This window comes from Phyllobates terribilis, unplaced genomic scaffold (assembly GCF_046119375.1).
Source record: "Phyllobates terribilis strain yellow unplaced genomic scaffold, ASM4611937v1 Scaffold_1__5_contigs__length_1240528914, whole genome shotgun sequence".
Classification (NCBI taxonomy): Eukaryota; Metazoa; Chordata; class Amphibia; order Anura; family Dendrobatidae; genus Phyllobates; species Phyllobates terribilis.
Genome location: NW_027362761.1, coordinates 549513892 through 549658070, shown reverse-complemented (window position 1 = coordinate 549658070; position 144179 = coordinate 549513892).

Below are 144179 nucleotides of genomic sequence, written 5' to 3'. Positions count from 1 at the left end.
AAAATATTTGGGCTTCTAACTGTGTGTGGGACTTGTTGTATTAGTCCATCTATACTGACCTCCATCAGGTTGCAAATAAAAAATATTTTTTTTCTGCATCTACAGTAAGTCTGAAAAAATATTTGGGCTTCTAGCTGTGTGTGGGACTTGTTGTATTAGTCCATCTATACTGACCTCCATCAGGTTGCAAACTGAATATATTTTTTTCTGCATCTACCTCTGAAAAAATATTTGGGCTTCTAGCTGTGTGTGGGACTTGTTGTATTAGTCCATCTATACTGACCTCCATCAGGTTGCAAATTAAAAATAATTTTTATCTGCATCTACAGTACCTCTGAAAAAATATTTGGGCTTCTAGCTGTGTGTGGGACTTGTTGTATTAGTCCATCTATACTGACCTCCATCAGGTTGAAAACTGAATATATTTTTTTCTGCATCTACCTCTGAAAAAATATTTGGGCTTCTAGCTGTGTGTGGGACTTGTTGTATTAGTCCATCTATACTGACCTCCATCAGGTTGCAAACTGAATATATTTTTTTCTGCATCTAACTCTGAAAAAATATTTGGGCTTCTAGCTGTGTGTGGGTCTTGTTCTATTAATCCATCTATACTGACCTCCATCAGGTTGCAAACAGAATATAATTTTTTTCTGCATCTAGCTCTGAAAAAATATTTGGCCTTCTAGCAGTGTGTCGGACTTTCTCTATTAGTCCATCTATACTGACCTCCATCAGGTTGCAAATTAAAAATAATTTTTATCTGCATCTACAGTACCTCTGAAAAAATATTTGGGCTTCTAGCTGTGTGTGGGACTTGTTGTATTAGTCCATCTATACTGACCTCCATCAGGTTGCAAATTAAAAATAATTTGTATCTGCATCTACAATACCTCTGAAAAAATATTTGGGCTTCTAGCTGTGTGTGGGACTTGTTGTATTAGTCCATCTATACTGACCTCCATCAGGTTGCAAACTGAATATATTTTTTTCTGCATCTACCTCTGAAAAAATATTTGGGCTTCTAGCTGTGTGTGGGACTTGTTGTATTAGTCCATCTATACTGACCTCCATCAGGTTGCAAATTAAAAATAATTTTTATCTGCATCTACAGTACCTCTGAAAAAATATTTGGGCTTCTAGCTGTGTGTGGGACTTGTTGTATTAGTCCATCTATACTGAACTCCATCAGGTTGCAAACTGAATATATTTTTTTCTGCATCTACAGTACCTCTGAAAAAATATTTGGGCTTCTAGCTGTGTGTGGGACTTGTTGTATTAGTCCATCTATACTGACCTCCATCAGGTTGCAAAGTGAATATATTTTTTTCTGCATCTACCTCTGAAAAATTATTGGGCTTCTAGCTGTGTGTGGGACTTGTTGTATTAGTCCATCTATACTGACCTCCATCAGGTTGCAAACTGAATATATTTTTTTCTGCATCTACCTCTGAAAAAATATTTGGGCTTCTAGCTCTGTGTGGGACTTGTTGTATTAGTCCATCTATACTGACCTCCATCAGGTTGCAAATTAAAAATAATTTTTATCTGCATCTACAGTACTTCTGAAAAAATATTTGGGCTTCTAGCTGTATGTGGGACTTGTTGTATTAGTCCATCTATACTGACCTCCATCAGGTTGCAAACTGAATATATTTTTTTCTGCATCTACAGTACCTCTGAAAAAATATTTGGGCTTCTAGCTGTGTGTGGGACTTGTTGTATTATTCCATCTATACTGACCTCCATCAGGTTGCAAACTGAATATATTTTTTTCTGCATCTACCTCTGAAAAAATATTGGGCTTCTAGCTGTGTGTGGGACTTGTTGTATTAGTCCATCTATACTGACCTCCATCAGGTTGCAAACTGAATATATTTTTTTCTGCATCTACCTCTGAAAAAATATTGGGCTTCTAGCTGTGTGTGGGTCTTGTTCTATTAATCCATCTATACAGACCTCCATCAGGTTGCAAACTGAATATAATTTTTTTCTGCATCTACCTCTGAAAAAATATTTGGCCTTGTAGCAGTGTGTCGGACTTTCTCTATTAGTCCATCTATACTGACCTCCATCAGGTTGCAAATTAAAAATAATTTTTATCTGCATCTACAGTACCTCTGAAAAAATATTTGGGCTTCTAGCTGTGTGTGGGACTTGTTGTATTAGTCCATCTATACTGACCTCCATCAGGTTGCAAATTAAAAATAATTTGTATCTGCATCTACAGTACCTCTGAAAAAATATTTGGGCTTCTAGCTGTGTGTGGGACTTGTTGTATTAGTCCATCTATACTGACCTCCATCAGGTTGCAAACTGAATATATTTTTTTCTGCATCTACAGTACCTCTGAAAAAATATTTGGGCTTCTAGCTGTGTGTGGGACTTGTTGTATTAGTCCATCTATACTGACCTCCATCAGGTTGCAAACTGAATATATTTTTTTCTGCATCTACCTCTGAAAAAATATTGGGCTTCTAGCTGTGTGTGGGACTTGTTGTATTAGTCCATCTATACTGACCTCCATCAGGTTGCAAACTGAATATATTTTTTTCTGCATCTATCTCTGAAAAAATATTTGGGCTTCTAGCTCTGTGTGGGACTTGTTGTATTAGTCCATCTATACTGCCCTCCATCAGGTTGCAAATTAAAAATAATTTTTATCTGCATCTACAGTACCGCTGAAAAAATATTTGGGCTTCTAGCTGTGTGTGGGACTTGTTGTATTAGTCCATCTATACTGACCTCCATCAGGTTGCAAACTGAATATATTTTTTTCTGCATCTACCTCTGAAAAAATATTGGGCTTCTAGCTGTGTGTGGGACTTGTTGTATTAGTCCATCTATACTGACCTCCATCAGGTTGCAAACTGAATATATTTTTTTCTGCATCTACCTCTGAAAAAATATTGGGCTTCTAGCTGTGTGTGGGTCTTGTTCTATTAATCCATCTATACTGACCTCCATCAGGTTGCAAACTGAATATAATTTTTTTCTGCATCTACCTCTGAAAAAATATTTGGCCTTGTAGCAGTGTGTCGGACTTTCTCTATTAGTCCATCTATACTGACCTCCATCAGGTTGCAAACTGAATATATTTTTTTCTGCATCTAACCCAGCCAATAGTTTTGGCCTAATACCACAGTTTGGCCACTCAGCTCTGCTCGGTTACCATCCATTGTTTTTTTGTGCAAACAACTCCAGAGTTGTGAATTAGTTAACCACCAAAATGAGTGGAAAAAGGCCTGCTGCTGGTGGAAAGGGGAATAGGCGTGTTGGGAAGGGGAAAAAAGGTTGTGTCCGTGGGGTAGGTGTTAAAGCAACAGTAACATCTGCAGAAGAAAGACCATCTTCCAGCCAAACTAAAATGTCTACTTCTTTTAGCGGACAATGTGATAAGATCCCTTTCTTACGGCCACGCCAATCGCTACAAATTCCAGATGAGGCACAAAAACAGCAGGTGCTTCAACGGATATCAAGTGCTCCTTTAAGTGGGCTCTCCTCCACATCAACTTCAACATCACAAATACTCCAGTCCTCAAAGGGGTCACCCAAATCGCACTTGCTTCCTCACAGCTCCCAAATCTCCAGCTGCCCGTCTGAGTATGAGGTAGAACAGATGATTGAGTCTGCAGAGCTGTTTACTCATACTATAGCCTGGGAATCAGAGGTCGACTCCAGCGCTTCTGTGAATCCAGACGAGGAAATGATCTGCACTGATGCCCAGAATCTTTATGAGTCGGATCCAGGACCAGACGCAGAAGGTTCTGACCATAATGTAGACCCTCATTCCCAAACTGTAACTCCTGTTGGTGGAGACAATGAGGAAGACGATGATAAGACTCAAATACCTGATTGGAGCGACAACTTTAGTTTTTTCTCAGGGCAGGAACAGGTTGGCTCTGAGGACGACGGGTGTGATAACACACAGGGTGATGATGATGAGGTTGGAGATCCCATTTACTGTCAACCCACAGTCAGCCAAGAGATGAGGTCAGCAGAGGAGGTGGAGGAAGATGCTAGTGACGACGAGGTCAGGTTGCGCCTTCCTGGACAGAGACGTAGTACTGGAAGCACGTCAACAACTGCATCCTCAAACACAACTCTGCCTCTCACCACAAGTCGTGGTGGCTCTTCAGGTCGCATGGGTGCTAAGCCTTGCATAGCCTGGGCATTTTTTCAGATCGATAAAGATGACCCAACTCGTGTTATCTGTAACATTTGTCAGCAAAAGCTAAGTAGAGGCCAAAAAATACATAGTTTGAGTACTTCATGCATGAACCGGCACATGGACATGAAGCATAAGTTGCAGTGGGAAGCTCAGTGTGCTACAATGCGGCCTAGCCGGCCGGGCCAACCACCGTCTGCCATATCTTGTGCATCCGCGGCCTCTTCATCCTCTGTGACTGGGGGGACAGCAGTCACACCTGTTTTGGGGCGCAGACCTGCCACCTCTTTACCCGCAACAGCCAGCGTGATTAGCAGGTCATCATTTTCTTTGGAGGTGGTAACAGCAGCTGGTGTTGAGCGCTGTCCGACATCGATAGCACCACCTTTGGATCAAGGCAACCTAACATGTCCGCCTGCATCTTCCTCACAGACCGGCAGTTTGCCGGGGACACCCTTATCAACCCCGTCTAAGCACAATAGCCAGCCCTCGGTCCCTCAGATGTGGACAAGTAAAAGACCATTTCCTCCTAGCCATGAGAAAGCTAAGAGGTTGAATTTCACCATCTGCAAGCTCTTGGCTACAGAAATGCTGCCTTTCCGCCTGGTGGACACAGAGGATTTTCGAGACCTTATGTCCGTCGCAGTGCCCCAGTACCAGATGCCCAGTCGGCACTACTTCTCAAAGAAAGGTGTGCCTGCGCTCCACCAGCATGTCGCACACAACATCACCGCTTCTTTGAGAAACTCTGTGTGTGACAGGGTGCATTTCACCACAGACACTTGGACGAGTAGGCATGGACAGGGGCGTTACATGTCGTTGACTGGGCACTGGGTAACTATGGTGACAGCAGGACAAGGGGCTGCTGTCCAAGTCTTGCAGTCCCCACGAGTTGTGCGTCAATCCTCTTTATGTCAAAGTTCCTCCACTGCTTCTGCCTCCTCAATCTCCTCTCGGTCTTCCACCTGCACCCAAAGCCTGTCTGGTCATGCCACAAGCTTTCTAACTGCGCAGAAGGGATCCTGCACACCTCCTTACTATTCTGGCAGTAGGGCTCAACGTCATCAGGCGGTTTTTACATTGAAATGTCTGGGAAATGTGAGTCACACAGCTGAGGAGTTGTGGTCAGCTCTGGAGAACCAATTTCATGAATGGTTGTCTCCACTGGACCTGAAACCAGGGAAGGCCGTGTGCGACAATGCTGCAAACCTGGGTGCGGCCCTTCGCCGGGGCAATGTCACACACGTGCCTTGTATGACTCACGTGTTGAACCTGGTTGTCCAGCAATTTTTAGCCCACTATCCCAGACTAGATGGCCTTCTGCAGAGGGCACGGTCGCTGTGTGCTCACTTCCGCCGTTCGCATCCCGCAGCTCAGCGACTTACATCTCTACAGAAGTCGTTGGGCCTGCCACTTCACCGGCTAAAATGCGATGTGCCTACCCGGTGGAATTCAACTCTGCACATGTTGCAGCGACTGTGGCAGCACTGACAAGCCCTGGTGCAATACGTTCTGACGTATAGCATGGGCCAACGAGATTCAGAGGTGGGGCAAATCACGCTGGAGGAGTGGTCTCAGATCAGGGACCTATGCACCCTTCTGCACAGTTTTGAAATGGCGACGAAGATGTTTAGTGCTGACGATGCCATTATCAGCATGACTATTCCGGTGATTTACATGCTGGAGCACATGTTAAACAGAATTCGGAGTCAGGTGGTGGCACAAGAGGAGGTGGAGGAAGTAGAGGAGGAGGAGTTGTATGCGGAAGGGCTAACATCTGCAAGGTCCAGACGGTCGGCAGCACCAAGGCGGCAGGCATGTGAGGGTGGGGGAGATGGTTTTACCAGGGCGCTTGGTAGCAGCCAAACTAGTGAGGAAGGTGCAGGAGCCCAGGAAGAAGTGGAGGACGAACTGATGGAAGACTCATCAGATGAGGGAGACCTTGATCACATTTCTGTTGTGCGAGGTTGGGGGGAGAGGACAGAGGAAGGAAGCATGATTGTTACCTCGCCACCAACACAACAGGGACTTGGTGCTCCTGGATGCGCAACACACATGAGTGCCTTCTTGCTGCACTACCTGAAACATGACCCTCGAATTGTGAGAATTAGAAATAATCCTGACTACTGGGTTGCCACACTGTTAGATCCCCGGTACAAAAGTAAATTTGCAGAAATTATTCCTGCCATAGAAAGGGATGCACGCATGCAGGAGTATCAGCAGAGACTGTTGCAGAATCTTACATGTGCTTTTCCACAAAATACCAGTGGTGCACGTAGTGAATCTCACAGTTCCAACTTGCCAACCGTGGGACCGTCAAGTGTTCAGCACTCAAACCGTAACAGAACCACAGTATCTGGTGGTAACATCATTTTTGCGGAATCATTTCACCACTTTTTTAGCCCATACTTTGCAAGGCCACAGGAGACAAGAAGTCTGACACATAGTCAACGCCTAGAGACGATGGTACAGGAGTATCTCCAAGTAAACATTGAAGCCACGACTGTGTCACTGGACCCTTGCTCTTTTTGGGCTTCCAATCTGGATAAATGGCCGGAGCTAGCCACTTACGCCTTGGAGATCTTGTCATGCCCCGCAGCCAGCGTTCTGTCTGAACGTGTGTTCAGCGCTGCTGGTGGTGTGCTGACAGATAAGCGCACGCGGCTCTCCACTGATAATGTAGACAGACTCACGTTCATAAAGATGAACAAATCATGGATCCGAAACGACTTTTCTACCCCTGTGTCATCCTGGGGAGAGTAAAAGCTTGATGATTGTTTAAAATCACCCTACCAACCGTTTTAAGCTTTCAAATTACTAATCATGTTTATCTGTATCTTGACTGGAAAATAATTTGGGCTTTGTAGCAGTGTGCAGCACTGATCCTATTAGGCCATCTATAATAAGCTCCACCAGATTTAAAATTAAAAATAATTTTTAGCTGCATCTAGCCCGGAAAATAATTTTGGGGCTCCGAGATGCGCAAGACACATAAGTGCCTTCTTGCTGCACTACCTGCAGCATGACCCTCATATTGTCAGAATTCGAAGTAATCATGACTACTGGGTTGCCACACTCTTAGATCCCCCAAACTTTTCGATCAACCTTTTCATTTTAATAAAGACCAAAAAAATGGTCATTTTTGAAATTATAAGCATTAGCAGGTTGTTAGAAACTGAAATCAAACAGTTTTCAACTCAAAACTTTATTCTAGGTGATGTTACATTTTCACATAGGACCCCTTGTTCGAAAGGAGCTTCTGAACTCTCTCGTCCATTGAATTTGTCAGGTTTTGGATGGTTTCTGCTTCAATTGTTTTGCATGAGGACAGAATACCCTCCCAGAGCTGTTGCTTAGATGTGAACTGCCTCCCGCCATCATAGACACTCCTTTTAATGATGCTCCAAAGGTTCTGAATGGGGTAGAGGTCAGGGGAGCATGGGGGTCACACCATAAGTTTGTCCCCTTTTATGCCCATATCAGCCAGAGATGCAGATGTTTTATGTGCAGCATGAGATGGTGCATTATCATGCAGAAAAATGATCTTGCTGTGAAATACACGGTTCTTCTTCTTGAACCATGGCAGGAAGTGCTGTTTGAGAAAATCCACATACATTATGGAGTTCATCTTTAGCGCCTTCAGGGATCCTAAAGGGGCCGACAATTTCTCTCCCCATGATTCCAGCCCAAAACATTACTCCACCTCCTCCTTGTTGGCGCTGTAGCCGTGTTTGTGTGGGGTGTCCATCAACCAGCCATCCTCCACTCCATCCATCTGGACCATCGAGCGCTGCATGGCACTCATCCGTGAACAAAACAGTTTTGAAATCAGTCTTCATGTAATGTTTGGCCCACTGGAGCCGTTTCTGCTTGTGTGAAGTGGATAGAGGAGGTCGACAGGATGGCGTATGCACAGCTGCAAACCTCTGAAGGACCCTGCATCTTGTTGTTCGGGGGACGTTGGAGGCACAAGCAACTTCAAAAACTTGTCTGCTGCTATGACAAGGCTTTTTTGCCGCTGCTCTTTCAACCTGACGTAATTGCCTGTAGGAAAGAGTCCTCAATTTGCACTTATCAGCACGCACACGTGTGTACTGTGAATCAGCTACATACTTCTTGATTGCCAAGACACTTCATCCTGATCATCGCACAATGTTGATTGTAGTCATGCCTTGACCTAAACACTCCACAATTTGTTGCTTCTCAGCAGCCGACACATCCTTTTTCTTTCCCATTTTGGCAGAAAATGTAGGCTGCTGAATAATGTGAGAGAGCCTTCTTAAGTAGTATTGCCTTTCATTGGACACACCTGCCAAACAAATTTGCACTGGTGTCTGCAATTGCTTACAGTGATATAAAGAGCCCTGACACACATCACCATCAATGAGTTTAACTGACAAACAAACAAATTCTTCCCTTATCACTCCTAAACACTTTTTGCATAATAATTTGGAACACAGTGTACATGTGCTTTTCCACAAAACACCAGTGGTTCACGTAGTGAATCTTACAGTTCTAACTTGCCAACCGTGGTCTGTATGGAGTTGTTCAATAAAGGGCCCAAAATTAAGATAACATAGATGGGAGAGGTCTCTATGAATAGGAATTCCTAAGTATTTGATACCCTGTGAGGGCCAGGCATAGGGAAAGTTGGACTGGATGGAATCCTATATGGATTTGGGGAGGGAGACATCGAGGGCCTCAGACTTCGCTGCATTGATTTTAAAATTTGACCATGTAACAAAGTGATCTATTTCAGCCATAACAGCATGGATGGATATATGTGATTGAGTGATATATACTAGGACATCATCAGCAAATAGAGAGCACTTGTACTCGGTGCCTCCCACCTCAATCCACCTAATATTGGGGTTATGGCGAATTGATGAGAGCAGGTGCTCCGTCACTAGGATGTATAAGAGAGGGGACAGAGAACATCCCTGCCTTGTCCCATTGGTGATTGTGAAAGGTGATGAAAATGTTCTGACGCGCCCCCTGGGCCTTGGGACACCCGGAGGCGGACCCTTTTTGGTGGATGCTGGTGGTTGTAGTCTCCGTGGCAGCAACCCGGTTCCGTGGCTCAGGGCGGTCAAACCAGTGGCGGAACTATTTATGTGGTTTTGATGTTTAAATGTCCGACTACGCCACCCGTGGATTGCGGTCAGAGTGAACCGCCGCTCCAGGGCAGACCGCTGAGGCTGGTGTTGTGGGTGCAGCAGAGCGTAGCATAACTCCCCACGGGAGGAGTATAGCCTCAGGGCAGTGTATGCGGAGGATGGGGGTGATGGTGCAGGGCAGCAGCAGTAATGACACGGAGTCAGTGATGCAGTCCAGGGCCTTTACTCACAGTTCTTATTATCCAGACCACGTCTGCAGGTAACGGCTGCCCACGTCGTACTGTGCTCACCAGGTGAGGGGCTCAGACAACTCCCAGATAACTTTGGAGCGCTTCACAGGACCCCCTTTGCGTGTCCTTTGTCTGGCCTTTCTTACCAACCCTTCTGTCCGGCTGCCTCGGGCCTCCTCTTGGTAAACTTGGCGCCAGTTTCCCTGACCCTATGTGTTGCCTTCCTAGCGGGTCTAGCGAGGGGCTGCGCCACATAAAATGTCACAGCCTCCTGTTTCTAGCTGAGGGTCGTTTCCTGCCTCCACTAGTTTCGGGGACCGGTCTCCCCCTTTGGCCTGACCCCTCCACGCAGGTGGATTCTGGCATGCGGTGGCGACTCGCCCGTCCGCACCCCTGAGATCCCTTCGTTCCTCATTCCTGGAGCCTTCTCCGCTCCTCTTCCTTCCTTCTCCCTCTTCCAGGCCTGGGCCTCTGTTACTAGGCCCACCTCCGGAGCAGAGCTCATGCAGAGCCCCTGCTCCCTGCCACTTCTGCTCAGACTTCTCTGCACTGAACTAAGATGGTGCCCACCTTTTATACTCCCTTCTCAATGCACCCAGGAACTGCTTCCTCCCTGCTCCTGCACTACAGGGTTCCCCTTCCTCAGTGTTCCCTCCCCCCACTCCAGCCAGGGACAGGGACTGTCGTGCCCATCTCAGGGGCATATTGGTCGCCCTGCCCCACGGCAATGTGGTGTAATGCATGCAGGTGTCGGGTCCTGATCCACACTACATCCTTACCTGAGAGTGAGATATCACACCTCTGGGTGAGGTGCAATACCTCTGTAGCAACCGAGCCCTCAGGGTGCTACAGTTCCATTTATCTTCAGCCTAGGTGACGTATTGCGATACAGGGCCGTGATTTTGGCTATAAAAGGGTCCCCTAGACCCCTACCCCAAGCTTTTTAAGAGAATCATATATGGCGTGCAAGGAGACTCTATGGAATGCTTTCTCAGCATCCAACGAGAGTATCTAATTACAAATTTTTAACTGCATCTAGCCCAGGAAATACTTTGTGCCTAGTAGCAGGGTCTGCTAGTCAGCGGATTATCCTGGCTGTTAAGCAAGCTACACCACCTGTAGTTTGGACACTTCATTTTTTCAAAGGAAATGTTTCGGGACCACGGGATACTCAGTAAAGAGCATCAGGAGGCACCCCAAGGCATAGGGGCTGGGACTGGCAGTAGGATGCCTTGCGGTGGACAGCCGAGCTCGATCCTTATAAAAGCTTTTTAACTGCAGCAGCTTTAGTGGACGCTACTGGAGCTGGAATTACGCGGCTGCTGGCATGAGACTTGCCCTCCAATAGATCCTTGTAAATGGATTTAAAGTGTATTCATTCAAATTAGAGAGACAATTTAAATTAAAAAGCTTAGAGCTGCCTCCACCACAGGGGGGCTCGCTCGACCCACCAGAGGACAGGCACCAGTATTGGGAGAGGGGGGCTGGCCATCAGGGTTCACCGCGGCTCTGGCACAAACCCAGCGACACGGAGGTGGCACGGGCAGGAGCGGACTGGCCGTGTCGGCTTCTCACTTTTTGGATTTTAGAAGGGCATGACATGCCTATATCTGTGTCTCCCCCTCCTTTTACTCCTCCACCTCTTTTATTTTCGCATGACTATATGTACTTGTCACTTTTCCATGTGTTAGTTATGTCTTCTGAGCAGTTTGTCAGCTTTTGGACACCTTTGAATGTGTTTTCTATGTGTTTCTATGTGTTTTTGTTTGCCTGCCATTGGTTTTAACGGTGTTCGAAGGTGTTCGACGAACAGTTCGACGAACAGTTCGGCGAACACACGGGTGTTCGACGAACCGAACCGAACTCGAACACTACGGGGGTGGCTCAACACTATTAGTCACATCAGGCTGCATAAGGATGGGAGCAGAGGTGAACCTCTCCTTTAGAAACACAAAAGCTTCAATGGCCTCAGAAGGCCTCAGAACCGCATTAGCACCTTTCCTGGTGAGATCGGTCAGCGGTTTGACAATCATAGAAAAATTTTTTATGAATTTTCTGTAATAATTGGCGAAACCCAAAAACCTCTGTATCGATTTCAAACCAATAGGCCTAGGCCATTCCTGCACAGCTTGAACTTTAACCGGGTCCATCTCAAAACCTTCACTGGAGATAATGTAAGCCAAAAAACGAATTCTCTGTACAGCAAACTCACATTTCTCTAGCTTAGCAAAAAGCGAATTGTCCATTAATAACTGTAAAACCTCACGTACGCTCCGCCAATGAGACTCCAGATCAGGCAAATAAATCAGAATGTCATCCAAATACACAACCACATTTTTGCCGATCAAAGGTATAAGGATGTCATTAATAAGATTCTGAAAAAATGCTGGAGCATTGGTAAGACCAAAAGGCATAACCAGATTCTCAAAATGACCCACAGGAGTGTTAAAAGTAGTCTTCCAATCATCACCCTCCTTCATGCGCAACAAATTGTATGCCACACGTAGATCAATTTTAGAGAACCACTTGGCCCCCACTAACTGGTTAAACAAATCAGGAATCAATGGCAGTGGGTAAGGATTGCGTACAGTAATTTTATTAATCTCACGAAAGTCCAGACAAGGACGTAAACTGCCATCTTTTTTTTTGACAAAAAAAAATCCAACAGCCACAGGAGACTTGGAAGGCCTAATGTGACCGGCGGCCAAGCTTGTCTGTATGTATTCCTCCAAAGCCTTTCTCTCAGGAATAGTAAGATTAAATAAACGACTTTTAGGAAGAGTCGCTTCAGGGACAAATTCAATGGTACAATCATAGTCTCTATGGGGAGGCAAAATTTGTGACTCCTCCTCAGAAAAAACTCTCCAAAAATCCTGAATAGGTACAGGTAATTCCCCTTTTTCCACCGCAGCAATACGTCCGTTACAACACTTGTCATAACATTTAGGGCTCCAGGACTTAATTTCATTGGAAGACCAATCCAGTACAGGATTGTGCAATTTTAACCAGGGCAACCCCAAAATTACTGGAGAAGGCAAATTATTTAATACTACCAAATCCAAATTCTCTTGATGAATACCATTAATAGTGAGGGGAAATTCACAGACCTTGTGAGTAACACTCTTCAAGGGAGAGCCATCAACAGAAACCACAGCAATAGGGGATGACAAAGGTTTAGGTTTTAATTTAAGTTTTTCCAAGAATCCCCCATCAATCAAATTCAGAGTAGAACCACAATCCACAAATACCCGAAATTCAATTAATTCTTCCTGAGCAGCGGTAGTAGCAGATAGGAATACTCCCTTAAAATTTAAACAGGCTATACGTGCATGACTGACCATTTTTTTTCTTTGTTCATACGAAGCACACAGTTCTTAATGAAATGACCAGAATTTCCGCAATAGAAGCACAAACCTCCGGAAAGTCTGCGGTCTTTTTCCTGAGAGCGGGGTGCCATCGCCCCAATCTCCATCGGCTCTCCTTTGTCAGCACAGACCCTCTCAAGACTCGGAGCTGACATGGCAGAGGATTTACTCTCATTAACCCTTGCACACAGTCTCCTGTCCACCCGTATAGCTAATTGCATTGCCTCCTGCAAGTTTCCATGTGTGGGATAAGCAATCAGCAAATCCTTAACCCTTTCACCTAGCCCTGCAAGAAACAAACTTTTCAAAGCTGAATCGTTCCACCCCACCAGGGCAGACCACCGACGGAAGTGAGAACAATATTTTTCCACATTACCTGATCCCTGCCTCAGATGTCTCAATTCAGACTCAGCAGATGAGACACGATCAGGATCATCGTACAACAAACCCAAATCAGAAAAAGAACTATCCACTTATCTAAAGCACGGATCACTAGGTTGGAGAGAAAAGGCCCATCCCTGCGGATCTTTGCGCAAAAGTGACATTATGAACCCTATGCGCTGTGATTCATCACCAGAGGATCTGGGTCTTAAACAAAAATACAATAAACAAGTATTTTTAAAAGAAAAAAAATCTTGTTGTTCACCAAAAAATAGATCAGGCAGACGTACCTTTGGCTCCACAAAATGTGCTCCAGAACAGCTACTGACGTGTTGTTGGAGCTCGGCCACCTCCAGAGAGAGTCCCTGCTAGCGTTGAGCCAAATCTTGAACCGAGACCATGATGGAAACTGGAGGTCTTTCCTTAGAGAAATTTTTTTTAGGCTGGACTTACTGTTATGATCTGCTACAAGCACTAAGGAAAGACTGGAGATCTGTCCCTACAATAGAACTAAACTGGATCCCTACGATGTAACGGGGAACCTGATCCTGCGATCAGACCCGCTAAAGTCCTCAGCTAGTCTGTACGAAGACCTATAGATGCAAGGGAGGGATCCCTACAAGAACTAGGGACTGGGATAAAGTTGGACACCTCCTAGCAGAAATTGTAGCAGTAAAAGACAAACACACAACATAGAACATAGAGATGTGAAGACCTAGCAAAACTAACAGAGAAAGGTAACAGAGCACCAAGCTAGCTCAAGTGTAGAAATTACAATGAAATCCAGCAAGGCCAGGAGGGCGGAGCCGGATTAAATAGGCAAAAAAGATCATGTGACCAGCAAACTAGAACAAAACCAACAGGAGAGTTCTAACAGCCACAGCCCACTGTCTGGTCCTCTGCTCCATCCAGCAATAAACTGCACTGGTAATGAAAGTCCTTTGTTATTAGTGCAGTTTCTGAGATTAGAAGGGTAGAATAATACCACCTATGGTGACATTATGCTCATGTGACCAAAGAACCTTCACCCTGTGGGAGTCTGGAAGCACTGAAGAGGAGGAAAAAAATGCCTGATCCTTTATACTGTTACACATGCAGTGTGTGTGCAAAATGAAGTGTGTTTGCAATATGCATTGTGTGTAACATGCAGCGTGAGTGATAAATTCATCTGTGTAAAGAGGCCAGTAATCAAGAGCTGAGCGATTTCAGTATAATTGGTAGGCACTGGGTTAGTGGCCTGAAATTGACTAGTGTAAATTCAACCTAAATGTTTCAGTCTGATGGTGTAATATGTTGGTATTTGAGGCCACGCTTTTCTTTTAGCACTTAATATGCTTTAGCATTTTTCCAGGTTCATATCACTGAGGCTAACATCCTGAGTGACAAATATCTCCCCTCCAGTATTTTATCAGTGACCTTCTCATATAGCTACCCCTCTGCCCAAAGCTGGAAGATTTGGCACCTTAAGCCACTAAACAGGGAAGTCTGTGCATCTTTGTTACTGTGTAGTTTCCCAGGCCTATGCTCCACATGGAAGCTGAAGTCCTGGAGCACTAGAAACCACCTAGTCACCAGGACATTCTTCCCCTTCCTTTTCCACATCCATCTCAGGGGCACATGTCTGACCCTAGTCTGAACGTTAGGCCTAGCAGGTAGCACCTCAGAGTGTCAATTGCTCATTTGATGGCCAAACATTCTTTATCTACGATAGCATAATTTTTTTCACAAGAGGAGAGTTTCCTACTTAGATATAGGATTGGATTTTCCTCACCATTTATTTCCTGGGACAACACAGTTCCCAACATGGACTCTGAGACATTTGTCTAGAGTCAGACCAATCTCTTTACTGAATTCAGGTGCGACCAAAACCAGCTGTTTACAAATGGCGAGCTTCCACTCTTGGTATGCCGTCTTCGCTTCGAAAAACCACTTGGCCATCGACGTCTTTGTGCCCTTCAGGAGGTCGGTCAGTGGGGCCGTTATCATGGCGAAATTCGGGATAAATCACCAATAGTATCCCACAATTCCCAGAAACACCCTAACCTGTTTCTTGGACATTGGTTGCTGCCAATTTTGGATAGCCTCTACTTTGCTCACTTGCGGATTTATTTCGCCCCTTTAGACAATATAGCCTAAGTATTTTGCCTCCTCCTTCCCCCTTGTGCACTTCATTGGTTTTATGGTAAACACTGCTTTCCTCAGCGCATGAAGTACTGACTGAACCCTCTGCAGATGACTTCCCCAATCCAGGCTAAAGATCATAATATCGTCCAGGTAAGCTGCTACATTCTTCTTATGAGAATTTAAGATTTGGTCCATGGCCCTCTGGAAGGTGGCTGGGACTCCTTGCAGCCCAAAGTGCATTTTGGTGTATTTGAAGCAACCATCAGGGGTAGAGAAGGTCATCTTCCCCTGGCACTTTGGGACATGGGAATTTGCCGGTATCCCTTTCATTAAATCAAAGGTGGTGATGTATCTGGCTGACCCTAGCCTCTCAACATGAGGCACTGAATGCACGTTGAAATTGGACACCTCATTCAGCTTCCTACAATCATTACAAAAGTGCCATTCTACTTCGAGCTTTGGCACAAGGACAATGGGACTGGATCAGCCACTCTTTGACTCCTCAATGATGCCCATGCTCAAAATTCTCTTCATCTCCTTCAAAAATCACATTGCGGTGGGCTTCGGGAATTTGATATGGCTTTAGATTTACCTGTACATGCGATTATGTCAGGATTTCGTGGTCGGCGACCTGCGTACATCCCGGCAACTCAGAAAACAGGTCTCAGTTCTTGGCATTGTTGTTTATGAGCCTGTGATAGGGTCTCTGCCACCATGAAATCCTCGACCTTGGCTTCAGGATTGACCTCTAGTCATTTAGCTTCCTCAGGTTCTCTGTCTCGCCACGGCTTAAGCAGGTTGATATGGTAAACCTGGTAGGGTTTTCTTCCCCCTGGCTTGTGGACCTTGTAATTGACATCACCTAGCTTTTTGACCACTTTGTATGGCCCCTGCCACTTGGCCAGAAACTTACTTTCAACAGTGGGAATCAACATTAAGGCATGATCTGAGAGATTGGAGCAGTTAGCTGACAGGTGGGACAGGACCGACAATAGTTAACAATCTCTCAGTGATATCCATGCCAGTTGAACCGCTGAAGGACCCATTCTTGGGTTTTGTCTATGCCCATATGCCCATCCAAGACATGAGAATGCGCCAGGTTTAACACCCTACGCCTATAGGACCCTGGTACTAACAGTTGGTCTATTACTTTATGCTCAGTTGCTCTATATTATGTTAGGCTCTGACTGACAGTTTTTAATTTGGCATATTCTTGTGCATCTTGTAAGGCCATAATAAGCCTTTTAGGGCTTGCCAGTTAGATAGGGGACCAGCACCTCCGCCGACTGCTCCAGCAGTAGCTTCTCTCACTCTACTACCTTTTCAAACATGGTTAAAAATACCTCCACATCATCACCCAGGGTCACATTTTGCATGGCTCTTCTTAGCACCTTCCGGACATATGAGTCATCACCTGGACTTGGGGGAGAGGCAGTTGTCATGCCACGGAACACCTAGATCAGGAGCGCCAACTGCTGCTGCTCTATTTGTTCCTGCTGCTGGAATTGTTTCTCCTTCTGCTTTTCCTGTTGCGACTGCTGCTATTCCTGTTGCCGCTGCTGCTGCCATTGCTGTTGCTGCTCGAGATTAGTCTGCAGTAGCTTCATTAACATCTTCTCCATGTTGTCTGTTTTTAATCCTGCAGTCACCTTCACCCAAGACATGCTGTTTGTCCACAGATGTCACACATACTTCCTTGGGGAAGTTGCCTGCATTCTCCACCAACTATTGTACATTGGTTCACTCGGCTGCTCACAGAGGTAGACACAGGAATGCTTTCCATTTTTTGTCTCCCACCGCTTTATTAAAAAAAATGGGCGGCATAAACCAGTTCAAAGTTAAATAAACAAATACGGCCCTTCTGGCATAATGGGAAAAACAAAATAGCATACAGTACAGTCTGTGGCTGCGGTGATCTGCCTGCTCAAGGAATAACACAAAGTACAGCTCTTTTTAACATGAGCACAGCTCTGGAGCTCTCATCTTCAGAGACACCGAACACTAAATGAGTCCAAAGGCTCCACACTTAGCTTCTGGGCCACACCGTGGGGTGAAGATATGGTGTACAGCCTCCCACCTACTCTTCATCTGTCCACAAAAACCCAGCCCTTATCATGGTTGATTAACACCTCTCAGCACTTAGCATGCTGGAGCATTTTTGCAGGTTCATATCACTGAGTGATAAATATCTCCCCTCTAATAATTTACCAGTGACCTTCTTACGATATATAGATAGATAAAGCAGATAGATGGAAAGATGAATAGATAGAGAGAAAGATAGATAGATCAACAGATAGATAGATAGATAGATAGATAGATAGATAGATAGATAGATTATTAAACTCTTCACTATCCACTAGTTGTGTTGCAAATTTAAAGAGTGTAAGTATACAAGCCATGGGGGACAATGTCTGTGAGACAACAGCATCAACATGAGAGACAGATATAAGAAGAAAATAGCACTGGCCTGAAGCAATTACTCTTGAAATTGGCAATAGGCAGCAGAAAACGCACTTGTCATTTGTAGACTTAATTGTATGATTTTATGAGAAGTCTACCTAAAAGGATTATAGTTGCTTTTAATAACACTCCCTATCAGAAAAATTTTATTTGTGATTTCCCAGCAGGGCAGTACAAAAAACAGCAGGGACCCTGCTTTATATTCTTTTATTCTTTTTTATATTCTTTTAGTGCTTCTCTCTCTTTGGAAATCATTGCGGATCATTTTAAAGGAAGGAATATTGTCATATTTATTAACAAAATGAACATGATGAAATGATACATGTGAAACAATAGAAAGGGTACATTAAGAACGGCGATTATTAGAATTTTATACCGTCTTTTCTTTACAGCTATAAAAATGATGCAAAATTGTCTTATAAATCATAATAAATTATATTTTCAAGATCATCAAATCAGTGATGGCAATTTTTCGACTGGAGGCTGGATTTCTGACACATATAGGAAGAACATTAGAGATATATTAAATCTTACAAATGGCATTTTCTGAATATGTTTTATGTAGACAGAATTTTGCACTTAACCCTTATGGGTCCTAATCAAATGCATCTTATTACATCTAAATACAAAGATAGCGTGCAATAAATAACAAAAAAATTATAGCACAATTTTAGGGCTGAATAAAGAAATGACTCCAATGTTACTGAGACATATTTTCCAGCAGCTATCGATATTTGCCCTAGTTTTAGTTCACTAAGCTCAATTCATTAAAACATCCATTATCTGCTATTAGGAGAGACTCATGCATATCATACCTAGGTTTGATGAAAAGTCATAAAATCTTAAAGGATACGTGTCAGGATGGGTTTCTTTGGATAACGGCATCAAGACAATATATTGTTGTTCAACTCTTTGGTTGCTGAAAAGAGAAAGAAGAAAAAAAAAGAGGGAAAGAGGGAAGAAAAGAAAGAAAGCAAAGAATGCAAGATAAAAGGAAGGAAAGAATGAAAGAAGGAAAGAAAGCATGGAATAAAAGAAACAAGGAAGGAAAGAATGAGGGAAAGAATGAAAGAAGGAATGAAAGCAAAAAATGAAAGAAAAAAGGAAGGAAAGAATGAAAGATGGAAGGAAAGAGAGGAAAGTGGGGAAGAAAAAAGAAATAGAAATAAGGAAAGAAAAAATTTAAAATATGAAGCATATAGACAGATAGATATGAGGTATATAGACAGAGACAGATAGATAATAGATAGATAGATAGATAGATAGATAGATAGATAGATAGACACAGACCGATGCAATCATTGACTTATAGATAGATAAATACATTGATAGATGTGAGAAAGAAAGCAAAAAGAAAGCAAAATAGAAAGAAAGATTGAAAAACATGAAGCAGATAGATAGATATGAGATAAATAATCATAGAGATATGAGGCAGATAAACTGACAGATAGATAAATACATTAGATAGATAGATAGATAGATAGATAGATAGATAGATAGATAGATGTATTGATGGATAGATAGCTAATAGATAGATAGATAGATATGGGATAGATAGAAAGATAGATAGATAAATAGATAGATTGATAGATAGATAGATATGAGGCAGATAAACCAACAAATAGATAAATCGATTAGATATATAGATATGAGATAGATATATAGATAGATATATGATACATAGATTGATAGATAGGCGGATTGATCAATAGATAGACTCATAGATGATAGATGGATAATATAAAGATAATAGATATGATAGATAGATAAGAGATAGATAGATAATGAATAGATAGATAGATAGATAGATAGGCAGATAGATAGGTAACACTGTATTCTTATTCTGTTCTTGAATAATTTGCTTGATTCTTTTTCCTTTTGTCTCTTTACATCTTCGCTGTATGGTTATGATGGTGTAATTTGTTAGAATGGCACATATAAGCAATCATGGAAGTCATCACCTGCCATAACTATGAAATAATTGTCTTTCCACATTGCCTCCATCGATCTTTTTAATAAAACTCGGGTCATTCATCTCTATATTCTACAATCCTATAATCACCTCTTCAGGACTATTAAAGCTAAGTCAGAAGGAATCATTGACTTATTGTCAACATATCCAATCTGCTACCTTAATGTAAATCCAGCTCTCCAGCAGGTCGTTCAGATAATAATGAAACCAAGCTCACCAACTGTACAACTGAGAATTCAAAGGAAAAAGGGTAACTTGCTATATTAAAACAGATGACTAAAATAATAATAATAATAATAATGATATAACAATTAGACTTTAAAATATAATAATATTAATAGGCAAGGGTTTTAACAAAATACATTGGGTATTCAATTCACAGTTTCTGTATTTCAGCACTCTGTAAATACACATCAGGGTTTGATCTAAAACTTTTAGTGGTGGGTGGTTTACTTATCGTTACTTATAAAATATTACCCCTAGTGCTAGAAATTTTTCAAAAATGTGTCGCATTCTCTTTGTTTTTTTTTGGTGGAGTTGCTTCAAATGATATGGAAACATTATGTGATACCCATAAAAATCTGGGAGCCATACAGAGTTTTTCAGTCTAACCGATCTAGAAAGAATTGTTTTTAAGGCATATTTTCTCTATATATTGCAAATGGAGTGTTTGTGTCTCCAACAGCTCATGGCGTGTCTATGGATTCACTAAGGATTAATAGTATGTAGTAGTGATATATTCTAGTGGAATTAAATACTACTCAAATTTTATAAAAATCCTCATACATTATTATGTGGTCTCTCTGGTTCCTGCTTAGTGTCAGTAAGGCAGCTAGCAAGGAGAGGGCCACAGACAACGTGTCAAACTGGCTCTGGAGATTTATAGACAGAATACTACTCTGGCCAGAGAGGAGCACGGGGTGCTGCACCATAGTGGAGGATACTGAAATTGGGAAGTCCGAGCTTGGGAGCTCTAGCATTACTCTGTCACTCTGAAGTGTCTTGCAACATCAAGATATGCCATCTGTGTCTGCAACTGAATATGAGCCTCTGCCTAAAGCAGAAGAAATGTTGAAGATTTACCTTATTTTCAACCAAGAGATGTTACTATCTTTGAAGCTTGACAGTTTTTAACTTTTTACAGTGAACTCTGGCTTTGCTAAATTGTCGCATAAGTGAAAAGTCCCAATACCAATGTAATAGTGGGGAAGGACGTAGCCTTCCTTTTGGCACTGAAATAGTTAAAGGGAGTGTTTCCATAGTTAAACCTCTCAGAACTGTTGGTAGGCCAAGTTAAGAGGTTAGCATCAGTGGTCCAGTCGGTAGAGAAGAGGGGGAACTTAGTGCCCTGACCAAGCCTTGAGTGTTATAGAGCTTGGTTCTGGCATAATGCCTTGTGGGCTGCAGTACCTGTAATCAGCTACAAGATGCCACTGTCCTGGGTGCAGATGTTAGGTTGAGTCTGTAGGCAGTGTTACAGACAGTGATGGGGTTAATGCTGTGTGATGACAGTCCACAGAGGGTGGGCACATTAGGAAAATCTCTGCTTAGTTTCCAGAAGCAGGAAGTGATGAGTAGTAAGAGATAGGACAGTGAACTGTACGGGCAGCCTGACTATATGGTGGCTGCTAGGGTAGATGGGAGCTCCATACCCTCAGACAGTGGGATCACCAGTGTAAAAGTCTCCCTAAACAAGAGTCCTGTTAGCCGGCCGGAGAAACTCAACAGAGGAATTGAGGACCCGGGGCACTTCTAGTCTGCAGGAAGCAGAGGAAGATAAATAGGACTCCAGGCTAAGATGTGAGGGAGATATTGGATCCGGAACACTGTTGGTATTGCAGAAGAGTCTCTTGGGCTAGAGATTAGAGTCACAGAGATGCTTCACTTAAAGAGGGAACCAGGGCTGAAGATGTTGCCAGCGCTTGTGAGAGAGATAATAACCTGCCGGGCCTTATCCATTATATCTGCCTGTAAATACTGTATATATTCCTCTTCCCCACGTAAAGTCCAAGTTATGGTTAAGAACCTCGTGTCCTCTGAATTTATTGCTGCCCTGGTCCCAGAAGAGAAATGCCTGAAGACAGCCGCCATCGAATGGTTGGAAGTAAGTGGAGAACCCCACATACACAGCCAGACATCAGAGGGAGGACACAAATTGTCTGTAGGGTGCCAGAGCGAGAAGGGGCTACAGCCCACCCACAACTACCTCGCTTAGGCACCTTACACCATCATACCACTTGTGGCCCAGAAAGGGGCAAGCAACATGTCTCCACAAAGCAAACGCACACTCTGTTACTACAGGAGGGTGTTGGAAATAGATGTGGCATAAATGTTTCCCTTACACTTGAAAGCTTTCACACAAGAATTATGGGGTAAAAGTTTTGAAAAGTCGCAATATTTAGGCACAACTCAGAATAGCGCCTACATTTTTCAACTTTTGACTTTCCCATTCCAGTTTCTCCTAGCTCCAGCAAAATGGGAAAACTGGAAGCGGGATGAGGGTATGAAAATCACTACTCATCAAACTCATGACGAGCAGTGATGTTTGCTACACCACAAATCTTGGTAGTATTGGTGTTGAGGTGCAAACAAAGGTGTAGACCATTTGTCCAATGGTCTTGATTCATGTAGAGGCCTATGAATCAGGTGCGTCTGACTCCAGCATGCCCTCTGTCGAGCCCATTGTCTACAGATGTTAAGCATAAGGGTCTGCGCTATTTTAACCCTGTGAGACCAGAATCTCTAGTTTGCATATCCTTCGAAAGTACAGCCACAGATCGAGAGACACAAGAAATGTTCATCCCACAACGTCCAGTAAAATCCACTCCTATGCTTGTAGTGACAACTCAGTCAATAAGCGGATTTCATCAAAGCTTTTACACAGACATCTGTTTTCATCAGTCCCTCCATCTGTAGCCATATGGATATATTAATAATTCATGGTTTCCGCTAGCTTAAAGTGAATGTGTCACCAGGTTTTTACTCTGTAATCTGAGCGCACCATAATGTAGCAGCAGAGACCTTGATTACAGGGATATGTTACCTACTGGCTTTTGTTTTTCTGTTTCAATGCAATCAGCATTTTAATATCAGGTGATTATCACTAGGACAATTTGGTATGTGCATGGTAGTCCAACTCCACCCCCACCACTGATCAGCAGCTGTCTGTCACTGTAAAACGTACACAGAAAACTGTGGTGTGGGCGGGTTATACACAGCTCAACCACTGAGCTCTCAGCAGAGAAAACTGTGATTCTAAAATGAATTTCCTTGCTCATGGGAGAAACTTAGTATTCCTTATTTGGGGATAAAAATTACTAATCCAAGCTACAAAATCTTAGATGAAAATCTACGTAATATTCAGAAATCCATACAAGATAACCTTAACAAATTTGATAAATCTGATACGTCTTGGTTAGGCAGGATTGTTCTTTTTAAGATGATAATCCTTCCTAAACTTCAATACATATTTCATACTATCCCTATCCAAAACCCTGACCATTGGATTAATAAGTAGTGTTGAGCCACCCCTGTAGTGTTCGAGTTCGGTTCGGTTCGTCGAACACCCGTGTGTTCGCCAAACTGTTTGTCGAACTGTTCGTCGAACACCTTCGAACACCGTTAAAACCAATGGCAGGCAAACAAAAACACATAGAAACACATAGAAAACACCTTCAAAGGTGTCCAAAAGCTGACAAACTGCTCAGAAGACATAACTAACACATGGAAAAGTGACAAGTACATATAGTCATGCGAAAAGAAAAGAGGTAGAGGAGTAAAAGACACAGATATAGGCATGTCCTGCCCTTCTAAAATCCAAAAAGTGAGAAGCCGACACGGCCAGTCCGTTCCTGCACGTGCCACCTCCGTGTCGCCGGGTTTGTGCCTGAGCCGCGGTGGACCCTGACGGCCAGCCCCCCTCTCCCAATACTTGTGCCTGTCCGCTGGTGGGTCGAGCGAGCCCCCCTGTGGTGGAGGCAGCTCTAAGCTTTTTAATTTAAATTGTCTCTCTAATTTGAATGAATACACTTTAAATCCTTTTACAAGGATCTATTGGAGAGCAAGTCTCATGCCAGTAGCCGCGTAATTCCAGCTCGAGTAGCGTCCACTAAAGCTGCTGCAGTTAAAAAGCTTTTATAAGGATCGAGCTCGGCAGTCCACCGCAAGGCATCCTACTACCAGTCCCAGCCCCTATGCCTTGGGGTGCCTCCTGAAGCTCTTCACTGAGTATCCCGTGGTCCCGAAGCATTTCCTTTGAAAAAATGAAGTGTCCAAACTACAGGTGGTGTAGCTTGCTTAACAGCCGGGATAATCCGCTGACTAGCAGACACTGCTACTAGGCACAAAGTATTTCCTGGGCTAGATGCAGTTAAAAATTTGGAATGCTGAGAAAGCATTCCATAGAGTCTCCTGGCACGCCATATATTATTCTCTTAAAAAGCTTGGGGTAGGGGTCTAGGGGACCCTTTTATAGCCAAAATCACGGCCCTGTATCGCAATACGTCACCTAGGCTGAAGATAAATTGAACTGTAGCCCCCTGAGGGCTCGGTTGCTACAGAGGTATTGCACCTCACCAAGAGGTGTGATATCTCACTCTCAGGTAAGGATGGAGTGTGGATCAGGACCCGACACCTGCATGCATTACACCACATTGCCGTGGGGCAGGGCGACCAATATGCCCCTGAGATGGGAACGACAGTCTCTGTCCCTGGCTGGGGTGGGGGGAGGGAACACTGAGGAAGGGGAATCCTGTAGTGCAGGAGCAGGGAGGAAGCAGTTCCTGGGTGCATTGAGAAGGGAGTATAAAAGTTGGGCACCATGTTAGTTCAGTGCAGAGAAGTCTGAGCTGATGTGACAGGGAGCAGGGGCTCTGCATGAGCTCTGCTCCGGAGGCGGGCCTAGTAACAGAGGCCCAGGCCTGGAAGAGGGAGAAGAAAGGAAGAGGAGCGGAGAAGGCTCCAGGAACGAGGAACGAAGAGATCCCAGGGGTGCGGACGGGCGAGTCGCCACCGCACGCCCGAATCCACCTGCGTGGAGGGGTCAGGCCAAAGGGGGAGACCGGTCCCCGAAACTAGTGGAGGTGGGAAACGACCCTCAGCTAGAAACCGGAGGCTGTGACATTTTATGTGGCGCAGCCCCTCGCTACACCCGCTAGGAAGGCACCACTTAGAGTCAGGGAAACTGGCGCCAAGTTTACCGAGAGGAGGCCCAAGGCAGCCGGACAGAAGGGTTCGTAAGAAAGGCCAGACAAGGACACACAAACGGGGTCCTGTGAAGTGCTCCAAAGTTATCTGGGAGTTGTCTGAGCCCCTCACCTGGTGAGCACAGTACGACGTGGGCAGCCGTTACCTGCAGAAGTGGTCTGGATAATAAGAACTGTGAGTAAAGGCCCTGGACTGCATCACTGACTCCGTGTCGTTACTGCTGCTGCCCTGCACCATCACCCCCATCCTCCGCATACACTGCCCTGAGGCTATACTCCTCTAGTGGGGAGTTATGCTACGCTCTGCTGCACCCACAACACCAGCCTCAGCGGTCTTCCCTGCTGCGGCGGTTCACTATGACCGCAATCCACGGGTGGCGTAGTCGGACGTTTAAACATCAAAACCACATAAATAGTTCCGCCACTGGTTTGAGCGCCCTGAGCCACGGAACATGGTGGCCGCCACGGAGACTACAACCACCAGCATCCACCAAAAAGGATCCGGCTCCGGGTGTCCCAAGGCCCAGGGGGCGCGTCAGAACATTTTCATCACCTTTCATAATCACCAATGGGACAAGGCAGGGATGTCCTCTGTCCCCTCTCTTATACATCCTAGTGACGGAGCACCTGCTCTCATCAATTCGCCATAACCCCAATATTAGGTGGATTGAGGTGGGAGGCACCGAGTACAAGTGCTCTCTGTTTGCTGATGATGTCCTAGTATATTTCACTCAATCACATATATCCATCCCTGCTGTTATGGCTGAAATAGATCACTTTGCTACATGGTCAAATTTTAAAATCAATGCAGCGAAGTCTGAGGCCCTCAATGTCTCCCTCCCCAAATCCATACAGGATTCCATCCAGTCCAACTTTCCCTTTGCCTGGCCCTCACAGGGTTTCAAATACTTAGGAATTCATATTCATAGAGACCTCTCCCGTCTATGTTGTCTTAATTTTGGGCCCTTTATTGAACAACTCCATACAGACCACGGTTGGCAAGTAAGAACTGAAAGATTCACTACGTGAACCACTGGTGTTTTGTGGAAAAGCACATGTACACTGTGTTCCAAATTATTATGCAAAAAGTGTTTAGGAGTGATAAGGGAAGAATTTGTTTGTTTGTCAGTTAAACTCATTGATGGTGATGTGTGTCAGGGCTCTTTATATCACTGTAAGCAATTGCAGACACCTGTGCTAATTAGTTTGGCAGGTGTGTCCAATGAAAGGCAAGACTACTTAAGAAGGCTGTCCCACATTATTAAGCAGCCTACATTTTCTGCCAAAATGGGAAAGAAAAAGGATGTGTCGGCTGCTGAGAAGCAACAAATTGTGGAGTGTTTAGGTCAAGGCATGACTACAATCAACATTGTGCGATGATCATGATGAAGTGTCTTGGCAATCAAGAAGTATGTAGCTGATTCACAGTACACACGTGTGCGTGCTGATAAGGGCAAATTGAGGACTCTTTCCAACAGGCAATTACGTCAGGTTAAAAGAGCAGCGGCAAAAAAGCCTTGTCATAGCAGCAGACAAGTTTTTGAAGCTGCTGGTGCCTCCAACGTCCCCCGAACAACAAGAAGCAGGGTCCTTCAGAGGTTTGCTGCTGTGCGTACGCCATCCTATCGACCTCCTCTATCCACTGCACACAAGCTGAAACGGCTCCAGTGGGCCAAACAATACATGAAGACTTTTTTCAAAACTGTTTTGTTCACGGATGAGTGGTGTGCAACGCTCGATGGTCCAGAGGGATGGAGTGGAGGATGGCTGGTTGATGGACACCCCACGCAAACACGGCTACAGCGCCAACAAGGAGGAGGTGGAGTAATGTTTTGGGCTGGAATCATGGGGAGAGAGACTGTCGGCCCCTTTAGGATCCCTGAAGGGGTAAAGATTAACTCCATAATGTATGTGGAGTTTCTCAAACAGCACTTCCTGCCATGGTTCAAGAAGAAGAATCGTGTATTCCACAGCAAGATCATTTTCATGCATGATAATGCACCGTCTCATGCTGCACATAACACATCTGCATCTCTGGCTGATATGGGCATAAAAGGGGACAAACTTATGGTGTGACCCCCATGCTCCCCTGACCTCTACCCCATTCAGAACCTCTGGAGCATCATCAAAAGGAGTGTCTATGATGGCGGGACGAAGTTCACATCTAAGCAACAGCTCTGGGAGGGTATTCTGTCCTCATGCAAAACAATTGAAGCAGAAACCATCCAAAACCTGACAAATTCAATGGACGAGAGAGTTCAGAAGCTCCTTTCGAACAAGGGGTCCTATGTGCAAATGTAACATCACCTAGAATAAAGTTTTGAGTTGAAAACTGTTTGATTTCAGCTTCTAATAACCTGCTAATGCTTATAATTTCAAAAATCACCATTTTTTTGGTCTTTATTAAAATGAAAAGGTTGATCGAAGAGTGTGGGGGATCTAAGAGTGTGGCAACCCAGTAGTCAGGATTACCTTGAATTCTGACAATCTGAGGGTCATGTTGCAGGTAGTGCAGCAAGAAGGCACTTATGTGTCTTTCGCATCTTGGAGCCCCAAAATTATTTTCCGGGCTAGATGCAGCTAAAAATTATTATTAATTTTAAATCTGGTGGAGCTTAGTATAGATGGCCTAATAGAATCAGTACTGCACACTGCTACAAAGCTCAAATTATTTTCCAGCCAAGATACAGATAAACATGATTAGTAATTTTAAATCTGGTGGAGCTTAGTATAGATGGCCTAACAGAATCAGTGCTGCACACTGCTACAAAGCCCAAATTATTTTCCAGCCAAGAAATAGATAAACTTGATTAGTATTTTTAAATCTGGTGGAGCTTAGTATAGATGGACTAATAGAATCAGTACTGCACACTGCTACAAAGCACAAATTATTTTCCAGCCAAGATACAGATAAACATGATTAGTAATTTGAAAGCTTAAAACGGCTGGTGAGGTGATTTTAACCAATCATCAAGCTTTTACTCTCCCCAGGATGACACAGGGGTAGAAAAGTCATTTCGGATCCATGATTTGATCATCTTTATGAACGTGAGTCTGTCTACATTATCAGTGGAGAGCCGCGTGAGCTTATCTGTCAGCACACCACCAGCAGCGCTGAACACACGTTCAGACAGAACGCTGGCTGCGGGGCATGACAAGATCTCCAAGCCGTAAGTGGCTAGCTCCGGCCATTTATCCAGATTAGAAGCCCAAAAAGAGCAAGGGTCCAGTGACACAGTCATGGCTTCAATGTTTACTTGGAGATACTCATGTTCCATCGTCTCTAGGCGTTGACTATGTGTCAGACTTCTTGTCTCCTGTGGCCTTGCAAAGGATGGGCTAAAAAAGTGGTGAAATGATGCTGCAAAATTGATGTTACTAGCAGATACTGTGTTTCTGTTATGGTTTGAGTGCTGAACACTCGACGGTCGCACGGTTGGCAAGTTGGAACTGTGAGATTAACTACGTGCACTACTAGTGTTTTGGAGAAAAGCACATGTAAGATTCTGCAACAGTCTCTGCTGATACTCCTGCATGTGTGCATCCCTTCCTATGGCAGGAATAATTTCTGCAAATTTACTTTTGTACCGGGGATATAACAGTGTGGCAACCCAGTAGTCAGGATTATTTCTAATTCTCACAATTCGAGGGTCATGTTGCAGGTAGTGCAGCAAGAAGGCACTCATGTGTCTTGCGCATCCAGGAGCACCAAGTCCCTGTTGTGTTGGTGGCGAGGTAACAATCATGCTTCCTTCCTCTGTGCTCTCCCCCCAACCTCGCACAACAGAAATGTGATTAAGGTCTCCCTCATCTGATGAGTCTTCCATCAGTTCGTCCTCCACTTCTTCCTGGGCTCCTGCACCTTCCTCACTAGTTTGGCTGCTACCATGCGCCCTGGTAAAACCATCTCCCCCACCCTCACATGCCTGCCGCCTTGGTGCTGCCGACCGTCTGGACCTTGCAGATGTTAGCCCTTCCGCATACAACTCCTCCTCCTCTACTTCCTCCACCTCCTCTTGTGCCACCACCTGACTCCGAATTCTGTTTAGCATGTGCTCCAGCATGTAAATCACCGGAATAGTCATGCTGATAATGGCATCGTCAGCACTAAACATCTTCGTCGCCATTTCAAAACTGTGCAGAAGGGTGCATAGGTCCCTGATCTGAGACCACTCCTCCAGCGTGATTTGCCCCACCTCTGGATCTCGTTGGCCCAGGCTTTACGTCACAACGTATTGCACCAGGGCTTGTCGGTGCAGCCACAGTCGCTGCAACATGTGCAGAGATGAATTCCACCGGGTAGGCACATCGCATTTTAGCCGGTGAAGTGGCAGGCCCAACGACTTCTGGAGAGATGTTAGTCGCTGAGCTGCTGGATGCGAACGGCGGAAGTGAGCACACAGCGAGCGTGCCCTCTGCAGAAGGCCATCTAGTCCGGGATAGTGGGCTAAAAATTGCAGGACAACCAGGTTCAACACGTGAGCCATACAAGGCACGTGTGTGACATTGCCCCTGCGAAGGGCCGCACCCAGGTTTGCAGCATTGTCGCACTCGGCCTTCCCTGGTTTCACGTCCAGTGGAGACAACCATTCATGAAATTGGTTCTCCAGAGCTGACCACAAATCCTCAGCTGTATGACTCACATTTCCCAGAAATTTCAAAGTAAAAACTGCCTGATTACGTTGAGCCCTACTGCCAGCATAGTAAAGAGGTGTGCAGGATCCCTTCTGCGCAGTTAGAAAGCTTGTGGCAAGACCAGATAGGCTTTGGGTGCAGGTGGAGGACCGAGAGGAGGTTGAGGTGGCAGAAGCAGTGGAGGAACTTTGAGATAAAGAGGATTGACGCACAACTCGTGGGGATGGCAACACTTTGACAGCAGCCCCTTGTCCTGCTGTCACCATAGTTACCCAGTGCCCAGTCAGTGACATGTAACTCCCCTGTCCATGCCTACTCGTCCAAGTGTCTGTGGTGAAATGCACCCTGTCACACACAGAGTTTCTCAAAGAAGCGGTGATGTTGTGTGCAACATGCTGGTGGAGCGCAGGCACACCTTTCTTTGAGAAGTAGTGCCGACTGGGCATCTGGTACTGGGGCACTGCGACGGACATAAGGTCTCGAAAATCCTCTGTGTCCACCAGGCGGAAAGGCAGCATTTCTGTAGCCAAGAGCTTGCAGATGGTGAAATTCAACCTCTTAGCTTTCTTTCTCATGGCTAGGAGGAAATGGTCTTTTACTTGTCCACATCTGAGGGACCGAGGGCTGGCTGTTGTGCTTAGACGGGGTTGATAAGGGTGTCCCCGGCAAACTGCCGGTCTGTGAGGAAGATGCAGGTGGACATGTTAGGTTGCCTTGATCCAAAGGTGGTGCTATCGATGTCGGACAGCGCTCAACACCAGCTGGTGTTACCACCTCTAAAGAAAATGATGACCTGCCAATCACGCTGGCTGTTGCGGGTAAAGATGTGGCAGGTCTGCGTCCCAAAACAGGTGTGACTGCTGTCCCCCCAGTCACAGAGGATGAAGAGGCTGCGGATATACAAGATGTGGCAGACGGGGGTTGGCCCGGCCGGCTAGGCCGCATTGTAGCACAGTGAGCTTCCCACTGCAACTTATGCTTCATGTCCATGTGCCGGTTCATGCATGAAGTACTCAAACTATGTATTTTTTGGCATCTACTTAGCTTTTGCTGACAAATGTTACAGATAACACGAGTTGGGTCATGTTTATCGATCTGAAAAAATGCCCAGGCTATGCAAGGCTTAGCGCCCATGCGACCTGAAGAGCAACCACGACTTGTGGTGAGAGGCAGAGTTGTTTTTGAGGATGCAGTTGTTGACGTGCTTCCAGTACTACGTCTCTGTCCAGGAAGGCGCAACCTGACCTCGTCATCACTAGCATTCTCCTCCACCTCCTCTGCTGACCTCATCTCTTGGCTGACTGTGGGTTGACAGTAAGTGGGATCTCCAACCTCATCATCATCACCCTATGTGTTATCACACCCGTCGTCCTCAGAGCCAACCTGTTCCTGCCCTGACAAAAATCTAAAGTTGTCGCTCCAATCAGGTATTTGAGTCTCATCCTCGTCTTCCTCATTGTCTCCACCAACAGGAGTTACAGTTTGGGAATGAGGGTCTACATTATGGTCAGAACCTACTGCGTCTGGTCCTGGATCTGACTCATAAAGATTCTGGGCATCAGTGCAGATCATTTCCTCGTCTGGATTCACAGAAGCGCTGGAGCCGACCTCTGATTCCCAGGCTATAGTATGAGTAAACAGCTCTGTAGACTCAACCATCTGTTCTACGTCATACTCAGATGGGCAGCTGGAGATTTGGGAGCTGTGAGGAAGCAAGTGCGATTGGGGTGACACCTCTGAGGACTGGAGTATATGTGATGTTGAAGTTGATGTGGAGGAGAGCCCACTTAAAGGAGCACTTGATATCCGTTGAAGCACCTGCTGTTTTTGTGCCTCATCTGGAATTTGTAACGATTGGCGTGGCCGTAAGAAAGGGATCTTATCACATTGTCCGCTAAAAGAAGTAGACATTTTAGTTTGGCTGGAAGATGGTCTTTCTTCGGCAGATGTTACTGTTGCTTTAACACCTACCCCACGGACACAACCTTTATTCCCCTTCCCAACAAGCCTATTCCCCTTTCCACCAGCAGCAGGCCTTTTTCCACTCATTTTGGTGGTTAACTAATTCACAACTCTGGAGTTGTTTGCACAAATAAACAATGGATGGGAACCGAGCAGAGCTGAGTAGCCAAATTGTGGTAATAGGCCAAAACTATTGGCTGTGTTAGATGCAGAAAAAAATTATATTCAATTTGCAACCTGATGGAGGTCAGTATAGATGGACTAATAGAACAAGTCCCACACACTGCTAGAAGCCCAAATATTTTTTCAGAGCTAGATGCAGATAAAAATTATTTTTAATTTGCAACCTGATGGAAGTCAGTATAGATGGACTAATAGACCAAGTCCCACACACTTCTAGCAGTCCAACTATTTTTTCAGAGCTAGATGCAGAAAAAAATTATATTCAATTTGCAACCTGATGGAGGTCAGTATAGATGGACTAATAGAACAAGTCCCACACACTGCTAGAAGCCCAAATATTTTTTCAGAGCTAGATGCAGATAAAATTATTTTTAATTTGCAACCTGATGGAGGTCAGTATAGATGGACTAATAGACCAAGTCCCACACACTTCTAGAAGCCCAAATATTTTTTCAGAGCTAGATGCAGAAAAAAATTATATTCAATTTGCAACCTGATGGAGGTCAGTATAGATGGACTAATAGACCAAGTCCCACACACTGCTAGAAGGCCAAATATTTTTTCAGAGCTAGATGCAGAAAAAAATTATATTCAATTTGCAACCTGATGGAGGTCAGTATAGATGGACTAATAGACCAAGTCCCACACACTGCTAGAAGCCCACATATTTTTTCAGAGCTAGATGCAGATAAAAATTATTTTTAATTTGCAACCTGATGGAGGTCAGTATAGATGGACTAATAGACCAAGTCCCACACACTGCTAGAAGCCCAAATATTTTTTCAGAGCTAGATGCAGAAAGATTATATTGAATTTGCAACCTGATGGAGGTCAGTATAGATGGACTAATAGACCTAGTCCCACACACTGCTAGAAGCCCAAATATTTTTTCAGAGCTAGATGCAGATAAAAATTATTTTTAATTTGCAACCTGATGGAGGTCAGTATAGATGGACTAATAGACCAAGTCCCACACACTTCTAGAAGCCCAAATATTTTTTCAGAGCTAGATGCAGAAAAAAATTATATTCAATTTGCAACCTGATGGAGGTCAGTATAGATGGACTAATAGACCAAGTCCCACACACTGCTAGAAGCCCAAATATTTTTTTCAGAGCTAGATGCAAATAAAAATAATTTTTAATTTGCAACCTGATGGAGGTCAGTATAGATGGACTAATAGAACAAGTCCCACAAACTGCTAGAAGCCCAAATATTTTTTCAGAGCTAGATGCAGATAAAAATTATTTTTAATTTGTAACCTGATGGAGGTCAGTATAGATGGACTAATAGACCAAGTCCCACACACTGTTAGAAGCCCAAATATTTTTTCAGAGCTAGATGCAGAAAAAAATTATATTCAATTTGCACCCTGATGGAGGTCAGTATAGATGGACTAATAGACCAAGTCCCAGAGACTGCTAGAAGCCCAAATATTTTTTCGGAGCTAGATGCAGAAAAAAATTATATTCAATTTGCAACCTGATGGAGGTCAGTATATATGGACTAATAGACCAAGTCCCACACACTGCTAGAAGCCCAAATATTTTTTCAGAGCTAGATGCAGAAAAAAATGATATTCAATTTGCAACCTGGTGGAGGTCAGTATAGATGGACTAATAGAACAAGTCCCACGCACTGCTAGAAGCCCAAATACTTTATCAGAGCTAGATGCAGATAAAAATTATTTTTAAGTTGCAACCTGATGGAGGTCAGTATAGATGGACTAATAGACCAAGTCCCACACACTGCTAGAAGCCGAAATATTTTTTCAGAGCTAGATGCAGAAAAAAATTATATTGAATTTGCAACCTGATGGAGGTCAGTATAGATGGACTAAGAGACCAAGTCCAACACACTGCTAGAAGCCCAAATATTTTTTCAGAGCTAGATGCATAAAAAAATTATTTTTAATTTGCAACCTGATGGAGGTCAGTATAGATGGACTAATAGAATGATGCTATGCCCAAAAGGTTTTAATTCACTAGGTGCCGTAAAAAAATTGGTATTCTATACACAGGTGGTGTAGCTTGCAAAACAGATAGGCTACTCCACTGACTAACACACTCTGCAATAGGCCAAAAAGGATTAGCTTTGCTAGATTTAGCCAAATGCTGTGAAAAAAACTTGCACAGCACTGGCACAGACCTGCCTGGCAAAAACTGATAGGAACTGATGTAACTTAGTCCTGAAAAGGACTGCAATTACAATTAGTCTTTACTCCCAACCTATCTTTTTAAGAGCAGAGACCTGCCTGATAAAAGTCGCAGGAAATGCTGTTACCTAGTCCTTAAAAGGACTGCAATCACAACTATTCCCTACTCCCAAGCTATCTGTTGATTCGTGCAAAAATTGGATTGAAATTAACAAGGTATTACACACACAGCAACAGCGGTGCCGTCTAACATGCAGCTGCAGCCGTGAGAAAATGGTGGCGACAGGGAAAATGGCTGGGTCTTATAGGGCAAGGACATGTGACATACACTGCCAATGACACATGCCCTTGCTTGTGTGAAAAAAAGCACTTCGCTCCGTGTGTGCGCTGCTGATAGGCTGACAGATTGCACCTCCCCACTGTAAATGCGGGAATGAGAAAAAAAAATGGAGATCTTCATTATTCCTGCAGAGAACCATCCCCTGCTTCTCCCCCCGCCCCGCTGTACACTCAAACTGTGTATTAACATTAATTTTCATCATTACTGAGAAAAAATCCAGTTATGATTTTGGTGCACGAACCGTTATCGAACATAACCTCGAACAGCCGAATTTTTTTCAAATAGTTCGTGTTCGCCGAACGGCTCGAACACCGCCCAAAACAGCTCGAATTTGAGATTGGCGAACAGTTCGAGTCGAACAACGCTCATCTCTATTAATAAGCTGCATAAACAATTATCCAATTTTATTTGGCAATCTAAACCCACAAGGATCTCAAATCTTTCACTGTTTAAACATAAGAAAAAATGGTGGAATCGGCCTACCCAATATCTATGCCTACCATTCTTCTAGTATCATTCTTCAAAGTAGAAACTAGTTCCTTGAGTTTGACAAATCTGCCTGGACAGAACTTGAAAAGATTCTAATAATAATTCCTCTTTATCATCATTGATAATATCCCATATATTGGATCCATCTCTTCCTCTACCTAATCACTCTTTGTTTATATCTACCATCTCACTTTGGATGAAGCTATATAGTATCTCAAAAACTAATAAATGTAATATTAATCCCAACAAACTTCCTATCTCAAATTTTCATACAGCTCTACCAAATTTTCCAGGTAAAAAATGGGAAAAATGTGGAATTCTAGACTGTTCACTTATAACGGGGCCTAAATTAGACTACATTATACATTTTTAGTCATTAAAAACCCTATACAATCTTCCTGATGAAGAATTCTATAATTTTCTTGACTTAAGGAAGTATATTAGAAATAAATTCTCTTTACCTTTGACCTTTTCAAGAGAACTTGTTACTCTTTTAGAGAATCCTATGACTAACTTAATTTGGAATATGAAGAATATCTACTCAATTTTTAATTCTGATGTCTGATTTGAAAAACTGAATTATATGTGGAGATGGGAAAAAGATTTAAATAAACATTTCCTCCTAGATAAATGGAAAAAAGCGGTGGAACTAGCGTACAAATCTTCTATTAGCGCAAACCTACATGAAAAATATTTTAAAATTTTATCTAGATGGTCCTACACTCCCGTATTTCCTGATCAATCTGATTTGTGTTGGAGGAATTGTGGTCAAAGACGCAACCTTCTTCACATATTCTGGGAATGTCCAAAACTTTCGATACTTAGGAGAGATGTCTCTTTACTATTGAATAAAATCAATGAATCTCCTGTAAAAATTTCTGCCCAATTGGTTCTTCTTTTTCTGGAAGCAGATGACCTCCCTGAAAAAATTAGACAAGTTTCTTTACATATTTTTTTCTGCTATAAAAACTTCTATTGCGTCAAAATGGAAATTGATGGATATTCCCTCAATTTCCAACATAATTGATATTATGTTCTCCCATAAAACCTTTGAAATCTCCTTAGTTTTAAGTAATAACTCTCTACCTAAATATAATTCCAAGTGGTCCTCTTAGAACGCAATTTTTCCTCCAAGCAAGAGAAGCCCTTTTATTAGTGATGAGCAAGTATGTTCGCTACTGCTCAAGATGCTCGGCGCTCGCCCAGTATTTCCAGGGTTGCTCGGTGGGAGCTCGTGTCTCCTCCCTGCATGTTTGGCGCTATTTAGAGCGCCAATGAACATGCAGGGATTACCTGCCACAAACTGTAATGCCGTGGCCATGTTGGTTGTGGCATTACAGTGATTGGCTGGCTGCACAGCATCATCAGGTCTATATCAGACCTGGCGCCGCTGTGCTCGTCAGTCTACTCCGCAATCAGGCAGTGTAGGGAGAGGTGCTGCTGAGCTAGGGAGAGATTTGGTTGTGTATTAGGTAATGTAGGGAGAAAACAAGTATATTACACATATCCATCTCAACAAACAGTCCTACTGAGGACTAATCCATCTGCAGAGATATTAGGCAGGCAGTGTATATAGGCAGGCAGGCACTGTATATAGCCAGACTGCAGTGCACATAGCACAAGAGGCTCCATTCCTGTTCTGCCTTCTGCTGCTGTTAGATATTTCAAGACAAAGGCCCAGGTCTCAGGAGCCAGGAATAATTTTTTTGGGATCTTAATCCTCACTATTTGCATAAAAAGCAATCCAGAGAATACCGTTTTTCTGCTCCATTTGCTTGTTGGCACTGCAGAATACAGCCAGGTCCTTTCCATATTACAGCACTAAAAATCCAGCTATTTAAATCTGTGGTTTGTCCGTCACACGGATCACATATACACTGTGTTCCAAATTATTATGCAAATAATATTTTCTCAGATTTTCCCAAATTACCTATATGAATTGCAGTCATTGTAATTTTACAGTCAAATAACTATTAGAGTACAATTGAAAGGTTTTTGTATAAACTGCCTATGATAACAGTATATTTTTAAAAAAATAAAAAACTCAAACTGCACTCAAAAAGCATGTTCCAAATTATTATGCACAGCAGAGTTTTCAACCTTTTCATTTTAATAAAGAACAAAAAAATTGTCATTTTTGAAATTATAAGCATTAGCAGGTTATTACAAACTGAAATCAAACAGTTTTCAACTCAAAACTTTATCCTAGGTGATGTTACATTTGCACATAGGACCGCTTGTTCGAAAGGAGCTTCTGAACTCTCTCGTCCATTGAATTTGTCAGGTTTTGGATGGTTTCTGCTTCAATTGTTTTGCATGAAGACAGAATACCATTCCAGAGCTGGGGTTGAGGTCAGGGGAGCATGGGGGCCACGCCATAAGTTTGTCCCCTTTTATGCCCACAGCAGCCAGAGATGCTGATGTGTTATGTGCAGCATGAGACAGGGCATTATCAAGCATGAAAATGATCTTGCTGCGGAATGCACGGTTCTTCTTCTTGAACCATGGAAGGAAGTGCTGTTTGAGAAACTCAACATACATTATGGAGTTCATCTTTACCCCTTCAGGGATCCTAAAAGGGCCGACAATCTCTCTCCCCATGATTCCAGCCCAAAACATTACTCCACCTCCTCCTTGTTAGGGCCTTAGCCATGTTTGCATGGGGTGTCCAACAACCAGCCATCCTCCACACCATCCATCTGGACCATCGAGATCATTTCATGCATGATAATGCCCCATCTCATGCTGCACATAACACATCTGCATCTCTGGCTGCTATGGGCATAAAAGGGGACAACTTATGGTGTGGCACCCATGCTCCCCTCACCTCAACCCCATTGAGAACCTCTGGAGCATCATCAAAAGGAGTGTCTATGATGGCGGGAGGCAGTTCACATCTAAGCAACAGCTCTGAGAGGGTATTCTGTCCTCATGCAAAACAATTGAAGCAGAAACCATCCAAAACTTGTCAAATTCAATGGACGAGAGAGTTCAGAAGCTCCTTTCGAACAAGCGGTCCTATGTGCAAATGTAACATCAACTAGAATAAAGTTTTGAGTTGAAAACTGTTTGATTTCAGTTTGTAATAACCTGCTAATGCTTATAATTTAAAAAATGACAATTTTTTTGTTCTTTATTAAAATGAAAAGGTTGAAAACTCTGCTGTGCATAATAATTTGGAACATGCATTTTGAGTGCAGTTTGAGTTTTTTATTTTTTAAAAAATATACTGTTATCATAGGCCATTTGTACCAAAACCTTTCAATTGTACTCTAATAGTTATTTGACTGTAAAATTACAATGACTGCAATTCATATAGGTAATTTGGGAAAATCTGAGAAAATATTATTTGCATAATAATTTGGAACATAGTGTAATTGCGCTGAAAATACTGCCATTTTTGGCCTCTATTCAAATTTTTTTTCAGTGTGTCAGCAAAGTTTTTGGCACTGGTTTGCTGTTCAAAATAGTTACCTACAGGTCAGGTATTTAAAACTGTGGTTTGTCCATCACACGGATTACATATAACTTCGCTCCAAATTCAGCCATTTGTAGTGAGCATGGAAGATATTGCCCTCCATTTAAAATGGGCAAGGCCCATGGCGAGGGACGAGGAACTGGACGTGATGGTGATGGTGATGGTGCATGAAAAGGCTGAGGCCGAGGCTGTGGACAAGCTGAAATTGTGCCACAACAAACACCCACATCTTCTCGCCCGACCTTCAAGTCCCAATTCCTAGGGGATCGCAGCACACCACTATTGAACCCAGAGCAGTGTCAAAAGGTTGTTGGTTGGATAGCAGATAATGCTTCCAGTCACTTAGTCACCACCACCACCACCTCCCAGTCTTCCACACGGTCAAGTCTCAGTAGCCGTGAGTCTGGACCGCATATTCCTCACCCTGATCCTCCTTCCTCCCACCATGCCGAGTGCCCGGAGACAACTGATCCCTCACTTGGACACTCTGAAGTGCTGTTCACTTTTCCATTTATACATTCGGTCATCTCGCCCGGTACACTTGAAGCAGGGCAAGAGGAGATTGCATGTAGCGATGCCCAAATCTTTGAGCAGCCACGGTCATTCAAAGGCGACAGTGAGAAAGTGTAACAAGAGGTGGATGATGATGTGACACAATTGCCAGAAAGTCAGGAGGAGGACCAGGGTGCGGAAGTAGAAGACGAGGTGGGGGGTGATATAGTAACTGACCCAACCTAGCAGGAGGACATACAGAGCGAGGACAGGAGCACACAGGGGGAGGGAGGCAGAGCACCACAACAGACAGGAAGAAGCGGTGTGGTAGCCGCAGACAAAAGGCAGGCAACCATTCCCCGTAACACCAACACGAAGGAAGTTGCCAGTACAAATGTTAGGTCTTCCCGAGTCTGGTTGTTTTTTAAGGACTCTGCCGATAAACCCAAAAAGGCCATTTGCACCACCTGCCAGGTCAGCATCAGCAGGGGTGGCAAAACTAGCACCCTGACCACCAGCAGCATGATCAGGCACATGGCAGCAAAGCACCCGACTTTGTGGGCCAAACCCCAGGGTCCAGGAACAGTGTCTACGGGTGGCATCATTGCTTCTTCCGTTGTTGTGCATGCAAGCCAATCCCCTGCGAAGATGCCTCCTGCCCTGCACCTGTCGTTGCACACTCTCAAGTAGCAGCATCAGGAAGCACATCCACATCCTTGTCACAGCACAGCATTCAGTTGTCCATACCCCAGTCCTTGGAATGCAAGCGCAAATACGCAGCCAACGCCCCACAGTCCACACTACTAAATTCCCACACTTCACGACTGCTTGCGCTCAAAATGTTGCCTTTTAGGCTCGTGGATGTTAGAACCCTCCTGTTAGTTTTTTCTATTTTGCTGGTCACATGACTTTTTGCCTATTTAATCCAGCTCCGCCCTCCTTGCCTTGCTGGACTTCAGTGTTACATTTACTCTTAAGCTAGCCAGGTGCCTTGTACCTTTCTCTGTAGTTTGCTTGGTCTTTTGACCACTAGTACTTCTGTTTGTTTGTTTGTCTTTGCTCTGCTACAATTTCTGCTAGGAGGTGTCCAACTATATCCCAGTCCTTAGTTCTTGTAGGGACCCCTCCCTTATATCTATAGGTTTGCGTTCAGACTAGCCGAGGACTTAGGCGGGTTTGTTCACAAGGAACAGGTCCCCCACTGCATCGTAGGGAATCAGCTTAGTCCTATTGTAGGGACAGTTTTCCTATCTTTCCTTAGAGTTTGTAGCAGTTCATAACAGTGGAGATGGAAGCATTCCGCAACCTGATGGCGACATCCGTCCCGTAGTACTTGGTCCCCAGCCGCCACTATTTTTCCCAGTGTGCCGTCCCTGCATTACACAAGCACGTGTCCCAAGACATTAGCCGTGCCCTCAACATTGCAGTTACCAGGAAAGTCCACCTAACCACGGAAACGTGGACAAGTGCTTGTGGGCAGGGAAGATACATCTCGCTGATGGCACACTGGGCTAACATAGTGAAAGTCGGGACCCAGTTGGACCTTGGGATGGAACACTTCCTCCCAAAGCCAAGGATTGCGGGCTCTAGGTCAATCAGGGAAGCCCCCACAGTCTACAGGTCCTGCACCTCATCCTACTCAGCCTCCTCCTCCTCTTCATCCTCCATCTCCGAAATGACCACATCAGTCACAAGTTGGAAGCACTGCAGCACTGCCTCGGCCAAGCGGCAACAGGCTGTGCTGAAGCTAATATGCTTTGGTGACAAACCGCACAATGCTGAAGAGCTGTGGAAAGCTCTGAAAGAGCTGACAGATCTGTGGCTCACACCGCTGAACCTACAGACAGGCATGGTCGTGTGTAACAATGGACGGAACGTTGTGGCGGCTCTGAAGCGAGGCGAGCTCACACACATGGCCCATGTGCTTAACCTCGTGGCTCAGCGATTTCTCAAATCCTACCCGGAGCTGCCGGATCAGCTTGTTAAAGTACGCTGCTTGTGTGCCCATTTTAGAAAGTCACCTACTGCTTTCACCGCCCTTGCCGTGTTTCAGCAGCGTTTGCAGCTTCTGGCTCACAGACTGGTGTGTGATGTCACCACGCATTGGAACTCTACACTGCCGATGTTGGAAAGGATTTGTGAGCAGAAGAGGGCAGTTGTTGAGGGCAGTTGTTGAGTACCAGCATCAAAAAGGCCATCGGTATTCAGTTCAGACTCCACACATAATACCTCAGGAGTGGACATGGATGTCAGACATATGTACCATCTTATAAAACTTTGAGGACTCCACCAAGATGGTGAGCGGCGATGACGCCATAATCAGTGTCACCATCCCGCTTCTCTGTCTTCTGAAATGCTCTCTGCTCACAATCAAAGAGGATGCATTGCAGGCGGAGCACGATGAGATGGAGCAAGGAACCATACAGGGTGATTACACACAGCCCAGCCTCATCTCATCCGAACATGGATTGGACGACAATGAGGAAGAGGAGGAGGAAGAACAGGAGCTTTTTTCATGCACTATAGGCGGTACTACTTGCACAGCTGTCATACCATCTGTTCAGCGTGGATGGCCAGAGGACAGAGAGGAGGAAGAAGAGGAGAGCATGGTCAGTCATCCTCTTGGTGAGGACACGGTAGTCTTGCCTGTTAGCAGTCTGGCACGCTTGGCTGAGTTAGTGTTACGCTGCCTTTCCCATGACCCTCGCGTTCTCAAAATTTTGGGTGACAGTCATTACTGGTTGGTGACACTTTTAGACCTATGCAACAAGGAAAACTTTATATCTCTTATTCCTGAGGCGGACAGGTCTACAAAAATGGGGCTGTACCAGAATGCCCTTGTTGCGGAACTATTAAAAAAATTCCCATCTGAAAATGCTAGCAGGAGAGGTCACAGTTTGTTGGACATCCAAGGAGTACAGGCGATAGAGACACAACTTCAATCCAGCAGAGGCAGGGGAACACTGTCAAAGTTCTGGGAGTATTTTCTCAGCCCCTCCCATCGCACAGGCCCTGAGGCGCGGGTACTCTCACAAGGAGTGCAAAGTTTGGGAAGATGCTGAGGGAGTACCTTGCCAACCGTACCAATGTCCTCTGTGATTCCTCTGTGCCTTATAATTATTGGGTATCCAAGCTGGATACGTGGAATGAACTGGCTCTCTGTGCCTTGGTGGTCCTGGCCTGCCCTGCCGCCAGCGTTTTATCAGAGTGGGTTTTAAGTGCCGCTGGTGGAATTATAACTGATAAGCGCATCCACCTGTCAACTGAAAATTCTGACAGGCTGACTCTTATAAAAATGAACTAGGGCTGGATTGGGCCAGACTTCTCAACACCACCGAATGATAGCAGCGTAACATAAACTCAAATCCAGTGTCTTTTTTTGGGAGGTGTATTCCCATGCACCTCTTCACACCTACTCATGTGTATAGGCTTCCTGATTTTGGCTACTTGCTTTTGTCCTCCTCCTTCTCTTCATCCTAATCCTCCACCGCCATATCACCAGGGTGACCGTGGTCCGTGATGCAACACCCACAACATTTTTTTAAAGGGTGTTTATGATGCCCATAAAAAAAAAATTTATACAGTATGTTCTTCTATACCCCCCAGGGGTAAATGTTTGTCAGCCCATACACTTAGTGCATAGGCATTACAACTATAGGCGACCCGCTCCTTTCTAATGTGAACATTTTTTTATGAGACCCTCTGACCTCCATTTCTTTTCCAAGGGGCATTGGAGTGCCTCCAAATGTTTGGCAGACCTTGCATTCACTGCATTGGCCAACACTGTGGGAGACCCATGTCCTAATTATGGGAGCATTTTTTTATGAGGTCCTCCTCCACTTCTCTTCCATGGAGCATTGGAGTGCCTCCAAATTTTTGGCAAGCCTTGCATTCACTGCATTGGCAAACATAATGGGAGACCCACTTCCTAATAATAGGAGGAGTGTTTTCAGAAGGCCCTCTGACCTCCACGTCTCTTCCAAGGGGCATTGGAGTGCCTCCAAATATTTGGTAACCCTTGCATTCACTGCATAGGCAAACATAATGGGAGACCCACTTCCTAATAATGGGAACATTGTTTTCAGGAGGCCCTCCTCTAAGTCTCTTCAAAGGGGTATTGGGGTGCATCCAAATTTTCAAAGTGGTATTGGGGTGCGTCCAAGTTTTGGGCAGCCCTGCCACTCAGTGCATACGCAATAACAGTATAGGAGACCCATTCTTTAGTAATGGGAACAATAAAACATAGCCGGGTGATGGCTCTCTAAGAATGATGAGGGCCGACTGCTGGCCTTTTAAGAATAGTAAAGGCGGCCTGATGGCCCTATAAAAATAGGCTTTGTGACTTTCAGAGTCCCTCCTTCATAAATGAAACACGATGTGTCTGATGATATCTCACACACCACATGGCCAGATAAGGTTGTAAAATGTTAAAATGACATTTCCTGGTGAATGCATTTGTCACGGTTGAAAGCAATGCAAAAGTGAAAAACGCATCAAAAATGCTACATAGCCAAAGGTGTGGAGGAGCATTTTTGTTTTTGGTAATTTATTTTGCCTTATATACAAGTCATTACCCTGGAAAGGATGTTCCTTCACATATTTCCCAGGAAAATCCATTTTGCTTTCATTTTTGTCTGTTTTCTTGTGAGTCCGTAAAAGTGGCGCAATACTCTGACAACGTGGCTGACAGCAGTGATCTGGGAGTCAGAAATGCTTCCAGGGGTCTTCCTCATGCTGTTCCCATGTCATTTGAGCGCTGTTCCCATCGATTTGGACAATTTTTAGGCGCTCTGCTGACCGCCGGGGGGCACCACCTGAAAAATACTCGAGCGCCCGAGTATTCCAATGTACTCGACCCGAGCAATGAGCACCCAAGCATTTTAGTGCTCGCCCATCACTACTCTTTATATGATGTTTTATTACTTTGCAGGAATTCTTTTAATCTATACTTCATTCTATATTGTTTTTGCACTTGGTTTGTTAACGTTGTGGTGCAATTATGTTAAGATGATCTTCATTTCCTTTTTTTTTTTCTCTCTGTTCTTCTCTACTCTTCCTCCCTACCCCATTTTCTCTTTTCCTTTATTTGCTTGCCTTTCCTTTTCCTCCACCCAGTGAACTAAATGATGCATCACTGGAATCGGGTTTGTTGTCCCTACCTCATGGTTGCTGTCAGATTACAAAGCAAAAACCTGTTGACTTTAATCTTTTGACATATAGGAGGATGTATGCATAGATTCATACACTTTCAATCCATCACTGACCCTAACATCACCTGAATACAGTAGAAATCAAGATTCATAAAACCAAACATTTTGACAACATTCAACTAATCAGTTTTGATGAAAAAAACATTTGTCTTTGTTTTTGTTCTTAGTGATTTCAGTGTTCTTTGGCTTTATTCAAATATCTATATGGAAGTTTTGCCTGTCCCATTTTAGAAGCAGAAAAATGGAATTCATGACAGAATGGGACCCATTTGCTAACTGATACAAATGGAAGCAAAAGGGACGCATTCATTTTTATGTGGTCTCTCTGGTTCCTGCTTGGGGTCAGTTTTTAGAGCTGAAGAAAACGCATTGCTTTCAGAAATTTTCTTTAATTCTAAAATTCAATATTAATTGGGCAGACCCGTATAATAATAAAAGAAAAAAAGTTAAAATAGAACCAAGCACAAATGTTATCTTCTGCCATAATGCATCTTTTCCAGAGCCTAATATGCCATACATATATTAAAAAAGTTCTTTATCATTTCATCCACCACATGGTTACTTGAGGAACTACTAGAGTCATTACTAGGAGAGGTTATCAAGGCTCAGTGCAAGTTGATAGGGGGGGGGCTAACAAGCTAGCTTTGACTTTATGTATGTTTTTAGCTTTAGAGTTAGGGCAGAAAGCTGAACTGTTGCCCTTAAAAAAAATTCTTGATTCAGCTTTGGGTATAGCCACCTCTTATTGAGATAAAAAATGCAATTTTACAATAGTTTTAGGGTTTTGTTTTTACAATATCCATTATAAGGTAAAAATGATTTGTCAACATACTGTACATCTCTGGGTCAGTGCTATTACAGCTTTACAACTCATATTTACTCATATATGCCTGAGTAAGCCTTAATCCAGTCATACAATACAGCTAGCATCCATAGCAACCAGTGATACTTGCAGTTTGATGCACACGGCCTGTGCAATCTCATTTCAGAGAGGTACTCTGTCCAGTCTCTCTCCTCAGCTCCAAAACAAATCCACTCTGGTCAGCTTCCCTGATCTGGATGACTTAGGAGATCAGCTAGCCTGATTATATGCAGGGCTAGCTAGGTGATCTAATTAGAATCTGTAGAGCTAGGATTTAATTGGCTATGCTACTATATGCATATATATATACATATATATATATATATATATAGTATATGTTTTTATATATATATTGTATATACACACATACATATATATATATATATATATATATATATAAATATACATTTTTTTACTAAGAGAAAAACAGAGTCATCATGGTTTTTTAGAAAGAAACACATATTTTATTAACACAGTTAAGACAAATCTTATAATCAGAAAAACAAAAGAAAATTGATGAAGAACAAGTGAAAAGGCAAGGTGGACAATGAATTATCCACATAAGCCCAAACGGACCTGCCCCAATATTAGATGCTATAATCAGAAGTAAGCACAACTCTTGTAGCTAAAGATAAGAGGGGATTTCTCCACGAGAAAAATGGAAAACCCGCTGCACCTAGAATTTCCAACCAATACAATTAAAATAGCATAAATGATGGACCAATAATTTATCTCAATGGAATAACAAGATTGAGGGACTGTCATTAAATTTAAACGCCTAGTGGCGCCCTATAGTATAATGAAAAACAGGCATCAAAGACAGGCCCATCAATTAAGGTGCAGCGTGCATATTAATGTAAACTGTAGAGTTGGACAAATAGAAGAGCATCTCCACATATTCCCTCCCATCCCCCAATCGCCCACTCCTACAAAATAAAAGGAGGGGAGAGTGACCTCTTAGACATTTCAACATAAAGTGCCATAAAGGGCATGACACTCAAATATGGTGGTGGGCAGTCAAATGGGCTTTGGGACAAATAGTACGTCCCGAAACGCGCGTCGGGGGACGTACTATTTGTCCCAAAGCCCATTTGACTGCCCACCACCACCACCACCCCTGGTAAGAGCAACATCTCCCCCATTGTTTATTTGAGTGTCATGCCCTTTATGGCACTTTATGTTGAAATGTCTAAGAGGTCACTCTCCCCTCCTTTTATTTTGTAGGAGTGGGCGATTGGGGGATGGGAGGGAATATGTGGAGATGCTCTTCTATTTGTCCAACTCTACAGTTTACATTAATATGCACGCTGCACCTTAATTGATGGGCCTGTCTTTGATGCCTGTTTTTCATTATACTATAGGGCGCCACTAGGCGTTTAAATTTAATGACAGTCCCTCAATCTTGTTATTCCATTGAGATAAATTATTGGTCCATCATTTATGCTATTTTAATTGTATTGGTTGGAAATTCTAGGTGCAGCGGGTTTTCCATTTTTCTCGTGGAGAAATCCCCTCTTATCTTTAGCTACAAGAGTTGTGCTTACTTCTGATTATAGCATCTAATATTGGGGCAGGTCCATTTGGGCTTATGTGGATAATTCATTGTCCACCTTGCCTTTTCACTTGTTCTTCATCAATTTTCTTTTGTTTTTCTGATTATAAGATTTGTCTTAACTGTGTTAATAAAATATGTGTTTCTTTCTAAAAAACCATGATGACTCTGTTTTTCTCTTAGTAAAAAAATGTTGCCTTGGAGTCGGTATTTGAGGGTGTTGGGGGGGATTATTTTCCCTTGCCTACGCTCAATTTATAGTATTTGGGCTATTTTTCTAATTATATAAATATACATATATATATATGTTTTTTTAAGTGGTGAAAGAAATTAAGAAACATTATTTTGCCCCACCATCCTGGTATACATGGCCCCCCATCCTGTTATATATGGCCCACAATTCCTAGTATACATGGCCCCTCATCCCCATCCTGGTATACATGGCATCTATCTTCACCCTGGTAAACATGGCCCCCCATCCCCATCCTGGTATACATGGCCCCCATCCTGTTATACATGGCCTCCAATCTCCATCGTGTTATATATGGCCCCCCATTCTGTTATATATGGCCCACCATCCTGGTATACAAGGCACCCCATCCCCATCCTGGTATAGATGGCCCCTCATCCTATTATATATGGCCCTCCATCCTGGTATACATGGCCCACTATCCCCACCCTGGTGTACATGGCCCCCCATCGAACAAAAAAGCAAGTTGCCCAAAATGCTACATTGCAAAGTAGGGACACATACGTTTACGCCTGGAAACAAAAATACTGCCACAATGTGTAGTATTGTCAGAGGATATATACTGTATAAATTGGACAAATGGACAATTAAATTGGATAAATGTACTATTAAAACAGGTATTCAAAAAATTTAAATGTGTCCATTATACAAAAGATATTTTAAAAAAAGCACAGCCTGGATTTTCCCCCCAAAAAAAACCCAGCGGAACAAGAAAAGCTTGTTTATTTTGTATCCCAAAAGTGACACCTGCAACAGGCACCTGTAATCAGTTGATGTGTACAGATTTATTATTGAACTACTACCACAAAGAAGTGCGCAAAAAAATGAAAACATTTAATATACACACTTTGGGAGGTAGAAAGTTTTATTTCTAAATTTTGTGATTCTGGAGAGTTGCGATTTGTATAAAAAAGCCATGGCTTCCTTGTCCGTGATAAACAAGCCTGGGTTTCAGGATTCTTGTTCGCCATCAATATTAGAACATTGGGTATTACATTGCCCTCCTGGTTTGCAATAACAGTGTATGAAGATATATAAAAAAAATGTTCTTATTAAAGTTCAGTTACTGCATTATATAACAGGCCAATAAATTCAATCACACTGACTACGCAGGTGCAGCTCCTCCCTATCTCACTTAATTCTATAGACTATTATTCACAGACTGACTACCACTTCCACTTTCAGTGTGCTCAACTAGTGCAGTAGTACAGCACAATCTAAATTGGACCTTTTTCTCATCTTATGCGTAAAAAACTGGGCACTTTGATCTCTATCCCTAAAGAGATCAGATATGAAGACAGATACTAATAGCAGTTACAGTGACTCAGTGATGGACCTGAGGAGGGTGAATAAACCTCAAGTTTTTTTCTAAAGAACAAATTTCAGTTAGGGTTCAAAGGTTTTCAGAAACCAGAAAACCCCTCTAAGATTCCTTACACATGGTTGTCTTAAGATGGAGAAATATTCCCACCCTAAACTTCATGCTTTTATGGATTGCATTCCTTTCACATGATTGGCACATTTATGTGTTTACAATGGTCTATGGAAGGGAAGCTATGGAAATGCCAGAGTATGCGTAAAAACTAGCTCTGAAGATGTCATATAGTTTGAGCAAAGTGAAAGATAGTCTTAATTGATGTAATATTGAGTGACATCATATTAAATAAATATTTAATGCAGGTTAATATTCGGTCTCAAAAATGCTTATTTCACTTATAGCAAACGTCATTTCACAATAGGATCACAATGGGAAGTTTAATAGTTTTGTCAGCCAAATAAAGAACCGCGACAAATCCTTAACTGCGGAAGACAAGTGTTTAGTGTGTCGTTAGCTGCTAAGGTACTTAGTCTCTTTTGATTATCTGAATGCACAATTGTTCTTTGCATGATGTAGAGAAAATCATTGCCTTTCAGTTGTATAATATGAAAATGATCAGCTTGGAGGGAAATAATTTCTCAAAATACCTCTGTAAGTAAAGAACATGTAAAATATAACAAATCAAATGCTGAATATTATTATATTGAGCCACAAGCATACAGGCTTCACTTGGGACTAATTGGGAATTGGCCTACAAATAGCTGTAAGTCACAAAAGGTAGAAAAAGAATATTCACACAAAATGTTTGCTATTTTAGTTTCTTTTTTACTACCATGTTCTGTATTAGGCATACAGGCCCCAAATGATCAAAGCTTTTATACCAAAAAAAGTGGCATAAAACTTTGAAAAGCCACAAAAATGTTATCGAAAATTGGAGTTTCACCAAAATTTTGTGACTTTTGACAATTTCACAACAGTTTTTCCCAGCACCGCTGAAATGGGAAGAGCTGGGATGGGACAGGGTGTGATTCCACAGAATATCTAATTCATGAAGATCTGTGACATTCCGTAAACCAGAAATCTCACTCCAGTCCCTAAATGGAGTAGGATTTCTGGTGTGGTACACGCCACTGGTCAAAAGTTACAGATACATGGAAAGCTGTGCACCTCTTCATAAATCTGACTCCACCACATCCCGTCATCAATTCCATCGAGAAAATCGCTGGTCTTGATGAATCGGGGTCATTGTTTCCTTACTTTATTGCTCATAAATAAAAGAAGTATTTCCAACATTAAAATTTATGGCATATGCCTGATAGAAGTGGTCCAGACCCCAGAGCATAATAAATGTAAGATATAAAAAAAATATATAAAATTTTACTCACCGTAATGCTCACTGATCCAGCTCCTCCACTGCTATTGTCCTTTTGTCTGGTCTTCAATCTGCCTCTTCAGCGAATTTATTGGCCCGTTTTCTCTAGTGTAAGAAAACTGTATATTACACATTGTGATGTCATGGATGCACACAGTAACCTCTGAGACTTGAACCAAAGTAATGGACAGTTGAAAGAAGCGGTCATGAGTATCGAACAGTGGTTGGCAAGCTGCAATGTTCGCCATTTGGTCATCTTTCCACTGTCAAATATTAAATTTGTTCAAAGCTGTGAATTACACCCACGACTAGTTCTTAGAGATCACTGTGAGTTGCACATCCATTATAGTGGCATAGTCTCTCAGAAGCAAAGATGGTCAGAGGTTCACCAATCTGTGAACTACTGCATCTAAAAATTGAGGAACAATTTCAGAATAATGTTCCTCAATGTAGGATTGCAAAGATTATAAATATATATAACCATTAACAGTACTTAATATCATCAAAAGAGATTTTGGAGAAATTAATGTGCATAAGGGACAACGCCAACAGTCTTGTGATGCTTGGGATCTACGGGACCTCAGAAGTACTGCATTAAATCAGGAATTGTTTTGTAGTGCAAATCACTGCGTTGGTTCAGTAAAATCTCCAGAAATCATTGTCGGTGATTATCAATTGCACAATTCAGCATCTCTGATGGTATGGAGTTGCATGGGCAGCTTACACATCTTTAAAAGTGCTATCAATGCTGAGCATGATATACAGAGGTTTTAGAACAACATATGCTCCATCCAGATAATGTCTATTTAGAGGAAAGCCTTGCATATTTCAGAAAGACAATACTAGACCACATACTGTATCTATCACATCAGCATGGCTTCACAGTAGAAGAGTTTGGGTGATGAACCGGCCGCCTGCAGTCCAGATCTTTCATGAGTAGGAAACATTTGCCGCATTATGAAGTGAAAAATCCATAAAAAAAGACCCAGGATTGTTGAGCAACTTTAATCTTACATCAGACAACAACGAAACAACATTCCTTTCCCAAAACTCCAGCAATTGGTCTCCTCACTTCCCAGATTGTTCTAAAAGAAGAGGAGATGCTACACAATGCTTTACATGGCCCGGGCACAATTTATTTGAGATTTATTACTGCCATCAATTTCTAAATGAGTTATTTTTTCAAATAAAATGGAAAAATGTTGAACTTTCAACTTTTGATCTTTTGATATGATTTCAGTTCATTTTGAATGATCTTTGGCCCTGAGAAGACAGTGGCATTTCTGAATGTGATGATATTTGGCTTCTTTTTTGCATGATAGAGCTTTAAAGGTTTTTTCCACAAACCAAAGTTCATTTTACACAGTATGGGGAGAGAGAGTGAGGGGAATGCATGAGGACACAGTATGGGGAACGAGGGGTGATGGGTGCAAGCACAGTAAGGGAGGGAGAGCATGTTGACACTGTATGGGGTGAAAATGGGGAAAGGAATTTGAGGACACAGTATGGGGAGTGAGGGGGCATGGGTGCGGACACAGTATAAGAAGTGAGTGGAGAGAAACTTGAAGAAAGTATGGGGAGCGATGGATAAATTTGAGTATACAGTATGGGGAGCGATGGGGAGGGATGGGTATGGACAAAGTATTGAAAGCAAAGGGGGAAATGTATGCAGACAGAGTATGACAAGTGAGGGGGACTGGGTGTGGACACAGTATGGGGAGCAAGGGGGATGGGTGCTGACACAGTGTAGGGAATGAGGGCAGATGAGTATGGAAAAAGTATGGAGAGCAAGGGGCTGTGACAGGAGATTATTGAAGAGGAGGAGACCATATGGGATGAGAAAAATGTGAGGGGACACAGAATGGAAATTGGGTAGTGTCGGTGGGGCGGTATGGAGAGTGGGTGGCATGGAGGGACAGTGTGAGGTCACAGCTAGGAGGAGACAGTATGCCGAGAAGGGGGGAGTGTGATGAGACAGCACAGTATAAAGACTGGATAGTACAGGGGGATACAGTGTCAGAGAACAGTGTTAAGATGGGGCCCAGTATAGAAAGGAGAGGACAGTGTGGAGGGCATATACCATAAGAGGAACAATGTGTGGGTCATATGTTGTGCAGGAAACACAATGAGGAGCAATTATTTAATCAGAGGCACATGGTAGATCAGATATTCTTAATCAGGAGCATTAAAATGACACTGCTATTTTTAAGGTTATTGTGTGAGGATGTGCTTGCCAAGATCAGAGAATATGCAAGTCTGCAGAGATGAGCTGTGGATCTGAAAAGTCATCAAGTCACCTGGACAAGATAAAGAAAGAAAAAGAATGACTCCAATCAGAGACATCTATAAAGTACCTGGATATAAATGTTTATTTGTGATACTAATTCTTATCAGTACTGTGGTTCCAGTATGATCCACAGTTTGATAATGACTGATAGCAACAATTCCCAGTATCTCCTTACCATTGTTAATGACATACTGGAAGTTGTAGGTTGATGCATTATGATGTACCATGTACTAATGGTGGCTCTGGTGTTAAATTCATGTAACGGTGGTGGTCCTAGTGATGTATTAATGCACTGATGGTAATCCGGGTGATATATTCATGTACTGATTGTGGTCATGATGATGTATTCCTGTACTGATCATGGTTCTTGTGATGTATTCCTTTACTTATGAGAGTTTGTATACTGTGTTTCTGTACTGATGGGTGTTATACGGATGTATTCCTGTACTGCTGGTTGTTATGATACATTTCTCTACTGCTGGTGGTTCTGACGATGAATTTCTTTAATGCTGGTAGTTCTGGTTATGTATTTCTGCACTGATGAGGGTTGTGATGCTGTGTTTTTGTACTGATGAGGGTTCTAGTGATATATTTCTGATGATGTATTCTTGTGCTGTTATTGGTTCTGATCCTGTACACATGTAGCAATCCATATCTTGTAAGATTACGTGATACATGGCTTTGTTAATAAAGTGTTGTGCCATCTAAAAAGTTAAGGGTTGTGGGTAATGTTTTTATTTCTGCTAGGATCATTAAAGGGGTTGTCCAAGTTTCTGATAAAACTGCAGTCATTCTATTTGACAGCAGAATTCTGAATTCTCACAGTGTGCACTGCATGATGTGAGGATTCTCTGGCGCCAGCGGTGAGAGTGAAAGGTCACGAAAGCGCAAGTATGTGATTTTCATACATGCAGTTACATGCCGAATAGACATGAGTGGTCTCGCTCAAAGAAAATGACTTGAGCGAGCCCAGACATGTCTAGTCGGAATGTGGCCAGAAATATACAAATCGCATACTCGTGCTCACTAGTGATGAGCAAGCATACTCGCAAGTACTCAGTACTCGCCCGAGTATCTCACTACTCGAGATGCTCAGAGCTCGGCGAGTACTTCCGAGATGCTCGGGTGGATGCTCGGGTCCCCTCACTCTTTCTAGCACCAATCAACATGCAGGGATTGCCTCCCACTCACTGTAATGCTGCAAACAGTCCATCTGAGAACTAATCCATCTGCAGAGATATCAGTCAGGCAGTGTATATAGCAAACTGCAGTGCATATAGCACAAGAGGCTCCATTCCAGTTCTGCCTTCTGCTGCTGTTAGATATTTCTAGACAAAGGCCCAGGTCTCAGGGGCCAGGAATAATTTAATCCTCATTATTTGCTTAAAAAGCAATCCAGAGAACACAGTTTTTCCTCACCATTTGCTTGTTGGCACTGCAGGATACAGCCAGGTCCCTTCCCTATTACAGCGCTAAAAATCAAGCTATTTAAAACTGTGGTTTGTCTGTCACACTGATCACAAATAATTGCGCTGAAAATACTGCCATTTTTGGCCTCCATTCAAATTTTTTTTCAGTGTGTCAGCAAAGTTTTAGACACTGGTTTGCTGTTCAAAATAGTTACCTACAGGACAGGTATTAAAACTGTGTTTTTTCCCCTCACACTGATCACATATAATTGCACTGAAAATACTGCAATTTTTGGCCTATATTCAAATTTTTTTTCAGTGTGTCAGCAAAGTTTTTGGCACTGGTTTGCTGTTCAAAATAGCTGCCTACAGGCCAGGTATTTAAAACTGTGGTTTGTCCGTCACACGGATTACATATAGCTTCGCTCCAAATTCAGCCATTTGTAGTGAGCATGGAAAATATTGTCCTCCATTTAAAATGGGCAAGGGAACTGGACGTGATGGTGATGGTGATGGTGCATGCAGAGGCCGAGGCCATGGGCAAGCTGAAATTGTGCTACAACAAACACTCACATCTTCTCGCCTGACCTTCCTGTCCAAATTCCTAGGGGACCGCAGCACACCACTATTGAAAAACACCCAAATCTTCTCACCTGACCTTCCTGTCCAAATTCCTAGGGGACCGCATCACACCACTATAGAACCCATGCTTCCAGTCACTTAGCCACCACCACCACCCAGTCTTCCACACAGTCAAGTCTCAGTAGCCATGAGTCTGGACCGCATATTCCTCATCTTGATCCTCCTTATTTCCACGATGCCGAGTGTCCAGAGACAACTGATCCCACACTTGGACACTCTGAAGAGCTGTTCACTTTACTATTTATAGATTCGTGCCTCTCGCCCGATCCACTTGAAGCAGGGCAAAAGGAGATCGCCTGTAGCGATGCCCAAATGTATGAGCAGCCACAGTCACAAGAAGACAACATTGGAAAAGTGTCACAAGAGGTGGACAATAATGAGACACAATTGGCAGAAAGTCAGGAGGAGGACCAGGGTGTGGAAATGGAAGATGAGGTGGTGGATGATAAAGTAACTGACCCAACCTGGCAGGAGGACATGCAGAGCGAGGAAAGTAGCACACAGTGGGAGGCAGGCAGAGCACCCCAACAGGCAGGAAGGCAGGCAATCGTTCCCCGTAACACCAACACAAAGGAAGTTTGCAGTACAACTGTTAGGTCTTCCCAAGTCTGGTTGTTTTCCAAAGACTCTGCCGATAGCCCTAAAAAGGCCATTTGCACCACCTGCCAGGCCAGCATCAGCAGGGGTGGCAAAACTAGCAGCCTGATCACCACCAGCATGATCAGGCACATGGCAGCAAAGCACCCGACTTTGTGGGCAGAACCCCAGGGTCCAGGAACAGAGTCTGCGGGTGGCACCATTGCTTCTTCCGCTGTTGTGCATGCAAGCCAATGCCCTGTCCATGGTGCATGCGAAGATGCCTCCTGCCCTGCACCTGTCATTGCACACTCTCAAGTAGCAGCATAAGGAAGAACGTCCACGTCCTTGTCCCAGCGCAGTGTTCAGTTGTCCATTCCCCAGTAATTGGAACGCAAGCACAAATATGCAGCCAACGCCCCACAGGCCACGCTACTAGATTCTCACATTTCATGACGGCTTGCGCTCAAAATGTTGCCTTTTAGGCTCGTGGAGATGGAAGGATTCCGCAACCTGATGGCGGTGGCCGTCCCTCGGTACTCGGTCCCTAGCCGCCACTATTTCTCCTGGTGTGCCGTCGACGCATTACACAAGCACGTGTCCCTAAACATTAGGCGTGCTCTCAACAACGCAGTTACCGGTAAAGTCCACCTAACCATGGACACGTGGACAAGTGCTTGTGGGCATAGTAAAATCTGGGACCAAGTTGGACCTTGGCACGGAACACATCCTCCCGACAACAAGGATTGCGGGCCCTAGGTCAATCAGGGTTGCCCTCACAGTCTACAGCTCCTGCACCTCATCCTCCTCAGCCTCCTCCTTCTCTTCAGCCTCCATCTACAAAATGACCACATCAGTCACAAGCTGGAAGCACTGCAGCACTGCCTCGGCCAAGCGGCAACAGGCTGTGCTGAAGCTAATATGATTAGATGACAAACCGCACAATGCTGAAGAGTTGTGGACAGCTCTGAAAGAGCAGGCAGATCTGTGGTTCACACCGCTGAACCTACAGCCAGGAATTGTCGTGTGTGACAATGGCTGGAACCTGGTGGCGGTTCTGAGGCGAGGCGAGCTCACACACGTACCATGCCTGGCCCATGTTCTTAACCTCGTGGTTTCTCAAATCCTACCCGCAGCTTATGGATCTCCTTTATAAAGTACGCTGCCTGTGTGCCCATTTTAGAAAGACACCTACAGCTTCCATCGCCCTTGCCGTGTTTCTGCAGCGTTTACAGCTTCCATCTCACAGACTGGTTTGTGATGTCCCCACTCATTGGTACCCTACACTGCAAATGTTGGGAAGTATTTATGAGCAGAAGTTGTACCAGCGTCAACAAGGCCGTCGGTATTCAGTTCAGACTCCACACATAAGACCTCAGGAGTGGACATGAATGTCAGACAAATGTACCATCCTCCAAAACTTTGAGGATTCCACCAAGATGGTGAGCGGCAATGACGCCATAATTAGCATCACCATCCCGCTTCTCTGTCTTCTGAAATGCTCTCTGCTCATAATCAAAGAGAATGCATTGCAGGCGGAACAGGATGAGATGAAGCAAGGAACCATACAGGGTGATTACACACAGTCAAGCCTCATCTCATCCCAACGTGGATTGGGTGACAATGAGGAAGAGGAGGAGGAAGAACAGGAGATAGTTTCATGCACCATAGACGGTACTACCTGCACAACTGTAATACCGTCTGTTCAGCGTGGATGGCCAGAGGACAGAGAGGAGGAGGAGGAGGAGAGCATTGTCAGTCATCCTCTTGGTGAGGACACGAAAGTCTTGCCTGTTAGCAGTCTGGCACGCATGGCTGAGTTAATGTTATGCTGCCTTTCCCATGACCCTCACATTCTCAAAATTTTGGGTGACAGTCATTACTGGTTGGTGACACTTCTAGATCCACGCTGCAAGGAGAACTTTATATCTCTTATTCCTGATGCGAACAGTTCTACAAAAATGGGGCTGTACCAGAAGGCCCTTGTTGCGGAACTATTAAAAAAATTATCATCTGAAAATGCTGGAGGCAGAGGTCACAGTTTGTTGGACAACCAAGGAGCTCAGACGAGAAAGACACAACTCCAATCCACCAGAGGCAGGGGAATACTGTCAAAGTTCTGGGAGAATTTTCTCAGCCCCTCCCATCGCACAAGCCCTGAGGCAAGGGGTACTCTCACAAGGAGTGCAAAGTTTGGAAAGATGCTGTGGGAGTACCTTTCCGACAGTACCAACATCCTCCATAATTCCTCTGTGCCTTATAATGATTGGGTATCCAAGCTGGATACGTGGAATGAACTGGCTCTCTACGCCTTGGAGGTCCTGGCCTGCCCTGCCGCCAGCCTTTTATTGGAGCGGGTTTTTAGTGCCGCTGTTTTAATTCTAACTGATAATCGCATCCGCCTGTCAGCTGAAAATGCTGACAGGCTGACTCTTATGAAAATGAACAAGGGCTGGATTGGGCCAGACTTCTCAACACTACCGAATGATAGCAGCGTAACATAAACTCAAATCCAGTGTCTTTTTTTGGAGGTGTATTCCCAAGCACTTTTTCACACCCACACATGGGTATGCGCTTCCTGATTTTGGCTATTTGCTCTTGTCCTCCTCCTTCTCACCATGGTCCATGATGCAACACCCAAATCATTTTTTTAATGAGTGTTTATGATGCCCGTAAAAAAAATTTTTTTATAGAGTATGTTCATGTATACCCCCCAGGGGTAAATGTTTGTCAGCCCATACACTTAGTGCATGGGCATTACAAGTATAGGAGACCCGCTCCTTTCTAATGGGAAAATTTTTTTATGAGGCCCTCCTTCATGTCTCTTCCAAGGGGCATTGGAGTGCCTCCAAATTTTTGGCAACCGTTGCATTCACTGCATAGGCAAACACATTGGGAGACCCACTTCCTAATAATGGGAGCATTTTTTTTCAGGAGGCCCTCCATTACGTCTCTTCCAAGGGGCATTGGAGTGCCTCCAAATTTTTGGCAACCCTTGCATTCACTGCATAGGCAAACATAATGGGAGACCCACTTCCTAATAATGGGAACATTGTTATCAGGAGGTCCTCTGACCTCCACGTCTCTTCCAAGGGGCATTGGAGTACCTCCAAATTTTTGGCAACCCTTGCATTCACTGCATAGGCAAACATTGGGAGACCTACTTCCTTATAATGGGAACATTGTTTTCAGGAGGCCCTCCTCTAAGTCTCTTCAAAGGGGTATTGGGGTGCGTCCAAATTTTCAAAGTGGTATTGGGGTGCGTCCAAATTTTGGGCAGCCCTGCTACTCACTGCATACGCAATAACAGTATTGGAGACCCACTCTTTAGTAATGGGAACAATAAAACATAGCCGGCTGATGGCTCTCTAAGAATTGTGAGGGCCGACTGCTGGCCCTTTAAGAATAGTACAGGCCGACTGAGGAGGAGGACAATTTTATATTACAGGAGGATCTATGTAAACTAGAAGCTTGGGCTGATAAATGGCAAATGAGATTTAATGGGGATAAATGTAAGTTAATGCACTTGGGCAGAGGAAATAAAATGGATTGAATACAAACACATGGGCCATGCACACGGTGAACAAGTCTGTAGGACAGTGTTCACACCAACAAAAGACTGAAACACACAAGGACACAGTAAAACAAACGTATAAAAATACTCTGTTGTAAAAATGTAACAGTAAACTGCAAGTGCTAGTAAAAAGGTGATAAAAAACAGGGTATTTAGTTGACACGTTTTTTTAAAAAAACGTATACTAAGCAGCTTTACCAATGTCAAGGTAACCCAGATCAGAGCAGTCCCTATCTGATGCATTTAAAAACTGATCATGTGTATAATGCTCATATAGGTATTATACACATGATCAGTTTTTAAATACATCAGATAGGGACTGCTCTGATCTGGGTTACCATGACGTTGGTAGAGCGGCTTAGTATACATTTTTTGCAAAAAACGTGTCAACTAAATACCCTGTTTTTTTATCACATTTTTACTAGCACTTGCAGTTTACTGTTACTTTTTTACAACAGAGTATTTTTATACGTTTGTTTTACTGTGTCCTTGTGTGTTTCAGAGGAATTAAAATGCATAATTATATGCTTAATTGTAAAACACTGGGCAAAACTGTCACTGAAAAAGACCTGGGTGTATTGGTGGACGACAAGCTTACGTTTGGTGGCCAGTGTCAGGCAGCTGCTGCAAAGGCAAATAAAATAATGGGATGCATTAAAAGAGGCATAGATGCTCATGAGGAGAACATCATTTTACGTCTACACAAGTCACTAGTGCGACCACACTTAGAAAACTGTGTGCAGTTCTGGTCTCCAGTGTATAAGAAAGACATAGCTGAACTAGAGCGGGTGCAGAGAAGAGCGACCAAGATTATTAGAGGACTGGAGGGTCTGCAATACCAAGACAGGTTATTACACTTGGGGTCATTTACTTTGAAAAAACGAAGGCTTAGGGGTGATCTTATTACTATGTACAAGTATATGAGGGGACAGTACAAAGACCTTTCTACTGATCTTTTTACTCTGAGGCCAGAGACGGGGACAAGGGGGCATCTTCTACGTCTGGAGGAAAGAAGGTTTAATCATAATCACAGGCACGGATTCTTTACTGTAAAAGTAGTGAGACTATGGAACTCTTTGCTGCATGATGTTGTAATGAGTGATTCACTACTAAAATTTAAGAAGGGCATGGATGCCTTTCTTGAAAAGTACAATATTACATGTTATATATACTAGATTCCTTGATAGGGCGTTGATCCAGGGAACTAGTCTGATTGCCGTATGTGGAGTCAGGAAGGAATTTTTCCCCCAATGTGGAGCTTAGTGTTTGCCACATGTTTTTTTTTGCCTTCCTCTGGATCAACATGTTAGGCTATGGGTTGAACTAGATGGACTTAGTCTTCCTTCAACCTTAAAACTATGTTATTATGATGGCCCTATAAAATTAGGCTTTGTGACTTACAGAGTCCCTCCTTGATAAATGAAACAGGATGTGTCAGATGATGTGTCAAACACCACATGGCCAGATAAGGTTGTAAAAATGACATTTCCTGGTAAATGCATTTGTCTTGGTTGAAAGCAATGCAAAAGTGAAAAAACGCATCAAAAATGCATGAAAAAACAAAGTCCAAGGTGTGGAGGGGCATTTTTGTTTTGGGTTATTTATTTTGCTTTCTATACAAGTCATTACTAGAGATGAGCGTTGTTCTACTCGAACTGTTCGCCAATCTCAAATTCGAGCTGTTTTGGGCGGTGTTCGAGCCGTTCGGCGAACACGAACAATTTGAGAAAAATTCGGCTGTTCGAGGTTATGTTCGATAACTGTTCGTGCACCAAAATCATAACTGGATTTTTTCTCAGTAATGATGAAAATTAATGTTAATACGCAGTTTGAGTGTACAGCGGGGTGGGGGGAGGGGCAGGGGATGGATCTCTGCAGGAACAATGAAGATCTCCATTTTTTTTTCTCTTTCCCGCATTTTCAGTGGGGAGGTGCAATCTGTCAGCCTATCAGCAGCGCACACACGGAGCGAAGTGCTTTTTTTCACACAAGCAAGGGCATGTGTCATTGGCAGTGTATGTCACATGTCCTTGCCCTATAAGACCAAGCCATTTTCCCCGTCGCCACCATTTTCTCACTGCTGCAGCTGCGTGTTAGACGGCACCGCTGTTGCTGTGTGCGCTATACCTTGTTAATTTCAAGCCAATTTTCGCACAAATATACAGATAGCTTGGGAGTAGGGAATAGTTGTGATTGCAGTCCTTTTAAGGACTAGGTTACAGCATTTCCTACGACTTTTATCAGGGAGGTCTGTGCTCTTAAATAGATAGGTTGTGGGAGTAAATACTAATTGTAATTGGAGTCCTTTTCAGGACTAGGTTACATGAGTTCCTATCAGTTTTTGCCAGGCAGGTCTGTGCCAGTGCTGTGCAAGTTTTTTTCACAGCATTTGGCTGAATCTAGCAAAGCTAATTCTTTTTGGCCTATTGCAGAGTGTGTTAGTCAGTGGAGTAGCCTATCTGTGTTGCAAGATATAACACCTGTGTATAGAATACCAATTTTTTTACTGCACCTAGTGAAGTAAAATCTTTTGGGCATAGCATCATTCTATTAGTCCATCTATACTGACCTCCATCAGGTTGCAAACTGAATATAATTTTTTTCTGCATCTAGCTCTGAAAAAATATTTGGGCTTCTAGCAGTGTGTGGGACTTGGTCTATTAGTCCATCTATACTGACCTCCATCAGGTTGCAAATTAAAAATAATTTTTTTCTTCATTTAGCTCTGAAAAAATATTTGGGCTTCTAGCAGTGTGTGGGACTTGTTCTATTAGTCCTTCTATACTGACCTCCAGCAGGTTGCAAATTGAATATAATTTTTTTCTGCATCTAGCTCTGAAAAAATATTTGGGCTTCTAGCGGTGTGTGGGACTTGGTCTATTAGTCCATCTATACTGACCTCCATCAGGTTGCAAATTAAAAATAATTTTTTTCTGCATCTAGCTCTGAAAAAATATTTGGGCTTCTAGCAGTGTGTGGGACTTGGTCTATTAGTCCATCTATACTGACCTCCATCAGGTTGCAAGTTAAAAATAATTTTTTTCTGCATCTAGCTCTGAAAAAATATTTGGGCTTCTAGCAGTGTGTGGGACTTGGTCTATTAGTCCATCTATACTGACCTCCATCAGGTTGCAAATTAAAAATAATTTTTTTCTTCATTTAGCTCTGAAAAAATATTTGGGCTTCTAGCAGTGTGTGGGACTTGTTCTATTAGTCCTTCTATACTGACCTCCAGCAGGTTGCAAATTGAATATAATTTTTTTCTGCATCTAGCTCTGAAAAAATATTTGGGCTTCTAGCGGTGTGTGGGACTTGGTCTATTAGTCCATCTATACTGACCTCCATCAGGTTGCAAATTAAAAATAATTTTTTTCTGCATCTAGCTCTGAAAAAATATTTGGGCTTCTAGCAGTGTGTGGGACTTGGTCTATTAGTCCATCTATACTGACCTCCATCAGGTTGCAAGTTAAAAATAATTTTTTTCTGCATCTAGCTCTGAAAAAATATTTGGGCTTCTAGCAGTGTGTGGGACTTGGTCTATTAGTCCATCTATACTGACCTCCATCAGGTTGCAAATTAAAAATAATTTTTTTCTTCATTTAGCTCTGAAAAAATATTTGGGCTTCTAGCAGTGTGTGGGACTTGTTCTATTAGTCCTTCTATACTGACCTCCAGCAGGGTGCAAATTGAATATAATTTTTTTCTGCATCTAGCTCTGAAAAAATAGTTGGGCTTCTAGCGGTGTGTGGGACTTGGTCTATTAGTCCATCTATACTGACCTCCATCAGGTTGCAAATTAAAAATAATTTTTTCTGCATCTAGCTCTGAAAAAATATTTGGGCTTCTAGCAGTGTGTGGGACTTGGTCTATTAGTCCATCTATACTGACCTCCATCAGGTTGCAAATTAAAAATATTTTTTTTCTGCATCTAGCTCTGAAAAAATATTTGGGCTTCTAGCGGTGTGTGGGACTTGGTCTATTAGTCCATCTATACTGACCTCCATCAGGTTGCAAATTAAAAATAATTTTTTTCTGCATCTAGCTCTGAAAAAATATTTGGGCTTCTAGCAGTGTGTGGGACTTGGTCTATTAGTCCATCTATACTGACCTCCATCAGGTTGCAAATTAAAAATAATTTTTTTCTGCATCTAGCTCTGAAAAAATATTTGGGCTTCTAGCGGTGTGTGGGACTTGATCTATTAGTCCATCTATACTGACCTCCATCAGGTTGCAAATTAAAAATAATTTTTTTCTGCATCTAGCTCTGAAAAAATATTTGGGCTTCTAGCAGTGTGTGGGACTTCGTCTATTAGTCCATCTATACTGACCTCCATCAGGTTGCAAATTAAAAATAATTTTTTTCTTCATTTAGCTCTGAAAAAATATTTGGGCTTCTAGCAGTGTGTGGGACTTGTTCTATTAGTCCTTCTATACTGACCTCCAGCAGGTTGCAAATTGAATATAATTTTTTTCTGCATCTAGCTCTGAAAAAATAGTTGGGCTTCTAGCGGTGTGTGGGACTTGGTCTATTAGTCCATCTATACTGACCTCCATCAGGTTGCAAATTAAAAATAATTTTTTTCTGCATCTAGCTCTGAAAAAATATTTGCGCTTCTAGCAGTGTGTGGGACTTGGTCTATTAGTCCATCTATACTGACCTCCATCAGGTTGCAAATTAAAAATAATTTTAATCTGCATCTACAGTACCTCTGAAAAAATATTTGGGCTTCTAGCAGTGTGTGGGAATATTTGTATTAGTCCATCTATACTGACCTCCATCAGGTTGAAAATTCAAAATAATTTTTTTCTGCATCTAACCCAGCCAATAGTTTTGGCCTAATACCACAGTTTGGCCACTCAGCTCTGCTCGGTTACCATCCATTGTTTTTTTGTGCAAACAACTCCAGAGTTGTGAATTAGTTAACCACCAAAATGAGTGGAAAAAGGCCTGCTGCTGGTGGAAAGGGGAATAGGCGTGTTGGGAAGGGGAAAAAAGGTTGTGTCCGTGGGGTAGGTGTTAAAGCAACAGTAACATCTGCAGAAGAAAGACCATCTTCCAGCCAAACTAAAATGTCTACTTCTTTTAGCGGACAATGTGATAAGATCCCTTTCTTACGGCCACGCCAATCGCTACAAATTCCAGATGAGGCACAAAAACAGCAGGTGCTTCAACGGATATCAAGTGCTCCTTTAAGTGGGCTCTCCTCCACATCAACTTCAACATCACAAATACTCCAGTCCTCAAAGGTGTCACCCAAATCGCACTTGCTTCCTCACAGCTCCCAAATCTCCAGCTGCCCGTCTGAGTATGAGGTAGAACAGATGGTTGAGTCTGCAGAGCTGTTTACTCATACTATAGCCTGGGAATCAGAGGTCGACTCCAGCGCTTCTGTGAATCCAGACGAGGAAATGATCTGAACTGATGCCCAGAATCTTTATGAGTCGGATCCAGGACCAGACGCAGAAGGTTCTGACCATAATGTAGACCCTCATTCCCAAACTGTAACTCCTGTTGGTGGAGACAATGAGGAAGACGATGATAAGACTCAAATACCTGATTGGAGCGACAACTTTAGTTTTTTGTCAGGGCAGGAACAGGTTGGCTCTGAGGACGACGGGTGTGATAACGCACAGGGTGATGATGATGAGGTCGGAGATCCCACTTACTGTCAACCCACAGTCAGCCAAGAGATGAGGTCAGCAGAGGAGGTGGAGGAAGATGCTAGTGACGACGAGGTCAGGTTGCGCCTTCCTGGACAGAGACGTAGTACTGGAAGCACGTCAACAACTGCATCCTCAAACACAACTCTGCCTCTCACCACAAGTCGTGGTGGCTCTTCAGGTCGCATGGGTGCTAAGCCTTGCATAGCCTGGGCATTTTTTCAGATCGATAAAGATGACCCGACTCGTGTTATCTGTAACATTTGTCAGCAAAAGCTAAGTAGAGGCCAAAAAATACATAGTTTGAGTACTTCATGCATGAACCGGCACATGGACATGAAGCATAAGTTGCAGTGGGAAGCTCAGTGTGCTACAATGCGGCCTAGCCGGCCGGGCCAATCACCGTCTGCCATATCTTGTGCATCCGCGGCCTCTTCATCCTCTGTGACTGGGGGGACAGCAGTCACACCTGTTTTGGGGCGCAGACCTGCCACCTCTTTACCCGCAACAGCCAGCGTGATTGGCAGGTCATCATTTTCTTTGGAGGTGGTAACACCAGCTGGTGTTGAGCACTGTCCGACATCGATAGCACCACCTTTGGATCAAGGCAACCTAACATGTCCGCCTGCATCTTCCTCACAGAACGGCAGTTTGCCGGGGACACCCTTATCAACCCCGTCTAAGCACAATAGCCAGCCCTCGGTCTCTCAGATGTGGACAAGTAAAAGACCATTTCCTCCTAGCCATGAGAAAGCTAAGAGGTTGAATTTCACCATCTGCAAGCTCTTGGCTACAAAAATGCTGCCTTTCCACCTGGTGGACACAGAGGATTTTCGAGACCTTATGTCCGTCGCAGTGCCCCAGTACCAGATGCCCAGTCGGCACTACTTCTCAAAGAAAGGTGTGCCTGCGCTCCACCAGCATGTCGCACACAACATCACCGCTTCTTTGAGAAACTCTGTGTGTGACAGGGTGCATTTCACCACAGACACTTGGACGAGTAGGCATGGACAGGGGCGTTACATGTCGCTGACTGGGCACTGGGTAACTATGGTGACAGCAGGACAAGGGGCTGCTGTCCAAGTCTTGCCGTCCCCACGAGTTGTGCGTCAATACTCTATATGTCAAAGTTCCTCCACTGCTTCTGCCTCCTCAACCTCCTCTCGGTCTTCCACCTGCACCCAAAGCCTGTCTGGTCATGCCACAAGCTTTCTTACTGCGCAGAAGGGATCCTGCACACCTCCTTAATATGCTGGCAGTAGGGCTCAACGTCATCAGGCGGTTTTTACATTGAAATGTCTGGGAAATGTGAGTCACACAGCTGAGGAGTTGTGGTCAGCTCTGGAGAACCAATTTCATGAATGGTTGTCTCCACTGGACCTGAAACCAGGGAAGGCCATGTGCGACAATGCTGCAAACCTGGGTGCGGCCCTTCGCCGGGGCAATGTCACACACGTGCCTTGTATGGCTCACGTGTTGAACCTGGTTGTCCAGCAATTTTTAGCCCACTATCCCAGACTAGATGGCCTTCTGCAGAGGGCACGGACGCTGTGTGCTCACTTCCGCCGTTCGCATCCCGCAGCTCAGCGACTTACATCTCTACAGAAGTCGTTGGGCCTGCCACTTCACCGGCTAAAATGCGATGTGCCTACCCGGTGGAATTCAACTCTGCACATGTTGCAGCGACTGTGGCAGCACCGACAAGCCCTGGTGCAATACGTTCTGACGTATAGCCTGGGCCAACGAGATTCAGAGGTGGGGCAAATCACGCTGGAGGAGTGGTCTCAGATCAGGGACCTATGCACCCTTCTGCACAGTTTTGAAATGGCGACGAAGATGTTTAGTGCTGACGATGCCATTATCAGCATGACTATTCCGGTGATTTACATGCTGGAGCACATGTTAAACAGAATTCGGAGTCAGGTGGTGGCACAAGAGGAGGTGGAGGAAGTAGAGGAGGAGGAGTTGTATGCGGAAGGGCTAACATCTGCAAGGTCCAGACGGTCGGCAGCACCAAGGCGGCAGGCATGTGAGGGTGGGGGAGATGGTTTTACCAGGGCGCATGGTAGCAGCCAAACTAGTGAGGAAGGTGCAGGAGCCCAGGAAGAAGTGGAGGACGAACTGATGGAAGACTCATAAGATGAGGGAGACCTTGATCACATTTCTGTTGTGCGAGGTTGGGGGGAGAGGACAGAGGAAGGAAGCATGATTGTTACCTCGCCACCAACACAACAGGGACTTGGTGCTCCTGGATGCGCAACACACATGAGTGCCTTCTTGCTGCACTACCTGCAACATGACCCTCGAATTGTGAGAATTAGAAATAATCCTGACTACTGGGTTGCCACACTGTTAGATCCCCGGTACAAAAGTAAATTTGCAGAAATTATTCCTGCCATAGAAAGGGATGCACGCATGCAGGAGTATCAGCAGAGACTGTTGCAGAATCTTACATGTGCTTTTCCACAAAATACCAGTGGTGCACGTAGTGAATCTCACAGTTCCAACTTGCCAACCGTGGGACCGTCAAGTGTTCAGCACTCAAACCGTAACAGAACCACAGTATCTGCTGGTAACATCAATTTTGCGGAATCATTTCACCACTTTTTTAGCCCATCCTTTGCAAGGCCACAGGAGACAAGAAGTCTGACACATAGTCAACGCCTAGAGACGATGGTACAGGAGTATCTCCAAGTAAACATTGAAGCCACGACTGTGTCACTGGACCCTTGCTCTTTTTGGGCTTCCAATCTGGATAAATGGCTGGAGCTAGCCACTTACGCCTTGGAGATCTTGTCATGCCCCGCAGCCAGCGTTCTGTCTGAACGTGTGTTCAGCGCTGCTGGTGGTGTGCTGACAGATAAGCGCACGCGGCTCTCCACTGATAATGTAGACAGACTCACGTTCATAAAGATGAACAAATCATGGATCCGAAACGACTTTTCTACCCCTGTGTCATCCTGGGGAGAGTAAAAGCTTGATGATTGGTTAAAATCACCCTACCAACCGTTTTAAGCTTTCAAATTACTAATCATGTTTATCTGTATCTTGACTGGAAAATAATTTGGGCTTTGTAGCAGTGTGCAGCACTGATCCTATTAGGCCATCTATACTAAAGCTTCACCAGATTTAAAATTAAAAATAATTTTTAGCTGCATCTAGCCCGGAAAATAATTTTGGGGCTCCGAGATGCGCAAGGCACATAAGTGCGTTCTTGCTGCACTACCTGCAGCATGACCCTCATATTGTCAGAATTCGAAGTAATCATGACTACTGGGTTGCCACACTCTTAGATCCCCCAAACTTTTCGATCAACCTTTTCATTTTAATAAAGACCAAAAAAATGGTCATTTTTGAAATTATAAGCATTAGCAGGTTGTTAGAAACTGAAATCAAACAGTTTTCAACTCAAAACTTTATTCTAGGTGATGTTACATTTTCACATAGGACCCCTTGTTCGAAAGGAGCTTCTGAACTCTCTCGTCCATTGAATTTGTCAGGTTTTGGATGGTTTCTGCTTCAATTGTTTTGCATGAGGACAGAATACCCTCCCAGAGCTGTTGCTTAGATGTGAACTGCCTCCCGCCATCATAGACACTCCTTTTAATGATGCTCCAAAGGTTCTGAATGGGGTAGAGGTCAGGGGAGCATGGGGGTCACACCATAAGTTTGTCCCCTTTTATGCCCATATCAGCCAGAGATGCAGATGTTTTATGTGCAGCATGAGATGGTGCATTATCATGCAGAAAAATGATCTTGCTGTGAAATACACGGTTCTTCTTCTTGAACCATGGCAGGAAGTGCTGTTTGAGAAAATCCACATACATTATGGAGTTCATCTTTAGCGCCTTCAGGGATCCTAAAGGGGCCGACAATCTCTCTCCCCATGATTCCAGCCCAAAACATTACTCCACCTCCTCCTTGTTGGCGCTGTAGCCGTGTTTGCGTGGGGTGTCCATCAACCAGCCATCCTCCACTCCATCCATCTGGACCATCGAGCGCTGCACGGCACTCATCCGTGAACAAAACAGTTTTGAAATCAGTCTTCATGTAATGTTTGGCCCACTGGAGCCGTTTCTGCTTGTGTGAAGTGGATAGAGGAGGTCGACAGGATGGCGCATGCACAGCTGCAAACCTCTGAAGGACCCTGCATCTTGTTGTTCGGGGGACGTTGGAGGCACAAGCAGCTTCAAAAACTTGTCTGCTGCTATGACAAGGCTTTTTTGCCGCTGCTCTTTCAACCTGACGTAATTGCCTGTAGGAAAGAGTCCTCAATTTGCCCTTATCAGCACGCACACGTGTGTACTGTGAATCAGCTACATACTTCTTGATTGCCAAGACACTTCATCCTGATCATCGCACAATGTTGATTGTAGTCATGCCTTGACCTAAACACTCCACAATTTGTTGCTTCTCAGCAGCCGACACATCCTTTTTCTTTCCCATTTTGGCAGAAAATGTAGGCTGCTTAATAATGTGAGAGAGCCTTCTTAAGTAGTCTTGCCTTTCATTGGACACACCTGCCAAACTAATTAGCACAGGTGTCTGCAATTGCTTACAGTGATATAAAGAGCCCTGACACACATCACCATCAATGAGTTTAACTGACAAACAAACAAATTCTTCCCTTATCAATCCTAAACACTTTTTGTATAATAATTTGGAACACAGTGTACATGTGCTTTTCCACAAAACACCAGTGGTTCACGTAGTGAATCTTACAGTTCTAACTTGCCAACCGTGGTCTGTATGGAGTTGTTCAATAAAGGGCCCAAAATTAAGAGAACATAGATGGGAGAGGTCTCTATGAATAGGAATTCCTAAGTATTTGATACCCTGTGAGGGCCAGGCAAAGGGAAAGTTGGACTGGATGGAATCCTATATGGATTTGGGGAGGGAGACATCGAGGGCCTCAGACTTCGCTGCATTGATTTTAAAATTTTACCATGTAACAAAGTGATCTATTTCAGCCATAACAGCATGGATGGATATATGTGATTGAGTGATATATACTAGGACATCATCAGCAAATAGAGAGCACTTGTACTCGGTGCCTCCCACCTCAATCCACCTAATATTGGGGTTATGGCGAATTGATGAGAGCAGGTGCTCCGTCACTAGGATGTATAAGAGAGGGGACAGAGGACATCACTGCCTTGTCCCATTGGTGATTGTGAAAGGTGATGAAAATGTTCTGACGCACCCCCTGGGCCTTGGGACACCCGGAGCCGGACCCTTTTTGGTGGATGCTGGTGGTTGTAGTCTTCGTGGCGGCGACCCAGTTCCGTGGCTCAGGGCGGTCAAACCAGTGGCGGAACTATTTATGTGGTTTTCATGTTTAAATGTCCGACTACGCCACCCGTGGATTGCGGTCAGAGTGAACCGCCGCTACAGGGCAGACCACTGAGGCTGGTGTTGTGGGTGCAGCAGAGCGTAGCATAACTCCCCACGGGAGGAGTATAGCCTCAGGGCAGTGTATGCGGAGGATGGGGGTGATGGTGCAGGGCAGCAGCAGTAACGACACGGAGTCAGTGATGCAGTTCAGGGCCTTTACTCACAGTTCTTATTATCCAGACCACGTCTGCAGGTAACGGCTGCCCACGTCGTACTGTGCTCACCAGGTGAGGGGCTCAGACAACTCCCAGATAACTTTGGAGCACTTCACAGGACCCCCTTTGTGTGTCCTTTGTCTGGCCTTTCTTACCAACACTTCTGTCCGGCTGCCTCGGGCCTCCTCTTGGTAAACTTGGCGCCAGTTTCCCTGACCCTATGTGGTGCCTTCCTAGCGGGTGTAGCGAGGGGCTGCGCCACATAAAATGTCAGAGCCTCCGGTTTCTAGCTGAGGGTCGTTTCCTGCCTCCACTAGTTCAGGGACCGGTCTCCCCCTTTGGCCTGACCCCTCCACGCAGGTGGATTCGGGCGTGCGGTGGCGACTCGTCCGTCCGCACCCCTGGGATCCCTTCATTCCTCGTTCCTGGAGCCTTCTCCGCTCCTCTTCCTTCCTTCTCCCTCTTCCAGGCCTGGGCCTCTGTTACTAGGCCCGCCTCCGGAGCAGAGCTCATGCAGAGCCCCTGCTCCCTGCCACTTCTGCTCAGACTTCTCTGCACTGAACTAAGATGGTGCCCACCTTTTATACTCCCTTCTCAATGCACCCAGGAACTGCTTCCTCCCTGCTCCTGCACTACAGGGTTCCCCTTCCTCAGTGTTCCCTCCCCCCACTCCAGCCAGGGACAGGGACTGTCGTGCCCATCTCAGGGGCATATTGGTCGCCCTGCCCCACGGCAATGTGGTGTAATGCATGCAGGTGTCGGGTCCTGATCCACACTCCATCCTTACCTGAGAGTGAGATATCACACCTCTGGGTGAGGTGCAATACGTTTGTAGCAACCGAGCCATCAGGGTGCTACAGTTCCATTTATCTTCAGCCTAGGTGACGTATTGCGATACAGGGCCGTGATTTTGGCTATAAAAGGGTCCCCTAGACCCCTACCCCAAGCGTTTTAAGAGAATCATATATGGCGTGCCAGGAGACTCTATGGAATGCTTTCTCAGCATCCAACGAGAGTATCTAATTACAAATTTTAAACTGCATCTAGCCCAGGAAATACTTTGTGCCTAGTAGCAGTGTCTGCTAGTGAGCGGATTATCCCGGCTGTTAAGCAAGCTGCACCACCTGTAGTTTAGACACTTAATTTTTTCAAAGGAAATGCTTCGGGACCATGGGATACTTAGTGAAGAGCATCAGGAGGCACCCCAAGGCATAGGGGCTGGGACTGGCAGTAGGATGCCTTGCGGTGGACAGCCGAGCTCGATCCTTATAAAAGCTTTTTAACTGCAGCAGCTTTAGTGGACGCTACTGGAGCTGGAATTACCGCGGCTGCTGGCATGAGACTTGCCCTCCAATAGATCCTTGTAAATGGATTTAAAGTGTATTCATTCAAATTAGAGAGACAATTTAAATTAAAAAGCTTAGAGCTGCCTCCACCACAGGGGGGCTCGCTCGACCCACCAGCGGACAGGCACCAGTATTGGGAGAGGGGGGCTGGCCGTCAGGGTTCACCGCGGCTCTGGCACAAACCCGGCGACACCGAGGTGGCACGGGCAGGAGCGGACTGGCCGTGTCGGCTTCTCACTTTTTGGATTTTAGAAGGGCATGACATGCCTATATCTGTGTCTCCCCCTCCTTTTACTCCTCCACCTCTTTTATTTTCGCATGACTATATGTACTTGTCACTTTTCCATGTGTAAGTTATGTCTTCTGAGCAGTTTGTCAGCTTTTGGACACCTTTGAAGGTGTTTTCTATGTGTTTCTATGTGTTTTTGTTTGCCTGCCATTGGTTTTAACGGTGTTCGAAGGTGTTCGACGAACAGTTCGACGAACAGTTCGGCGAACACACGGGTGTTCGACGAACCGAACCGAACTCGAACACTACGGGGGTGGCTCAACACTTGTCATTACCCTGGAAAGGATGTTTCTTAACATATTTCCCAGGAAAATCCATTTTGGTTTCATTTTTGTATGTTTTATTGTGAGTCCTAAAAAATGGCGTAATACTCTGACCACGTTGTTGACAGCAGTGACCTGGGAGTCAGAAATGCTTCCAGGGGTCTTTCCCATGCTGTTCCCATGTCATTTGAGCACTGTTCCCATCGATTTGTGCAATTTTTAGGCCCTCTGCAGACCGCCGGGGGGAGCCGCCTGAAAAATGCTCGAGTTTCCCATAGACTTACATTTGGCTCATTGCTTAGGTCGAGCACCCGAGTATTCCAATGTGCTCGACCCAAGCAACGAGTACCCAAGCATTTTAGTACTTGCCCATCAGTAGTGCTCACATGTTGGTCCACTCTTGCCACCGGCAAGGGAGAATCCTAAAAGTGTGCAGTGCATTCACAGTGAGAATTCAGAAGCCAGCAGTCACCTAGAGTGATATTATCTATAGCTGTCATTTAGAGGCATTTTATAGCTTGCTAAAAAAGAAGAAATATTGAGTTTAATTGTTCATTGCACTTAAAAAGAAATCAACCTCATTTGATATATCATGTGCTAAAATACAGTATTCAAATAACTTTTTTACATCAATTATGTTGTCTTACCCCAAGAAAATCACTCCAAAGTGCTGGCCAATACGTGATTTCTTTCTTACTCCCTTGCTGACTATTTTCTGTTATTGAGCTGTTTTATGCAGGATTGTTAAAGGGAATCTGTCAGCAGCTTTTTGCCACCTAATCTGAGAACAGCATAATTTAGAGGCATAGACCTTGATTCCAGCGATATGTCACTTACTGGTCTGCTTGCTGTAGTTTTTATAAAATTACAGTTTTATCAGCAGGAGATTATCATTTGAGAACTAGTAAACCTGCTGGGGGGTGTCATTCCATGCCGTGTCATAATGTGATGTCTTTTGGTATTGTCAGGCCTTACATCCGAACCCACCTGCAAAATGGGATACGGGCTTATCTGCCGACAAGGGCTATTGATTATAGTGTGTTCTGTTACATGTTCGTTGGTACTGTCGGAGCTTATGTACGAACACTCCCGCAAAACGGGATTTGGGCATATCTGCCGACAGGGACAATTGATTAGAGTGTGCTTTGTTCCACATTCGTTGGTCCCGTCTGAGCTTATGTACGAACACTCCTGCAAAATGGGATTTGGGCGTATCTGCCGACAAGGGCAATTGATTAGCGTGTGCTTTGTTCCACGTTCGTTGGTCCTCTTGGAGCTTACGTACGAACACTCCTGCAAAATGGGATTTGGGCATATGCGCCGATGGGTCCATTCACTATAATAATGCCGACAGAGTCAACATGTGCTTTGTCATGCATAATTTTCGGGCATATACGCCTACTGGAGGCAGACAATCAGACGTAGTCCTGTTTGTTGGGGGGTTCAGACGTAAGTCCTGATGAGACCAACGGACGTGGGAGTAGGAGCAGTGTGAAAGTGCCCTCATTCGGGGCCTTTGAGTCTGTATCTAAATGATAAAGGTGGACATTCACTCTTTGCTTTCATTATATCCTCATGAACTTTAGAAAGAGAACACAAGCGAGTAGATGATAACTTTTGCAGTTTCTGCTAGCATACTTTATTTAATGTTTTTTGTCTCATTATGCTCTTAGAGATGTAGAATAGCTGGAATAAATGAATAAAGACTTGTGTTGCTAGTGTCCATAGGTCACCAGGATGCCTTTTCTATTTGTTATTATGTGGCAATTATGAGAAGCTATAATAATACAGATGGATCCTTCAGCAAATGGAGCCCGAAAAAAAAAAAATGAAATTCATGTTTTAATGATGCATTATTTCTCCATGGAAGTCATTTTACTGTTCTTAATGCTGTAACCAGGTGTTTTGATGCTTATTCACTAGTAACATATTCTGCATTAACAACCATAGAGAAAAAGTTAATGAGCCCAAAATAAATGTCCTTTGACAGGATGCATTGGTTTCCAAGCTCCTGACAGGAATTGTGGCGATGTAAGAGATGTTTTCCCCTAGGGATGTAATTTGATTTAATTTTTGCCAAATTAAATTAGTCAAAATAGGTTTACAATCCTCCGGGGGAAAGAATGTGTTTTTGATAGGATGATGACTTATTTTAAAAGAAGTAACTTTGGAATAAATTACATCTTCCTCCGACAGACACAGGACTTCTCATTTTTAATTAATATCTAGGCTTAATGAACGACCGCAGAAAGTAAAAGAGTTCAATTCATAGGATAATAGTTTTATAGATAATACACCCGGCTAAGTATTTTTTTTTTCTATTGGAAAGGTTATAATACTTTACTGTACATGTATATTGGAAATGGTTAATTTAATAGTTTAGTTTGATTTTACCATTTTAATAGTCTTACTTTCAGCTTTCATTTAGCCCTTGGGAAGGGAGGTACCTGGAACTTCTAGATGCCAGTACTTTCAGAATTAGTTACTAGAGCAAATCAGGCCCAAAAAGAATTGGCCTGTTCATGCAGATATTCCCAGAAAATTTGATTCTCCGCAAATTTAATGTCCTTCATTATGCTCTGGTGTCTCCAGACCCCAGAGAGTAATAAGTGTAAAAAATAATAAAATGTAAAAAAATTTATAAAAAATACACATACTCACCCTACCTCTCACCTCCGAAGCCTCCGCTACTCACTGTAGCCTGTCCAATCCATCTTCTGATCCCCTTTCGCTCATGCTGGTATCTCCGAGCCTTTCATACTCTGCTGGGACGACTAGCTTTTCACAACACCAAGAAGACTTGTGCATAAGTGCATGGAAGCTCATGGCGTCAGGATGTCACAACCTCATAAGGGCTTTTAATTATTCTTTTTTGTTAAATCTGCATGAATCAAATTTATTAAAATCTGAATTTTGGTGAATGCGCATTTGTATAAAATCTGAGCAGAATTCAGTTAGACTCCAATTTATTCGCTCAGCTCTATTAGTTACCTTGGGAATGAGCGCTACACAGACATTTGCTTTGATTTTTAGAAAGGTCTATGCCCATTTTAGTTTTTGCCTACATGCATCATGGGATAAGTGGGTATAAAAGTTAGGCTTAGATAAAGAACTGTCGAGTCCTAATAACACTACAATAGGTAACAGAAAGACTGCTATAGTCAATCTTGGCCTGAAATAGCAATATAATTCATGTTTATTGGAAGTATCTGGTCAGCTGATGATTAGAGATGAGCGGATCTCTTGAGTTTCAAATTTGCCAAATGACTTGAATTTTACAGATAAATTTAATTTGCAACAAAGTTATTCTCCGGAAATTGAATGTTCCTTATAATGCTCTGAAGTCACTTCAAACCTCATTGCTCACCTCTCTAGATGCTCCATTGCTCGCTTTTCAGTCCTCAGTGCTTTTCCATGCCACTGTCAGTTGCCACATCTTCAGCGTCATTGCTAACGGCTGTAACTCCCAGTCTCAACCAGGCCTCGGACGTCTGCAACCTTATAACACCTTATAACACACCGTGATCTGCAATGACCTTCGAGGCCTGGTCATAGCCAAAACTCCCAGTCTATAGTAAAGAAACCAAAGAAGTGGCAGGCGACTACAGAAAGATGGGTCCCTGAGGACCGAATGGAAAGCAGCCGGGAGACCATAGATGTGAACTGTGAGTATTAGTTTGATTTTTGCTGGCCCTCTACTATTCTCCAGAATTTATCTAAAATTGTGGTAGTATTCAATTCTACTTGACAAAGTATCTAGTTTTATTGTCTATTATGTATGTGATTCTATTTAATTTTGCATATTTGAATTCATTATAAAACAGTATGTTTCGTAAAGGTTATCCATATAATCTTTGGATTCTTAGATGTACATAGCATATAGGTAGTATATTGAAATAAATGTTTCTGAAAATAAATCTTCTCCTTACGGTGGGTAGCTTTATTGACATGCAGAACATAGCTTGTGGGCATCCACTCATGCTTGAAAATGCATTATGATGTCCTATATAATTGGCCTTAGTGTTTTCATCATAGGCTGTTTGCTGCACTGTGGAATACTTTGGTGCTATCTAGAGATGAATGAATCAATTTGCAACAATTCAAAATTAATCATAGATTTCCCCAACATTTCAGATTTTAGAGAATCTAAAACTTTCAGATGAACTTGGATCTACCAAAATGACCATCAAACGACTTCTATTATGCTTCATTCGCTATAGGGCTCAAAAAGGGTTAAAAAAATTCTTACGGGCCAGATGCACATGACAGTGTAGCGCCAGAAGATTGGAAGACAGGATGGAGCGAATGGAGGACCAGGTGAGTAGCAGTGTTGGCATGACAGGTGAGAGGTAGACCTAGAATAGGTAAGTATAATCTTTTATTTTTTCAACCCCTTGCCCTCTTTGCCAAAATAGACTTTTCCTCAACTCTAATGCTAAGAAACATTAGAAAAGAGATAGTGAATAGCTTAGAAACTCACAAAATCCGCGGACTAATCCATCACTATAATAAATTGCACAAGTCAAGATAGTGACTAGAACTATGTTTTGGACCCATACTGCAGTTTTAGAAGTAATATGTCATATATATTAACAGTCGCATTACTTAAAGCTCCTGGACTCTAAAAGCAACAGAGTCCCCCAACTCCTACATGTGTTTAAATTGTTTATTCCCTTTCAATAAACTTTCATCTACAGGTTAATTTATGCATTAAGAAAACAAAAACTAAGCTTTACTCATCCTCCTTGAGTCCACTCTATCTCTGCCGCTGCCCCGGGACCTACTGTTGGCTTCAGCTCTTAAGTCATGTCAACAGTGTTGAAACCAATCCCTGATCTCAGTGGTCCAGCCATTGTTGGTGGCATGAGCTACTGAGTTCAGTGACTGGTGGCATCTCTTTGTTGCATCACCGCTGTAGCCACACAACAGGGCCTGAGGCAGCAGTGGAACATCAATGGATTTGGAAGGGAAAGTAAAGTTCAGTTTGTTTGTTTTTACAGAAAATTGAGCCTACTGGAAACGTTTATCGAAAGGGCAAACCTGTTAGGTAGTATTAGTATTCCAATATAATTCAAAATGATCGTTAATGATTTGTGGAAAAATGTGTTAAATTATGCGCCGGTGGACCTGAGGATTGAAGATGAATGAAGCCAAGGATCCAATAGAAATGAAGATTTGTCTACATTTTGCTTCTTCGGGACAAAGCACAAATCTGTGCCTATTCTGTTTCACATTTTTTTGGATGTTTTCTGGGGGTCAGCAGTTTTGGACTCACTATGATGGAAATAGACATGCTATATCTTGCTCTATAATGTCATCGATAGAGGTGTCTTTGTCGTCGCTAATATTGCCAGTCATACTGTAAGGCTACTTATAGGTTCAGACATTGAATAATAGGTAGCTAAAAAAAAAAATCGCTAAATTTTTTTGCAACATGAGGCTGCAGTAAAATTTTCTGACTTTTGGAGGTCTCAAGCTATTTTTGACCTGATCTGACAAAGTGGGTGGGGTTGGAATGGGACTGGCACATGGTAAACCCTGATAGTCAAATTCATGATGAGCGGTGGTATTCGTTAAGCTACAAATCTTTCTTCAGTCCCCAAAATGCAGTAAGATTTTTTACAAGGCGCACAAAGAGATGCAGGCCCCTTTTCAGATGTGCTGGGTTCATTATGAGATCTCAATCAAAAGTGTCTGACTCCAGCACACCTCCTCATTGAGGTCAGTTTGAAAAATGCCAGTCTTGGTCAATCAGGGCCACTATCTGTAATATTTATTCAGTGTTGTATCGCTCGCTCTCCATCTCTATTGCTAAAATGTGAACTGTGACGTCCTCTCACTATCCAGATTCACTACAAAGCGACAGCTACATTCCATGCCTATGTTTTTATATAGGCTATAATTGTCCCTAAAATTCTCAAAAAATTCTGCTTGATTTGCATCAACTCAATTTGCTTGTCTCTATTGTTTAATGTGTTTTTTTTTATAATCAATGTTGTGTGTCATTTTAACTGTTTAAACACACTTTTGCTAAGGATGATATTTGTATATATGTAGCTGTATTATTTTCATTATTATTATTGTTATTTTTTTCAGGGAAATTTTTTTTAAATAATTTCTGGTACATAAAATTAACTTTTCACTTTATTTAGTTGTTTTTTTTTTTTTGCAGCATGCAAAACAAACACTTTGCCATTGCTTCTTTAGCTCTGTTCTATTCATGCTATCAAAAAAAATATTTAAATAAAATGTAAACTGGAAATATTAAATATTATATTTCTTTATTCTTTTTTTTTTCTTCTGTTTTATTTTAGATTTAAATTATTTTCCTTATTTGTTTTATTTAATATGTTGCAAAACAGTAAACGCAATGAGCTAGATAAAGACCTACAATCAATTACCATATTTTGCGGATTATAAGACGCACCAGACCATAAGACGCACCCCAAACTTTGGGGAGAAAAATAGGATTTTTTTTTATAAAATGGTGATGTGTCTTATAATCCGCATTTATGGTAGCTTACCTGGTGGGGTGGGGTGGTGGAGGTGGGTAGGGGTACGTGGCGGTGGAACTGGGTCCCAGGAGGCAGGGTCGCACTTTTTTTGAGGAAAAAAGTGCGTCTTATAATCCAAAAAATAAGATAAGTGGTTACATATATAATACAGAAGTCATTGTTACAAACTGGGAGTACATATACATTCAAAAGAGAACTATAAAGGACTCTCCGGCTAGATAAGACATCAGGACTGATTATCAGAGACACAAGCCATGAACAAAATCCCAGAGGAGTAGTGGTATCAGGTTCCCCATACTTCAAGGCTAAGATGAGGAGAGAAAAAAATAGAATACATACAGTACAGACCAAAAGTTTGGACACACCTTCTCATTTAAAGATTTTTCTGTATTTCCTTGACTATGAAAATTGTACATTCACACTGAAGGCATGAAAACTATGAATTAACACATGTGGAATTATATATTTAACAAAAAAGTGTGAAACAACTGAAAATATGTCTTATATTCTAGGTTCTTCAAAGTAGCCACCTTTTGCTTTGATGACTGCTTTGCACACTCTTGGCATTCTCTTGATGAGCTTCAAGAGATAGTCACCGGAAATGCTCTTCCAACAATCTTGAAGGAGTTCCCAGAGATGCAAAGCACTTGTTGGCCCTTTTGCCTTCACTCTGCGGTCCAGCTCACCCCAAACCATCTCGATTGGGTGATTGTGGAGGCCAGGTAATCTGGCGTAGCACCCCATCACTCTCCTTCTTGGTCAAATAGCCCTTACACAGCCTGGAGGTGTGTTTGGTGTCATTGTCCTGTTGAAAAATAAATGATGGTCCAACTAAACGCAAACCAGATGGAATAGCATGCCGTTGCAAGATGCTGTGGTAGCCATGCTGGTTCAGTATGCCTTCAATTTTGAATAAATCCCCAACAGTGTCACCAGCAAAGCACCACCACACCATCACACCTCCTCCTCCATGCTTCACGGTGGGAACCAGGCATGTAGAATCCATCCGTTCACCTTTTCTACGTCGCACAAAGACACGGTGGTTGGAACCAAAGATCTCCAATTTGGACTCATAAGACAAAAGCACAGATTTCCACTGGACTAATGTCCATTTCTTTAGCCCATACAAGTCTCTTCTTCTTGTTGCCTGTCCTTAGCAGTGGTTTCCTAGCAGCTATTTTACCATGAAGGCCTGCTGCACAAAGTCTCCTCTTAACAGTTGTTGAAGAGATGTGTCTGCTGCTAGAACTCTGTGTGGCATTGACCTGGTCTCTAATCTGAGCTGCTGTTAACCTGCGATTTCTGAGGCTGGTGACTCGGATAAACTTATCCTCAGAAGCAGAGGTGACTGTTGGTCTTCCTTTCCTGGGGCGGTCCTCATGTGAGCCAGTTTCTTTGTAGCGCTTGATGGTTTTTGCAACTGCACTTGGGGACATTTTCAAGTTTTCCCATTTTTTCGCACTGACTGACCTTCATTTTTTAAAAGTAATGATGGCCACTCGTTTTTCTTTACTTAGCTGCTTTTTTCTTGCCATAATACAAATTCTAACAGTCTATTCAGTAGGACTATCAGCTGTGTATCCACCTGACTTCTGCACAACACAACTGATGGTCCCAGCCCCATTTAAAAGGCAAGAAATCCCACTTATTAAACCTGACAGGGCACACCTGTGAAGTGAAAACCATTTCCGGTGACAACGTCTTGAAGCTCATCAAGAGGATGCCAAGAGTGTGCAAAGCAGTCATCAAATCAAAAGGTGGCTACTTTGAAGAACCTAGAATATAAGACATATTTTCAGTTGTTTCACACTTTTTTGTTAAATATATAATTCCACATGTGCTAATTCATAGTTTTGATGCCTTCAGTGTGAATGTACAATTTTCATAGTCATGAAAATACCGAAAAATCTTTAAATGAGAAGGTGTGTCCAAACTTTTGGTCTGTACTGTATATAAAAAAAGTAACATAACAAGAACGAAATTTAACTACTTCAATACTTGAGGTTCAAGGGTTAGGAGACTATTTATCCTAAGACCTCAGATTTCTTGATTATTAGCTGGGTATGCCCTTTTCCGAATCCATAATCATCTTGTGACTCAATTGTAGAGTCACCAATGGGACCACTTATGAGGTTTCCTCACTTGACCTACACCTTTAGTTGGCAATGGTCAGTATATTCTTAAAGAAGCACTCATATTAAAGTTTTTATCCTCTTAATATATTACAGTTATCATATTATATTTCACTGTGTGTTTAAAATTGCTCATTATGCCCTTCTACCAAGTTAATTCTTCTGTCCTCCATTAGGTCTTTGACATCATGTGATTAAAAACAGACTGACTGAATCCTTCTAAGCTCTATGTAGAAACAGTAGATACATTTTTTTTGCAGTCATAAGTCACTACAAAAATGCAAAAGTATCTGGCAGAGAGGAGAAGCAGAGCAGCTTGGTCAGGAGTTGAAAAGAGGAATGATAAATGCAGGGACAAGAGACTTCCTGTTTCTACATAGAGCAGAGAAAAGAGAATAATTAACTAGGTAGACAAAATGAGCAATTGTAAGTACAAAGTGTTATGATGTATATAATATGATATATTAAGAGGATAAAAACTTTGATGGGAGTGCTTCCTTAAGCATTAAATATTACAGACAAAGTATTACCTTACAGTCTGTGAGGAGCTGGCCTTGTTCTATAGACTAAAAAGAGCAGAGTCCATGGCTCTAAGTGATGCAGACTTTTTCCAGCACGGAGCACCGGTTACGTCAATCTTATTATTGTATTTTTTTTTAGAGATTTGCTTGCTGTGTTTTATTAATGTTCTGCTTACTCATCAGTTTATGTGCACTTATTTCGCTTGTAAAGTGTCAAGCATTCCAGTAATCTCAATAGCATTTCAGGAGCCTCAAGGCATTGTTCTAACAGCCACTAGTCATACTGTGTGGATAGGGATAGTAGACCTACAGGAGCCGTTGCCACAGGGGGTCTTACATGCAGTGCCAGAGGAGGGGCTGCTGGAATATTTTTCATTCTTTGAGCTAAAAGCAAATATTTAAGCGATCGGGTGTGAACACTTCTGCCCATCTAGGGGGCTGATCCCAAGGAGGGCAGAAAATAAGCCACATGTTTAGTCAAAGTTGGGGGGAATGATGTGGAAGGGATAAGATCTAGGCTGAGGTCCTGGAGCCCATGTATGGATAGCCTATGGAGTTTGAAGATCAGTTGCCAACTGGGCTAAATGAACGTGCTACAGTTGTGGGATATGTCGACTGGATTTGATAAACTCTCTTATGAACTGTTGCTACTGGATACCTGTGCTTCTATCATTATATCTGTCATCTGAAGGAGCCTGGAATGTGAATACAGATTATACTGACTGGAGATACAAAATCTGTGGGTCAAGCAAAAGTTGGGAGATAGTGAGTATCGCCTGGTACAAAGGAAGTGGAACTACCATCCCGGGAAGGGGATCTTGTGTACTTGGGACAATGTATTTTGCCCATTTACCTGCAGTTGTTGTAAACCCTTGGATGTAAGGAATAAAATGTTGTTGCATTGTTAACCTGTCTAGGTGATTATTACAACCCACAACCTCAGATCTTCACACAGACCTAATCTAAAACTCCCAATAGATGGGAGTTTGATTTAAAAAAAAACTTTATTCATTGGCTTTTTTTTACATTTGTTTACACTTTAAAAACATTGCATTATATTTTGTTAATTATATTACTCCCACAAGAGGACTTGAACTTTTAATCTTTGCATTGTTTAGATAACACACTGCACTACTTATGCAGCGCAGTGTGTTATACCTGCCTGTAAATATTATATTAACCCCTTCCCGACCCGTGTCACACCGTTTGTGACATGGAAAACAGTTCGTTCCCGACCCATGTCACAGCGTCTGTGACATGGAGGGAAAGAGCCCCTGCAGCGCCTGCGAGCGGGGTCGCTCAGGTGTCACAGTTGCTACTGCAACTGGACATCCTGAAGTCGACCCCCCGGGGGGTAGATTAACCCCCCGTGCCTGGGACCCCTCCGATTGGCTGTTTCATTTTCACTTTTAATGAAACTGCCAATCGGTATGAATTAAATATTTCACCAATGAAAATTGGTGTAATATTTAAATCTGGGCATGGCCTGATGCTTACAGCATCAGCCATTGGCTGGGGGGAGTGTCACCTCTGTCCCCCCCCTCCCCCCAGATCTGATTGGGGGGCTAGCGTCACATGGATACTAGCCCCAATCAGATGTGGAGGGAGTTTTTAATGATGGCCGCAACTGCCCGTCCATGGATCGGGTGCCGGCCGTTGTGGACCCTCTGCTGCTGCCCCCTGTGGACCCTCTGCTGCTGCCCCCCCGTGGACCCTCTGCAGCTGCCCCCCCGTGGATCGCTTCTGCCGCCGCTGATCGCCTGCTGCCGCCGCTGATCTGCATCAGGTAGTATTGCCCCCGCTCCCCCCCGACCCCCCCTCCACTCCACCCTGCCCCCCCCTCCACCCCCGACCCCCCCTCCACTTTCATACCTGCACCCCGACCTCCGCTCCCTCTGCTCCCTCTCCCACGTCTTCATCCACCGGCTGCTGCTCTCCTTCTGACAGCCGGTGGACTGTGATCACAGCAGCAGCAGGCTCAGTGTAAATGCCCTGCTCCTGTGATCAAACCCACCATCCCCCAGTCCCAGTGATATCACCCCCCACCTCCCAATAATCTCCCCTCCCCCCAGTGTTCACCCCCCCTGTCCCCAGTGTTCACCCCCCCTGTCCCCAGTGTTCACCCCCCCCAGTGTTCACCCCCCCTGTCCCCAGTGTTCACCCCCCCTGTCCCCAGTGTTCACCCCCCCTGTCCCCAATGTTCACCCACACCTGTCTCCAGTGTTCACTCCCCATCCCCAGTGTGCACCCCCCCATCCCAGTGATCATCCCCCCCCGCAAACCCAGTGATCACCCCCCTGCTGCTGGCTCCTGCTCCGCTTTCTGCCCCAGTAATCACCCCCCTTGCTGCTGCCGGCTCCTGCCCCAGTGATCACCCCCCTTGCTGCTGCCGGCTCCTGCCCCAGTGATCACCCCCCTTGCTGCTGCCGGCTCCTGCCCCAGTGATCACCCCCCTTGCTGCAGCTGCTGGCTCCTCCATCTCTTCAGCCCCCCCCTACGCCTGACAGCCCCGTACGCTTGACAGCCCCCTACGCCTGACAGCCCCCATACGTGACTGCAGAAGGTTACACCAAGCACACACACACACACACACACACACACACGTACACTCACACTATAATAAAGTTTCGATTTTTTTTTTTTTTTTTTTTTTTTACACACGCACACAGCACACAAAATGTCCCGCCCGTCCCACTCATCCCAGTCTAGGGCGTACTCAGCTTAGGAGGCTATGTCAGGTTGGTGTGTGTGTTGTAGTGTGTGTGTGTGTGTGGTGTATACACTACAATATACCACACCGCACACCAACCTGACATACACTACACAATGGTGTCCACTAACAAATTGGAACCATGTTGCGTTTGGAGAGTCCCTGTGTGCCCAAACATTGGAGCTCCCCAACAAGTGACCCCATTTTGGAAACTAGACCCCCCAAGGCACCTATCTAGATGCATAGTGAGCACTTGAAACCCCCAGGTGCTTCACAAATTGATTCATAAAAATGAAAAAGTGGAAAAAAAAAACTTTTTTATTTTTACGGATTAATTTGTGAAGGACCTGGGGGTTCCAAGTGCTCACTATGCATCTAGATAGGTGCCTTGGGGGGTCTAGTTTCCAAAATGGGGTCACTTGTGGGGGAGCTCCAATGTTTGGCCACACAGCGGCTCTCCAAACGCAACATGGTGTCTTCTAACAATTTGAGCCAACAATTTGTTAGCGGACACCATGTTGCTTTTGGAGAGCCGCTGTGTGCCCAAACATTGGAGCTCCCCCACAAGTGACCCCATTTTGGAAACTAGACCCCCCAAGGCACCTATCTAGATGCATAGTGAGCACTTGGAACCCCCAGGTGCTTCACAAATTGATTCATAAAAATGAAAAAGTGGAAAAAAAAACACTTTTTTATTTTTACGGATTAATTTGTGAAGGACCTGGGGGTTCCAAGTGCTCACTATGCATCTAGATAGGTGCCTTGGGGGGTCTAGTTTCCAAAATGGGGTCACTTGTGGGGGAGCTCCAATGTTTGGCCACACAGCGGCTCTCCAAACGCGACATGGTGTCCGCTAACAAATTGAATGGAAAATCGGCTCAAATTGTTAGCGGACACCATGTTGCGTTTGGAGAGCCCCTAATGTGCCTAAACAGTGGAGCTCCCCCACAAGTGACCCCATTTTGGAAACTAGACCCCCCAAGGCACCTATCTAGATGCATAGTGAGCACTTGGAACCCCCAGGTGCTTCACAAAATGATCTGTGAAAACAAAAAAGTACTTTTTTTTTCACAAAAATTTTCTTTTAGCCTAAATTTTTTAATTTTCACATGGGTAACAGGATAAAATGCATCCTAAAATGTATTGGTCAATTTCTCCTGAGTACACTGATACCTCATATGTGGTCATAAACCACTGTTTGGGCACATGGCAGGGCTCAGAAGAGAAGGAGCGCAATTTGACTTTTGGAGCTAATTTTCCATTCAAAAAGTAAAATGGCGCTCCTTCCCTTCTGAGCCCTGCCGTGTGCCCAAACAGTGGTTTATGACCACATATGAGGTATCAGTGTACTAAGGAGAAATTGACCAACAAATTTTAGGATGCATTTTATCCTGTTACCTATGTGAAAATTAAAAAATTTAGGCTAAAATAAAATTTTTGTTAGAAAAATAAAAATGTTCATTTTTTTCTTCCATGTGGCCTTAGTTCCTGTGATGCACCTGAAGGGTTAATAATCTTCATGAATGTAGTTTTGAGTAGCTTGAGGGGTGCAGTTTTTGTAATGGTGTCACTTTTGGGTGTTTTCTGTCATAAAGACCCCTCAAAGGGACTTCAAATGTGATGTGGTCACTAAAAAAATGGTTTTGTAAATTTTGCTGGAAAAAAGATAAATTGCTGATGAACTTTGAACCCTTCAAACTTCCTACCAACATTTTTTTTTTTTTCCAAAATTGTGCTGATGTAAAGTAGACATGTGGGAAATGTTATTTATTAACTATTTTATGTCACATCACTCTCTGGTTTAGTAGAAAAAAAATTCAAAATTTGAAAATTGCAAAATTTTCAAATTTTTTCCCATATTTTTGATTTTTTCACAAATAAACGCAAATATTATTGACCTAAATTTAATACTAACATGAAGCCCAATATGTCACGAAAAAACAATCTCAGAATCGCTAGGATCCGTTGAAGTGTTCCAGAGTTTTTACTTCGTAAAGGGACACTGGTCAGAATTTACAAAAATGCCAAGGTCTTTAGGGTCAAAATAGGCTGGGTCCTGAAGGGGTTAATAATCTGCATGCCATAGTGAATAGTGTCTGCTCATGGCATGAACAAAGTACTAGCAGCTTCTGGAGCAAGCACACCGAAATTAAAGCTGATGAAGTACATCCAACTTCAATTCACATGGCTGGTGAGCTGGCTACTAGCAATAAGCCGTGCAATTTCCTCAAAGAGGGCTACGATGTCTGGTTAACTCAGTACTTCATTCAGACTGCAGTGCATGTGACTACTGGATGGAGGTGCCTGACTGAATCGATATGCAGTGAAACCAATGTAACTTGAAGCCAGGAATTTACATAGAAAGTAACTAAAAATTAAATGTACTTTTATTCTTAAAGAAAGTAGCTCCTGCTGTTTTGCCTGTAAAGTCACTTATCATAAGTGACTTATGCCTCCTCCCTGGCCAGGATCTGTGGTATGAGCCGACCATGAACTGGAGCAGCTCTGCATGGTAAGACACAGCTATTACACAGTACATAGTAGGGTCACATTTATAAGATTTTCTCAGCACAGGAACATTTTTTTAACACATCCAATTTTGGAACTTATTATTATTCCAAGATCTATTTATTAAAATGTACTTTTCTCATGGCTTAACCCCTTTAAGGGAAGAAGAGATAGATAAAGATTGGTTTGAATATAAGTGCAGCAGAATAGATACCAGATATACCATTTCAATATTCAACTATGCTGTCACTGCTTCTGCTAGCTGCATTATCTCTCTCTCCCTGTTGATTTCAACTAGAGATGAGATGATCGATTTGAGGGGATCTTGTCCAGCCTCCGGGTCAGTGGTACTTGGTGATAAGATGGGAGTCCCACTAATTTTTTCCCTTTCAGTGTCCACATCATAGCATTCGATTTGTTAAGGCTTGTGATACGTCATTTGTGCATTACATTGCACTGATGACACTGCACCTGCTCTGGCTAAAAAAAGGCCAATATGGGGGCCCTGGAAGGTAAGAGATTCAGGGACCTCCCATCTAGTCTCCAGGTACCACTGACCTGGATGCTGGACCGGAGTAGCTCAAATTAATCTGCTTATCTCTAATTGATCTGCGTATATCTAATGTATAACAGAATTCTATATTGACCTTCTTCTGTCCCAATGTAGAATGAGCTGTGCGCTTTGACCTCTACCCCAATTCTCTATAAATGTAAAATGGGGCAGCTTGGCTGGTTCCCATCTTTTATATTGGTTGTGATAGTCCCTTTGATTGGCTGCTCAAGTCCATGTGATGTGATAGTAATTCGCACCAAGTAGATAGGAAAGCTTGGCACTGTAAAAAAACTTGTGACTTTATAAATATGGGACTCACCCTATGGCCAATGGATCTGGTGGTGCTCTGCTTGTGATTATAAGTGTCCAAAGTCCCAGGAAAATAACCTTTAAAATTACAATGCGGTATGCATGCAGATGACAGACGATTTGCACTGTAACAAGCGTTTCTACAGGTCTGAACTACATTTTTTTTATAGATTGTGAGGGACACTTTTCTGGATTCCTTAGACTTTTCCAAGGTGATATGATAGTGGCAAGGCTTGACATAGAAGCCTGCCTGACCATGTCTATTGCCTTTCACCTTTTCTATGTTTGAAAATACACATTTTTTTCTGATTAGCGCAAATTGACTTGCATAATGTTCAAATTGTCACGAATCTCCAAATTCCAATAAATTCTACTTGAATTTGATGCTCCTCGGATCAATCTGATTATCTCTAATTGTTGAAATCAGGGTCTCTGCCCCTAAATTATGCTGCTCTCACATAGGGTATCAAAAACATGGTGCTAGATTACTTTTAACCTCTAATATTCTGGAGTATTGAAGAAAGGTTTTTGCTCTTTATTTTGCTGAAAGTAAATATGAGCTTTGATTATGAAAGCTTATGTTCCGATACTGGTGGAACACAGCTGGAATCCAATGGCCTGTTCTCAGGAGCTGGAGACTTGAATTAGACTAAAGGTTAGCCACAATAACTCAAGAAGTGGCTTTAAGTAGGCCCAAACAGGAAATAAGATGGCTTCCACAGGTTCAACATCGCCTACTTTAATAAAGGGCAAATGTAGAGACACAATAGCAGCCTCCAGTGGTAAAGAGTGGAAATGCAGCACAATTTATCAAAGTGAACATTAGCAGCCACTAGTGGTCAATCTGCAGAAGGACAACAGAATCCTTAGTGATGACAATTTGTGACAACAGGATTGCCCAAACCCCAACAATCCACATTTTCTATCATTTCCCACCTTACTTTCTTTGTGTGCATATACTTCATGTGGGGACATTGAAAGGTTAATTGGAAAACTGTTTATGTTACTTTTAAATAAAATATCAAGGATGAAACCAAAAGGACAAACATCAAAGAAAAAAGATAATTAAGATTGTTTTTACAAAACATTGCATAAATCCAACCCTACAAAGTTAATTGCAGAACCTTTTATGTCAAGACAGTATTATACAATACCTAAAGTACCTTTTTAATGATAAAGAAAAAAATCCTTCAGAGCTAAAAGGTCCTTTGCATGCAAGTGCATTGTATTTAATTAAGAAATTAAGCATTAATAAAGGACATTTTTTGTCTCCATCTTTTATCTGCTCTTACCTTTTTTCATGTCTATATACACATTACATGGACTTGTCCTGGTTCAGTTTGCTTCTTTATTGTATTGCTGCTGCTTGCCAATTTCTATTTTCTTTTTCAATTACTAAACCTAAGGGCTAGAATTGAAACTTAACATTGAAAGAATACTTTCAGTTATTACTGTATATACAAACTTTCTTTAGAGTTCTTCCTGAGTGTTCCCTATTTGAATATTGCACTTATTGTTACTCCATACCAACATATGACGTACAGTTACGTCATATGTTAGCTCCCTGACTTTGATGTGGGCTTGCAAGCTGAGCCTGCATCTTTGCGTGTAGATGATGGCTGTATTATTTAGCCATCATCTGCCTCTAATATAAATGGATGGAGTGGAGCTGTAGAACTGCTGTGTATAATACAAGCAATCAGATGATTGCAGATTCCAGTCCACTAAGTGGACTAATAAATATAGTAGAAAGCGAAAAAATATGTTTTGAAAAAAAAATAAAACTCCAAGTTACCCCCCTTTTGCTCTATTAAAAATTAATCTAATAATAAAAAATACACATATTTGCGATCGCTCAATTCATAAAAATCCAATCTGTCAAAAAATAGAATAAATTAATCCAATCAATGAACAGCATAACGAGAAAAAAATTAAAACACCAGAATTACGTTTTTTTGTCCTCCCCAACAGTGCAAATGTAATAAGGGGCAAACGAAACATTGTATCTACCCCAAAATGCAATTGTTTTGCAATTTCAACTCACTTTTCCCGCTTTCCAGTGCATCACATGATAAAATGAATAATGTCATTCAAAAATACAATTCATCCAACAAAAAACAAGCCCTCACATGGCTATGTGGAGAGAAAAAAAAAATCATGGTTCTTGAAAGAAGGGGAGGAAAAAAGGGAAAACGAAAAAACAAAATTGGCTGTGGCGGGAAGGGGTTAATTTTTTTTTATATTGATAAATGATCTGAATAATCAATAAATGAGAGACCTGTAGGGTCTGATTGCCGAGACTCCAACTAATTGTTAAAATAGAGCCACTCCCATAGTTATCAGAATGACCTGAGGTTTTGGGACATTTAATGTAGCGGTGGTCACCTTGGAGATGGTCTATAGTCCAAGAAAATATATAAGTAATGTAACTATGGAATATACATTACAGACAAAGATAGAGAAAGGAGGAGATAGCTTGGTAGAGTCTGTGCGTTACTGTATCATCTCTGAGTGAGTGGGTGACTTTTATCAGTAGGTGACATAGCAGCTGTTGATTGTGAGTTTCGACCCTAGCTGTAGTAGTATGAGCAGCTTTTAAGGATTTTTTAAGTGTGCTAAAAAAAAGTTTATTTTATTTTACTGTTCTTAAAGGGAATCTGTCACCAGCTGTTTGCTATCACATCTGAGAGCAGCACGATGTAGGGATAGAGACCCTGATTCCAGTGATGTTTAACTTACTGTTCTACTTACTGCAGTTTTCATAAAATCACAGTTTTATCTGCAGCAGATTTAGGATCTCTGTATAACCCCACCCACAACACTGATTGGCAGCTTTCTGTGTACACTGTGCATAGGCAGAAAGCTGCCAATTAGGGATGGGACAGGTTTGTATAAAACTCATGAATATGAAGGACTACATGGCAGCAGGTTTAGAAGTCCTCTAGTGAAAATCTACTGCTGATAAAACTGTGATTTTATCAAAACTACAGCAAGCAGCCCAGTAACTGATATATCACTGGAATCAGAGTCTCTGTCAATACATAATGCTGATCTTAGAATCAGTGGCAAATACCTAGTGATAGATTCCCTTTAACCCATTGTCGTATATCCACTGTGTGCAGAACTAAAAGGCAGTGGGTATTTTGATCATATCATCATTTTATGCAGATTTTCCACATTCAAGCTGTATAAATGTGAATTCTTATTGGATGAAGCCGATCAGGTGATGTGTATTTTTATAATGAGGGGGGTGCGACCTAAGGATATAACACCTTCTATTAAGGCGTTCAGTTTCCCTCAGGTAAAGTGGGCTAGAAAAGAGATTTAATTGACTTTGAAAAGTCACAAATTGTTAGAAAAGTGCAGCACTTGCTAAGATATTGGGGTGGGATCAGAGAAAAATATCTAAAGTTTTGTTGCAACTAATCAACAGGATCGAAAAAAAAGGGATGAGCGGACCCATGGAAGTTTGGGTTCTGGTACCCGACCCAATCTTTTCTATCTCTCTCTACCTCTGACTATCTCTCTCTCTGCAATGGACTTCCCCCGGAACTCTGAACATTACAACGAACTTCCAGGAGAAGTCCGTATAGCACCGGACATTAACTGCCCTGTTTGAATGCCGATCTTTTTTGTTTGAGTTTGCTCATCTCGGGTGTTGACCCAATAATAACTATTTATTTTGATAACTTGGGGTTTGGAGATAAAGAATGTTGTACAGTACTTTTATACCTATGACCTATCTGACGCCCGGCACCACATTGATTAATCAGCAGTTGTCACCTCTGGTGGTATAAGGGGCAAGTCATAGTTCTGTACGCTGTTTAGCGGTAGAGTAAGTTTTAACTAAGACTTTTACTAAAAAGATGTCACTTTTGATAAATGTTGCCAAAAGTACATTATAAAGTTGTACATTTTTCAATGGATATAAAACAAAACAAAATCGCCATAAAATATATAAACTGTATATGGAAGCAATAGAAAAACTGAACACATTCCTTTTACATATCTATAAAAATATAGTAAAAAGTATAAAATATCAAGAGTTGGACAATTTTTTAAAATTTGGTTGCAAACAAAAAAGTAAGAAAGGCGAAGAACATACTGGATTTTCCATCAATTCTTTGGTGATCCATCACCTGTCTGTTCTCAAAGGGATATAATATCTAACTATTGTTATTATTATTATTATTGTTGTTGTTTTTATTACTATTACCCCAGTTACTGTAGTTTTCTATGCAGATTTTTAACTTCCATTCTTTCACATGCAAATGTTCACTCTTTATTGCTTATAGCTAGCGTTGAGCGAGTATGTTCGGTTAACCCTTTCGGCGAGTATGCTCAGATGAGTACCGAATATGTTCTGCGTACTGAAGGAGAAATGCTTGTTTCTTTCCCAGTCCTCACATGTATTAAAGCTGTCAAACAATCATGCACGCGGGAGTGATTCAAATAAATCACCGAGTACGCTGAAGATACTCGGTACTCACCCGAGCATACTCACCGAAAGGGTTAACCGAACATGCTCGCTCATCACTACTTATAGCATATATTTTCATTTGTACTTCTAAATTCCAAGATTTTCCTTATATACAACCCCCATCAAATTCCACCAATAAGTTATTTTTGTTCATTGTATGCATTTAAAAAAAAAATAAGCTTCAAGTCGACGTGCTCAAGATACAACGAGAAGCTCAATTTAGCATTACCAGTATGGGAACCAAAATGTTAATGTCAATCAGGATTTAAAACATGGCAGAATGCCATTTTAATTTAGATCTCAGTGTGTCAGATAAGACTTGTAACTATTTCATGCCAATTCAGAAAGAAGGCTTCACGCACTACAATAGTTGATGTATTGTTCGGGATCTCACAGCTTCTGCTGATGTTGTGTATCCTCATTTTGCAGTTCTGTAGATTTGTGGGGTTTGAGTTAAAATTCATAGAATATATCCCTGATTACTATATTACAGTTTTCATGCTAAGGCACATGATTATAAATGTATTTTTTTAATATGGTCAATTTATTTAATACCACCGATATAATCCACAGCATTGTAGTTGTACTAAGATTTAATAATAGTAATTATAATAGCTAATTATTTTATATAGCAGCCACTTATCTCTGCAGCGCTTTACAGTTAGGGAGGTAACAAGTATTGTTACAATTCAGCAAAACAAATGAATAAATACCAAGAAATAAGATGTGTTTTGTGCAGAGAAGAACTTACAATTCCATTAAAACAATATCTAAGAAGAAACGTTTCTCCTTGCAGAGAGCGACATGCTAAGCACATCAAGGTGAGGAGACTTTTTTAAGTCGCAATGCTCCTCTAGGAAATATGCAAGGAGAAATTTTACTTCTTAGATACCGGTCTGACTCCTCTCATCCAACCAGAACTCACACTTTGCAATGAGGAGGGACAGTACCCCGAAATACAATGTCTGCAAATTGAGTTTCTGGTTTGGCTTATATCCTAAGTCAGGTGACAAGGCTCGTTAAAGGGTCAATATTGACTTTTAGGATTGCTACTTCCAATAGGTGGCACTAGAGTTGTAGTCCTCTCTGAAGAGACAATTTGCATTAAAACAATAGGAATTACACAATCTCTAAGAACTCCTACTTATGAGTTTTCACTAAAATTATTGTGCAAAACTTTTTGAAGTGTTGAAACATTTGGCACAAATAAAAGTGTCTTTTTTGCATCTTTTTACCAGCTCTAGCCAGCCCTCGCAACTTTTTGAGAAGTGGTCGTAGCTTAGTGGGAAGGGGATTGGCTGAGTACAGCTATCAAATTCATCAGAAATGTACTCGAGTCCAGTGCTGATATATTTCTTGTGTTGGTGGGAGGTCGCTGAAAAGGGCACCAAATTCAATAAGAGGCATACACTTCTGAATCAATTTGGGGCTTCATTCTCCAGGAGACCATCTATCAAGAGTCGTGTTCAAAACGCCAGTCCTAATGATTCAGAGTCAGGGAGTAAATTTTTGGCCAACCAATTTTCCTGGTAATGGGAATGAAATATGTCTGCTTGAATCCATAACCTAGCCAGTATATTCCCCAATATGGGTATACAATGCTGTGTGATGTTACTGGGGTTGCTGTTTAAGAACAGACTGATGATATTTGTGACCAAGTCAGGTTTTAATATATATCTAGATATGTTGCCTTTCTTTAACTAACAAACAAGAAAGATGTTACAATGCAGAAAGTTTAATGCATAACATTTATAGAGATATGCAAAGTTATTCAAGTAGAGTTGAATGTTTCTCCAATTGTACAAAAATCAATTCTCGTCAGAATACAGATTTTTTGCAATTCGTTGCATGCAAATTCAACAAAATGGCAGCAACTTGGCCACCATTTTGCTAAACCGTAGAGAGCTGGCAAAAAGTTAAAATAATGCTCACCTTATCATTTATTTCTCCAGCCATCTTTGATGCTTACTCTCCCCTATACAGACATGAACACTTCTTCCTACCACCACCATGATCCTCTTCACACTAAACTAAAATTTCGGACTGTGACCAGACCCGGGACGTCTGCGTGTGCATCACGACATGTAACACAGCCTTAGTATGTACACTATAGGCCATAACTAGACCTGAGATGTCCCTGCATATGCATATTACAATGTTAGGATGCTGAAATGTCAAGAGATGCCATGACCATGCAATGTGCACAATAGACCATGACTTATGACTATTGCTAAGCCCTTAATGTACTTATGCATGTGAGTCATATAGTGGCAACATCGAGATTTCAGTGTGTGGCAACAGTACAAAGAGGCACTGAGGACCGTATGGGGATGGCACGAAGTGGAGATGGCTGGAGAGGTGAACGTTGAGGCGAGTATTAGATTTTTTCTCCTTTACAACATTTTACTTTTATTACACTTTGGAATCTCTCAATACCTCTGAGCATAATAAGGAACATTCAATCCACGGTGAACAAATTAGCTTCATATTGAATTAACTGTAAAACTGCACAATTTGCCAAATGCAAATCTCCTCAGATCCTCTCGTCTCTACTTAACACAATATAAGCCATCAAATTATTATAGTTTGTATTAAAGAAAACTTTTCTACATCAGAATATCTTTCTGCCTTGTGATATATCTGTCATTTTAAGAAAGGCTACATTTGTACAACAATTGTTATAAGTTAAGTGTAGAAAAACTCCCATTCCTTATCAGGAACCCTCACAAGTAAGTTCAAATTTAACACTTCAGATACCCACATCACATAATAGTTCAAAGTGTCCATGAAGAACAGCAGAGAGGAAAGAACTCAAGCGTAGACAGATAGACCCTTGGGTCATTCACAAACAGATGATCAACTGAATGCGATAATCTAGGCTTTAAGAAAAAAACATTAAAAAGTTGTCCACTACTTTTCCATTGATTCTCTATCTGCAGGATGTTTGATCAGCTGGGGTCCCGCACCCGGCACCCCTACAGACAAGCTGTAATTGGTTCCGGCGGAGGCGGCCGCTGGCCAGATGTACTTGCTTGCAGGGTTTGACCGTCTAGCTGTAGTGGCCGCTGCGGAGTACTGCACATCCACCTGCTATTCAATTCAATGGAAGGCGGATATGCAGTACCCCGCGGCGGCCACTACAGCTAGATGGCCAAGCACCGCAAGTAAGCACTTCCGGCCGGAGGCCGCTGCCGCCGGCACCAATAACAGCTGATCGATGGGGGTGCCGGGTTCAGGACCCCGGCTGATCAAACATTAATACTCTATCCTACAAGTAGAGCATCAATGGAAGAGTAGTGGACAACTTCCTTAAACAGTTGGAAGAGCAATAATTCAAAGGGTAAGACTATAGGGAAAACATAAGGAAGAGAATTATCATTATAGGCATATACCAAGCAATATGCAGTGTTTTTATAGAAACTGATACTCAGACAATGAGTGAGAGACCAGACTGAGCTTAAAGGGAACTTGTTATCATGTTATTCCCATATAAAGTAGGGCTAGCACCTGTAAGCCATATGTGACAGCATTCTTGAATGCTGTCTATAAGTTCCCAATGCGCCCTTCATAAAACAAAAAATATCTTTAATTAGCCCTTCACGACTTATGACGTATATTTACTCCTCTGCCCTGCTGCCTGCTCTCTTTGGCCTTTACCTATTTATGCCCAAAACAGTACTTTGCTATGTCCTCAGCAAGGCAGAGAAGTGTGCCTGTGCAGGGGCACGATGCCGAGGACACTGTGGATTACATAGAATGTGTCATCTTCATGAATCAAGAGGAGAGGAGGCGCTATATCAAGAATAGCAACGCCCATCGGACCAGACTGCCCCATAGGTGAGTATAATAAAAGTTATTTCTTTACTTTATGGAGAGGGCATTGGGGAATATAGAAGTAAGAATGAGGAGACCCGTGACAGTTGGGGTTCATCGGGTTGGGCTGAACTTTAGTGCAAAATTTGGATCGGGTACCAGAACTTGACCAAAACTTGACCTCGAACCCTAACCCAATTGAAGGCAATGGAGACCCAAACTTTGGTGCTGTAAAATAGTCAGAGAAAAGGGTAGGTCATTGCAAAAGGAAGCAAAATGTGGGTAAGAACCGAACAATTGCCCTTGTTCAAACAAATTTGGATAGGGAAATTACTTAAAATAGCATAGAATAAACAAACATAAAAAATAATAATCTTGAACCAGTAGGTGGAGGTCCAAGTGGAGGAGTGGAGCAGTGCCTTGCATGTGTAGTTTACTGTACATTTTAATAAATAAATAAATGAAAAAAAACAACGTTGGGTCCCATTTTTTTTAATAACCAGTCAAAGGAAGGAAAGCAGACAGATGTGAGCTTGTCTTATTAAGGAAAATGGCCAATATCCATGGAGCTTCTCAGCCTATTGATATCAGCCCCCAGCTGTCTGCTTTGCCTTTGTTGGTTAGTAAAGGAGGGTCCTCCCTATTTTTATTAACCAGCTAAGGCAAAGCAGACAGCTGAGGGCTGATATTAATAAGCTGGGAAAATCCATGTATATTTGCCCCTTCCCAGCCTAATAAGACCAGCCCTCGGCCGCCCCAGAAATGGCGCATGCATTAGATGCACCAATTCAAATGCTTAGCCTCTGCTTTTCCTGATTGCCCTGGTGTGTGGCAGTTGGGGTAATAGTTTTTGGGGTTTTAATGGCAGCTGACATCAAGCCCAGTGGTAGTAATGGAGAGGGGTCTATTAGATACCCCCATTACTAACTCCGTATTTTAAAATAAAAAGACACACACACAGGAAAAAAGTTTATTTGAATAAAGACTCCCTCACACATTCCCGGGTTCACCCATTTATTATAAAAAAATAATCCCTGCAGCTTCGATATAATCCATTGTGGTTTCCACAATGTCCAGCGATTCTCTCCTGCAACCTATGGAGCATTCATTCTCATAGATTACTTGGGGTCATATCTCACGAGCGATAATGTCAGTAACGTCATCGCCCATAAGACATGACCATGAGTGATCTATGGGGCCTCGAAAATGAGAATGTGAATATTTCTATCTTGTAATAAACATGTTATGTTCGTATCCGTTATTTCGATATACTGGTATTAATATTTATGTGTATAATTAAAAATGTGTCGTTGGATCTCACAAAATATTTTCATTTTTTTAAATTCACATAGTGTATAAAAGTTTTATGCTTTCTTTGATAAGCTATTAAGTGTTAAAGAGGGTTTGTGTCTCATTTAAGTATTGATAAAATTTTTTAAAATGGGCTTCAGGACACAAGGTGTAGTCATCCCATCAACCTAACAATTTGGTGGGGGGATCCAGTGGCCCCATTCTACAAGTACATGTCATTGCTTCCTATTTCCAGAATTCTTCTTTCATCTATGTTCACCCAGTATCTATGAGTGTAGTTCATGTAATCCATGATTTTTTTAATTTCTGTAGGCAGTGGCTGGATATGAAAACTTGCATATATTCAACTTTTTAAGAATGGAAAGCAAATAAGTTGTAACAAGAGTGATGATAAAAAGTGAAAAACAAAGCTCTGTTGAATAAATAAGTCCCTTACAAATTGAATTTATAATTCCACTTTAACGGCGCAGTGTAGACATCTCAGCCGATAAGCTTTACTAATAACGCCTATTAAGTTTGTTTTCCTTCCTTTATTAGCATAATAAAAATCTTAAGACAGTATGGAGAAGCGCTATGTAATATCTCACAATGGCTCAATATACGTAAGTGCTACAGATGGTTGTGAACTATCTCCATTTATTTCCTCCTTAAAATAAATAGGAGACAACTATCATGCTTAAACAATGGAACAAACTGTCTGATGTTTGGTGACACGGATGTTGTTGTTTACCAAATTTGCAGAAGATCCTCAACATAAGTCAAGTTTGTCTTTGAAGGATTTTAAAGTTTTCTTTCTTTTTTCAAAAAGTTTTCTCTAAGGACGTTTTTTTCCCATTCTCTTCATATAGAGCATTAAAAGATGATATATGGTGGGTTGATACATACTGTGTTCAAAAAATGTAGCATTTTCTTAAATGTCTAGAATAATGACAAACACAATCTACAGATCCTTCAGATTTCTGAAGGTTGGAAAAAAGAAGACTTAGGGGCGATCTTTTTATAATGTGCAAATATATGAATGGGCAGTACAGAGATGTTTCTAATGCTCATTTTACACTTAAGCCTGTGACGGTGACAATGAGGCATCCTCTACGTCTAGAGGAAAAAGGTTTAATCATAATCACAAATGCAGATTATTTACTGTAAAACAGTGAGCATATGGGTTCTTTACTGTAAGAGCAGTAAGAACTCTCTGCACAATATACATATATGGTTAACTGACTAAACAAGTTCAGGATGGTCTGAAAGTTTTTCTTGAAAAATATAAAATTATGGTTTATGGGTACTAGTACTAGAGTCTGCAATGGGACTTGACTTGAGCCTGAGAACTAGTCTGATTATCATAGTTGGAGTCAGAAAGGATTTTTTCCACTACTATGGGCCATTTAACACCTGCTAGGGTTGGGGGAGGGGGTTGTATTCTCCAGGATCTTTTTGTTAGGATTATACATGAAACTTGATGGATCTGACACTTTTTTCAACCTCAATAACTATAAAAATTATTGCACATAATAAAGGGTAAAGCTGTCAATTTCTAAACTTTAAACAGTATTGTGATTGGCTGCTTTGGAAAAAAGTTTTGACCTTTTTCTAGTTTGACGATTTTGACAAATGAGGCTAATTTTGTTATGAAAAGGGTGAACAAAATACACAGGATCCCAATGGCGCCTATTGATATACACGCATGGCAGATACCTAACAGATGGTTATCGTACTTCTCAATGTATTGACGACCTGTTAGAATTTCTTATTAAAAACAATGAAAATGGAAAGAAGAAAGTGCATTTTATTTGTTTAGTTTACATATTAAAAAATAGTCTATTCAGAAATCTACGTATTTCGACACACTGTACTTATTAGGTCCAGACTTTAAGCCACAGAAAAATCATTACAGGGGTTGTCCGGTACAAAATATTCAATATGTAGTGGCTGCTTCCTGGTACTGCATATCTACTACTAAACAGTAGCCTCTGCATATTGAATAGCACTACAAAGTGCTGCTCCGTTTTATGTGCGTACATTCGGCTCCCGCTGGAACTTGGAACAGCTGATCAGTGAGTGTGCCGGGGGGTCGAATCCCCACCAATCTGATATTGATATTGTATCATCAGCATTTTCTGACCAAACAACTCTTTATTTATTCTTCTATCCCTTAATTCAGGACCTAATAAGTTCCATTGTCAGTTTTACGCTGTATTGAAATACATAAGTTTCCCAATAGACTGTTTTTCTTAATCAGTGAAATAGTCAAATAACTGCTATTTTATTTCCTACTTTTGTTATTTTTTTTTAAATTATTTTTAGGTCTCATTTTTTCTATGAGGGTTTATTTTTGCCTCATTTTGGGATACATATAAAATATTAAAATGTTTTTTGGGGAGAATTGAATAAAAAAAAAACACTGATATGTAACATGCGTTTTAAATGACATGATATGTTTATTCTGTGGGTAGTTCTAATAGTGTCACTAGAGTGACACTAGGGTGATTCACTTGCTACTTTACCGGAAAAACTGCTGTAACTTCTAAAAGACGATCTATCGTACTGAAACTTGGACTGTTCATACTTTGCTTCACGAGAAGCTAATATTTTAAAGCAAGTATCTGCCCATTTTTAACAAATTAATAAGGAATTCGGCAGGAGTGAAATGCAAGCACCATACATAAACTACCGACTCACAAAAAGGCGTGGAGCAAGTCTATCTCATAGTGGAGACGACCAGCAGGGCGACAAGTCGGCGAGACAATTCGGCATGAGGATGCCTGTCGTCGCTGTCGCTGAGGTTCATTGCACTTTAACTTCTTATGAACCATAGTATGTACAGTTCAAATTTCAGTACAGTCGATTTTTCCAGGTAGAGTAGTGAGTGAATCACCCTGTATATTTTGCACAATAAAAGCATGTATTAAGTTTAACTATATTCCGAGAGACATTAATTTTACTGTCAGTCTAGCTGTATATTTGGGGGGCTAGATGGTGTAGGAAGAGTTGTAGTTTTTGTTCACACCACTTTGGGTATATAGGCCTTATTCATTGACTGACTAAAATAAAATAATATTGATGAGAGAATCTGCCACAATTTGAATTCTGCAATTTGCTCAAATTTAGACAGGAAATTCAGTTTGAATAGAAGTTACTGTATTTGATACAAAGTAAATGTTTCTTCTTTTGCGCTAAGGTTTTTCCAGAATCCCCCAAAAAACAGGATGGAAAAAAATACTTACATCACTGCTCACCTTTTTTGTCTCACTCAGAAGAAGAGGCTGGAGAGAACTGCACAAAGGACTAGATGGGCGGCTGTGGTGACCGGATAGGTGAGTGGCGAGGTGAGTGTTATTTTTTTTCCACACCTTTTGCGACCCATCAGAAATCACTAAAATGATTATTGTCTGGCTACCCATTTGTGGAATTTACAAGACGCAAGTCATAAAAAACTTTGATTCAGAGGAATCCAAATTTTTTGAAACACTCAGAGTGAATTCAATTTTCTTCAAATCAATTCTCTCATTTCTATAACTTGTACATATTTTGCTTTAGATCATTCTTTTGTATGATTGTATTGTTATATTGGTAAAATATGAAATATACCGTTTTTTTCGGACTATAAGATGCACCGGACCATAAGACGCACCTAGGTTTTTGAGGAGGAAAATAAAAAAAAAAATGTAAGCAAAAAATGTGTTCATGATGCACTTTTAATGGGGAGGGGGTCTTCTGCTGACACTGGTATAGGGGTAATGTACCCCAATTCTAACAATATCCCCCATCCTGGTATATATGCCCCCCTTCCTTTTATACGTGGTCCCCATTACCATCCTGGTATGCCTGGCATCCCTCCATCCTGGTATGCATGTAACCCCTCCATCCTGGTATGCATGGCACCCCTAATCCTTATCCTGGTATGCATGGCACCCCTCATCCCTATCCTGGTATGCATGGCACCCCTCAACCCTGTCCTGGTATGCATGGCACCCCTCATCCCTGTCCTGGTATGCATGGCACCCTCATCCTTATCCTGGTATGCATAGCACCCCTCATCCCTGTCCTGGTATGCATGGCACCCCTCATCCCTATCCTGGTATGAATAGCACATCAATCCCCATCCAGGTATGCAAGGCACAGCAATACCCATCCTGGTATGATTGGCACCCCTCATCCCTTTCCTGATATGCATGGCACCCCTCATCCCTGTCCTGGTATGCATGGCACCCCTAATCCCTATCCTTGTATGCATGGCACCCCTCATCCTTATCCTGTTATGCATGGCCCCTCATCCTAATTCTGGTATGTATGGCCCCTCATCCTTATCCTGGTATGTATGGCCCCTCATCCCTATCCTGGTATGTATGGCCCCCTCATCTTTATCCTGTTATGTATGCCCCCCTCAGCATTATCCTGGTATGTATGGCCCCCTCATCTTTATTCTGTTATGTATGCCCCCTCATTATCCTGGTATGCATGGTTCCCCTAATCCCCATCATGCTGCACATGAAAAAATTAAACACTCCTACTCACCTTTCTTCTCTCCTCCAGCGCTGCGTCCTGCCTGCCCGCACTGATCTCTCCATGTGAGCCGCGCATGGCGTCACTACCAGTTGCGGCACAAAAGGAGAGATCAGGTGCCGGAAGTCACTGCTCCCCACGCCGGGATTGAGTGCACGGGGAGCAGTGACTTCATGCTCCTTCACAGCCAGCACACAGAGTAGACGCAGCTCGGCTCCTGCTGCTGCCAGGCGATCGCGTGTGCCCGCTATTAAAGGGCATGAATATTCACCCCCTCCCCATGCCCATGGACATGGAGAGAGGTTCAATATTCATGCCGTTTAACAGCGGGCACAGGCGATTTCGGCAACAGCAGGAGCCACGCTGCGGCTACACTATGTGCCGCTATTAAGGATCATAAATATTCAGTGCTCCCCATGCCCCATGGGCGTGGGGAGCAGTGAATATTAATTTTCTTTAGCAGCGAGAACAGTGTAGGCTGCAGCAGGCGGCTGCTGCCTTCTGTGCCTCGCTCCTCCACCGCTACTGCTCCCCCCACACCTCACACAGCATATATACCCCCTCTCCCCCAACATTCGGACAATAAGACGCACCCCCCATTTTCCTCCAAAATTTTGGAGGAAAAAAGTGCGTCTTATAGTCCGAAAAATACGGCATATACAGTACAGACCAAAAGTTTAGACACACCTTCTCATTTAAAGACTTTTCTGTATTTTCATGACTATGAAAATTGTACATTCAAATTGAAGGCATCAAAGCTATGAATTAACACATGTGGAATTATATACTTAACAAAAATGTGTGAAACAATTGAAAATATGTCTTATATTCTAGGTTCTTCAAAGTAGCCACCTTTTGCTTTGATGACTGCTTTGCACACTCTTGGCATTCTCTTGATGAGCTTAAATAGGTAGTCACCGGAAATGGTTTTCACTTCACAGGTGTGCCCTGTCAGGTTTATTAAGAGGGATTTCTTGCCTTATAAATGGGACTGCGACCATCAGTTGTGTTGTGCAGAAGTCTGGTGGATACACAGCTGATAGTCCTACTGAATTGACTGTTAGCTGCTCTTTTCTTGCCATAATACAAATTCTAAGTAAAGAAAAACGAGTCGCCATCATTACTTTAAGAAATGAAGGTCAGTCAGTCCGAAAAATTGGGCAAACTTTGAAAGTGTCCCCAAGTGCAGTTGCAAAAACCATCAAGCGCTACAAAGAAACTGACACACATGAGGACCACCTGAGGAAAGGAAGACCAAGAGTCACCTCTGCTTCTGAGGATAAGTTTATCCGAGTCACCAGCCTCAGAAATCGCAGGTTAACAGCAGCTCAGATTAGACACCAGGTCAATGCCACACAGATTTCTAGCAGCAGACACATCTCTTCAACAACTGTTAAGAGCAGACTTTGTGCAGCAGGCCTTCATGGTAAAATAGCTGCTAGGAAACCACTGCTAAGGACAGGCAACAAGCAGATGAGACATGTTTGGGCTAAAGAACACAAGGAATGGACATTAGACCAGTGGAAATCTGTGCTTTGGTCTGATGAGTCCAAATTTGAGATCTTTGGTTCCAACCACCGTGTCTTTGTGCGATGCAGAAAAGGTGAACGGATGGACTCTACATGCCTGGTTCCCACCGTGAAGCATGGAGGAGGAGGTGTGATGGTGTGGGGGTGCTTTGCTGGTGACACTGTTGGGGATTTATTCAAAATTGAAGGCATATTGAACCAGCATGGCTACCACAGCATCTTGCAGCGGTATGCTTTTCCATCTGGTTTGCGTTTAGTTGGACCATCATTTACTTTTCAACAGGACAATGACCCCAAACACACCTCTAGGCTGTGTAAGGGCTATTTGACCAAGCAGGAGAGTGATGGGGTGCTACACCAGATGACCTGGCCTCCACAGTCACCAGACCTGAACCCAATCGAGATGGTTTGGGGTGAGCTGGACCGCAGAGTGAAGGCAAAAGGGCCAACAAGTGCTAAGCGTCTCTGGGAACTCCTTCAAGATTATTGGAAGACCATTTCCGGTGACTTCCTCTTGAAGCTCATCAAGAGAATGCCAAGAGTGTGCAAATCAGTCATCAAAGCAAGAGGTGGCTACTTTGAAGAACCTAGAATATAAGACATATTTTCAGTTGTTTAACACTTTTTTGTTAAGTATATAATTCCACATGTGTTAATTCATAGTTTTGATGCCCTTAGTGTGAATGTACAATCTCCATAATCATGAAAATACAGAAAGATTTTTTTGCTGTACGTGTCTATGTTTGCTTATCCAGAGATTGTGATGAGAGCTGCAGCTTTTCAAGAGTTTTGCTTGCTTGTCGCAAAATTATATCAAGCAACCTTTCTAAGAAATTAGAGTATCAAAATTCAAGGACAGGTAAAAGTGGAGACATCTGTGTATTTTTCTTTGAAATACAATTGAGGTTTATTTGTTAATCCTATACGGAAATGTAATGTAATAATATATAATAATGGAAGGCAAACTTGGAGCTCATTATATCTTTATGTTCTGCATTGTCTTGAGTGTTGGCAAGCACGCTGGCCGAAGTTTATTATGCTGTAACGTACGTTGTATCTATTTTGATTGTGTCGGTTGGAAATCTTTTTTTAATTTTTTAATTGGTTTTAGAAATTTTTTTTTTGCCACTCTATAAATTCACGCTGAAGAAGTTTCCAATCAAAGTTAGATGCCATAAAATATGCAAAGAAGCAGAAACACATTAACATTACATAACATTCTGTTTACCTTCTTTAGAGTTTCGAGGGCATCACTCATTTCAAAAGTTGTAAAAGAAGGAACACTCGTTATTTCCTGTTACGATCAACATGAACTAATTAAAAGAAATAAAATCTTCCTGTTATAGATGTAGACCAGCATATATTATGACACATTTATTGCTTTACATAATTTGAAATGACACTGAACAAAAGATTTCATTATTTTCCTGATCGTTAAAAAAAAAAAGAAAAAAATGTTTAATTTTATGGAAAAAATAACAAATGTCCTATGGAAAAGGAGGGAGATGGAAAATGCCACTTGACTTCCTAATGATCTATCTACGAGGTTCATTTGAAGACATAAAATTGACAGTTTATAGCATTCATACATACATTTTTATTTTATTCTTTTTGGGAGGACTGTACATTTCTGGTAAGGTGTAAATACCATTTACATGTCCTGTCTGTGTACATGAGTAATAACTCTTTCTGGCCATTTTATGACTTGTATCTAGCATTATTCACTAGTTTTTCCATTTGCATGCTCTATCTCTGATTTTCACTTCTCTGAATCAGTGGGAAGAGACTATCTGCAGTGATGTATCCAATATATCGGGGGTTGGCAATTAATTTTCCCAAGGGGCCACTTCAGATACTCTGACTGTTGTAGACGGCTAAACCAAATGGCCAAACTTAATTCTGCTTATTACACAGGTCTACAAAGGTAAAATTGTTTGACAAGTAAGAGGTAATTTTTTATACATTTTTAATCAATGAACTCAGGAAAAATATAAAAAAAAATCCATCACTTACAGTTTTCTCACAAAAACTGTCTCATAGGCTTTTTCTTGCACCATACTTTGACCACTTTGTGTGACCTTTGTTGGATGATTTTTGTGTCATTTGACTGGTTAAAAATGAATGGACGCTGTGCTGCAATTGGCTGCTGTGGGCAGAGAATATTTTTTTAACCAAGCTTCCAAAGAGTGTGATGGTGTCCACTGCATCCAATCATAGCGTAACTTTTACTTCAGCAGAAATTAAAGCTGCGCTCTGATTGGTTGTTATTGGCAAAAAAGACAGATTTTTTTAAACTCACATTTCATAACAGTGTAGTGGTGTCCACATCAACCAATCAGAGGACAGCTTTCAATTTACCTCAGTAGTATAACAAACGAAAGCTGCACTGTGATTGGTTGCTATGGGGAGCAAAGGAAGAATTTCTTTAAGATAGAGTTTATAAGTAGTGTTGAGCCACCCCCGTAGTGTTCGGGTTCGGTTCGGTTCGTCGAACACCGGGATGTTCGAGGAACTGTTCGTCGAACTGTTCGTCGAACACCTTAGAACACCGTCGAACACCGTTAAAACCAATGGCAGGCAAACAAAAACACATAGAAACACATAGAAAACACCTGCAAAGGTGTCCAAAAGCTGACAAACTGCTCAGAAGACACTTTCTTTAAAAAAGCCGGCCGGCAAATTCAGCAGCGGCATACACCGGTACCCGACAATTTAGACAAGAAGGAATAGAGCATCACACATAGATTAGATAGATAGAAACATGTCAGTCACACATATAAGAAGCACAGTGACAGTGTTGGTTACTGCACTTGTCATTTAGTGTAAAGGATTTATTAAAAAAAATATTAGTGTTTTCATGCACCGTCTCTTTAAAAAAGCCGGCCGGCAATTCAGCATCTGTACCCGACAATTTAGAACAGAAAGAATAGAGCTTCACACATAGATTCGATAGATAGAAACATGTCAGTCACATATATAATAAGTACAGTGATAGTGTTGCTTACTGTACTTGTCATTTAGTGTAAAGGATTTATTTAAAAAAATAATAGTGTTTTCATGCACTGTCTCTTTAAAAAAGCCGGCCGGCAATTCAGCAGCGGTACCCGACAATTTAGAACAGAAAGATAGAGCATCACACATAGATTAGATAGATAGAAACATGTCAGTCAGATATATATGAAGTACAGTGATAGTGTTGGTTACTGTACTTGTCATTTAGTATTAAAATAAAGGATTTATTATTAAAAAAATTGGCGTGGGGTTCCCCTTAATTTTAGGCTCTAGCGGAGGTTAAGCAGACGGCTGGGGCAGATGTTTGAAGCCTGGGAAGGGGGTAATACCCACGGAGCTTCCCAGGCTACTAATATCAGCCTCCAGCTGAATACATAGCCTTTACTAGCTATTAAAATGGGGGACCCCCCCAAAAAAATGACGTGGGGTCCCCCCTAATTTAATAGCTAGCAAAGGCTAGGCAGACAGCTGGGGGCTGATATTAATAGCCCAGGAAGGGAGCCATGAATATTGGCCCCCTCCCAGGCTAGAAACACCAGCCGTCAGCCGCCCCAGAAATGGCGCATTCATAGGATGCGCCAATTCTGGCACTTAGCCTCGCTCTTCCACGCTGCCCTGGTGCGGTGGCAGGGGGTAATAGGGTTGGGGTTGATGTCAGCTTATAATGCCAGCTGACATCAAGCCCAGGTTAGTAATGGAGAGGCGTCTATAAGACACCCCCATTACTAACCCCATAGTCAAAGTTAAAAAAAACACAAACACCCAGAATAAAGTCCTTTAATTGAAATAAAGACACAATCCTTTATTGTTCTAAATTAAACCATACTTACCATCACGCCCATTCCAGCTGAAGCCAACGATCTCCTGCAATAAAAGAAAAATAATAAAGCAACCTCATCCTTACCTTTCCATGGTTCCCACGACAGCTTCAGCTCTGCTACATCGAGATGACAGGCTGGACCGCAGCAGAACGCTGCCATCCAGCCTGTCATCCCGCAGACACTGAGAAGCGCAGGCTTGCTTGCGCTGCTCAGCGTCTCTCTGTGACGACATCCAGATGAGCCGAGTTCATGTCCAATGAACTCGGCTCACCTCATGCACGTCACTGACAGCGTGGGAAAATTCTCACGCTGAAGCGCTGATTGCAGGAGAATTTTCCCACGCTGTCAGTGACGTGCAGGAGGTGAGCTGAGTTCATTGGACATGAGCTCACCTCATGCACATCACTGACAGCGGCTGACGGCTGGTGTTTCTAGCCTGGGAGGGGGCCAATATTCATGGCTCCCTTCCTGGGCTATTAATATCAGCCCCCAGCTGTCTGCCTAGCCTTTGCTAGCTATTAAATTAGGAGGCACGCCGAGCCGAGGGGAGTTGCTTCTACTGTGGCAGTATAGAGCATCTGATCTTCACTACCGCCCGGCAGACAAGAACATTAAAGCCGACGCACTAGCCCATTCATTTTTGTCTACCAACCAGGAGAAGGAGCCTTTACATATCATTGATCCCTCCAAAATAATAACTGTTGCTCCGTTTGACCTGTCTCATCTCCCTCCCGGTAAGACTTTGTAGCAGTTCAGGATCGGAAGAAGGTTTTACTGTGGGGTCATTCGTCCAAACTGGCTGGTCACTTCGGCCAGAGGAAGACAATTCTACTCATTGCCCGACATTTTTGGTGGCCCACCCTGAGCAAGGATGTTGCGAAATTTGATGCGGCTTGTTCCTCTTGTGCTCGTAACAAGATACCTAGGCACCTCCCAGCCGGCCGTCTTCTTCCTCTTCCCGTGCCTTCCACTCCGTGGCAACATATTGCAATGGACTTCATCACGGAACTCCCTGTTTCTGCCGGTTGTACTGTCATTTGGGAGGTCACTGACCACTTTTCTAAGATGGCCCACTTCATTCCCCTGCCTGGTCTTCCGTCTGCACTGGTGCTGGCTAAGGACTTCATCCATCACATCTTCTGTCTTCACAGCCTACCCCTCTCCATTGTCTCAGATTGGGGTGTTCAATTCACTTCGCACTTCTGGAGAGCCACGTGCAAGCTGCTGGATGTCTCCTTGGATTTTTCTTCGGCCTCTCATCCTCAGTCCAATGGCCATCAATCAATCAAATCCTCACCAGTTTTCTTTGACACTTTGTCAATGCTCACCACAGCGATTGGGTTGAGCTCCTGCTCTGGGCCGAGTTTTCTTATAACAACCATGAGAGAGAGTCTTCTGCTAAAACTCAGTTCTTTGTGGTCTACGGTCAACACCCCCGGATTCCATTTCCCATCTCCTCTTCTGTGGAAAATCCTTCCGCGGAGTCTCTCGTCAGCAAATTTTCTGCAATTTGGGAAGACACTAGATCTGCGCTTCTTCAGTCCTCGGAGCGGATGAAGAAGCATGCTGATAAGAGATGTCTGGATCCGCCTCTATTCCGTCCGGGAAACAGGGTCTGGCTTTCTTCCAAATATGTTCGTCTTAAGATACCATCTTACAAGTTGGGTCCGCAGTTCATCGGTCCGTTCGAGGTTCTGAACCAAATTAATTACAAGCTGAAAATCCCGGCCTCCTTATGGATTCCCAACTTCTTTCATGTGTCTCTCCTCAAACCAGTTGTCCTTAATTCTTTCTCTGATGATCGAGGTACCACCCCAGCTCCAGTCTCCGCTGAGGATGTCTATGAGGTAGAAAACATTTTGGCCACCAAGACGGTAAGAGGAAATACTTTCTTTCTTGTGGATTGGAAGGGCTTTGGCCCTGAGGAGAGGTCTTGGGAGCCCAGGGAGAACATTCATGTCGCTCATCTTCTAGAAAAATTACTCTAGGGCTTAAAGAATAGGGGCTTAAAGGGGGGGTACTGCAGCATCGGCAACTTTGCCTCCTGCCGGGCAGAGATGCTCTTCCCCTCACTGCCGTGGTCCTTTTCTGGTGTCTTCCTGTCCCCCTGCTGCTAAGGCGCGCACTGCGCGCAGCTTCCAGGGCACTGTGCTTAGGGTGCGCGCGCTCCCTCCCTCTTAAAGGGGCCACACACCATCCTAAAGAGTCCCTGGCCAATGGCCGGAGGACTACCCCTATATTAAGCACCTCCTCCAAAATGGAGGAGTTTGTGCAAGGTTGTTGTTTGTGTGCTAACACTCTCCTCAGCCCTCAGGTTCCTTGCCGCCAGTCTGTCTAACAGTCCGGCCCGCCAGTCTGTCTAACAGTCCTGCCCGCCAGTCTATCTATCAGCCTGCCCGCCAGCCTGTCTACCCGGAGCACCTGCCAGTTACCTGCCGTGCCCGCCAGCCTGCCTACCCGGAGCACCTGCCAGTTACCTGCTGTGCACGCCAGCCTGCCTACCCGGAGCACCTGCCGTGCCCGCCAGCCTGCCTACCTGGAGCAACTGCCAGTTACCTGCCATGCCTGCCTACCCGGAGCACCTGCCAAGCAAACTGCCATACCCACCTGCTCGTTTACTCGGAGTACCTGTCTGGCTATTCGACAAACCCGCTTGCTTGTCTACCTGGATCACCCGCCAGCCTACCTGCCGTGCTTATCCGCTGTACCGGTCAGCTCCTGTCATCTGACCTATGGGAGTCACCTTCTCTCACACAAGGTCGGTCCCAGAGTGGCACCTGGTTCACCTGCCCAGTCTCTCCTTGGTTCACGGAGTCGACTAAGCCGCCGTGTGACCTGGATCGGTCCGAGTAGGCACTTAGTTATGTCCCTCTGGTCCCTCCTTGCATCAAAGCACAGAGGTCCCACCACCCGGATCCATAACAACAGCTTTTTCCCAGCTCAAATTAAATTATTTAGGCAGGGACTTGGACCTCCCTAAAGGTTCTGCAGAACTTTTAGGCTCTAGACTAAAGGAAAATAATCTGCTAGCTCCCGGTACCTGTTTTTCATGATACTGAGAAAAGGAATTGCTTCCATACTTTTCTCAAACAATGCTCTAGTGAAATGCAGTGATGTTCCTAAGCTACTGTGTTGCTACAGAATGGCAGCAAGTATGCTTCAGTGTATTCTGTGCACTTGAAGGAAAGCTATGAGAATTTAGAATTTATTCTCAAGAAATTAAACTATGAGGATCAAGGATAGTCAATATGTTTTGATTAGTGATGAGCGAGAACTAAAATGCTTGGGTACTCAATGTTCGGGTCAAGTAAATTGGAACGCTCGAGTGCTCGGACCGAGTAACGAGCCCAATATAAGTCTATGGGAAACTCGAGCATTTTTCCGGCGGCTCCCCCCCGGCAGTTTGCAAAGGGCCTAAAATTGCCCAAATCGATGGGAACAGTGCCCAAATGACATGGGATAAGCATGGGGAAGACCCCTGGAAGCATTACGGATGCCCTGGTCACTGCTGTCAACAATGTTGTCAGAGATATTACGCCACTTTTACAGACTCACAATAAAACATGCAAAAACGAAACCACAATAGATTTTCTTGGGAAAAATGTTAAGGAACATCCTTTCCAGGGTAATGACTTGTGTATAAGGCTACATAAATAACTGAAAACAAAAATCCTCCTCCACACCTTGGGTTATGTTCTCAAGTAGCGTTTTTGATGCGTTTTTGCACTTTTGCATTGCTTTGAACCAAGACAAATGCATTCACTGGGAAATGTCATTTTAACATTTTAAAACCTTATCTGGTCATGTGATGTGTGACACATCATCAGACACATGCATACAGTGCTGAAAAGACATGGGAGCAGCATGGGGAAAATCTCTGACTCCCAGGTCAATGCCTACAAATGTGCCCATCACAAGTGATTCTTCGTGCATGCGAAGATGCCTCTGTCATTGCAGACTTTCAACAATCACCTTCCACGTCCTTGTCCCAGTGCACCGTTCAGTTGTCCCTACCCCATTCCTTGGAATTCAAGCGCAAGTATGCAGCCAGCCACCCACCCACCCACACACAGGCTGCAATACTATACTGCCAAATTGTTGACAGCTACTTGTGTGGCGCCCCTGCGGGTTCAGTTGCCACGGAGATACTGCATCTCACCCGGAGGTGTGGTACCCACTGTCAGGTAAGGAGTGAGTACTACCCGGGACCCATACACCCGCATCCAACACACTCCACTTCAGTAGGAAAGAGCAAGATTTCTCCTGAGGGAGAGCACAGTCCCTGGTCCCCAGCTGGAGGGTGGAACCATGTAATGGGTGTGGGTGGAGGAAGTAGTTGATGGGAGCACCATCAGGAAGAGTATAAGAAGAGGGGGAAACATCTAGAAGGAGTGAAGTAAGTCAGAGTGAGAGTCTAGAGCAGGAGCTCAGGAGGAGCTCTGCTCAGGAGGAGTGTAGAAAGGAGCAGGCCCAGTCTGAGAGGCCCAAGAGAGACAATGAGAGACGACGGGAGCAGAGGAAAGGCTCCAGAGACAGAGGGTATTCCAGGGTCACGGTGAGTGCAGGAAGCCACCCGTGCGCCCAAATCTACATGGATGTGGAGGGATTAGGCCGCAGAGGGGACCGGCCCCTAAACTAGTGGAGAACATTCAGGCTCAGCTAGATAACCGGAGGCTGCTGTATTTGCAAGCTGCAGCAGCCAACCACCACAATTACATCGCCGAAAAGGTGGCCGCATACTGTCCAGGGGACTGCACGTCGCCCGAAAAGACCAGAGGCTATTGGTTTGGGACACTGATTGTGAGGCGCAGGGCAGGAGGGCGAGAGTCAGCGCACGGAAAACGACCTGGAAAGGAACATAGAACGAGGTCCCGTTTAAGTACTCCTGAGAGACTTGAGAGTTGCTGAATCCCTTCCCTGGTGAACACAGGACGATGTGGGAGGTTACACACTGGCCCTGGTAAGCTGGAGTCTTGAACAACTGTGAGTAAACCTTGAAGACTGCACCCCACTGAGTCCTGGAATTATTGCTGCACCATCACCAGCCCTGCATTACACCTCACCAACAACATCTACCTCAAAAAATCCCGATATCCTACCATGGAGCTAAACTCTGCCTGTGTAGAGCTAAATCAACTCTGCTGCATCACCATCAGCTCCAGTGGAACTGCACCGCAGCGGCGGCCCCATATAGCCGCATACCACAGGTGGTGTCACGAACATTATTTCTAAAAACTTTATTCCACTTTTACTTTCCCTTTAATTGACTGCCCTGGGTCACGGACCGGGTCACTGCCACCGTGACATCCACCAGCACCGACTGGCCCAGTTACCGAGTACCCCACGGCCCAGGGGGCGCATCACATGCCCTTGAAATGTGTCCTTTTAGGCTTGTGGAAACGGAAGCTGTCCACAACCTCATGATGGCGGTGGCAGGTGTCCATTTTCGGTCCCTAGCCGCCACTATTTCTCCCAGTGTCGTCTCTTCCTTCCACAAGCAGGGGTCCCACAACATCACCCATGCCCTCCCCAGTGCACTTACTGGGAAGGAACGCCTAACCACAAACACGTGGACAAGTGAATGTGGCCAGGGACGGTACAGAGCCAGTCCACAGCTTGTCGGTGAGAGTTGTATTTCACCTCAGCCATATTGTTTAGCTCGGTGAAAGGACTGACTTTTGGGAAGCCGTATCTGCTCCAGCTTTCATTTCTGCCAGGAAGTCCTCTAATGCAGCTTGGCGCATAAACAATGGCAGCAGCCCATCGAATATCAGCTCACACTTGTCGGCGGTGCTTCTGCGGCGCCCAGGGGATGGGGACTACCTGGTGCCCGGGCCTCGATGCCAGGTCTTGGGGGATGTCGCGGTGGTCGGCTCCCGGGCCCGTACCCTGGGGTCTCTCTTAAAAATGCGGGAAAATGAAATGTCAAAGTCTGTGGCGCCACCTGTGGTGTCTGGTGAGGATCACCAGTGCTGCGGCAGTCCACTGAGGCAGGTGTTACGGCAGCTTTGATGGTGTAGCTCCCCACAGGTGGAGCTAAGCCTCAGGGCAGTGATGTTTGATGAGGTGCACGATATGGCTGTGACCCAGCCGGGTCCAAGGAATAACAGGGGACACACACACACGGTTTGCTTCTGTACCTTTTACTGGTGGAAATGCAGGTACCATCCGGAGTACTGTAGGGTGAGGGGTGCACTGCAGGACTCTCCCCAGTGAGCAGGTATAGGGCCTCCTGTTTCTTCACCGCTTAGTGTTAGTCTCTGGCCTGCCTGGCGCTAGGCCTAACTTAGTCTCTGTTCTGCACCAGCTGATCCTGTGGTAGGGCCTTCTGTTGGAGTACACACTTCCTGGTATATGGGGCCTCGGTCACTCCTGACCCTGGTATAACAGTCAGCGTTTGGTATTCCTGGGACATGTAATTCGCCAGGGGTTCTGGTTGTCTTCTGCTGGGTGTAAAGAATCCCTGCAGACTTGGACCCAGTGACCGGTATATGGTTTCTGGGGTGAGCTGGTAAAGCTCCTCTGCACCCAATGCTACTCCTCTAGCCTTCGGCCTACTCAGGCCCTCACTAGGCTATACACACTGGTAGTTAGCTGGCTGCCTCTTCTGCTGCTCTCTGAGCGACAGCAACGCTCCTAGCTCTCTTAACTCGAGCTGCTTGAGTCTGACTGAGCTCCACTGCAGACTGACCTGTTTCTCTGTGTCTCACTCTGCAGGAACTGGCTGTGGACTCCAGACTGTTCTGTCTCCACTCACTTCCTGAGGAGAACTAACTAACAGACTGCCTTGCTCCACCCTCCATATTTATATCCCTATCCGGGCTCCCTCTGGTGGTCGGAGGTAGGGTGGAGGTGTGTGTATGCTCTGAGGGCCTCTTGTGGAGAAAACCTGAAATGCACCCCACCAGGATCTGTGGCTCTATGCACAGCAGGGCGTCACACTTCAACACACAAACATCTTTCTTTGCCCTTTAATTTCATTACTACAGAGTTGGGCAATGGCCTGATCTGCAATGCGGTTTCAGAAATAACATGCAATTAAGCACGTCCAATCCACATTAAAAAAAGCAGCCACAGTGTATGCGGAAACCTTCCCACACACTTTTCTTAGCCAGGGATGCTTCTCGGCAGGGTTGGACGGACCCACCAGAGAACCGGAGACTCCTCCGATGGGCCCTGGCTTCTCCATTGGGAGAGTTCATAGTGCTGAGGTGAGGCCATGAAGATGATAGAGGCCACCATTTGCTTAGTTTTCTGTTACTTGGAATGCAAGTGCAAATATGCAGCCAGTCACCCACCCACAGGCCGCAATAGTAAACTGCCAGATTTCTGGGCAGATGCTTGCACTTGAAATGTGGCCTTTAAAGCTCATGGACATGGAAACTGTCCACAACCTCATGGCGGCGGCGGCCGGGTGTCCATACTCGGTCCGCTGCCACTATTTCTCCCGGTGTTGTCTCCGCCTTCCATAAGCACAAGTCCCACAACAATACCCGTGCCCTCTTCAGTGCACTTACTGGGAAGGACCGCCTAACCACAAACACGTGGACAAGTGAATGTGGCCAGGGACAGTACAGAGCCAGTCCACAGCTTGTCGGTGAGAGCTGTATTTCACCACAGCCATATTCTTTAGCTTGGTGAAAGGACTTGGGAAACCATATCTACTCCAGCTGTCATTTCTCCCAGGAAGTTCTCTAATGCTACTTGTCGCATAAGCAATGGCAGCCCGTCCAACATCAGCTCGCACTTGTCAGTGGTGCTTCGAAACACAAACATCTTTCTTTGCCCTTTAATTTTATTACTACAGTGTTGGGCAATGGCCTGATCTGCAATGCAGTTTCAGAAATAACATGCAATTAAGAATGTCCAATCCACCTTTAAAAAAGCAGCCATAGAGTGTCCGGGAACCTTCCCACACACTTTAGTAAGCCAGGGCTGCTTCTCACCAGGGTTGGAGAATCCTCCAGTGAGCCCTGGCTTCTCTTTCAGGAGAGTTCATAGTGCCGAGGTGAGGCCATAATGATGATAGAGGCCACCATTTGCTTGCTTAGTTTTCTGTTACTTGGAAAGCAAGTGCAAGTATGCAGCCAGCCACACACCCACAGGCCACAATAGTAAACTGACAGAATTCTGGGTAGCGTCTTGCACTTGAAATGTGGCCTTTTAGGCTCATGGAGGCGGAAGCTGTCCACAATCAATCTTATGGCGGCAGCGACCGGGTATCCATACTTGGTCCCCAGCCGCCACTATTTCTCCCGGTATCGTCTCCGCATTCCACAAGCAAGTGTCCTTGAACATTACTGCTGGTACTTTTCTATGGGAATCTGCTTGCCTCCTACCGCCTGGAATATTTACAGTGAACTATGGTACGACACCATGGTATTAGCACTTCCCCCAGTACCAGTAGCGAAGCCATACCCAATTTCCTTCTCAGGAATTCTATTTGGTAGACTGAGTGGCTGCCCAAATACATTAGTTTCTCACAAAGGAGCTGAAGATAGAGTGGCAGTAGGTGCAAGTTTCTCCAGCCTGTTAGATATCAGAGGGTGAAGGGCAGCACATTGGCTCAGTGGTTAGCACTGAAGCATTGCAGTGATGAGATCCTGGGTTCAAATCCCAGCAAGGACAACATCTGCAAGGATTTTGTATGTTCTCCCCATGGTTGCGTGGGTTTCCACCTCAGTAAAAAAAGGAGCCATAGAGTGTCCGGGAACCTTCCCACACACTTTTCTTAGCCAGGACTACTTATTGGCAGGGTTGGACGATCCCACCAGAAAATCCTTGGGTGGGCCCTGGCTTCTCTGTTAGGAGAGTTCATGATGCAGCAGCTATGGGGCTCTTGAGCGGGGGAGAAAGGTGAGCCCTCAGAATCAAATCCTCTGGTGGGCCCAATGTTTTTCAGCTTGAAACTTCTCAGTGGGAGTTGTATTTCACCACAGCCATATTCTTTAGCTCAGTGAAAGGACGGGCATAGATGGAAACCGTATCTATTCCTGCTGTCATTTCTCCATCGCCAGGTTCCGCCCATTGTCACGCACGACCATGCCTGGCTGTATGTTCAGCAGTGAGTGCCACAAATCAGGCTGCTGTGTTACAGCTTTCAACAACTCTGCAGCGCTGGGCGGTTTGTCACTTAAGCATTAAGCATGTTATCTTCAGCACAGCCTGTTGCTGCTTGGGCAAGGCAGTGCTTTCAGCTTGTGATTGATGTGGTCATTTCGGAGATGGAGGCCGAACAGGAGGAGGAGGTGCAGGAGCTGAACAATGTGATTACATTGAGGTTACATTGGCGAGTCTGGTTTTTATAATAAAAAAATATCCTACTGTGTTTTTATTTTTTTAATTTATTTATCTTTTTACGTTATTTTTTAATACAAATACATTCACCGGTAAATTTTAACATTTACAACCTTATCTGGCCATGTGGTGTGTGACACATCATCAGACACATCCTGTTTCGTTTATGATGAAGGGACTCTGAAAGTCAAAAAGCCTATTTTTATAGGGTCATCAGGCGGCCCTTACTATTTTTAAAGGGTCAGCAATCGGCCCTCGCTATTGTTAGAGACTCATCAGCCGGCTATGCTTTGTTGTTCCCATTATTAACGAGTGGATCTCCTATACTGTTATTGTACATGCAGTGACTGCAAAGGCTGCCAAAAGTTTGGACGCAACCAAATACCCCTTTGAAGAGACAAAGAGGAGAGTCTCAGTAAAAAAATGTTCCCATTATAAAGGAGTGGGTCTCCTATAGTGGTAATGCCCATGCTGTGACTGCAAGGCCTGCCAAAATTTAGGAAAATCCCCACTAACAATTTAAAGACACAGAGCAGGGCCACAGTAATGACATACTTCCATTAGAATCATAGATTGTGAGCCCTCGCGGGCAGGGTCCTCTCTCCTTCTGTACCAGTCGCTGACTCGTTTTGTTAAGCTTATTGTGTTTCTGCTATGTATACCCCATTTTTCACATGTAAAGTGCCATGGAATAAATGGCACTATAATAATAATTAGAAAGGAGTGAGTCTGCTATACAGTTATAGGGTAAGCAGTGATTCCAACGGCTGCTAAAATTTAGGAAAAACACCACTAACAATTTAAAGACACATAGAGCAGTGGCATAGTAATGACATGTTCCCATTAGAAAGGAGAGGGTCTGCTATACTGTTATAGGGTATGAACTGAGTCAAACAGCTGCCAAAATTTAGGAAAAACACCACTATGATTTTAAAGACACATAGAGCAAGGCCACAGTAATGACATGTTCCCATTAGAAAGGAGTGGGTCTGCTATACAGTTATAGGGTATGCATTGAGTCCAACTGCGGCCAAAAATTAAGATAAACACCACTAACAATTTAAAGACACATAGAGCTGGGCCACAGTAACGACATGTTCCCATTAGAAAGGAGCTGGTCTGCTATACAGTTATACAGTGGTGGCCAAAACTATTGGCACCACTGCAATTCTTTCAGATAATACTCAGTTTCTTCCTGAAAATGATTGCAATCACAAATTCTTTGGTATTATTATCTTCATTTAATTTGCTTGCAAGGAAAAACACAAAAGAGAATGAAGCAAAAATCAAATCATTGATCATTTCACACAAAACTCCAAAAATGGGCCAGACAAAAGTATTGGCACTCTCAGCCTAATACTTGGTTGCACATCCTTTAGCCAAAATAACTGCTCACAACCGCTTCCGGTAACCATCAATGAGTTTCTTACAATGCTCTGCTGGAATTGTAGACCATTCTTCTTTGGCAAACTGCTCCAGGTCCCTGATATTTGAAGGGTGCCTTCTCCAAACTGCCATTTTGAAATCTCTCCACAGGTGTTCTATGGGATTCAGGTCTGGACTCATTGCTGGCCACCTTAGTAGTCTCCAGAGCTTTCTCTCAAACCATTTTATAGTGCTTTTGGAAGTGTGTTTTGGGTCATTGTCCTGCTGGAAAACCCATGGCCTCTGATGGAGACCCAGCTTTCTCACACTGGGCCCTACATTATGCTGCAAAATTTGTTGGTAGTCTTCAGACTTCATAATGCCATGCACACGGTCAAGCAGTCCATTGCCAGAGGCAGCAAAGCAACCCCGAAACATCAGGGAACCTCCGCCATGTTTGACTGTAGGGACCGTGTTCTTTTCTTTGAATGCCTCTTTTTTTTCCTGTACACTCTATGTTGATGCTTTTTCCCAAAAAGCTCTACTTTTGTCTCATCTGACCAGAGAACATTCTTCCAAAACGCTTTAAGCTTTCTCAGGTAAGTTTTGGCAAACTCCAGCCTGGCTTTTTTATGTCTCAGGGTAAGAAGTGGGGTCTTCCTGGGTATCCTACCATACAGTCCCTTTTCATTCAGACGCCGACGGATAGTACGGGTTGACACTGTTGTACCCTCGGACTGCAGGGCAGTTTGAACTTGTTTGGATGTTAGTCGAGGTTCTTTATCCACCATCCGCACAATCTTGCTTTGAAATCTCTCATCAATTTTTCTTTTCCGTTCACATCTAGGGAGGTTAGCCACAGTGCTATGGGCTTTAAACCTCTTGATGACACTGCGCACGGAAGACACAGGAACATTCAGGTCTTTGGAGATGGACTTGTAGCCTTGAGATTGCTCATGCTTCCTCACAATTTGGTTTCTCTAGTCCTCAGACAGTTCTTTGGTCTTCTTCATTTTCTCCATGCTCAATGTAGTACACACAAGGACACAGGACAGAGGTTGAGTCAACTTTAATCCATGTTAACTGGCTGCAAGTGTGATTTAGTTATTGCCAACACCTGTTAGGTGCCACAAGTAAGTTACAGGTGCTGTTAATTACACGAATTAGAGAAGCATCACATGTTTTTTCAAACAGTGCCAATACTTTTGTCCACCCCCTTTTTAGGTTTGGTGTGGAATTGTATCCAATTTGGCTTTAGGACAATTCTTTTTGTGTTTTTTCATTGAAGACAAATTGAATGAAGATAATAATACCAAAGAATTTGTGATTGCAATCATTTTCAGGAAGAAACTGAGTATTATCTGACAGAATTGCAGGGGTGCCAATACTTTTGGCCACCACTGTAGGGTGTGAAGTGAGTCCAACAGCTGCCAAAATTTAGGAAAAACACCACTAACAATTTAAAGCCACATAGAGCAGGGCCACAGTAACGACATGTTCCCATTAGAAAGGAGAGGGTCTGCTTTACAGTTATAGGGTATGCAGCGAGTCCAATGGCTCCCAAAATGTAGGAAGAACACCACTAACAATTTAAACACACAAAGAGCAGGGCCACAGTAACAACATATTCCCATTCGAAAGGAGCGGGTCTCCCATACTGTTTGCCTATGCATTGAAGCAACGGCTGCCAAAAATTTGGAGGAACTCCAATGCCCCTAGCAAGAGACGTACAGGTCGGAGGGCCTCAAGAAAACAATGTTCCCATTATTAGGAAGTGTGTCTCCCATACAGTTTGCCTATGCAGTGAAGCAACGGCTGCCAATAATTTGAAGGAACTCCAATGTCCCTTGCAAGAGACGTAGATATGTTGATATGGTACATATGGTGGTGATATGGTGGTGGAGAATAAGGATGCGGAGAAGGAGGCGGACAAGAGCAAATAGACAAAATCAGGAAGTGTATACTAATGTCTCGGTGTGAAGACAGAGGTGCCTGGGAATAGAGTTAGACGTCCCCAAAAAAAGACAATGTATTTGAGTTTATGTTACGCTGCTATCATTCGGTGGTGTAGAGAAATCTGGCCCAATACAGCCCTTGTTCATTTTTATAAGAGTCAGCCAGTCAGCATTTTCAGTTGACAAGCGGATGTGCCTATCGGTTATAATTCCACCAGCGGCACTAAAAACCCGCTCTGACAAAATGCTAACCTCAGGGCAGGCCGGGACCTCCAAGGCGTAGAGAGCCAGTTCATGCCACGTATCCAGCTTGGATACCCAATAATTATAAGGCACAGAGAAATCACGGAGGACGTTGGTGCGGTCGGCAAGGTACTCCCTCACCATTTTCGAAACTTGCACTTCTTCTGAGAGTACCCCGCGCCTTAGGGCCTGTGCGATGGGAGGGTCTGAGAAAACTGTCTCAGAAATTTGACAGAGTTCCCCTGCCTCTGCTGGATTGGAGTTGTGTCTCTCTCGCCTGTACTCCATGGTTGTCCAACAAACTCTGACCTCTGCCCCCAGTGTTTTCAGATGGAAATTTTTAAAATAATGGGCCTTCTCGCACTGCACCGTTTTATTAGGCCTGTCCTGCAAGGTAATAAGAGACAAAGTTTTTCCTGTAGCATGGGTCTAGAAGCGTCACCAACCAGTAATGATTGTCACCCAAAATTTTGACAACTCAAGGGTAACGGGAAGGTAGCGTAACATAAACTCAGCCATTTGTGCCAGACTGCAAAGAGGCAAGACTTCCTTGTCCTCACCAAGAGGATGACTAACCATGCTCTCCTCATTCTCCTCCTCTTCCTCCTCCTCCCTGTCCTCAGGCCATCCACGATGAACAGACGACATGACAGTTGTGCAGGTAGTATTGTCTATAGCGCAGGAAACTAGCTCCTGTTCTTCCTCCTCCTCTTCCTCATTGTCACCCAATCCATGTTGAGATGAGATGAGGCTGGGCTGTGTGTAATCACCCTGTATGGTTCCTTGCTCCATCTCACCGTGCTCGGCCTGCAATGCATCCTCTGTAATTGAGAGCAGAGAACATTTCAGAAGACAGAGAAGTGGGATGGTGATGCTAATTATGGAGTTATCACCGCTCACCATCTTGGTGGAGTCCTCAAAGTTTTGAAGTTTTACAGATGTCTGACATTCATGTCCACTCCTGAGATTTTATGTGTGAAGTCTGACCAGAATACTGACGTCCTTGTCGATGCTGGTAGACAACAACTGCTCTCATCTGCTCACAAATCCTTCCCAAGATCTGCAATATAGAGTTCCAACACATGGGGACATCGCAGATCAGTCAGTGAGCTGGAAGCTGCAAATGCTGCTGAAGCACGGCAAGGGCAGCAAAAGCTGTAGCTGACTTTCTAAAATTGGGACACAGGCTGTGTACTATAAAAAGCAGATCCAGCAGATCTGGGAAGGTTTTGAAAAAATGCTGAACCACGAGGTTAAGCACATGGGATAGATACGGTACCTGTGTGAGCTCGCCTCACCTCAAAGCTGCCACAAGATTCCGGCCATTGTCACACATGACCATGCCTGGCTGTAGGGTCAGCAAGGTCAGCCACAGATCTGCCTGCTCTTTCAGAGCTGTCCACAACTCTTTAGCGTTGTGGGGTTTGTCACCTAAGCATATTAGCTTTAGCACAGCCTGCTGCTGCTTGGCCGAGGCAGTGCTGCAGTGCTTCCAGCTTGTGACTGATGTGGTCATTTCGGAGAAGGATGTTGAAAAGGAGGAGGTGCAGGAGCTGTATGTGGGGGCAATTCTGATTGACCCAGAGCCTGCAATCCTCGGCGTTGGGTGGACGTGTTCCGTCCCAATGTCCGACTGGGTCCCGACTTCCACTATGTTAACCCAGTGTGCCATCAGCGAGATGTACTGTCCCTGCTCACAAGCACTTGTCCACGTGTCCGTGGTTAGGTGGACTTTCCCAGAAACTGCGTTGTTGAGGGCTCGTGTAATATTGTGGGACAGCACATCGGGAGAAATAGTGGCGGCTAGGGACCGAGTACTGAGGGATGGCCGCCGCCATCAGGTTAACAAAACCCATGTAACTTACAACTTTTATAAAGCTTATATAAAGCATTATATCATAGTGCTCCTGTTTTTCAGCCCTTATACCTTGACCAACAACTCTCAACACATTATGATGCAACCAACGTCCCCTCAAACAGTATGATGCCCCTTAAGTCTCCATCTAGTGCCCTAAAGTTGTATGTGTATGCCCCTTTGAGATCTAGCAGAGCCAGAAGCTATCTCATTATGTCTGCACTATGTTCATATTCCATTTGCAGATAATGTACATGAGGATCCAGTATACAGAATGGTTTATATATACAGAGAGTGATTTACTTAGCAGAACACAATGACAGATTACCAAGAGTTAATGATTTATCCCTGCTTTCCATATATGGCAATAAGGTCACATGGTTAGAGGACATGCCAAGGTCCTGAGCTTAGGACAGTGTGTGCTCAGAGAAAAGGAGAGAGGAGGAGACATCTTGTGGTGTCTAGTTTTGCCTGGAAGCTAAAGGAGCAGGTAGGAAGCTCAGACAGAGCTCCTGTACATGAGAGACCACAGCTTCAGCTGCAATCAGCTGTGTGATAGACTGTGCATATAAGCAGAAGATAGTACTCAGGAATTGCTGCAATATTTATGTACCTGTATTGCTGTACTGAAAATAACTGCTTCCTGCATTGGAATTGAAACTCTGCTGAATCATCTGTCTGGATTTATCTGTAGTTGTTTGCAAGAAGTAAAGTTTACCAATAGCCTATCCATCTATCTGTTTTTCTGGATTATCAGATGCACAACATACCATCACACCAGGAAACAGAAGTTAACACAGTGCACCGTGGCGTCACAAACTACATTCTCTTTTACTTTTCTTCCTACCTTAGTGAATTGATAATACTAGCACACCACCTGTGTGTGATGTATGACAGATTAGTGCATCACTGGCATTACATCCACATACAGTATGATGTCCCCACATAGTCCCCCTACACATTACAATGTCTTCACAAAGTCCCCCACTCAGATTAAGGTCCCCACACAACCCTCACATAGTATAAGTTCCACACACAGCCCCTCATGCAAAATAATGTCTCTACACAGCTCGCTTACACAATATTATGTTCCTGCACAGCCCCTTTATACAATATTATGCTCAAACAAAGCCCCCATACAGAATGATATTCTCACACAGTCCCCTTACATAGTATTATGTCCTCACACCCCCCCTTTGCAAAGTATTATGTCCCCACACAAAAACCATGAAGCATGTTGTCTCACACATCCCCTTTGCACAGCATTATGTCAAATTAAAGCTCTCTGCTTAGAATGATGTCGACACACAGCCCCCTTTCAAAGAATTGCATTCTTACACAGCCCCACTTGTAGAGTATCATGTCCCCCACACAGTCCCCATGCAGAATGATGTCCCACACAGCCCCCTTACACATTATTATGTCCCTACACAGCCCCCTTTTACAATATTATGCTCAAACAAAGTTGCAACACAGAATGATATCCTCACACAGCCCCTTTACACAGTATTATGTCTCCACACAAACACCATGCAGAAGGAGGTCCCACACATCCCCATTGCACAGTATTATGTCCAAATAAAGCACTCCACTTAGAATGATGTTGACTCACAGCCCCCTAAAAAGCATTGTGTTCTCACACAGCCCCACTTGTAGAATATCATGTCACCCACACAGTTTCCATGCAGTATGATGTCCCACACAGCCCCCTTTTACAATATGATGCACAAAGTTGTAACACAGAATGATATCCTCACACAGCCCCCTTACACAGTAATATGTCTTCACACAGCCCCTTGGCACAGTATTATGTCCCCACACCAACACCATGCAGAATAACATCTCCACACACCTCCCCTTACATAGTATTATGTCTTCACACCGCCTCTTGGCAAAGTATTATGTCCCCACACAAAAAACATGCAGAATTATGTCCCACACATCCCCTTTGCACAGCATTGTGTCCAAATAAAGATCTCTGCTTAGAATGATGTTGACACACAGCCCCCTTGCAAAGTATTACGTTCTCACACAGCCCCACTTGTAGAGTATCATGTTGCCCACACAGTCCCCATGCAGAATTATGTCCCACACAGCCCCCTTACACATTATTATGTCCCTACACAGCCCCCTTTTACAATATTATGCTCAAACAAACTTGCGACACAGAAAGTTCTCCTCACACAGCCCCCTTACACAGTTTTATGTCTTCACACAGCCCCTTGGCACAGTATTATGTCCCCACACAAAACACCATACAGAATGATGTCCCATACATACCCTTTGCACAGTATTATGTCCAAATAAAGCTCTACACTTAGAATGATGTCGACAAACAACCCCCTTGCAAAGTATTATGTTCTCACACAGCCCCACTTGTAAAGTATCATGTTCCCCACACAATCCCCATGCAGAATGATGTCCCACAAAGCCCCCTTACCCAGTATTATGTCCTTACACAACCCCCTTTTACAATATTATGCTCAAACAAAGTTTCAACACAGAATTATATCCTCACACTGCCCCTTTACACAGTATTCTATCGTCCCACAGCCCCTTGGCACAGTTTTATGTCTCCACACAAGCGCCAAGCAGAAGGAGGTCCCACACATCCCCATTGAACAGTATTATGTCCAAATAAAGCACCCTTTTGAGCTAGTGCAGCTATGAGACTTCTTGGGAATGATGCAACAAGTTTTTCACATCTGGATTTGGTTATCCTCTGCCATTCTTCCTTGCAGATCCTCTCCAGTTCCGTTAGGTTGGATGGTTAGTGGACAGCCATTTTCAGGTCTCTCCAGAGATGCTCATTTGGGTTTAGGTCAGGGCTCTGGCTGGGCCAGTCAAGAATGGTCACAGAGCTCTTCTGAAGCCACTTCTCTGTTATTTTAGCTGTGTGCTTAGGGTCATTGTCTTGTTGGAAGGTGAACCTTCGGCCAAGTCTGAGGTCCAGAGCACTCTGGAAGAGGTTTTCATCCAGGATATCTCTGTACTTGGCCGCATTCATGTTTCTTTCAATTGCAACCAGTCATCCTGTCCCTGCAGCTGAAAAACACCCCCATAGCATGATGCTGCCACCACCATGTTTCACTTTTGGGATTGTATTGGGCAGGTGATGAGCAGTGCCTGGTTTTCTCCACACATACCGCTCAGAATTATCACCTAAAAGCTCTATCTTCATCTCATCAGACCAGAGAATCTTATTTCTCATAGTCTGGGAGTCCTTCATGTGTTTTTGAGCAAACTTTATGCGTGCTTTCATATGTCTTATACTGAGGAGAGGCTTCATTTGGGTCACTCTGCCATAAAGACCCGACTGGTGGAGGGCTGCAGTGATAGTTGACTTTGTGAAACTTTCTCGCTTTTCCCTACTGAATCTCTGAAGCTCAGCCACAGTGATCTTGGAGTTCTTATTTACCAGTCTCACCAAGGCTCTTCTCCTACGATTGCTCAGTTTGGCTTGACGGCCAGGTCTAGGAAGATTTCTGGTGGTCCCAAACTTCTTCCATTTAAGGATTATGGAGGCCACTATGCTCTTAGGAACCGTGAGTAATGCAGAAATTCTTTTGTAACCTTGGCCAGATCTGTGCCTTGCCACAATTCTGTCTCTGAGCTCCTTGGGCAGTTCTTTTGAGCTCATGATTCTTATTTGGTCTGACATGCATTGTGAGCTGTGAGGTCTTATATAGACTGGTGTGTGCCTTTCCAAATTAAGTCCTATCAGTTTAATTAAACACAGCTGGACTCCAATGACGGAGTAGAACCATCTCAAGGAGGATCACAAGGAAATGGACATCATGTGACTTAAACTGAGCAAAGGGTCTGAATACTTATGACCAAGTGATATTTCAGTTTTTCTTTTTTAATAAATTTGCAAAAAATTATACATTTCTGTTTTTTTCAGTCAAGATGGGGTGCAGAGTGTACTTTAATGAGAAAAAATTAACTTTTTAGAATTTAAATATGGCTGCAATGAAACAAAGAGTGAAAAATTGAAAGAGGTCTGAATACTTTCCGTACTCAATGTATTATGTACAAATAGCCAAATAAAGCTCTCCATTAAGAATGATGTCAACACACAGACCCCATGCACAGTATTATTTCCCATGGTCACCTGCAGAATTATGTAAAAAAAAAAGCTACTCATCTAATCTCGTTACCCTACATCTCCGATCAGCTCTGAGTACTGAGGCACTGCAGGCATGATGTCATCATGTCTGCTGCTCTCTCCGATACATGGGCTCAATGATGTGGCAGGGAGATGATGGCTCCCTGTTCTGTCATTGTGTTTACAGGTATCTGCTTCCTGAGGGTGCAGTATCGGTAAAAGTGAGACGTCGGGCAGACGCGTGGTGCAGGGCGCTGCTCAGAACAGCCAAAGGGCCACACTTTGCCCTGGTCAGCTATATACAGTACAGACCAAAATTTTGGACACACCTTCTCATTTAAAGATTTTTCTGTATTTTCATGACTTTGAAAATTGCACATTCACACTGAAGGCATCAAAACTATGAATTAACACATGTGGAATTATAAACTTAACAAAAAAGTGTGAAACAAATGAAAATATGTCTTATATTCTAGGTTCTTCAAAGTAGCCACCTTTTGCTTTGATGACTGCTTGGCACACTCTTGGCATTCTCTAGATGAGCTTCAAGAGGTAGTCACTGGAAATGGTCTTCCAACAATCTTGAAGGAATTCCCAGAGATGCTTAGCACTAGTTGGCCCTTTTGCCTTCACTCTGCGGTCCAGCTCACCCTAAACAATCTCAATTGGGTTCAGGTCTGGTGACTGTGGGGGCCAGGTCATCTGGCGTAGCACCCCATCACTCTCCTTCTTGGTCAAGTAGCCCTTACACAGCCTGGAGGTGTGTTTGGGGTCATTGTCCTGTTGAAAAATAAATGATGGTCCAACTAAACGCAAACCGGATGAAATAGCATGCCGCTGCAAGATGCTGTGGTAGCCAAGCTAGTTCAGTATGCCTTCAATTTTGAATAAATCCCCAACAGTGTCACCAGCAAAGCACCCCCACATCATCACACCTCCTCCTCCATGCTTCACGGTGAGAACCAGGCATGTAGAGATCATCCGTTTACCTTTTCTGTGTCGCACAAAGACACGGTGGTTGGAACCAAAGATCTCAAATTTGGACTCCTCAGACCAAAGCACAGATTTCCACTGGTCTAATGTCCATCCCTTGTGTTCTTTAGCCAAAACAAGTCTCTTCTGCTTGTTGCCTGTCCTTAGCAGTGGTTTCCTAGCAGCTATTTTACCATGAAGGCCTGCTGCACAAAGTCTCCTCTTAACAGTTGTTGTAGAGATGTGTCTGCTGCTCGAACTCTGTGTGGCATTGACCTGGTCTGTAATCTGAGCTGCGGTTAACCTGCGATTTCTGGGGCTGGTGACTCGGATAAACTTATCCTCAGAAGCAGAGGTGACTCTTGGTTTTCCTTTCCCGGGGCAGTCCTCATGTGAGCCAGTTTTTTTGTAGCGCTTGACGGTTTTTGCAACTGCACTTGGGGACACTTTCAAAGTTTTCCCAATTTTTCGGACTGACTAACCTTCATTTATTAAAGTAATGATGGCCACTCGTTTTTCTTTACTTAGCTGCTTTGTTCTTGCCATAATTCAAATTCTAACAGTCTATTGAATAGGACTATCAGCTGTGTATCCACCTGACTTCTGCACAACACAACTGATGGTCCCAACCCCATTTATAAGGCAAGAAATCCCACTTATTAAACCTGACAGGGCACCACTGTGAAGTGAAAAGCATTTCCGGTGACTACCTTTGAAGCCCATCAAGAGAATGCCAACAGTGTGCAAAGCAGTCATCAAAGCAAAAGGTGGTTACCTTGAAGAACCTAGAATTAGAGATGAGCGTTGTTCGACTCGAACTGTTCGCCAATCTCAAATTCGAGCTGTTTTGGGCGGTGTTCGAGCCGTTCGGCGAACACGAACGATTTGAGAAAAATTCGGCTGTTCGAGGTTATGTTCGATAACTGTTCGTGCACCAAAATCATAACTGGATTTTTTCTCAGTAATGATGAAAATTAATGTTAATACGCAGTTTGAGTGTACAGCGGGGTGGGGGGAGGGGCATGGGATGGATCTCTGCAGGAATAATGAAGATCTCCATTTTTTTTTCTCTTTCCCGCATTTACAGTGGGGAGGTGCAATCTGTCAGCCTATCAGCAGCGCACACACGGAGCGAAGTGCTTTTTTTCACACAAGCAAGGGCATGTGTCATTGGCAGTGTATGTCACATGTCCTTGCCCTATAAGACCAAGCCATTTTCCCCGTCGCCACCATTTTCTCACTGCTGCAGCTGCGTGTTAGACGGCACCGCTGTTGCTGTGTGCGCTATACCTTGTTAATTTCAAGCCAATTTTCGCACAAATCTACAGATAGCTTGGGAGTAGGGAATAGTTGTGATTGCAGTCCTTTTAAGGACTAGGTTACAGCATTTCCTACGACTTTTATCAGGCAGGTCTGTGCTCTTAAATAGATAGATTGTGGGAGTAAAGACTAATTGTAATTGCAGTCCTTTTCAGGACTAGGTTACATCAGTTCCTATCAGTTTTTGCATGGCAGGTCTGTGCCAGTGCTGTGCAAGTTTTTTTCACAGCATTTGGCTGAATCTAGCAAAGCTAATCCTTTTTGGCCTATTGCAGAGTGTGTTAGTCAGTGGAGTAGCCTATCTGTGTTGCAAGATATACCACCTGTGTATAGAATACCAATTTTTTTACTGCACCTAGTGAAGTAAAATCTTTTGGGCATAGCATCATTCTATTAGTCCATCTATACTGACCTCCATCAGGTTGCAAATTGAATATAATATTTTTCTGCATCTATCTCTGAAAAAATATTTGGCCTTCTAGCAGTGTGTGGGACTGTCTCTATTAGTCCATCTATACTGACCTCCATCAGGTTGCAAATACAAAATAATTTTTTGTCTGCATCTAGCTCTGAAAAAATATTTGGCCTTCTAGCAGTGTGTGGGACTTTCTCTATTAGTCCATCTATACTGACCTCCATCAGGCTGCAAATTAAAAATAATTTTTATATGCATCTACCTCTGAAAAAATATTTGGCCTTCTAGCTGTGTGTGGGACTTGTTCTATTAGTGCATCGATACTGACCTCCATCAGGTTGCAAACTGAATATAATTTTTTTCTGCATCTAGCTCTGAAAAAATATTTGGCCTTCTAGCAGTGTGTGGGACTTTCTCTATTATTCCATCTATACTGACCTCCATCAGGTTGCAAATTAAAAATAATTTATATCTGCATCTAGCTCTGAAAAAATATTTGGCCTTCTAGCAGTGTATGGGACTTTCTCTATTAGTCCATCTAAACTGACTTCCATCAGGTTGCAAATTAAAAATAATTTTTTGTCTGCATCTAGCTCTGAAAAAATATTTGGCCTTCTAGCAGTGTGTGGGACTTTCTCTATTAGACCATCTATACTGACCTCCATCAGGTTGCAAACTGAATATATTTTTTTTCTGCATCTACCTCTGAAAAAATATTGGGCTTCTAGCTGTGTGTGGGACTTGTTCTATTAATCCATATATACAGACCTCCATCAGGTTGCAAACTGAATATAATTTTTTTCTGCATCTACCTCTGAAAAAATATTTGGGCTTCTAGCTGTGTGTGGGACTTGTTCTATTAATCCATCTATACAGACCTCCATCAGGTTGCAAACTGAATATAATTTTTTTCTGCATCTACCTCTGAAAAAATATTTGGGCTTCTAGCTGTGTGTGGGACTTGTTCTATTAGTCCATCTATACTGACCTCCATCAGGTTGCAAACTGAATATAATTTTTTTCTGTATCTAGCTCTGAAAAAATTATTGGCCTTCTAGCAGTGTGTGGGACTTTCTCTATTAGTCCATATATACTGACCTCCATCAGGTTGCAAATTAAAAATAATTTATATCTGCATCTAGCTCTGAAAAAATATTTGGCCTTCTAGCAGTGTGTGGGACTTTCTCTATTAGTCCATCTATACTGACCTCCATCAGGTTGCAAACTGAATATATTTTTTTTCTGCATCTACCTCTGAAAAAATATTTGGGCTTCTAGCTGTGTGTAGGACTTGTTCTATTAGTCCATCTATACTGACCTCCATCAGGTTGCAAACTGAATACAATTTTTTTCTGCATCTACCTCTGAAAAAATATTTGGCCTTCTAGCAGTGTGTGGAACTTTCTCTATTAGTCCATCTATACTGACCTCCATCAGGTTGCAAATTAAAAATAATTTTTATCTGCATCTACCTCTGAAAAAATATTTGGGCTTCTAGCTGTGTGTGGGACTTGTTCTATTAGTCCATCTATACTGACCTCCATCAGGTTGCAAATTGAATATAATTTTTTTCTGCATCTAACGCATCCAATAGTTTTGGCCTAATACCACAGTTTGGCCACTCAGCTCTGCTCGGTTCCCATCCATTGTTTTTTTGTGCAAACAACTCCAGAGATGTGAATTAGTTAACCACCAAAATGAGTGGAAAAAGGCCTGCTGCTGGTGGAAAGGGGAATAGGCGTGTTGGGAAGGGGAATAAAGGTTGTGTCCGTGGGGTAGGTGTTAAAGCAACAGTAACATCTGCAGAAGAAAGACCATCTTCCAGCCAAACTAAAATGTCTACTTCTTTTAGCGGACAATGTGATAAGATCCCTTTCTTACGGCCACGCCAATCGCTACAAATTCCAGATGAGGCACAAAAACAGCAGGTGCTTCAACGGATATCAAGTGCTCCTTTAAGTGGGCTCTCCTCCACATCAACTTCAACATCACAAATACTCCAGTCCTCAAAGGTGTCAACCCAATCGCACTTGCTTCCTCACAGCTCCCAAATCTCCAGCTGCCCGTCTGAGTATGAGGTAGAACAGATGGTTGAGTCTGCAGAGCTGTTTACTCATACTATAGCCTGGGAATCAGAGGTCGACTCCAGTGCTTCTGTGAATCCAGACGAGGAAATGATCTGCACTGATGCCCAGAATCTTTATGAGTCGGATCCAGGACCAGACGCAGAAGGTTCTGACCATAATGTAGACCCTCATTCCCAAACTGTAACTCCTGTTGGTGGAGACAATGAGGAAGACGATGATGAGACTCAAATACCTGATTGGAGCGACAACTTTAGTTTTTTGCTAGGGCAGGAACAGGTTGGCTCTGAGGACGACGGGTGTGATAACGCACAGGGTGATGATGATGAGGTTGGAGATCCCACTTACTGTCAACCCACAGTCAGCCAAGAGATGAGGTCAGCAGAGGAGGTGGAGGAAGATGCTAGTGACGACGAGGTCAGGTTGCGCCTTCCTGGACAGAGACGTAGTACTGGAAGCACGTCAACAACTGCATCCTCAAACACAACTCTGCCTCTCACCACAAGTTGTGGTGGCTCTTCAGGTCGCATGGGTGCTAAGCCTTGCATAGCCTGGGCATTTTTTCAGATCGATAAAAATGACCCAACTCGTGTTATCTGTAACATTTGTCAGCAAAAGCTAAGTAGAGGCCAAAAAATACATAGTTTGAGTACTTCATGCATGAACCGGCACATGGACATGAAGCATAAGTTGCAGTGGGAAGCTCAGTGTGCTACAATGCGGCCTAGCCGTCCGGGCCAACCACCGTCTGCCATATCTTGTGCATCCGCGGCCTCTTCATCCTCTGTGACTGGGGGGACAGCAGTCACACCTGTTTTGGGGCGCAGACCTGCCACCTCTTTACCCGCAACAGCCAGCGTGATTGGCAGGTCATCATTTTCTTTGGAGGTGGTAACACCAGCTGGTGTTGAGCGCTGTCCGACATCGATAGTACCACCTTTGGATCAAGGCAACCTAACATGTCCGCCTGCATCTTCCTCACAGACCGGCAGTTTGCCGGGGACACCCTTATCAACCCCGTCTAAGCACAATAGCCAGCCCTCGGTCCCTCAGATGTGGACAAGTAAAAGACCATTTCCTGCTAGCCATGAGAAAGCTAAGAGGTTGAATTTCACCATCTGCAAGCTCTTGGCTACAGAAATGCTGCCTTTCCGCCTGGTGGACACAGAGGATTTTCGAGACCTTATGTCCGTCGCAGTGCACCAGTACCAGATGCCCAGTCGGCACTACTTCTCAAAGAAAGGTGTGCCTGCGCTCCACGAGCATGTCGCACACAACATCACCGCTTCTTTGAGAAACTCTGTGTGTGACAGGGTGCATTTCACCACAGACACTTGGACGAGTAGGCATGGACAGGGGCGTTACATGTCGCTGACTGGGCACTGGGTAACTATGGTGACAGCAGGACAAAGGGCTGCTGTCCAAGTCTTGCCGTCCCCATGAGTTGTGCGTCAATCCTCTTTATGTCAAAGTTCCTCCACTGCTTCTGCCTCCTCAACCTCCTCTCGGTCTTCCACCTGCACCCAAAGCCTGTCTGGTCATACCACAAGCTTTCTAACTGCGCAGAATGGATCCTGCACACCTCCTTACTATGCTGGCAGTAGGGCTCAACGTCATCAGGCGGTTTTTACTTTGAAATGTCTGGGAAATGTGAGTCACACAGCTGAGGAGTTTTGGTCAGCTCTGGAGAACCAATTTCATGAATGGTTGTCTCCACTGGACCTGAAACCAGGGAAGGCTGTGTGCGACAATGCTGCAAACCTGGGTGCGGCCCTTCGCCGGGGCAATGTCACACACGTGCCTTGTATTGCTCACGTGTTGAACCTGGTTGTCCAGCAATTTTTAGCCCACTATCCCAGACTAGATGGCCTTCTGCAGAGGGCACGGTCGCTGTGTGCTCACTTCCGCCGTTCGCATCCCGCAGCTCAGCGACTTACATCTCTACAGAAGTCGTTGGGCCTGCCACTTCACCGGCTAAAATGCGATGTGCCTACCCGGTGGAATTCAACTCTGCACATGTTGCAGCGACTGTGGCAGCACCGACAAGCCCTGGTGCAATACGTTCTGACGTATAGCCTGGGCCAACGAGATCCATAGGTGGGGCAAAACACGCTGGAGGAGTGGTCTCAGATCAGGGACCTATACACCCTTCTGCACAGTTTTGAAATGGCGACGAAGATGTTTAGTGCTGACGATGCCATTATCAGCATGACTATTCCGGTGACTTACATGCTGGAGCACATGTTAAACAGAATTCGGAGTCAGGTGGTGGCACAAGAGGAGGTGGAGGAAGTAGAGGAGGAGGAGTTGTATGCGGAAGGGCTAACATCTGCAAGGTCCAGACGGTTGGCAGCACCAAGGCGGCAGGCATGTGAGGGTGGGGGAGATGGTTTTACCAGGGCGCATGGTAGCAGCCAAACTAGTGAGGAAGGTGCAGGAGCCCAGGAAGAAGTGGAGGACGAACTGATGGAAGACTCATCAGATGAGGGAGACCTTGATCACATTTCTGTTGTGCGAGGTTGGGGGGAGAGGACAGAGGAAGGAAGCATGATTGTTACCTCGCCACCAACACAGCAGGGACTTGGTGCTCCTGGATGCGCAACACACATGAGTGCCTTCTTGCTGCACTACCTGCAACATGACCCTCGAATTGTGAGAATTAGAAATAATCCTGACTACTGGGTTGCCACACTGTTAGATCCCTGGTACAAAAGTAAATTTGCAGAAATTATTCCTGCCATAGAAAGGGATGCACGCATGCAGGAGTATCAGCAGAGACTGTTGCAGAATCTTACATGTGCTTTTCCACAAAACACCAGTGGTGCACGTAGTGAATCTCACAGTTCCAACTTGCCAACCGTGGGACCGTCAAGTGTTCAGCACTCAAACCGTAACAGAACCACAGTATCTGCTGGTAACATCAATTTTGCGGAATCATTTCACCACTTTTTTAGCCCATCCTTTGCAAGGCCACAGGAGACAAGAAGTCTGACACATAGTCAATGCCTAGAGACGATGGTAAAGGAGTATCTCCAAGTAAACATTGAAGCCATGACTGTGTCACTGGACCCTTGATCTTTTTGGGCTTCCAATCTGGATAAATGGCCGGAGCTAGCCACTTACGCCTTGGAGATCTTGTCATGCCCTGCAGCCAGCGTTCTGTCTGAACGTGTGTTCAGCGCTGCTGTTGGTGTGCTGACAGATAAGCGCACGCGGCTCTCCACTGATAATGTAGACAGACTCACGTTCATAAAGATGAACAAATCATGGATCCGAAATGACTTTTCTACCCCTGTGTCATCCTCTGGAGAGTAAAAGCTTGATGATTGGTTAAAATCACCCTACCAACCGTTTTAAGCTTTCAAATTACTAATCATGTTTATCTGTATCTTGGCTGGAAAATAATTTGGGCTTTATTGCAGTGTGCAGCACTGATTCTATTAGGCCATCTATAATAAGCTCCACCAGATTTAAAATTACTAATCATGTTTATCTGTATCTTGACTGGAAAATAATTTGGGCTTTGTAGCAGTGTGCAGCACTGATCCTATGAGGCCATCTATACTAAGCTCCACCAGATTTAAAGTTAATAATAATTTTTAGCTGCATCTAGCCCGGAAAATAATTTTGGGGCTCCGAGATGTGCAAGACAAATAAGTGCCTTCTTGCTGCACTACCTGCAACATGACTCTCATATTGTCAGAATTCGAAGTAATCATGACTACTGGGTTGCCACACTCTTAGATCCCCCAAACTTTTCGATCAACCTTTTTATTTTAATAAAGACCAAAAAAATGGTCATTTTTGAAATTATAAGCATTAGCAGGTTATTAGAAACTGAAATCAAACAGTTTTCAACTCAAAACTTTATTCTAGGTGATGTTACATTTTCACATAGGACCCCTTGTTCGAAAGGAGCTTCTGAACTCTCTCGTCCATTGAATTTGTCAGGTTTTGGATGGTTTCTGCTTCAATTGTTTTGCATGAGGACAGAATACCCTCCCAGAGCTGTTGCTTAGATGTGAACTGCCTCCCGCCATTATAGACTCTCCTTTTGATGATGCTCCAGAGGTTCTGAATGGGGTAGGGGTCAGGGGAGCATGGGGGTCACACCATAAGTTTGTCCCCTTTTATGCCCATATCAGCCAGAGATGCAGATGTTTTATGTGCAGAATGAGATGGTGCATTATCATGCAAAAAAATGATCTTGCTGTGAAATACACGGTTCTTCTTCTTGAACCATGGCAGGAAGTGCTGTTTGAGAAAATCCACATACATTATGGAGTTCATCTTTAGCGCCTTCAGGGATCCTAAAGGGGCCGACAATCTCTCTCCCCATGATTCCAGCCCAAAACATTACTCCACCTCCTCCTTGTTGGCGCTGTAGCCGTGTTTGCGTGGGGTGTCCATCAACCAGCCATCCTCCACTCCATCCATCTGGACCATCGAGCGCTGCACGGCACTCATCCGTGAACAAAACAGTTTTGAAATCAGTCTTCATGTAATGTTTGGCCCACTGGAGCCGTTTCTGCTTGTGTGAAGTGGATAGAGGAGGTCGACAGGATGGCGTATGCACAGCTGCAAACCTCTGAAGGACCCTGCATCTTGTTGTTCGGGGGACGTTGGAGGCACCAGCAGCTTCAAAAACTTGTCTGCTGCTATGACAAGGCTTTTTTGCCGCTGCTCTTTTAACCTGACGTAATTGCCTGTAGGAAAGAGTCCTCAATTTGCCCTTATCAGCACGCACACGTGTGTACTGTGAATCAGCTACATACTTCTTGATTGCCAAGACACTTCATCCTGATCATCGCACAATGTTGATTGTAGTATTGCCTTGACCTAAACACTCCACAATTTGTTGCTTCTCAGCAGCCGACACATCCTTTTTCTTTCCCATTTTGGCAGAAAATGTAGGCTGCTTAATAATGTGAGACAGCTTTCTTAAGTAGTCTTGCCTTTCATTGGACACACCTGCCAAACTAAGTAGCACAGGTGTCTGCAATTGCTTACAGTGATATAAAGAGCCCTGACACACATCACCATCAATGAGTTTAACTGACAAACAAACAAATTCTTCCCTTATCACTCCTAAACACTTTTTGCATAATAATTTGGAACACAGTGTACATGTGCATTTCCACAAAACACCAGTGGTTCACGTAGTGAATCTTACAGTTCTAACTTGCCAACCGTGGTCTGTATGGATTTGTTCAATAAAGGGCCCAAAATTAAGATAACATAGATGGGAGAGGTCTCTATGAATAGGAATTCCTAAGTATTTGATACCCTGTGAGGGCCAGGCAAAGGGAAAGTTGGACTGGATGGAATCCTATATGGATTTGGGGAGGGAGACATCGAGGGCCTCAGACTTCGCTGCATTGATTTTAAAATTTGACCATGTAACAAAGTGATCTATTTCAGCCATAACAGCATGGATGGATATATGTGATTGAGTGATATATACTAGGACATCATCAGCAAATAGAGAGCACTTGTACTCGGTGCCTCCCACCTCAATCCACCTAATATTGGGGTTATGGCGAATTGATGAGAGCAGGTGCTCCGTCACTAGGATGTATAAGAGAGGGGACAGAGGACATCCCTGCCTTGTCCCATTGGTGAAAGGTGATGAAAATGTTCTGATGCACCCCCTGGGCCTTGGGACACCCGGAGCCGGACCCTTTTTGGTGGATGCTGGTGGTTGTAGTCTTCGTGGCGGCGACCCGGTTCCGTGGCTCAGGGCGGTCAAACCAGTGGCGGAACTATTTATGTGGTTTTGATGTTTAAATGTCTGACTACGCCACCCGTGGATTGCGATCAGAGTGAACCGCCGCTGCAGGGCAGACCGCTGAGGCTGGTGTTGTGGGTGCAGCAGAGCGTAGCATAACTCCCCACGGGAGGAGTATAGCCTCAGGGCAGTGTATGCGGAGGATGGAGGTGATGGTGCAGGGCAGCAGCAGTAACGACACGGAGTCAGTGATGCAGTCCAGGGCCTTTACTCACAGTTCTTATTATCCAGACCACGTCTGCAGGTAACGGCTGCCCACGTTGTACTGTGCTCACCAGGTGAGGGGCTCAGACAACTCCCAGATAACTTTGGAGTGCTTCACAGGACCCTCTTTGTGTGTCCTTTGTCTGGCCTTTCTTACCAACGCTTCTGTCCGGCTGCCTCGGGCCTCCTCTTGGTAAACTTGGCACCAGTTTCCCTGACCCTATGTGGTGCCTTCCTAGCGGGTGTAGCGAGGGGCTGCGCCACATAAAATGTCACAGCCTCCGGTTTCTAGCTGAGGGTCGTTTCCCGCCTCCACTAGTTTCAGGGACCGGTCTCCCCCTTTGGCCTGACCCCTCTACGCAGGTGGATTCGGGCGTGCGGTGGCGACTCGCCCGTCCGCAACCCTGGGATCCCTTCGTTCCTTGTTCCTGGAGCCTTCTCCGCTCCTCTTCCTTCCTTCTCCCTCTTCCAGGCCTGGGCCTGTTTTACTAGGCCCGCCTCCGGAGCAGAACTCATGCAGAGCCCCTGCTCCCTGTCACTTCTGCTCATACTTCTCTGCACTGAACTAATATGGTGCCCACATTTTATACTCCCTTATCAATGCACCCAGGAACTGCTTCCTCCCTGCTCCTGCACTACAGGGTTCCCCTTCCTCAGTGTTCCCTCCCCCCACTCCAGCCAGGGTCAGTGACTGTCGTGCCCATCTCAGGGGCATATTGGTCGCCCTGCCCCACGGCAATGTGGTGTAATGCATGCAGGTGTCGGGGTCCTGTTCCACACTCCATTCTTACCTGAGAGTGAGATATCACACCTCTGGGTGAGGTGCAATACCTCTGTAGCAACCGAGCCCTCAGGGTGCTACAGTTCCATTTATCTTCAGCCTAGGTGACGCATTGCGATACAGGGCCGTGATTTTGGCTATAAAAGGATCCCCTAGACCCCTACCCCAAGCTTTTTAAGAGAATCATATATGGCGTGCCAGGACACTCTATGGAATGCTTTCTCAGCATCCAACGAGAGTATCTAATTACAAATTTTTAACTGCATCTAGCCCAGGAAATACTTTGTGCCTAGTAGCAGTGTCTGCTAGTCAGCGGATTATCCCGGCTGTTAAGCAAGCTACACCACCTGTAGTTTGGACACTTAATTTTTTCAAAGGAAATGCTTCGGGACCACGGGATACTCAGTGAAGAGCATCAGGAGGCACCCCAAGGCATAGGGGCTGGGACTGGCAGTAGGATGCCTTGCGGTGGACAGCCGAGCTCGATCCTTATAAAAGCTTTTTAACTGCAGCAGCTTTAGTGGACGCTACTGGAGCTGGAATTACGCGGCTGCTGGCATGAGACTTGCCCTCCAATAGATCCTTGTAAATGGATTTAAAGTGTATTCATTCAAATTAGAGAGACAATTTAAATTAAAAAGCTTAGAGCTGCCTCCACCACAGGGGGTCTCGCTCGACCCACCAGCGGACAGGCACCAGTATTGGGAGAGGGGGGCTGGCCGTCAGGGTTCACCGCGGCTCTGGCACAAACCCGGCGACACGGAGGTGGCACGGGCAGGAGCGGACTGAACGTGTCGGCTTCTCACTTTTTGGATTTTAGAAGGGCATGACATGCCTATATCTGTGTCTCCCCCTCCTTTTACTCCTCCACCTCTTTTCTTTTCGCATGACTATATGTACTTGTCACTTTTCCATGTGTTAGCTGTGTCTTCTGAGCAGTTTGTCAGCTTTTGGACACCTTTGAAGGTGTTTTCTATGTGTTTCTATGTGTTTTTGTTTGCCTGCCATTGGTTTTAACGGTGTTCGAAGGTGTTCGACGAACAGTTCGACGAACAGTTCGGCGAACACACGGGTGTTCGACGAACCGAACCGAACTCGAACACTACGGGGGTGGCTCAACACTACCTAGAATATAAGACATATTTTCAGTTGTTTCACAATTTTTTGTTAAGTATATAAATCCACATGTGTTTATTCATAGTTTTGCAAATACAGAAAAATCTTTAAATGAGACGGTGTGTCCAAACTTTTGGTCTGTACTGTATATGCACAGAAACATGAGGGATTCATGCTCTTCTTTCTCGAGCATGAAAGATACTGTGCAACAGTACTGAGATATGTGGCGGTGAATCCAGCACTATACTGAGGTATAATAATTGCTTAAAGCAGCAGCACAATTCTCACTTTACTGAGTGATCCTGACTCCTCCTTCCCTCCCATCTCTATGGAGTATAAAAGGAAATGTGAGTAAAAAGGGAAATGGGAGCAATGAAGTGATAAAAAATATGTTTTTAAAAAATATAAAGAAAACGTAAAATAATATAAATATTCCCCCAATAAAAATAGCATGGCGAAAGTAAGAAAATTATAAAAAACAACTATCTAGTATTGGTGCGTCCATTTTTCTATACACCAGAAGATCACCAACCAGCTTGAGCTCAGCCATGTGGGTATATTTATAGCTGTCTTACAAATTTGTATAGATGTATAAAACATTGTCCAGAGCCTCCCGTAGCCTTATTTAATGGAGATGTCATATACAGGGACTTTGCAATGTGCCTAATTCTTAAAACTGATATACTGCGTTATAATTCATTACTTGACTACTCAAGGTTTTATTGAATGGTCCATAAAATGGAATTTTCAAATTCCTGTGCTATATATTATACTCTCAGCTGCTATCCTGAACATAACTCAGTAAACTTTTGCATTATTTGTTTCATGAATTTAGTCATTTAGGCTTTGTATCATAATACTCTACACCGCCATTTTGGAAAAACATAAATTACATGAGCAGAAATACTTTACAAAAGCTACAGGAGTATTGGGTTTATTGTCTATGGAGCGATGAAACAAAATGGAGACAATTGGGCCCATAGTTAAAGTTATGTCTGGAGGTTAAATATGAATCATTTGTTGTATGGAATGCTCAGCCTATAGTGAAGAATGGCGGTGGCTCAATTATGTCTACAGTGAACCATAGTGGTGGCTCGGTGATGTCTACAGTGAAACATGGTGGTATCTTTGTTTTGTCTCTAGTGAAACTTTGCGGTGGCCAAGTGATGCCTACAAGAAAGCATGTCTGTGGCTAGGTGGTGTTTATGTGAAGTTGTTGAAGATGGCTGAAATTTCCTGCAGAGATTGCTGATGTGACTGAATGTGCTATTTGTAATGTGTTTCTTGACATATTGCTAGTACTTTATAATGATGCAAAGTATTAGGATTTTATGCTCATTGCTATGCTTCTTTGTAATCCATTTAATCTGAAATTTATGGGAGATTAGCAGCTGAGCAGAGAAGGGTTAGAGTGAGTCAAGCCTGAAGCTGGGAGATGTTTTATGAGCAAAAAAGGAGGATACCTCCTGGTTAATAGTTATTTATGGAGTAGTGTGTGAAAAGAAAGGAAGTGGGAGACTGAAAAGCAAGAAGAATGCAGCACTAGATTGTGTGTGAAAAGACAGGATGAGAACAGCATTATTCTATGTTTGCTTTTATACCGATACGCAGCTGAGAAGCATGGGTATAGCTGGTAAGACATGAGATGAGGACATACTGTTGATCTGGTAAAGAAGTAAAGAAAAAAATTTCAGTGGCACTGAGTCAAAGGTCAAGAGTGGAAAGTGTAAGTTTGTGGGGACCCTGAGAAAGCAAGCGGACAGGTGCAGAGGCACGTGTATGCTGAAGTTGTAATTTAGAGAAAGAAGTCTAGATAGCCAAGCGGGGGCATGGATTGGAGTGGACTGCAGGTAGGAGGAAAGGAAAATATTATTAAAAAAGATGGAGAGCCAATGACAGCTAATGAGTGTAACTGCAGGGTACTGTATAAGATATTAGCCACCACATGTAACCACTGAGCCTGGCCTTCATTTTTACACAGAAGATGTATGGACAAAACCATTTTGGGGTTTTCTCTGTATATGTGCTACATCAAGTTCAACAGTAAAATCCAGTTTATTTTTATAAAATGGAATAAATCCTTCCTTTTCTGTCTGTTACTCGTGGGGATCCTGTGTCATTTGATAGCATGCGGCCATAGAGGGAAGCATCAACAGTGAACAATGGAGGGGCTCGGTGATGCTTACAGTGAAGCATTGAGGTGGATCTGTGATGCCTACAGTAAAACATGGTGGGGTTTTGTTGATGCTCTGGTGCTGCTTTTCTTCATCTGGCTCTGGAAACCTGCAACATGTGGAATTAAACATTATGTCTTATGTGGGAAAGCTGAAGCTTGGTGGTCATTGGACATTCGAACAGAACAATGATCCCCAACTTGCCTCGAAATCATTCTAAGCTTGGCTTCAAAGGAAGTGCTGGAAGATTCTGGAGCGGTCATCACAGTTGCATAAACAGAATTCCATAGAAAATCTTTAGTGGGATTGACAGAAGGCGGTTGCAGTACGAAAGCCCAATAATGTTAATGAGCTGTAGGCCATTGCCCATGAGGAATAGGCTAAGATTCTTCAGTAATCTGCAAGAAGCTGGTGATTGTTTATGCAGCATGTTTTCAACTATGTACTGAAAAGTCAATGATTGTCATGGTGGGAAATAAGAATTCTGAGAATGCAGTAGTCAGTACAGGTGGCATTTTGTGATGAATTTGGAGAAACCACTTGTTATATTAGTTGTGTTGAGCTATTAGTATTGTTGTTGCTTGTATGATTTCTTGCAAACAGCAGAAAGTTTGTAAATCTTAATAATAAAGTTTTTCCAAGAATTGAATAACTTTTATTATCTATTTATCTAAATATTTATTTAAAAAAATATGTGTTTTAGTGTAAACTTTTAGCTCAAGGTCTCTTTTGGGGAATTTCAGAAACAAATTACTAACTGAAATTTATGTGCTATAATTATAAATGTATCCTGCTCGTTAATAGTCCTGTCTCTTATGACAATTATTAAGGCTATTATGCAAAACCACAAATGAATAGAACATTTTGGACAATAAATATTGGGGATTCGTGACTCTTTTGAGCCATCAGAGATTTATATCTTCATGATCAATATAATCAGCCTGCTTATCTTTTATACATACAATTTAACAATCTAGGCAACAAGCCAATCAGCATGTATTACAAGAAACAGTGAGATAATTAGGAGATTTATTGTGTATTTTTGTCTCATCCAGCAGCTTTTCCAACATATTGGTTTTCAATTCTTCTCCCTGAACAGATTTATTTCTAATACAAGCTCCAATATGATATACAGTATAAATCAGATCCATCTGCATGCAAAGGGACTAATTATATCAATAAAATTACAGACATTCTTATGATACGCTGGAGTTATACTTAAACCACAACTCATCTGTTTGGTGAGATAGATTATGGATAAATATATTAATAAAATATAATCAGATTAATGTAATTCAATAAATACATCAAAAAGTATTTTAAATTCAACAATACATCAAAAGATGATACTAACAGTTTGTAGTGTCTTAGAAAATACACTATATTTAGAGAGATAAGCAGAGACAGAGAAAAAGATGGATAGAAAATAGTTGTTTTTTATGCTTTTTACTTTTCATCTTTTTGTTTTGTTTTGCTTGTTTAAATAGTTAGATACCACAAAAAAATCTGACCAGCACCTCCTAAAATAAGATCACCTTGTTTAATAAATATTAGGTATAGGGCTCATGCAGATGACCATATTTTTGATTCGAGTGCGATTTGTCAAAACATAGGACGGCACTAATATTAGTGTATGGGGCCATGCATATGTCCAATTTTTCCCTCCGACAGAGCCTGTCTGACGAAAACATCACAGCATGCCCAAGTTGCATCCGATTATCGGATCACACTCGGACATTCATGTCTATGGGTCCATGGAAAAAATTGGATCACACTCGAATGACATCTGACTACAGTGCGATTTTCACAAACTAACTGAATGGAGGAGATGGAGAATTTTTTTTTAAACAACATCAGAAAAATCGAATCACACTCTGATCCTACTCTGATTTGAGTTTGATCAGAGGGTAATTAGCATAATCGGATGATAGAAAATATGGTCGCTTGACCCTGCCCTTAGGGTTTTACCAGAAGAAGGTTGCCTTGTTGTGGCTGGTGGGCACCCATGAAATATCCAAATGGTGTGCTAAGTATGACAATTTTATGAGCATAGTTTATATGGCAGTAAAGCTGTTTATATTTCATATATTCAATGTTTGCATATATCTTAGGCATACAGAGCACTGTTGTATTATTTTGATGATAGATAGAATGGTAGATATTTACTTTGTTACTGAGTTACTTTGAACTGTTTTGAACTGCTAAAGTGCAGCGCATAATTATGGCATCATGCATTAAAATAAAACCCCTTCATTAACCCTGCCGTACATGTATATCATGGCCAGGATGTGTGTGTATGGAGCAGGCTCAGCAGCTACAGTGAGGAAAAAAAGTATTTAGTCAGCCACCAATTGCGCAAATTCTCCCACTTAAAAAGATGAGAGAAGCCTGTAATTGACATCATAGGTCGACCTCAACTATGAGAGACAAAATGAGAAAACAAATCCTGAAAATCACATTGTCTGATTTGGAATTAATTTTTTTTTCAAATTTTGGTGGAAAATAAGTATTTGGTCAATTACAAAAGTTAATCTCAAAACTTTGTTATATATCCTTTGTTGGCAATGACAGAGGTGAAACATTTTCTTTAAGTCTTCACAAGGTTGGCACACACTGTTGCTGGTATGTTGGCCCATTCCTCCATGCAGATCTCCTCTAGAGCAGTGATGTTTTGGGGCTGTCGCTGGGCAACATGGACTTTCAACTCCCTCCAAAGGTTTTCTATAGGGTTTAGATCTGGAGACTGGCTAGTCCACTCCAGGACCTTGAAATTCTTCTTACGAAGCCACTCCTTTGTTGCCCTGATGGTGTGCTTGGGATCATTGTGATGCTGAAAGACCCAGCCACGTTTCATCTTCAATGCCTTTGCTGATGGAAGGAGGTTTGCACTCAAAATCTCACGATACATGGCCCATTCAGTCTTTCATGTACATGGATCATTCGTCCTGGTCCCTTGGCAGAGAAACAGAGCATGATGTTGCCACCCCCATGATGTTGCCACCAGTAGGTATGGTTCTCTTTGGATGCATCTCAGCATTCTTTCTCCTCCAAACATGATGAGTTGTGTTTCTACCAAAGAGTGGTTTGATCTGACCATATGACATTCTCCCAATACTCTTCTGGATCATCCAAATGCTCTCTAGAAAACTTCAGATGGGCCCGGACATGTAATGGCATAAGAAGGGGGACACGTCTGGCACTGCAGGATCTGAGTCCCTGGCGGCGTAGTGTGTAACTGATGGTAGCAGGTAATTCACTAGGTCCCCCCGTGTGGTCCTGGGATTTTTGCTCACCGTTCTTGAGATCATTTTGACCCCACAAGGTGAGATCCTGTGTGAAGCCCCAGATCGAGGGAGATTATCAGTGGTCTTGTATGTCTTCCATTTTCTAATTATTGCTCCCAGAGTTGATTTCTTCACACCAAGCTGCTTGGTTATTTCAGATTCAGTCTTCCCAGCCTGGTGTAGGGCTACAATTTTGTTTCTAGTGTCCTTTGACAGCTCTTTGGTCTTCACCATAATGGAGTTTGGAGTGTGACTGTTTGAGATTGCGGACAGGTGTCTTTTATACTGATAACAAGTTCAAACATCTGCCAGTACTACAGGTAATTAGTGGAGGACAGGGGAGCCTCTTAAAGAAGAAGTTACAGGTCTGTGAGAGCCCAAATACTTATTTTCCACCAAAATTTGAAAAAAAAAATTCTTTCCAAATCAGACAATGTGATTTTCAGGATTTGTTTTCTTATTTTGTCTCTCATAGTTGATGTCTACATATGATGTCAATTCTAAATAATAATATATAATAATATTTTTTTTCTCCACTGTATGCCTACTGCATACAAGGCTGATGATGGCTGTAATATATAGCTGGCATCTGCCGTTAACATTAGCGATTGATGATAGTAGCAAACAGCTGAAGTACTGAAGACCCCCATCAATACCATTTTGGTATTCTGAAGTTCAGCAATGTGCGGAGCTTCACAGGAGACTGAAATTTATACTTATTAACTGCAATACTCTGGTATTACAGTATATAGTAAAAACAATCAATTGATTGTACAGTATATTCAGGTCCTCTAAAAGGGACTAAAAAATAAGGTAGAATATAAAAAAGTTTTAAAAATTATTAAAAAGTCACAAATGTAAAAGTATAAATCACGGTCCATTTCGCAATTTTAAAATAACAAAATAAAATAACAATAAAATAATAATAATAAACATAATTAGTATCACCTCATCTGTTAGAGTCTGGTCTATCTAAATATAACATTGATTAAAATTTATGTTGAATGCAATAAATACAAAAAATATCAAAATGCCTGATTTGGGGTTTTTCACTTACTGCAATTTCTTCCAAAAATACATTTATAATAGCAGTGTCTTGTTAGGTGGCAGATAGTGATGAGCGAGCACTAAAATGCTCGGGTACTCGTTTCTCGGGTCGAACAAATTGGAATACTCGGGTGCTCGACCCGAGCAACGAGCCCAATGGAAATCTATGGGAAACTTGAGCATTTTTCAGGCGGCTCCCCCTGGCGGTCTGCAGAGGGCCTAAAAATTGCCCAAATCGATGGGAACAGTGCTCAAATGACATGGGATCAGCATGGGGAAGACCCCTAGAAGCATTTCTGACTCCCAGGTCACTTCTGTTAACAATGTCGTCAGAGGTATTACGACACTTTTACGGACTCACAATAAAACATACCAAAACGAAACCAAAATGGATTTTCCTGGGAAATATGTTAAAGAACATCCTTTCCATGATATGTACAATGTATATAAAGCAAAATAAATAAACAAAGGCAAAAATACTCCTCCACACCTTGAGCTATGTTCACACATAGCGTTTTTGATGCGTTTTTGCACTTTTGCAT